The sequence below is a fragment of the Cygnus atratus genome, chromosome 1 (assembly GCF_013377495.2).
Source record: "Cygnus atratus isolate AKBS03 ecotype Queensland, Australia chromosome 1, CAtr_DNAZoo_HiC_assembly, whole genome shotgun sequence".
Lineage (NCBI taxonomy): Eukaryota > Metazoa > Chordata > Aves > Anseriformes > Anatidae > Cygnus > Cygnus atratus.
In genome coordinates, this window is record NC_066362.1 from 19,624,918 (window position 1) to 19,767,246 (window position 142,329).

The 142,329-nt window shown below is 37.4% G+C and overlaps 3 protein-coding genes across 10 annotated transcripts; 1 reads left to right on the top strand and 2 right to left on the bottom strand.

Annotated features, from left to right (window-relative positions):
* Nucleotides 1-41,002: 41,002 nt before the first annotated feature.
* On the bottom strand, nucleotides 41,003-103,533 carry BRD1 (bromodomain containing 1). 5 transcript variants are annotated; one of them, XM_035559353.2, is made up of 13 exons: nucleotides 103,094-103,526; nucleotides 97,271-98,651; nucleotides 84,551-84,707; nucleotides 78,049-78,180; nucleotides 76,701-76,829; nucleotides 75,595-75,907; nucleotides 74,566-74,826; nucleotides 70,915-71,403; nucleotides 54,805-54,940; nucleotides 53,135-53,262; nucleotides 47,581-47,690; nucleotides 46,002-46,156; nucleotides 41,003-45,225 (listed from the first exon to the last, which is right to left on the bottom strand). In XM_035559353.2, the coding sequence occupies exons 2-13, from the start codon at nucleotides 98,635-98,637 to the stop codon at nucleotides 45,042-45,044; spliced, it is 3,561 nt and encodes a 1,186-aa protein (XP_035415246.1). In that variant the 5' UTR covers nucleotides 98,638-98,651; nucleotides 103,094-103,526; the 3' UTR covers nucleotides 41,003-45,041. The 5 variants fall into 5 exon arrangements, with proteins under 5 accessions (XP_035415246.1, XP_035415247.1, XP_035415249.1 ...); XM_035559354.2 differs by having other exon boundaries at nucleotides 70,915-71,160; nucleotides 103,094-103,424; XM_035559355.2 differs by having other exon boundaries at nucleotides 43,348-45,225; nucleotides 70,915-71,019.
* Nucleotides 102,581-103,303, bottom strand: LOC126913134 (keratin, type I cytoskeletal 9-like). The gene has a single exon (XM_050708118.1). It carries the CDS (start codon nucleotides 103,301-103,303, stop codon nucleotides 102,581-102,583), a length of 723 nt encoding a protein of 240 aa, XP_050564075.1.
* Nucleotides 103,534-113,922: 10,389 nt separating the features above from the next.
* ZBED4 (zinc finger BED-type containing 4) lies at nucleotides 113,923-139,960 on the top strand. 4 transcript variants are annotated; one of them, XM_035559416.2, is made up of 4 exons: nucleotides 113,939-114,143; nucleotides 119,817-119,894; nucleotides 129,065-129,314; nucleotides 134,619-139,960. In XM_035559416.2, exon 4 carries the CDS (start codon nucleotides 135,025-135,027, stop codon nucleotides 138,541-138,543), a length of 3,519 nt encoding a protein of 1,172 aa, XP_035415309.1. In that variant the 5' UTR covers nucleotides 113,939-114,143; nucleotides 119,817-119,894; nucleotides 129,065-129,314; nucleotides 134,619-135,024; the 3' UTR covers nucleotides 138,544-139,960. The 4 variants fall into 4 exon arrangements, with proteins under 4 accessions (XP_035415312.1, XP_035415309.1, XP_035415311.1 ...); XM_035559418.2 differs by lacking the exon at nucleotides 129,065-129,314; XM_035559417.2 differs by lacking the exon at nucleotides 119,817-119,894.
* Nucleotides 139,961-142,329: the final 2,369 nt, after the last annotated feature.

A 142,329-nucleotide genomic window follows, 5' to 3' on the forward strand; every position in this document is an offset into this window, starting at 1 on the left:
GTAAGTATTAAAACTGAATATTGCATACTTTTTTTTTTCTTTTTTTTTTCTCCAATTAGAAGAATAAGTTATCTGCTTATTTCTACCAGCAAATGAAAGAAAAATCTGGAGTTTGTGATTCCATTTCAAAACAATTGTTCACAGAGTTTTGACTCTATTGGAATGTAAATATTTTCTTTGGGGAATGGGAAGTTCATCTTCTTTCCCGGAGAATTTAATACATATTTCTTAAATAATCTATTTGAAGGCATTTTACTCAAAGACCAAAAAAGCTCCTTCCACCTAGAAAAAGAAGAGGGCATGTCTCTCAATCTTACAGGAATTGAAGAGATGGACTGTCAAGGTTTTAAATGTGCAGGGGGTAGGTGAGTTTGCACTGCTTATAGCTAAAAAGCAACCCAATAACAACCACAAAGCCTTCCTTGTGAGCTAAGTTATGTAAATTGAAGAATGCCCTTACTGTCAGCAGGTATATTATTTCAAAGAAGACAGACAACTGTGTTAATCTCCCTTCTGCTTAATCCCTGTCTCTCCACAAATCATCGTGTCGACAGTTTAAACTGATTTAGATGTGACTGAAATCAAGAAAAGGAGATAGTCTCAGGATGCTGGGGTTGATGCAGGCCTCCAAGAGGTAATTTTGTTTGTGGTAGAGAGAGAGCGCGGGAGAGAGAGTAAATCTAACAAATCTAACAAAGCAGCCCTCTGGCCCAGCCTTGAGGATCAAATCCAATTCTACCAAGATACACATTAAGCCCTGTCTATCACAGCTTTGCCCTTGAAAAGACAAATAATGATGAGATTCACCTCGTTGTGCTTGTCTCTGGAGGGAAGACACAGAAGACGTTTAAGGAACCTGAACTATTGCTCATTTTGAGTACCTTATATTATTTAATTGTTATTATCCTAGAGTAGGGGTAAAAAAGCAGTTAACTCTCTTATTTTAACCACTTGCTATCCCTTAAATAAAAAGCAATAATCACTAGAGTAATAGATGCAGTCAATAATCAAGAAAGCTGTGGCTGGTAGAACAGTGGCTCATACATTATGCATCTTGACCAAATTATTTATTGCAAACTGCAGCTTTTGTACTTCTTTTAGGTGAAAAGGACCAATTTCTACTTAATGCTGTGCTGAAAATCATTGTGGAAAATGTTCTCAAAAGACTGCTGTGAACCAAAAAAAGCCCCAGTGCAACTTTGAATATTTAATTTAATCATTTTCTGATAGTATAAAAGTTAGATTCAGTCATTTTCTTTCTATGCCTAGACTCTGTCAAAACCAGTCCTTTAGCACTATTTTTCAGTACTTAATAGTCAAGTTTTAGATGAAAGAGGTCCTTTTTCAATAAGGATTACTAGCATGCCGCTCTTGAAGTTTTTAAAACAGAAATTCCATCATTTAATCATTTCAGCTTTAACTCTTATCTGATCAAATTAGCATTTGCAAGACTGCACCTAAAATAACAAAAATTGTCTTCGGAATAATCTTCAATGCAAAGAAAATTATAATTACCTAGGTGGTCTGCATGATCACAGCTTGCAATTCTGTCTTAGTCGAAAACTGGAAAATTAATTAGTTAATGTTAGTGATACTCTTTGAAGATGAAAAGTTCTATGAAAGTGCTAAGAATTATTAGAGTTATTAGATAACACAATTAACTGCTACTTACAATTAAAAAATTGAAGTAATTCCACTAAACTAAAGGGGATGTCATTTGCAATTCTTTGGGCCAGCTCCTCAGGGTCCAGCTGATGGGTAGAGGGGAAAGCAAAATAAAATCTGTGCAGATCACCAGTGTACAAGACCATGGGGCTCTTTAGGAATGACCAAAAGGGTACAGGATTCAGCACGCAGCAGTTGCCAGAAGCTATGCTTCAACTGAGGGATGCAAAAGCACAATCCTCTCTGTTACACTGACAAGTACCTTCCCCCTTTCTGTGAGGTCTCTCCCACTAGAAAAGAACATACAGGGAAGGGATGAGGATATCTCACAATATGGGAAATGGAGCTTTTGCTAGTAATCCCTTTGGAACCTTTTTTAGTCTCCTCTGAAATCCTCCTAGTCAACTTCAGCTGAAATTATTTCTAAGAAAAACTTGGGTTTTGACAAAATAGCTTTTTAGTGTCAAAAAAAGACTTTGTCAAAATTGCTCTGACCTATTCTAGATGTAGTAGTTCACTCCCTGGGCCTTGAAGGTGCCTCTTTTGGCAGGCACTGCCTCTTTGCAGACAATGACTATGCTGTATTTCAGCACTTTTATCTGTTTGTAGCTATCCATTCATTGTGTCCTGTGGAGTATGTTTTCGTGTTATTCAAACATGGCACTATGTGGTAATTGCCACCTAGAGATGTATTTTATGTGGTTGAAATTGAGTTTACAACATCTGCTGTAGATTTCATTCTCAAACAAGTTTCTTTACTTCATGAAATACATTTTTTTGTACATTTTTTCTTAAATGTTTTTAGATCACAGGAATGAAAGAGCTAAGAAAGTATGAGATGTAAAATACAAACTGCATGTAATAATATTAGCATATAATGGTGTGAGAATGAATTGACGAATTTAGGTTCCTTTTCAGTGAGCCACCTTTCCTGGAACTATTCATAATTCAGACATATTAGAAGAGTCCTTAACTGTGCTATTTTATGGACTGTTGAATATTCATAATTCAAACTATACATTTTCTTAAGATTGCTCAAAGGAGCTGCATAGTGAAATTTCTGTTCACTGATTGCTTCATCATACACAAAGAACTGATTGTGTTTGCAGAATCAGAAATGAGTTTTTGCCACTACTTTCTCAACAGTTTTAAAATTCACTTCATGAAAACATATTGTTCAGTGAACTACATTGCATGTATACCTGCAACAATATTCTAACATTATTGTGCAAGTGAAAAACAATTCCTGGCAGCAAGTTTAAATTAATTCTTTGTCATGGCTATCTTGAAATTTTACTGTTTTTTTATGTGTGGTTTTGTTTTTGATTTTGAGAATAATTAATAGAAGTTCATAGTTTTTCAACTGAGTTTCTTTCAGAAAGTGTAGATGTTATGAACGATTGTGGGTATGTCTTCACTGGGCTAATGTTTCAGTCAGTGCACACACAAAAGACACTGAAAGCCACTAAAGATACAGACTCCTGAAAAGAAAAACAAACAAACAAACAAACAAAAACATCATGGCAAGAGAGTTTGTGTTTGCAGAGATCTAGGAAATGTAGTGATAATTAAACATAGTAAGAGGAAGCCTCAAAGTTAACTGCATAACTGGAACACAGAAGAAAGCTATGACAACCTCGTTCCTGGGGTATTTCTGTGAAGGAATTATCACTGCAGAGATATCCAGGGCTCTGTACTGCACTGGGATCTATGAGTATGGGCAATGGACACCTTAAGTTGCCTGTGGTAAATGCAACCTCTTTAGTGACTACAGAAAGTAGATGGGATGTCTGCAGTGGCTGAGCAATCCCAAGCCTTGTAGCACCGAACGTCCGTGCTATAATGACGGCACTAGACAAGAATGCCCTTCTGAGGTCACTTGTCTTATTTTCCCTGATGCTACATTTATAACTGGATGCTGGGTATGGAAACATTAATAATTCACCTTTCCATATGCAAGGAATAAAGGAGTTTTCTCTAGCTCATGGCTGAGGTGCAAAAGCACAGCATTATCATTAATCAGTCAATGTTTATGCTTCCTGTTCAGCCCTGAAAACTTGTCTTCATAAGACTGAGCACAATGGCTGTGATAAGAGGAAGGTTCCCAAAGCCGTGTTACCTCACGGCACAGTCAGGTACATTCTGTAGAACAACAAGAGATTTGGGCTCTTCTGCTAGCCTTTATGCTAGGCTAATAAAATGCTGCATCTATCGAAGAAGAAAGGCTAGAAGGAAATGGCCCAAAAGGTTAAAATATTTTAAAGAACAACTTGAATAAATACAGTTAACATTCACAAAGTGTGATGATAACCAAATCACCATATGTCACCATGTTCATTTCATTCCTTTGCATCATTAAAATTCCAGTGCAATTCTAGCCTAACACTAAAATAATAATAATAATAATAATAATAATAATAATAATAATAAATAGATAAATCTATGGGCTGGATATTGCAGTATTAAGCCTTGCAATTAATCTGCTTATTAAACTGCTTACTACTACCTTTGTCTGGCACTAGCTTCCTTGGAACTGCTCTGCTTTATGCACTAAGTGGAACTGAGGAAATAATCAACTTATACTTGTGATGGGAAAATTATGCCAACACATTTCTATGCAATAGCACTCACCAGAAGAAACAGGGCCTGAGTGGAAGACAAAGAGTATGGCCTGCACTGAATGCAATGCTCCAGACAGGAACTGTCAAATCCCCTTCACCTGATCCTCCCAGCAGCTCTCAGACACTATACTTGCATGCTATGGAGGTGGGAAGGGACGCTGACATCTCAAGATTATCTCATTACCCAAGCAGGTTTTCTGCTCTAACCACGATATGTAGCAACATCCTAGTTCTGTATCATAGAATTAACAATTCACAATAGGATTCTTTCCAATTGTGTATGATGGGAAAGAGCTAACAATATCTTCTTGATCACATTGTAAGTCTTAATAAAGTGATAGAAGTAATTACAGATGATTAGTGTTGTTGATGTAATACTCTTAGACTTCTGTAAGGCCTTTGACTTAACACATTTTGATTACGAAATTAGAGCAACACAAAGCCAATGTGAAACCCATTAAAGGATTAAAACTGTTTGATAGTTTGTTAAAGGGGTATGAAGAGCTCCCAACTTCAAGCATCTATCTAATCTGTTGGTTCTTTGGTTCCCTCAGTTCTTTCATAAGCAACAGAGAGAAAAAAGAGGAACTTCTTCAGAGCAAATGTAACTTGTAAGCTCCAAAACAGCTTTGGGAAGAAAAAATTGGTACTGCAATTCCATGAGGAACTCTGGAGACTAAAAACTGAGATAACTAAAGTTGAAGTGCACCAGAAAGAAAAGGTAAAATAAACATCATCATTTGCTTCAAGAGTGGACAGCAGTTATTTTTAAATGTATGTTGTATGATATATCTATGATTAAACATAAGTACATTACTAACAGACTTGTAGAGGACATGAAAGTGTGCATGAAAGGCAAACAATATGGACAGATCACTAATACTAAGGTTGGCTCACCTACTAAAATAAGCACCTGGGCAAGCCACTTGGTGTGGCTTTTTGCACTTCTTACTGCATTTAATATGGTCAAATGTAGCCATACTTACAGAATGGGAGAATCTGTCTCCTATTACTTATCTGAGGATATGGGCATTAAGAGACCTAACCATCTGTACACAACCCCCAAGTGAAACAGTGAGCTCAAAATCAGACACAAAAACTTTGTATGAATAAAGAGGATATTTATTAGGAATAGGTATGATATCCATATTTCTGTACTTGGCAGTAGTGCAAATACCTACGGGGATATTGTGTTGTCCAATTGCAAGACCTGCAATATTATAAGGGTGTTAATAACAGAAATGTTTATTGAAGATTTACTGATTGGAAAATACTTCCCACAGCACATGTCCTTCAGTAAGTACTTAATTCTACCTGTCTTAGTAAAGGGCAGGTTAGGGGGTGGCAAGCTCAAAGTCTCTGTACCTACATGACAAACAGGTATTTCATAAGAGAAGATTCATGGGTCTAGTCGGTAATTCTGTAATGAGATCCAATGATCTAGATGAAGCAAGCCAAATTCAGATCGAATATAAAGCACTAAAGTTAAAGACTAATAAAACATTAAAATAATTTGCTACTGATTATGGCAGACATCTCTGGAAACACTTTCAACAAGATTGGTCATTGTTCTAAATGGAACACTCTAGTTCAAATGGGAATTAATTCAAAAATCTCTGATGGACTATGTTATGGAGGAGGTCACAGTAAATGATCACAATGGTTCCTCCTGGCCTATGAATCTCTGAACTTGGTTCAATAAAACGAGTACAGCTGCCTAGGTGCAGGCACAACAGAAAATGGAGGAGGCTTTCTCCTGTTCCTACCACATAAGCTCCCAGCAAACACACCACCGAAATAAATTAATATTCATCTTGACACAGGTAGTTGGTGCGTGAATCTGAGAAATCTATCTTGGCTGTTTTATGTTTAGATATCTTGGGCCAGAATTAAAATGAAATGTAATTACCTAAAAGAGGCAGTCCTCAGGGACAGGACATAGCTCACCAATGACTGTTAGTTCAGTCCCAAACCTATACAATGCACATAAGCCTTCTCTATAATCAGTCAAAAGATGTAAGCATTGACTGCAGATCCCATGCTCAGTGTCCAGGACAGCTGGGTTGACTCACTGCCTGATGAGGCCTTCCTCCCTCACTGACTATGGTGTACCATAAATGCCTTGCACAAACTGAACACCCAACTTTCAGACAGCTAAACCTGAGAGTATGTTAAGTGAGAGTATGTTAAGAGTAAGTTAACCTGAGAGTAGGTTAAGTGTAAAATTCTCATCCAGACCCTCAACTGTTGCCCATCACTGGTGTTGCAACTAAAAACAGGGGTATATATACCATCCAGATGGAAACAGATAAATGACTGATACCACCAGGCCAGGTTTAAACTACAAAATAACACTTAATGAGATTGCCACTCATTAACAACACACATTTCCAGTGGTTACTTCTTACTGACTGTTAATCATTATCAGTACATACTCAAAACATTTAGACCTTAACAGTCATATCCTCAATTAGCTGTGGTTACACAGTGCCACAGAGCTGATGTGGTACGATTAGCTATATGACTGCTGTGGTCCTCAATAGCGTTAGCCACCCAGACTGAAATGACGAGGCTCTTCAACAGTCCCCAAATACCTATTAGGATTTTGATGTGCATGGGGCTAAGATCTTGAAAAAAAATAGTCTTAAATTAAAAGCACTTGGCCCTGAAATTTTATTTAAATAAATAAATAAATAAATAAATAAAAAGGTGTTATCTGTTGTACTTGTTAAGTTTTGATTTTCAGTGCCTCCATGGGAAGGGTCTGGCAAAGCCAGGGAGTCGCTGCCCAGCAAACAAGAGCCCCTGAGGGGCTGAGCCTGGGGGAGGCTGTGGAGCCACGCACACCCTGCTGGGAGCAGTAGCCTGTGGTGAGGAAACACATAAAAGTAAAGCCAAATAGACCCCACTCAGCTGCAGTAAGGCCACATGCAATGTCCTTATGACCTGTTGGGATACTGGAGGTGTGAGCACAGCACCAGTGGAAAGGGATAAATATTAGAAAGTCTTTTAAAATTTTAAAGATATAATTATCATTGGTAGGTTTCCATATTAATTTGAATTGGTAGTGCTAATATTATGGTAACTGGACTAATGACAACTGGCTGCTGTATTTTGATTAGATTGCCAAAATTTGATTAAGACAGTTTATTTTTGGCTTTGCATATGGAGTGCATTCCATTTTTCCTCATAAAAAGATTTGGAATTTAAGACTTCTGTCAAAGCTCAAATTTCTTCAACTAGAAATTCATGGGGAAAAATATGATTGCTCAATGACACGTTGCAATAGTGAAGATGAAAAAAGAAATTGAAAACCACCCAGTTACCATAAGAGAGCTGTCCTGCAAAACAGACATCAAGTAAACAAAAGATTTCAGTTTTGTTAAATGCCTGAATAAATGCCAGATTAAAGCATCTAGGCAGCTCCAGTAAGTTCATTCTTCTTTCATGCATATGTTACTTGATTTGTAGATAACTTCATTTACAATGTAAATCTAAACTCATCTAAAGTACTAGCCTAAGACCTATTCAAATCATTTGGAGATTTTTTACTGACTTCAGTTATCTTGTCCTTAACACTATGGGCAAAGGACACCAAAACCAACCGATGTTCCAGCTTTCTGCAGCTACTACGTGTTATTGCTTTATTCTGAACCAGATAAGCAAAAGCTTTCCAAATAGATGGCTTGTGTGTACCAACACAGGTGCTATCACTGATCCATTATTGCTAATCTAAAACTTCAGATCTGTTTGTGGGGATGAAATTCCTTCTAGATACAGAGTTGGTTGTCAGCAACCACAACAGCCCTTCTGCTGAACAGAAACATCTCTTATTTCTGCACTGCATATGAGAGTCAGGGAAGATAAATCTTTGAGAGCACTGAAAGTTGTTAAAGTTGTACTGAACACTTTGAATTCAAAACCACAGAACTCAAGTCTATCTAGAAGACTCTGATATGCAAATCCTTGCATCAACCAAATGAGAAATCAAGTATTACTAAAGGGTATTTGAAGGCTGTAGAAAGGACAACAGTGTAGGAGATGAGATGTGCGCTCTACCTTTTCACCTGAGTTAGAAGATACTTTTTTCACTGGCATGATGAAGGAAAGGAGCAGCCAGGTGAATGAGAGGAAAGGGAGGAATCCACTCAGCAATTACTATTTCATCATCACAATGTCAGCTGATGTTCACGAAGCTGGAGTCAAGAGACAAGAGGAAGCATCTGGGCATCACAAGAAAGGAATCACAGAATCACAGAATCATCTAGGTTGGAAGAGACCTCCAAGATCATCTAGTCCAACCTCTGTCCTAACACTAACAAGACCTCCACTAAACCATATCACTAAGGACTACATCTAAACGTCTTTTAAAGACCTCCAGGGATGGCGACTCAACCACTTCCCTGGGCAGTCCATTCCAATGCCTAACAACCCTTTCAGTAAAGACGTTCTTCCTAATATCCAACCTAAACCTCCCCTGGCGCAACTTTAGCCCATTCCCCCTCGTCCTGTCACCAAGCACGTGGGAGAATAGACCAACCCCCACCTCTCTACAGCCTCCTTTAAGGTACCTATATAGAGCGATGAGGTCTCCCCTGAGCCTCCTCTTCTCCAGGCTAAACAATCCCAGCTCCCTCAGGCCGCTCCTCGTAAGACTTGTTCTCCAGACCCCTCACCAGCTTCGTTGCCCTTCTCTGGACTCTCTCGAGCACGTCCATGTCCTTCTTGTAGCGAGGGGCCCAAAACTCGAGGTGCGGCCTCACCAGAGCTGAGTACAGGAGGACAATCACCTCCCTAGACCTGCTGGCCATACTGCTTCTTATACAAGCCAGGATGCTGTTGGCCTTCTTGGCCACCTGAGCACACTGCTGGCTCATATTCAGCTGACTATCAACCAATACTCCCAGGTCCTTCTCTGCCAGGCAGCTTTCCAACCACTCATCTCCCAGTCTGTAGCGCTGCTCGGGGTTGTTGCGCCCCAGATGCAGGACCCGGCACTTGGCCTTGTTGAACTTCATACAGTTAAGGAAGCACAAAACAGGATAAGGAATGTGGTAAAAACTCTAGAAAAATCCCCACAAAATTGGTATACCCTAACAAATAATCTTGAGATTCAGTTTTGAGTAAAAGTAACCTGAGAAATCACGTTAGCAACCAGTTAACATGTTAGCAACCAGTTGAAGAAACATCTCTGTTTACTAATTTGAAAAGTAAATGACATACTGGTTGACTTAATCCTTTCAGTTTCTGTAACTTTTCACAGAATTTGTTGAAAAAGGAGCATTCACATCCACTTTTCTAATGATCTTGCAGCCCAGACAAGAAAAAGCTAAAAACTCTGCAAAGGCTGTTGCTTTTCCCAGTGTATATGAAACTGCTCTTAGATTGAGTGGGTTGATGGATGGAAGGAAAAAGAAAAATAATCTATGTGCGCATTAAGTACATGCAAGCACATAGCTTTCATGTGTACAGAAGTGTGTGTGTTTATGTAGATAAATATCAAAAAGTGTATTTGCTACAGACAAAGCTTAGTTCAGACAGACAGACCCCCAAGGGAACACATTCAAGAAGGTAAAAAGAAAAAAAAAAAAAAAGAAGTGCTCCAATGAGAATGCTTTTGAACACCCTGAAGTTAGCTGACAAACATCCATTTCAAACAGATTCAAACAATGCGGCATGCAGGAATGGTAGACACTTGTAGAAAACAGAACAGTCTGCAGTAGTAAGATCTGCTGCAGTGCCGTAGCTAAGGTAACATTTTTGAATTTTAGAATCAAAACAAGGAGCTCAAAAAAAAAATAGATGCAGTACAGCATACATGGCTTATTAAGTCAGTCACAACATTTCTGTTTCATGCCGCTATTTTAACCAGAGACTTCTGATTTTTAAACAAAGCTTCTTATCTCATGCAGGGTTAGCCTGGATTTTAAATTCTCATAGAAGCAGTTTCATGTTAGAGAAAACTCAATAGATGGAAAATAGATTGTTTTTCTTCGGTGATTATTTTATTCCATAGATCACGGAGTTGCTAAAGGCAGTGGGACGCTCCCCTGTGGTGCTTTTTCCTTGGTATTTGTCAAGTGAGTTGCAGAATTGTTCATCCGGTACTAATAAACAATCTCATTAATGCTGTCTGAGCCCAGCTGCCTGCTCCAGCAAATCTGTCCAAACCTTCATAGACTAGTCACCTTTACCGCAACACACTCTCTCTCTTGTGTGCAGGGAGAACCCCTCCTCCCTGCTGCATTCCTTCTCTCCCTGACTCGACTCCCTCTTCATAGTCCCAGCCATTAAATTAACACAAAAAGAATGATGTAGAGAAACCAACATATCAATTTCACAGGTGTATATTGCTCTCACAAATTATTTTACACTATGCAATACAAACCATATGATCCAGGGGACTGATAATTTTTCATCCCCCCGTTATTCACAGACTTTGTTACCCAATGCAAACAGTTCATTAAAACTCCAGAGAAAGCTGATTTAAAAGCAGGGATTCAAATCCCCTTCAAGTGTACCTCAGATCTCAGTCCCCTATTTAGGAAAAGCAAATTAATTTGCTCCGCTAGCCCCTCCAAAAGCAAATAAAGTCTCGGGACTCATTTCTATTGTCTGATTAGTCACTCCTCAGCCTGGCAAAACCATGCCCATGTAGACAGTATTTGTGTGATGGGTCACCAGGAACTTCCATTCCAGGTAGAAGAAAGGTGAAGTAATTAATATGTTTCTGGAGAAGATTGCAGAAGCATTTAATTATTTTTGTATCTCTAAATAGGTAGGTACGTAGATAGTCAGTTCTATTTTTCTAAGATGAAACCTTTTGCTTTGAGAGTTAAAAAACTTTAGCTTGGCTTTTTCGTATCAGTTATTGTTTACATCTTATGTAGAGTCTTTAGAGTCTTTGTGCAATAGGTTTATAGTTCAAAAAGATATTTATCTGAGTTATTCAAGCATGACAAGAGGAACCGCTAATGACAAAATGACAAGCCAGAATACCCTTATAAGAAAAGGTCTGCAGATGTAAAGGTATTGACAAAAGTGTTCAGAGCATCTATACAATGCAAATGTAGGATCTGAAGGCTTTGAAGCCTCCAGAGTGAACAAACTCAATGCAAGAAACATCAAAATAACAAGAAGCAGAAACAGAGAATGTTTCTATGCAGCCAGAAATCTCAGCTCCTCTGTTTTGAGACCTGACCTACACATAAAACATCCAGGTGACAGATTTCTTTGGGATCAGGGGCAGGCATTCATGTGTGTACATGTCACATCATCCCTTTGCTCAGCCCATTTGGGTACTGAAATTTCAGAATCCTTCTTTTACAGAATTGTGATAGAGAGTCACTCCTTTCTTACTGAGATAGAGTGAATTCACAAAAGGTGATAGTTGCTTCTAAAGGAATAGGAAGATAACTGCTTAATGAGGAGCTTTGTAGCACAGTTTTCCCTTCAAACCTTGCTCACAGCATCCAGGGCATCTGGATTTTTGCAGTCCTGCCCAGGATTATTCAAGCACATCAAGAAATCTAATTTTATTCTTTGTAAAATATGCATGGCAATTTTCTAATGCCAAGAGGGGGGAAAGACTCAAAGGCTGCTTCAGAAATGAGAAGCAGAGATTTGAAAGTGGGCTGAGTTCCATTTCATAAACTTTCCTTCTACATTTTCACCTGAAACTCTGCGTCCTGCCCTGCACAGCAAACAGCTATCATATGACAGTGACGCTTAGTCGGTGCCATACCTGGATGTAAAACCAGTATGTAAAACTCAATACCAAATGTAAAACTCAAGGCATGCAAAATAGGAAAAGCTTCATGTTCTCCTATCCCTGCTTTCTTAATTCCAATTTCCTTTTCAATACAAATTTATAAAACAGATTTTAAATATAGTTATGTTTTAAAGGAGTAACCAGAAGTGTAAAGGCGCAATGTTTTTCAGTAATTAGCTTTTAATAAAGATATGTTTCCTAGACATGGGAGACAAAAATGTGGAGTTCTTTAATTACTAATTATTATACTAATTTAATTACTAAAATTCATCATGACATGAACTTGCATGCATAAAGGGTCCATGAAGCACATAAAAAAGTAATGGAAAGCAATCCAATATATACCACATTCTTAACTGAACTAGGTACTTCTGGTATCATTGGGCGATTAGCTGACCGCATTTTCTACCACCCATACACATCACCAAATCATGAAACCTCATGAAAATGGTACACTCTGCTGCTACTACAAAACAAAGAACAAGTATACCATAAAAAATGCACTTGTTTTACTTGTCTCTATATGCTCTATATGCTGAAAGGAACTTTACAAAAGGGATTAATAAAACACAGGTTCACTTTTAATTTTATGGGATTATTGACTAACAAGGTGAAATAATCCCCATGCATAATTATGCTGAACAAACAGATAATCAGCTAGGCCATTTCAATAAAACCTAATCCAAAACAGTCCACCAAAAGTAGACATAAATTAAGAAAAAGATTTATCATCAAATAAAACAATTTATTCCTCACATAATTTTCTTGTTATTACCATTGTCCATTTTCTTTCTCATCATTCATGCTCATTTTGCCAAATCCAATTTCGCTTTATTTGTTCTCTTCTCTTATTTCTGTGTTGTGTACTATCTAGTCATTGTCACACTTTTTATATCGTCTCTATTCTCCATTTTTTCCTTTATAATTCCAGTCTAAAGAATTTCCCACACTCCTCATCTCTTTCCTATACCGTGATTCACTAGGTTTCTGCAATCTCCTCTATACGTAGTCTATATTTTCTACTCAATCTTCTATCCTGAACATGTATTTCAAGTACTTTTTTTTCGTTTTTCTGCTGAATTGCATTCAACTATGCTCATGCTACATTGTTCTGCTTCCTAGTTTTTAATCCCGATACACATTAGCAGTGTATCACAAATTTCTTGTTGTCAACCATTTCACAATTAAAAAAAAAAAAAAAGTTCACAGATAAGGAAGTCAAATGCTTGGTATGACTAATATTAATGCTTTCAGCAACACTGAGCAACAGAGGGGAGGATCTCAAACACAACCTATTAAATATCAGCAACTTAGAAAAAGATTGCATTCTTCACTTGACATTTGTTCAACTGCTTACATTTCACACTGGTATGGATTCACACATGCATGACCCTGATGACTTTGAACAAGGCACATCTACGCTGCACATCAGAGCCCTGGTTTTGCAGTGACTGCCACATGTCTTTCAGGCAACATTCGGGCAAAAAGCTCAGGTCTGCAAGCAGTAAAACTACATCTGGGCATGCTGCATCTGACCAAATAAGCTCCATCTGCCTTGCATGATTGAACTACAGTGTAATACAGCTACGCTTCACTCCTCCTGGGCCCCTGGGTCCCCTCTGATCTGATGTTGCCCATAGGCTTACCTAAGCCAGTTCAAGTATCTCTCTCTGTACATGACGTAGTTGAGCTCTTAAAATTACGAAGGACAACCATTCTTTATTCTTCTCTTCTTTGGCAGTGTGGCTGATGGGCTTTCATTACCTGGAAAAAATCAAATGTGAATCCACATCAATACAAATGATGTATTTATGTAATATTTAAACAATATTTAGTTAGGTGTTAAGTATATATATTCTTTTTACTATTGCTATATAGCAAGTATTTCCGTGGACCCTGAGAAATACGTGAACCCTACAAGAAGAATGTCTTTGTGACTAGGAACATATAAGAACTGCATTGAATTCCATCTGGAAAAGTATCACTGAGATGCTATGGCTTAAGAGATGTCTCAAAGAATCTGTATCTGAAGAAAAATTGCTAAGTTATCTTGATGAGCACCTTAAAAGCTTTAGTTGCCTAAGAAAGGTTATCCACAGACAAGCAGCGCATCACGGTCGTGTGAACAGGAATTTTTGGCAGCAAAAACAATTCACAGTTCTGACAGCATAGGTGGAGTCACCTCTAAATTGAACATGAAAGACTGTAACAAACATCACAGAAAGGCAGAAGTACCCCTCTTCTTCAGAATCCAAGTATGTAGAATTAGTGATATCCTGTACTGTACTACTGTTTATGTTATGTATTGTCTTGTTATCATAAAAGTGTAATTCTAATATTTTATCTGCATTTTATGTTTATTTTTAGCTATTTTGGTTATCTGCCTTTGAGGTTTAGTTGTAAAATTTTGGTGCAGAAGACTGATCCCATTCTGGGTAACACACAGATTTCTGTACCTCAACATCAAGACTCATCAGTCCTGCTGAGGATTTGTAATGTGATTCATTTTATCTCAGTAAGCTAATCTAGCACATACAAACACCAGACTACCCCCTATGCTTGTGCTCCACAGCAGTGCTGTCACGCAGTGTCTATACAGGCACAGCACATATGATCTGCCAGCCCTGCACTGCCCCAGAGGATAGGACAATACCCCTAATTTACTACTGACTCCCAGGCCAGCTGTCTCCTTATGTGCATACAAGAATCACAGAATCACAGAATGATTTGAGTTGAAAAGGACCTTAAAGATCATCTAATTCCACCCCTCCTGCCATGGACAGGGACACCTACCACCATACCTGGGTGCTCAAAGCCCCATCCAGCCTGGCCTGGAATGACAGTCACAGAACTTTGTTCTTTGTGTGGCGAACAGCACACGGCCCTGATACTACTACCTATGTGGATCCACCACTCCTGTAATTACAGTACATAGTAACCTCTCTTCCATTTCTTAGTGGGTTGGCCTTGGCTGGCTGCCAGACACCCACCCAGCTGCTCTCTCATATCCTCTCCTCAACGGGACCAAGGGGTGAATATAAAATGAAAAAACTCATGGGCCGAGAAAAAGACAGGGAGATCACTTGCCCAGTTACCATCATGGGCAAAACAAACTTGACCTAGGAGAAACGATTTTGATTTACTACTAATTAAAATAAATTTTAGTAGTGAAAAACAGACAAATCACAACAAGCCCTTCCCCTCACCCCATCCCTTTCACTCCCTCATTCCCATCTCCCTCACCTCCTCCTCCCCAAGCCACACAGGATGCTGCGGTCAGTCCATAACATGTCCTCTCTGCTGCTCCATCCTCCTCACCTTTACCCCTCCTCCAGTATGCTTCCCATGGGCTGCAGTCCTTCAGGATAAACCTGCCACAGCATGGGCTGTCCATGGGCCATGGTTCCCTCAGGAAATACCTACCTGCTCCACCGCAGGGTCCTCCACAAGCCACAGCATGGGTATTCTCCATGGCCTGCAGGGGGGTCTCTGCTCTGGTGCCTGCAGCACTGCCTCCCTCCCCCTTCTTCTCTGACCTTGGTGGCCACAGGGCCCTTTCCCTCACTTTTCATGTGTCAACACCTATGTGCCATGTTTTACTCTTTCTCAAACACTTTTTTTTTTGGCTGCTGGGCCCAGCTGTGCCCTGCCCTGGGGCCGTTGGAGGCAGCTGGAACCAGCTGTGTCCAGTACTGGGCAGCCCCGGCCTCTCCTCACACGGGAGTCCGCAGCCCTGCAGCAAGCACATGGGCACAGACACACAACACATTATTTATTTATTTATTTATTTACATTAGCCCTGTGGTGGAGACGCGCTGTTTGTTAGTTCCCAGATTTGAACACAAAGAGATGTTAAATGTGTCACCCCAGATCCTAACACCCCAAAGTGTGACAGAACAACCTCAATAGGTGATTAGAGCTTGTTGTCAGCCAGAAATTTCCTCAGGGTCTGTCAGATTTATGTGATTTACATTGGCTAAGGCTGTGAACCATGAATAGAAGCAGCATTAGTTGAGGGTTATGCACAAACACAGCTGAGCAGAATTTGCTTGCCATTTATTTAAGCATCTTTCTATGTTTTTGTCTTTTTGTCCATGACCACAGAGATACATGCTTATTACTTGAAATGCTGCATTTTTTTACATTTCCATTCCTTTGATTTGTTTAGCTCACAACAAGGTCAGTAGGATGTTTTAGCTCAGTCCTATTTATTAGATCAAAAATATACTGTGGCATATTCTGACAAATGCACAACTACAATTCTTACAGCTTTCCCTACTGTAATATCAAAATCCTTACAGAGTGGTGACATTTACATCATTTTACATTTTAATGTAGTCCATATAGCTTTATATGGTTATAACAGCGTTTTAGGGACTATATTATATGGATACCTAAGGGATCTGATCCGTAAGGTGAAGAAGTATCTGCAATGGGTCCATGCATATCAATGCACCCTTCAACAGCTCTCACTTGAGCAAATAATTTGCTTCAGGTGCTTCTGTGAAGAATAGTCAAAGATGAAAAAGATTTAAAAAAAAAAAAAAAAAAGGAAAAAAAAGAAAAGAAAAGAAATATATTAAAGTAAATTGAAGAACAGAGAACAGAGGAGATGAACAGAAGAAAAGTAAGACAAAATGCAAAAGACCCACTAAAGGTTTTGGGAATTAATGTAGGGCAGGAGGGGCAACTGAAATGCCCACTTACCCAAAAAAAAGATAATACTCAATTATAACAAAATTCAGCTTTTTATACAAAAATAAGTCTCCTGATATATCTTTACATCTATTGTTCCTTGGTATATATTGTGATTTAACCTAAAAGGCAGCTAAGGATCACATAGCCATTCACTCACCCCCAGCACCCCACAGTGGGATGGAGGGGAGAATTGGGAGGAAAAAAAGGTGAAACCTTTGAGATATAAACAGTTTAATGGGACAGAAAAGGAAGGGAAATAATAATTATGAATATGATTATGGTGGTGATGATGATGATAAATAATAATGATAATAATCATAGAATGTACAAATGTAAAAAGCAAATGATGCACAATGCAATTGCTCACCACCTGCTGACTAGTGCCCACCCCATCCCTGAACAGCAGTTCCCCCCACCCCAGCCAGCCACCCCATATTAACTGTTCAGCATTACGCCATATGGTACGGAATATCCCTTTGGCCAGTTTGGGTCAACTGTCCTGGTTCTCTCCCCTCCCAGATCCTTGTGCACCCCCAGCCTGCCCACTTGCAGAACAACGTGAAAAGCTGAAAAGTCCTTGGCTTAGTGGAAGCACTGCTCTACAACAACTAAAACACTGGTGTCTTATCAGTATTATTCTTATCCTAAATCCAAAACACAGTACCATACCTGCTACTAGGGAGAAAATTAACTCTATCCCAGCCAAAACCAGGACAGTATATCAGGTGGAAAGGTGAATTAGGTGTACAACACACGAGCCACTAATCAGTCAACCTTTCATCAAAGTTATTCCTGGTCTTCAGGGTACACTGAAGAGGATGGGACCAGGATGGCTTTAAACCTCTGCAAGACTCCTTGGCCAATGGCTGCCTTTGGGACATGGAGAAGTTTATACAACTTAAAGCAATAGTACCCCTATTTTATCCCGGGTTGTACCAGACCATCCTTTGTATTGTAGGGATGTATTATTGTATATCCAAGGACTGAAAAGCAATGTACTTCTTGATATAACTTCTTTGTATTCCACCAGATCATTTCTGTGATAGCAAACTCTTAGATACCTACATAATAGAGCATTTTGTCCCTTTGAACTGCTCTGAGAAAAGATCAAAAGCTAATCTGGACTATTCAAAAATGTATATTTGCTTGCCCTCTCAAACTAGTGTCAGGCACATGAAGTCACTTAACACAGACAGGCATTTTCACAGTACTAAAATGGTTCAGAAATTTCTTTTCTTGGTTGAAATAAGTCAGAAACTCCCTGAGACTGAATATATTCAAGCATGATGTTCTTCAGTGGACTACACTGACGATAACGATGGTCTTGAATGTAAGAACTATAACTTTCTGCAGCTATATAACTTCCATTTCATATATTTTGGTTTATGTTTACTTCATCTAGGAGTTACAAAAAGTGTCAAAACCAAACAAACAAAACAGCAATAACAATAACAACAAGAATCCTTGAGTAGATTTTCCACTGCTGAAGTTCTTTGACAAAACTGAGTATTGGATAAAACGCCATTCAGTGCCAGAGGATTGCAAAAGGTCTTCTTTGAATATAGCAACCTTCAAGTGTCTGTATAATACTTAAATTGCCCTTAATTTAGTAGCTGGACTGAACTAATTATCATGAACATCAAAAGCTTTCCAGAAATACAGTCATTAAATATTTTTCCATTTCCTAGCATTAAAAAGCAACTCCTGGCTTTATTAGCATAAGTTTTCTCTTTAACTGGGTGCTAATGATGGTGCTTTTTCAAGATTTTTCACAGCTAGTACCTTAGGGTAAGTAAACATATAAATAGGTTTGGTAAGCTTTGGGGCTGAAGTCTCAGGTTAACAGCATCGTTATAAAAAGGATATACAATTACTACACTAAGTATTTCCTTAAGTCACCTTTGGTGCTTTACATTTCAAAATGACTCATAATATGACCAGTCATTAATATATGCCTAAATATATATAAAAAAAAAAAAAAAAAAAAAGGTTGTTTTCTTACAGCTTCAGTCAAATGCTAAATAATGGCCATTTACTGAATTTCAGTGATGCATTATTTAACAGTATCCCTGTTCATAATTTTTGCTTTAAAGTGAACTCAGAATGGAGTAAACTCCTCTAAAAGGAAAACACAAGCAAGTGGAATCCATAGAAATAGTCTCTCAGACCAACATTCACGTACATATTTTATTTACATATTTAGTTAAAGACCTTTTACTCTCTGTAGCCACAACTGGTGTTTGTTGGCAACTTAAGTCCTTCTTGATTTCCTATCATCTGCTACCTTGTGCTGGAAGATTTCATGGAGGTAATAAAACTTCTGTCTTTCTTTATAACTTAAATAGGTTCAGGCTAAGTTTTTTTCTTTTATCTTTTTGTTCCAGTAATGCAGGAGGTATGGAGGAGTGAAGGTTGTCACTGATGACATCTGAGGTATAGGTTTGTCAGTGATAGAGTGCCACAAGCCCTGGTCCTAACCTGTATCAATCTAATGGTACCACAAGTCATTACTCTTTCAGAAGCCCATAACAGCCTCCTATCACCAACCTTCAGTCTGCAAAAGCACTAACTTCTACCAGAGAGTATCTGTATTCCTGTTCTCAAAATATAATGATTTCTGCTTTGAAATTCAAGGAAAAGAACAAATCAAACTATTATTAATGTTTTATGCACTGACCTTAGCAGCAGTGGCTTTAACTGTAAAAATATTACTCATTTGTAAATATTCTTTCCTACAAAAATGCTTCATTCTGTGTAGCAGACTTAAACCTTCCCTAATCAGACAAGGAAGAGGAGAAGCTGGCAGAAAGAGAGCTACAATTCAGATATTCTCCAGACTTCCTAGGTCAATTTTCTCTTTGCTTGACATTTTTAAATGCAAAATGACTGTCACTGACATGAACTAGGAACTCTCCATTCTGCAGGAGTTCTAACATATTGATCAAGATGAAAGAAAATTAGCCTATGAAGCAGGAATAGGGGAAAAAAATAAAACTGTAAAGTTAATATTGACTAAGTTCATCTTCAGATTTTGTAACTGTTTTTAGTATTTTAAAATCTATTTAAAATATTTAATATTTTCTTCATGAAATGAAAAAATTAGGATGATTCTTTTTTTAACTTTTTTTTTTTCATTGAAAAAAAATAAGCTCCTCTGAAGCGTCTAAGGGATATGACTTCTGCCTCTCAACACATCATTAGTTTTTCAGTCTGTGGAGTACTCAGTGTGTACATGGGCTGAAATAAAGGCAGCCTTCATCAGGAAAAAACAGGTTGAGACTTTCTCAACAGAGTGGTGTCTTGGCATTTCCAAAGTCACTGCAGAATATTTCCTATGCTACTGAATCACAGAAATGCAGTGTAAAATTATTCATTGTCCCTTGCAGCCTTTCTCTTTCCTTTCCTCTCTTTTCATTTCCTTGCCTTTCCTTTCCTTGCCTTGCCTTGCCTTGTCTTCCCTTGCCTCGCCTCGCCCCTTCTCGCCTAGCCTCGCCTCTTTTCCTCTCCTTTTCTCTTCTTTCCTCTTTCTTTATTTTATTTTACTTTACTTTACTTTTTTTTCCTCCCTGTAAGCCACACAAATTTAGCTTCTGAACATAATTTTGCAGCATTCCTGTAGAAATACCAATGGCAGTACCCAAAATGCTGGAAATGTTTCCATTCTAAAGATTTTCTACAGACTAAAATAAAATAAAATGAAATAAAATAAAATCTAAATGCTAAATAAAAAATGTATTTTTCATTTTCTTTTAGCGTTGAAACAAGGCAAGATTTCCTTGTGATCAAAAAGACTACTTCAAACCAATTTCTATCTGTCTTTGAATAAGGTGAAGCTATAACAATTTGATATGCCAGACTGAGATCTGGACCTTATCCTTACAACTAAAAAGTTTGCTCATGCATGTCTTTGTGCTTTTAGCTGTACAAATGCATCACCTTCTTTAACAATGCTGTCTGGTCAGCTGGCTTACTGCACCAGGCATTCAGCTCCAGACAGATATGGAGAATATTAACCATGTCAATGTTTTACCTCCTACTGCCTTGACCTTCGCTGGGGAAAGCAAAGATCCCAGAAATAGAATATCTGAAGGAGTAGATTAATTTGGGACAAATCCTTTTCATTTTGGGCCAGATCCCAAGCCAGAATCAATTTAAAGAGTCTGTGTAAGCTAACAGAATTATGTTACTGAAACCAGTTGAATATCTTTTGCAACAACAGGCTCTTCACCCCTCAGGAGAATATTATTTTTCAGTTGATAATAGGCTGCCTGAAATGTTAAAAACACTAAAGTAAGCATATATATATTCTAAGTAAATGGTGTCCTTTAGAATATTTAGGAGCTAAACTAAAACGATCATGATTGGCACCTTGTTAATGTCCGTATAAATAATAATTAGTTTTATTTTTGCAGGCTACTTCTCAGGTACCTTTGCAGGCTTTCTTCTTATAATTGCTGGATTTTTTTCAGCACTTTACTAATACAGTATTGCGAATATATCTGGTCTCAATTTCTTATTTTTAAAGAAGGTTTTAGCCTTTACAGCTACAGCAGAAAACACAAAAAATTCTCTCTAATATTTTAATGGCATAAAAAGTGTGAACAGCAAAAAAAAAAAAAAAAAACATACATACATTAAAAAAAAAAACTCAGAATATTGAAAACAAACTGGTAATATCCTGTATCACTGTTCATCATTCCAGCTTTCGAGTCTGGCAGTGCAGCTGTTAGTCCCATTTCACAAATGAAGAAGCTGAAGTAGTGCTTTGGATGAAACAGTGTGAGCAGCTTTTGAAAGTGAGTCAAGTGTTAGGGTCCAGAGGCAGCAGGGAGCACTAAGAGTCCCAAAAGCCCCGGGTTAAAGCTCAGACTGTTTTCATCTAGCTATTAGACTGTAACATCATGTAATGAGCTGATGCCTCAGAGAAAACCAATCAATCCTTACTGTTTCAGGGTGATCTTAGTGACAGGCTCTGTTTTGGAAAGCCAGAGATCCTAGCTCCAAACCTGCATGCAATTCTCCAGGCTATGCAACTTGGTGCAACATCAGAGCAACAGTTGATAAGGCAAATTAGTGTGAAAGTAACATAATTTATTCCAGTGTAAATAATGTGACAAATTCTCCCAGATTATTTAACTAAGCATGATACTGACAATTGGCAAGAAGCGTTCCTGACTGGGGAGAAAAAAAGAAAAAAAAAAGAAAAAAAAGTTTTAATTGGAATAATTGCAAAGCATTTTAATGACTTCTATTTTTAACAAGGAATAAATGTTCATGAGACCTACCATGTTGATAACTCACAATTTCCTCCACAAGCATCACGTCTGGGGCAGGAGCTGAGCAAGCTGCCCCATTAATGAGCCCAAGCCTTGTTTTGAAGGAATAGCAGTGACAGGAGGTCGATAAAACTCAGACAGACAGGATGGGAGAGGGCTGCATGACTGACCAACCATGGTCACTTCTCAAGACAGAGGAGCACCCAGCCTCTGGGGCAAACTCATACATTGGCATGAGATAACACCTGCCATCAGAGGGTCTCTGGTGTGCCAGCAGCCCACGGCCCTGGAGCTGCTCCACTATTTACGTACTGTGAACAGATGATACCAGAATTTATACTCTCTAATGTCTGCAGATTATTAGAAGCAAAAAATACCAAACTCGATTAAAGTAACTCCTCCTGTGGGGGGAGTTCAGCTCTGTGAGATGAGGTGAATTGCAGGAAAGGTTTGTAAACCAGAAGCACCGCAGCCCCACAGGGACTGTGTGCTGCTGTGGCTACCACCCTGGTAGCTGAAGGCTCCCCAGGGAAAGTCCCTTGCAGGATGGCACAAGCACAGGTTCCCCCCAGGCTTGGCACCAGCCCCATCTGGAAGCTGCACTGGGGCATGTACACAGCATGCCCCTGCCTTTCCAGGCACACCATTTCAGCAACACCGCCCCAGCAAACGAGCCATGCAACAGGGAGGCTTTCAGGTACAGCCTACGAGAATCATCACTTATTACCATTTTTTTTGTTTGTTTTACTTTTTGAAGACAAGGTCAGTAAGCTTCGAAATAAAAAAATAAATAAATAAAAAATTATGGCTGTTTTTTTCCCCCTTCCTCCTTGCCCAGTGAAACCTCCCACTCTTTAACAGTGGGAAGTGATGCCTCATGGGGAAGAATTGCCCTGAAATGCTTTGGAGCAGCAATGGGGTATGAACATCCAGCTGACCCAGCTCTGCTTCCATCAGAGTAAAACAAAATGGTATTATAGTTTGGGTTCAGAAGAACAAATGCTTTCCATGTTGTTTTTATACAAATCTCAGTTTGCAATACAATTTGTTGTGTTGTTTTTTTTTACTCTAATTAATTTTAGAAAGGCTTTTTATTTCTTTTACATTTATAATGCTTTCAGTAGTAGCATTTTTTCTGCAACTTAAGACTTAAAAACTTAAGATTTTTAAGAGGAGTGCATCAAACCAATAAGGACTCCAATCACTCTTTGCTTTGTGATGAATTTTTTATACTGTAAATATTTTTGAAAGCCTTTTTTACATTTATATTACTTTCAATAATAACCTTTTTGTGATAACCTGCAAAGCTGAATAATCAATTAGAAAATTCATGCCCTCTGAAGAGATTTCTCTTTTAATTTGTTTTTATTTCAAGGATAGTTTATCTTATGCTTCTTAGTGTATAAAATAAATAAAAAGACAGTATTGATAATGCATGTGTTTACTGCAGAGAAACATTCTCCATTTAATTACTCTGCAAATAATGCGGCTTCACATATAAAAAATAGACTAGCAGATGAACACAAGGTTATCATAAGTAAATGGTTAAGGAAGAGAATAAGCTCCCCTCATGTACACACATTATAATGTTTCCTCAGGCAGTTTGGACTGAAGAAGAGCTCCTGCTGGGACATTTTAAGAATAAAAGCAATTAACACAAATAACAATTGACTATTTACATTCTCAAGACCTGATCTCTCTCTTATTAAAAACAACTGAAAGACTCCCCGTTATGTGACAAAACTGGATGAGACCTTTAATTTTTCTGTCACCTTTCTATAGTGTTATGTGGGTATGTTGTCATTTTGTTGGCATTAGAGATGATAAAATGAAAAATTACATGGGTAGGTTTTCTTCATGTTTAGATTATACAAGCTTTATACACAGTTTTGAGGATCAGGTCTAACCTTCCCACTACTGTTTCTGGCTCAGCCCTTTCTTTAATAAGCATGAGATACTAAGGAAAAATTATTGTAGAATGTTCTAAATTCATTTCACAATCAACTGTGTCTGTGAAACACTATAATTCAGCAATATTGCATTCTGGTAAGCGCCTTTTTTTTCCCAGAAATACTAGCTGAACTGTGCAACGTGATTTCTCTTATACATGCGTAATGAAAAAAAATATTGCAGGTTTTGAATAGAGGTGGGATAGATTTATTAAAACAATTTGTGTAATGTCTCATAAAACTTTACTATCTCCAAAATTAACTTCAATTGGAATTGCAATAAACATAATCATACAGGGTAGAAACTATCTGGATAGCCATAAATATGCATTAATTATAAATATCAATATTTTGATTTATGGTCAAAAGTGGTAAGGAGACTGGCAGTAGATCCCTGTTTTGTTTAAAATTTCCATGTCAAATCTGGAAAGCAGAGAAAAATATGATGGTAACAGAAGCAATCTTGAGAAGTAAAAGTACTTATGGAATTTAGAAATGCAATAACAAAAATTGTTACAATTTAGGAAATACAGTCTCATACCTTGGAATAAGACTAATGTAGATCAAAACTTGAAAGGAGGAGAAACCAGGAAACCTACAAAGCAATCACATCGGAGGGGGTCAGGCTGATGGCAATTTCCTGTAGCTACGTGATAACATCAGCTCCTGCCAGGCTGCCTACACCACTATTTTCTGGAATAATCCAAGACTTCAGCTGCCCAGACACATGGCAGATGAGCATAGGGTCAGAGGAAGACCTGAGCAAATGCAGTTCTGCATGGCTACCTTAGCTTTTGTCCTCTTTTTTGAGCAACATTGTAGAGCAAACTGGGTTTCTTCATTTTGGTTCCTATCAACCTTAATTCTAACTATCCCTGGTAAGAAAGAAGTCATAATGATCTCCATATGCTTCAGGGAAAGGTGGTAGCACCTAATTTTAATCCTCAGAAACCTTCAGCAACTGCAATATATAAATAAAATGCAATGCGAGAAAGAGAGACTTAATAGTCTTGGTTTTGTTAGGTTTCTCCAAGATAATTTCCTTTTTATCCTTCATAGTAGGATTTTGTCATTTCCACATACCAAGCTTAAGCCTCTGCAAGTTTAGATGCCCTGAACAGTAATGAGCAGGTACAGTGTGTTCCTTGAATGAATGTAAATAAATTTTATATTTATTTATTTATTTTCTATAAGTGAGGATGTAAATGAGGATGCATCATTGCATCATTTGAAGTGTTATGTATCCAACTGTGGGCAACCATAAACCTGCTAATGCTGCAGAGCTGCACCCAGTACAGAACCATGTGAGTGACAGAGCAGTCTGCAGTATAAAAATTCCCAAATTTCTCATCTGTGAAGCCTATTATATATCTAAAGTGGTTCTTCTGCCTACTCTTTGGCTATTTCCACAAGACAACAGGAGGGGCTGTCCACCTCCAGGCTGTGGCATCAGATATTGCTTCTCTTATGTCCCCTGAGAAGCACAGCTAGACAGCTGGACCAGTAGATGGTGAAAGTCTGCAAAAAAACTCTCTGTATGGACTCCTTCTGAGCCACCTGGAGAGAGGGAAAGGCCACTCATAAAAACAAACAAACAAGCAAAACCCGCAGTACTTTCAATTTCAGGATTTGCTGAGAGGATTACTTGTTTTTAAAACAATTGTTGGGGTTAAAATTGTGGTAGGAGCAGGGCTGGGTAGCATCTACATCTAGCAATGTATAGTGCATTTGGGTGCATAGGGGTACCTTTGATGATTTTGCTTGCATTAAATGTGCAGAAGGCATTAAGGGGTGTCCATGCTACTAAACAGCCTCTACACTCTTAAACAGCTTGTTTCAAAACACACTTGTGTTAGAATATCTACTGAATATCACTAGAAACTGGCTAGAGCAATCTGCATCACTTCAGCTACCAATTTTGAGGGTAACAGAGATGGTCTGAAAGCACTGCTGCTCGCTTCAGAGGTGCTTACAGTGCACCCACAGCCATGAGCACAGCACACTGCGCTTCAGAGCTGCTCACAAAGTTGCAAATTGCAGCAAGACCGCTAGCAGCAGGATAATTTGAGGAGGCACTCACAGTCCAAGAATGCCATCTTGTGGACTCTGGCTGCAGATGAAAATTTCAAAATCTAGGCTTGCCATCCAGAGATCAGCGATGAAGACAGATTTTTTATCACATTTATGGCACTCAAAAAAAATTTAATTATTTTTTAAAGACTCTTTAATGAATCTTTAAGAGCAAAGTGAGGATGTTAAGTACTCCTGAAACAATCAGAGAAACTGCAGTTTACCAAAAAATTAATATTATCTAATAATAAATATTTTACAGCTGCAATGTTTTACAGTTACAGGGAGCAGTTTTATGTGCACGAATTTTCAATTTAATTTAATGGTTTATAAATTCAGACATAAAAGTTAAATGAAATCTTTTAGAGAGTGGCTTGGTAAAGAAATTTTCTCTCCCAACAGACATTAGCCAGTAAAGCAGCTTTAATACAGGAAAACTGCTCTCCTGTTGAGTTACTCAGGTTTTTTTTAAAGAGGTTAGTGGGCATTAAGCATTTTATTTACTCTATATTTTCATCTAAAATGTTTTAATATATTTACATCCTAGCTAAAGACATTTTCAAAAACTGATTAAGAAAAAAAAAAAAATCAGTGTTCAAGCAAGGACAGGTATAAGTGAAAATTCAAAACACCATTATCTGGATTTGATAGCTTGTATCTGGTATGATACAATATGATACAGAATTGCGTGTGTGATGTACTTAATTTTACCACTGCCACACTTTTTCAAACCGCCTGCTTTGTAAGCAGCCTGTCCTCCTGTAGCCTGATTGCTGGGCTTGGAAATCTCAGGCAATCAGATGCTTCCAACAGCAGGGCACATCTGGAGAATGCAAGTTCATTATGGGGGACGATGAGCCCTGCTCCTTGCTCTGTCATCTGCTATCAAGGAGACTGTTTCATCCAAAGATAAAAGCTAAGAGCATTGTTTTATGTTTTCCAAGGCCCTGCCGTATGTGCAGCTCCTTCTTTGTACTGTTAATATGCAGCTTACTATGAGACCTCTAAATGCCAAATTCATTTCAGAACCCAATGAGCATGTGATGAAAAAGTCCCTTGATCAATATTAACAATATATGATATAGAGAATATCAAACTGGGACATTATTAAATATATTTTGTTGTTGTTGTTTAAGCATTTTGCTTTTTATTCCAGAGATGCTGTGTAAAACATTAAAAAGTTTGAAATCTAATCGCATAGTAACTAGCCAGTAATAATCAGCCATTACTATTACCCTGAACTGCATTTCTTTTACAGGTTCATTTTCTTAAATTGAAACTTTCCTTTAATATTTTATAATATATTGCAGTCATTTAAAATATGGGTTAAATTTATAATATCAGCTAGCTAATTGTATGAGAGTTCTGGTGTAATTTTCTATAACATTTTATACAATAAGTACTTATTTTGAGTTAACTTTGTCTCTATTTACTATGTTATCTATTTGCTGTAATAATACACAGAGGAGCTTCTAAGTTAATACACGCAGCTTTTATCCTAGAAGTTGAAAAAGAAATTGAAAAAATGCAAATATTCAACCATTTGTGTACAAAATAATCAGATGAATTTTTTAACAGTGAACATTCATTTTCACTTTCCAAGTTGAAATCATTCATATCTGATTTTCAGAAACACTTAACTTTGTCTAGTCTACATGAAATTAACACAAAGGTTGCTCGTCTTTTGAAAAAAAAAAAAAAAAAAAAGGAATCATGAATGTCTTGAACAGGGGGATGTAAGATCATTTTTTGGGGAAACGTACACCATCATGCCTCAGTGAATATTAGTGCATATCTAAACACCTCAGATCTATGAGGATGTGGACATAGCACTCTGTAGAGCACAGAGCAGGGTGGAATATTTCAGTCCTTTAGAGCAAGAAGGACAAACAGACCAGGTTCCTTCCACCAAATTCCAATGGATTTGGGTAGCAAAAGGCACTCCCATGCTAAAATAATCACATCTCAGAAGAACAAAAATCACAGACCTCCACTCAGCAGTTATTGAGCCTGCAACCACAGAGTAACAGATATGCCATAAGCAGAGATAACAGAAAACCAACATCCATTTCGGTGTCTGTTGTTGTAGTTAGCTTGTCAGTTTTATTATTTTACCTTTTGTTCTAATTCTATAACTTTACAACTTTTCATTATTATCAAATTTCTCATATGAAATATGTGAGCAGAAACAGATATTTTCAGTCACAACAATAACAACCGTACATCTTTTCATATGATATATTTTGACATGTTTATATTATCATCTTTCTGTTAGATCATAGTGTTGATGAAAACATAAATGTGACACCAAACATCATAAAAAGGCAAATTGTACTTATACAGAATAGCAGAATATGGGTAGCTGCAGCGTACATCTAATCTATAATATCCCTAGATAGATCAGGTGACAAAAGCTGAAGTTCTGGAAGTGACTTCTGATAATAAAGACACAAGCATTTAATCTGCTCCAGCACCAATTACTATTGTATCAAAATGCTTCTTCCCACTAAATATAACATAAACAAACAAATAAAATGAATTCCTGAAAGAGGGCTACTAACAGGTAGCTTGTATTTTATGTTGTAGTCCAGAGAGACACAGAAACACTGAGTGAAACTGGTGGCCCTTCCACCAGGTGCTCCAAAGACAAATATGTGATAAATTCTATGGTGGTTCTCACCTAAAAATTCCTCAATTAAATTAATAGGAAAATGAAGGCAGAATAACTATTTGTGCAAGTGAAAACTAAACTGTAAATGTCAAAAATTTACTCTATTACTAGAGAACAATTTAGTTGGATTTTGCTCCTTTGGAAAAGACTGAACATCAGTAGAAGTGTTTTAGATATGGTCCTAGTCATCAACATCATATACCTATGGTATTTTATCTTTCAAACAAGGGCTAAGCTTCTCAAGGTTGAAGTCAATAAGGTTAATGCTAAGGCCATGCACATCAGCAGTTACAGCACTCTAGGTCTAGCACACTTTATTCATGAAAACTGGTTTATTTGTTTATTTATTTATTTATTTATTTATTAACATCTGATTTTATGATATATTGTGCTCACTGGGAATCACTTTCATCTATTAAAGCAATGGGGATTTCTTGGGAATTTTTGTATGCACATATTAATCATCTGCTGCTCCATATGTTTGCTGCAGCCACATGCTGAAATTCACTTGAAATTTGGCTTTAATTTAAAAAAATCGCAACCATTGCTCAGAAATCTATTTTTCTGGAAAGACAAGCTTGGTCTGTTTCAAGTAGTTTAACAGAGACTTACCATTTACAGGGACAATGAATTATCATCATGCAGAAGCCAACAAAGCAAAATCTCATTTAAACCAGCTTTGAATTTTAGTGGTTTTAGAATAGGCTTGAAAAGACATTTCTGTACGGGAATATAAGATTTAAAGAGCCAAAGGCTGTGATGTATCCACACCTGCCTATGAGGGAACATGTGTTCAGTCTCTGTCGTGTCATGCTTAAAACTGAGTTTAGACATATTTGCATCTGCATTTACCAGCACAAGGAGATAATCCTGGTGGAAATATGGAGGTAATTTTAAGCAATGCCACAAAATCAGCCTTGCCATTATTACTCACAGGTCTGCCATATCGATATAGAAATTCTTTGTGACTCAAAGATAAAGAGATATTAATCCTGCATGACAATAATATTCTTTGTTGCTATACATTTTTATGACCCAGCTGCTGTATTCTTCTGCATGAACAATATTCTGGACAGCTCTCAGTTACCATACATTTTTTCATGGAGCAAAGAAGCTAAAGCAGTGGGTGCTGTTTTCCATCATCCTTTTGGGGCCAATAACATGAGCTAGCATATCAGAGCTCTAAGACAAGTGATTTCTTTCATAGCAATAGTATCAGCTGTGTTTCCACAGAATTAAACATCGTGAGAGACCTTGGTCTGCTCTCTCAGCCCCTATTTCTGATGAATGGAGCAGCTGAAGTTTGAGGAAGTACTATAGTATCTGTGAATGACTGCATGAAACAACGGGGTGTGATTGCAGCATGGGACAGCAGCAAGAGACATATTGCATACTGAGCTGGAGGGATTTGCTGTCCTCTGGTTGATAGCACTGCAGAAGAGAGGTTTTGCCCACATTTTGTTCACAATGAATGGATACCCACATCACTCAGCACTCAAATGGCAGCAACTTTGCAGAAACTTTCAAGCAGTGAATCAGTTGCGCAAGAACCACTTCAGCAGTGCCCCAGATGTCTCCAGAAAAAGGTAGAAATGCGTTGCAATGAAATGCGATTGAACGGTGCTGCTTTTGCCTTAAATAACCCAAGCTCTGTCCTCAGGACTTCATATTCATTTCTTCATGGAAAGGAAATTAATTTCAAAGTCCCAAGTAAACCATCTTTGAAAGGTGGATTGTGACTTTGTTTACACCTGAAGAACCCAGTTCCATCTTAAAATCCTGTAAATATTTCCATCAAACATATTCAGAAAGCTCTGAGAACTGACTACCTGTCAAGAATAAGTAGAAATCCCTGCAGATCTTGTTTTGGACAGGAGGCTGAGTTAACCACCTGTCCCTACATATGTCTATAGGGACATTTGGGACTAGATCAGTATGACCTCAGTGTTCTTTTAGATTTATTTTAACAGGCAATATGTTACGCTAAACAAAAGTCTCCCTGTGGCATCATCCATCAAAGAGAATACCTGCAGCATATAGAGTAGGTCTTCATGGGGGAAAACACATGATTCTTTTCAAAGTTGTCGATTTTCTTGAGTTTTTGTTCAAATAATATTTGGAATTTTCTCTGGGTAGATGTTGGGTGCAATTAGAATGAGCACATTCCTTAAAAGAATTAAAACGGGATTTGCATGTGAAGTTTAATCAAGAATGACATGGGAAGAAAATCATAAATTATGATATTGTTCTCATTTCTGGTACCAAACATAGGAACCTCCTGGTTTTAGGAGATTATTATTATTATTATTATTTTAATTGTTTAATATCCATATCTTAGGAAGAAAGAGGTGACATCTAGACTAGGTTTGGAGGACATTTTGGGTCTGCTTTATCTGTAAGCCTCCACAATGTTTCAGGCACATTTTGTATCGGATTGGTTATGAGAATTACAGTATCAGGTCAGGATAAAACAAATTTACACCTCAGCCACATGCAACTTTCTTTAATGAGAATTCAGATGCTAGCAAACCCATGCTAATGAAACAATTTTCTATTACAATTATAATCAAATGCATCACATAATGTCATTATAGAACAAAGATGTTCTTGAAGTTTCAACTACTCTATTATTTTCAATGTTGTTAACTCTAATACTGATAATGTTATTTTAAATGTTAGTACTGATAAATATCTCATTATCCAAAGGCTAAGAAATGTGATGAGACTCATTATAAATATGTACAGCAATATTATATATGTGGATAACATCAAGCACATAGAAAAATTGTTCAAATTAAAATGTGTTCATTTTTAACAGGTCAGGTGAAGCATATTGGGAATGAGTAAGTGCAGTTTTAACATACTAATTTACTTTTGCTGTTTTCATTTGGCCAACACACACACACGCACAAACCCTGCAAAAACAAGAAAATTACTTATTTGTGTAACTCTCCATTTATTACATTACATAATTACATCTCCGTTGATTACATTACATAAATGTTGGTGATGATTTCATCTCATAAAATGGTTTGCCTTTTTTCTGCCAACAAAAAACATTTGTGAATTCATATAGATTGAAATTTCAGCCAGAAAATGACAAAAAAAAAAAAACTTTGAACCATTTTTAAAATGTATCATTTCAGTTTTCCACTTTGAAACGTTACTTCAGAAACTACTTATGTTTAGTTTTAACTCTGTGCAAGTGGGAAAAACTAAATATTTTTCATATCAGATGTGAAAATTTTGATCACAATGAAATTTACAGTGAAAGGGGATTGAAGTATTATTATACAAAAAGAAAAAAGAAAAAATCCATCTGAAATAGTTTAATAGATTTCTCAGATAAGATAGCAACTTGCAAAAAATCTTCCCATCTTGGAACTAAACACCACCAGTAGGTACCACTAGACAGAGATGAAAATATTTTTCTCTGTCAGTTGAAAATAAAATATGTCCTGTGGTCAGGAAAAAAAAAAAAAAAAAAAAAAAAAAGTAAGCTTCACACTGCATGAAACCTCCAGGAAGATGAGGATGCACTTATCCTGCTTTGTTTTTCCTGATCTGGCTTTCCTGAGCAGGAAAAGGACAGGAAAGAAGTGACTGGATCAGTAATACCATTAGAAGAAAATAGTCCTTGTACTCTTCTGGTTCCAAATGTTTCTCACCCACTTGTTACTAAAAATGTATGTGCTTAGCATATGCGATTTTCTTCTGTAAATATTATTTATCTGAGCCTGAATCCTGCACTCAGACTTGTATAATCAGACTGCAAGAGTAGGACCATGACCACCATCCAGACTACCATCATCAGAAACCTGAAAAAATTCTCAGGACTATGCCAAGCTTTTAGTAGAGCATAAAGTTATTAAGCTATTCCTTGCTAGCTTTTCTGTGTAGCTTTATGTTTTAGTACACATTTTCTTACTGCACTGTACGGGGAGGAAGGGAGCAGCAATAGTCTATTCTCAATTAAGGGTCTTGGGGAATGGCTAGAGATTGCCTGAACCATTTCTTAGCTTTATACACTTTTGATTCTTGTGCAACACAAAACACTCAGAAGGAATGAGCAGTCACTGTATAAACTGGATTACATCATACAAGTTTACCAATATATGTATACACACACGTAAAGCTGAATATACAGGTGGATTTATCAGACCATTTCCTGTAATTAATTAGATATTGCTTCTTATTCCTAAACCACCATGAACTGGTTTAATTCTTTGCTCCAAACTCACACCACCTGCAAGGATGCAAACAATTTCAAAAAGTTATATGGCATAGATTTGCTTGTATATGCTCTCAAGATATCTGAAATTGCTTGTTTTGTGTCCCTTGAAGTAGGAATCATTTTTATGCTACATATTTCTGTAGCCTTGAGACTCCAATTGCTTATGCAGATACAAAAGAGAATCTGTACTTTTTAAATCTTCAAGATAAAATAATCACTGCTCATCCTTTGAGGTTTGTTGTCACTTTAAAACCTTCATTGACAGTAGAACAACTGTCTTAAAATATGTGCTTCAGCATCAGCTTCCTCCAAATTGTGCTATGTTGGTCACATATACTCCAAACTGGTGGATTTGCAGCCCATTAGCCCAGCAAAGCAAAGTCACACAGATAAGCTTAAATCATCACTGTTAATTAGTTTGCCTATAGTGAGAAAGTCTTTTCCAACTGTTGATGAAGTTATCCCGCTTAAACTAAGCAGCTAAATATCTATCAATGAAGGGAATTTCAATCCAGATGTCTTACATCTCATGATTGTTCCATGACCTATGGCAAAAATAGCTTAAAATTTGCTAAAGTCAAGCTATTCCACCAATAAATAAATAAATAAATAAATAAAATTTTAAAAAGGGTAGCACTCTATCCATGAAGAAAGTGGTGAAGACATTTGCATTAGATGCAGCACAGCTAGGTTCCTTGGCAAACTCAAGAAGGGCACAGGGCTGATCTCACATGTCCATCCCACACAGTTACTGCTAGCCCACTTAGGCAATGAGAGTTGCTTCTTTGATGGGTTGACTAAAAAGTCCATTCTGTGCCTCAGAATACTCAGTTGCAAAAACCAGTGTTAAAATTTCTCTCTGTCATGGAAGTTTGGGGCTCAGCAAACAGACCTTTTTTGACAAACTAAACTTTTTAATGGAAAAGTTGCTTAACGGTTATGCCATAAAGATTTATCCTTTGCCAGTATATCTTCCCTGACAAGTCAGGATTTAATTCTGTCATATCTTAGGGCTTGTCATGGTCTACTAAATAGTTAATTTTCATAATTCATTCTTAGAAAATTATCAACTTTCTCTGCCAAAGGCCTGTTGACATTGCTGTTATCTATATGATCCTTTGACATCATTAGCAGCAAGTCCACCCTGTGATTCGGTTAAGGTTGAAGGACACTGCAATCTGCCTCTCATTTCTGGAGAGCCTGAATTAAACCATTCCAAATAGTTATAAACTGAGTGAAAAGCAAATTATTTTTATTATATTTTTTACAGGTGTTGCATAATACAAAAAGAAGTGTTAATCTAAAATGCATTAATTTACTAATACATGAATGTTTTATATATGAAGAGAATATGAATCTCTTCTACTTAGCAGAATGTAGGCATATTTACTGAATAAAAAATATTCTATTTACCCTTACATCATTTCTATATGTTTGTTCTGTTTGAGCTTTTAGTCATAGCATGTTGTCTGGAAATCAGAAAACAGTTCTGAAATTGCAGACATATTTGTCTGTAATATTTTTAAAAGTGAGTATGAGAAGTCTACTCAAAATATTACTTTGAAATTTCTTATTTGATCTATATTTTCATGCAGTTGTAAATGTCTTAGTGTCAGTCTTAAAAATTAGGACCATTTACTTCAGCAGATATGTTGGGGTCAATAGAGCTGGATCTGGCTAAACTGGGTCTTGTGCAACTTCTTGACCTCTCATTGCACAAAGGTAGAATCCCCTTTCTGAAGATTTTCTCAGTTTGTTCACCTTCCTTGGAGTCAACATTTTCATTTCTTCTCTTAAAGTGCAGAAGGAGAAAGCAAATCAACCAAAAGGAAAAATGAAAATGCTGGACAGTTAAGGACAGACTCATAACAAATCTGGAAGATCAAGGAAGACAGGCAAAATAGAAGGCAAGGCCAAGTGTGCTTACATCTGTCTTTAACAGTCAGACCAGTTATCCTTGGGGTACTCAGCCTCCTGACCTGGAAAAGAATTTTCCCTGGGACAGGGAAAAGAATAAACCCCCCACAGCTCAGGTGGAAACAGAGACCTGCTGCTCCACCTGGACTGTCACAAGCCCATGGGGCCAGATGGGATCCACCCGAGGGTGCTGATGGAGCTGGTGGATCTGATTGCTGGACTGCTTTCCATCATCTGTTAGTGGTCATGGTCATCCAGAGAGGTTCTGGATGACTGGAGACTTGCTAATGCGATGCCCATCTATAAGAAGGGTCATAAGGAGGACCCTCAGGGGGAGCTACAGGCCTGTCAGCCTGACCTCGGTACCAGGTAAAGTGATGGAACCGGTCATCTTGAACACAATCATGCAATGTGTGTGGGACAACGGGGGAATCAGGCCTAGCCAGCATGGGTTTATGAAGGGCAGGTCCTGCCTCACCAACCTCATCTCCTTCTATGACCAGGTCACCCACCTGGTGGGTGAGGGAAAGGTTGGAAATTAGGAGAAATTTCTTCTCAGAAAGGATGGTTAGGCATTGGAATGGGTAATCACTCCCCACCCAGGGAGGTAGTGAGTGATTGCCTTTGCATCATGTCTCTTTTTTTTTTTTTCCTTTTTTTTTTTTTCCTTCCTTGTCTTATTAAACTGTCTTTATCTCAACGTGCAAGTTTTCTCACTTTTGCTCTTTTAATTTCCTCCCCCATACTACTGTGGGGGAATAATAACCGAGCAGCTGTGGCGATGTCTGGCTGCTGGCCAGGGTCAACCCACCACACTTTTTCATCTAACAAAATTCACTGAGCAGATGAGTTAGTGATTAAATTCCAAATTTGCCAGCTGATTAAAAATGGAGCCATAGTTTGGCAACTGATGCAGAGGTGTATTCAGTTCAATTCCTAGCTCTATCCTAAGCTTCCTCTGCATCCTTGGACAAGTCACTGAATTTCTGCTTCACTCCTAATGGCTAATGGATAAATTAGCCAGAGACAATGACACTTGCTATAACTTTCTTCTGTTACATCTAACTTACAGACAAGCCCCTGGAAGGGTGTGGTGCAATGCCAGACCAAACACCAGCAAGAAATTAAGAGCCCAAGCAGAAGGGTAAGCAATACCATATAAAACCAAACACAAGGAGCAGAAGTGCATTTCTCTTTAATTATCATTTGAAGTACGTTTATGTGTGTGTGATACATATCTATATGCCACATACACACATGCCTGTCTATGCATCAAGTATACCTGACTCAAGTATGGGGCCATCCCAGCTAGCCATTTTTGTTGCAGACTTGCATACATGAACCCCTTTTTTAAATTTTTTTTTTGGTTTTGTTCTAAAACTGTTTTCCATCCTGTTGTATTTAAATTAAACAATAATTTTAATAAATTAAACATTCTGTGCTTATAGCCATACAGCCTCTGGCTTTAGCCTGCGATTGTTCTTTCTGCATACATACATACACATACTGTGTATATATAGTACTTTCTCAATTTTCTCAATTACAGGCTACTAATATCTACCTAAAATGACAATTTTAATATAAAAATTTTAAAAATTGAATTAATCCAATTCTCTTTAGGCTGTATTTTCTGTTCAGATTTCTTTCTGTGAAATTATTTTTATACTGTATGTAAGGGTTGGCAATGATGTGTTTTTGCGGTATAAAAATTTAAGAACAATAACGTGGGATTTAAAACTGAATTGTAAATGCCAAGTGACATTATCCATGCCTGGCTGCAACCATGACGTGGAGGGAGATGACTGCATAGTAGCATCATCATCTGCCCATACTCCAGCAGCAGATGTCCAGTAGTCCTGCCCCTTCTCATCTCTGCAGTCTTCGATGTAAGGACAAAGCTAGATTTTGGAGAAAATTAAGCCAACAGTAAGCCAACAATAAAATAAAATAAAATAAAATAAAATGAAAAAAATAACAGTACAAAAAAATAAGTCATGAGTGAAAAAAATCAAGGAATGTTTGTAGCTTTCAAAGTAACTTAGCTGGATCCAAAAGAATCAGGTGAAAGTCTTTCAATTATTTAGATTTAGATTAAGGTTTCATAAAGGTGACTTATTTCATAACACATTCCATGAAGATTAGAAAAGATAGTGGTGACTCGATTACATGAACTTGAGAAGACTGATGCCTACTACAAAGATTTCAAATGTTCTCTTACTGAACAGAGTAGAGCTAAGCAGGCTCACCTTTAGCTCGGTAACTTTTGACTTTCCAGCTGTTTTTTCTTTAGCCAGTAGTTGTACACATATGGCTAACATTAAAAAGACGTTTTAATACAGGAGCTAATATGAACTTCAGGTTGTCCCCCAAACTAATTTTAGAAAGACAGGTAATAAAACAGACTTGTGTAGTTCATTAACTACAGCTAACTCTCGGACTGATTGAATACATCACTGTCAGCTTTAGTAACCTTGGACGCAGAAGATACTGTCACACTAACTAAGATTAATGAAAATACTGTACGTCAAATGTGAAACAAGAGCAGAGTTTTCAAAGCCAAAACTTTTTATTGCTGAGGTGTTAAAATGCTAATAGTTTGGTTTTATGCAAGTAGCTTATACGAAGCATGGAAGATTTGATAGACACTTTGAGCAATTGCAATAATAAGTCAGCAGCATGAGCTGGATCTCTGGCATCAAGGCATACAAGGCTCTGGAGGAAATGTCATGCGATTACCCACTGCTGCGACTGTCTCTAACTTCATTTATTTTTATTCCAACTTTAAATTGAGAAAACTGACCTAATTTTATATACAGCCTCCTATTTTTTTGCCTAGAAATTAGAACTTTAATAAATAACAGCGCCACATATTTTAATGTCAAATGAAATTTTATTTGGCCTTTTTAAGTGTTAAAACACCCATGTAAACTCTGCACAATATAAAATGAGATGATCTTCATCAAGAAGATATCCTGAGCTGCATTAGGCAAAGTATGGCCAGCAGGTCAAGGGAGGTGATCCTTCCCCTTTGCTCTGCTCTGGTGAGGCCACACCTGGGATGTTGTGTCCAGCTCTGGGCTCCCCAGCACAAGAGAGACATGGACATACTGGAGACAATCCAGTGAAGGACCGCAATGGTGATGAAGAGTCTGGAGCACCTCTCCTATGAGGAAAGGCTGAGAGAGCTGGGACTGTTCAGTCTGAACAGTCTTCTGGAGCCTTCCGAACAGCCTTCTGGAGAAGGCTCGGGGGGGATCTTGTCAGTGTCTATAAATACCTGAAGGGATGTTGCAAAGAAGATGGATCCAGGCTCTTTTCAGTGGTGCCCAGTGCCAGGACAGGAGGCAATGGGCACAAACTGGAACACAGGAGGTTCCAGCTGAACATCAGGCAGCACTTCTGTGCTGTGTGAGGGTGACTGAGCACTGGCACAGGTTGCCCAGAGAGATTGTGAGGTCTCCCTTCTTGGAGATCTTCAAAACCACCCTAGATATGATCCCGTGCAACCTGCTCTGTGCTTGAATGGGGGTTGGACCAGGTAGCCTCCCTTACAGCCTCAACCATCCTGTGACTCCATGACATCACAAGCACATACTGTGTTCTCAGCAGTTCAACACAATCCTCCATTCACCATACCTAAAACCCTCAGAGTCAACAACAACCCCAGCTCCAGGTCCAAGAAACAGGACTGATCTTGTGCAGAATAACATGTAAAGTCCAGAATGCATGTATTCATACAACACTTAAACTATCTAAGTACATCTCTTCCAGTCAGACACTCTAAAAAGCTTGCTTTTTCTTTCTTCCTTTCTTCCTTTATTCCTTTCTTCCTTCCTCTCTCTCTCTACTGCTGAAATTCCCATTCAGAGAGCAACATTTTCATTAAAAGTTAGGATCATTTTCTGATATAACCAACAACGCAACCAAGACGTATTGTTTCAGCTGGGAACACCTGCTGGCAAATACTGTATTAGACATTTTCAGAAGAAATAAAAATCTGTGGGAAGAAACAGACAATTGTGCAGCAAATTAGATTAGCTCACTTCAAATTATTTGATGAAATTGATCTGAAAAATTGATCTTCAAGCTTCATCAGCATCCTAACTGCATCTCATATGCATTCTCCACATAATCATCATCCAAAAGAAGTGCAGAGGAGTAACTTCAATTTCACTTTCTTCTGTGTACATTACAGACTACTCAGTTCCACCATTGTAAATACAGCTGTCATAGAAAAAGCAGAAAATCCAGATAACTAGTTAAGCTCATGTACAATCGGTCTGTAGTGTTTTTTCTTTTTTTCTTTTTTTTTTTTTTTCCTCCTGTTTAAATTCACTTTATTACTGTCATTTTCTTTGGACAAAGATGTCTATTAAGACAGCTATTTTCATTGGGGAGAGGAGGAGTGAAGTAGTAGCAGCAGCAGCAAAGACATCTCTCTCTCTTAACATAGGTCTTAATTTTACCTTATAAAGGAAGTGCTGCCAAAATGTAGCATCTTGTCCTGGTTTGGACAAATAACGTCTATTTAATCAAAAGTTCCTCCTGTGATGGTATTTAAGCATCACATTTTGAGGCTAATTCAGGGAAGTCTACATGTCAGAAAAGAAAGAAACTAATTCTAGGATGTCCCTATCATAGATAGAAAAGTCACACCAAGTATGAAGCAAAGTATAAGCCAAAGAATTACGATAGCAAAATAAAAGTTCAGTCAAAACAGAGATGCAGGTACAAATGCACACATACAAATCTGGTCTAGTATTTTAAAGTTTTTGCAGGAAACTAGGAAAATGCTATTGCACTATCTCAGCCCATCTCAGCTATTAGCTTTCTACCTAAGCTTCAGCCACCATCGCTTCTTTCACCAAGTCTTTGCAGCAGCTTCATTGCTGGTGTCAGCCGCTGGTGGTCAGTTCTCAAAATTCCCCTTTTTTAATGGAAACACTGCTTTAGCACTTCAGCTTCTCTTTAGAAAGTCCAGAAGTCTTCCATGAGTTCATAATGAAAAATTGCTATTTTTCATATAGTCCCCCATTGTCTTATTGACAAAAGTTTTTAATGTTTTTCTTTTTCTCCATCTACTTGAACATGAACATCAAGCTCATACAGCCTTAGAGACTATTTAGATATGGGAGATATTCTCAACTATTTTATAAAAGACTAGGAATATTGGGGAAAAAAAATGTGTTAATTTCAGAACAACTTTCTTTGTGAAACCATGCAAAAATCTGCAGATTAATAGTGAAACTGGGAATGCTTATGCCCACTGTTTAAAGAAAAGAAAAGACAGAACATGGAAACTACATTATTCCAGACCTTTGCGTACATCCACAAAGCTGTGGCTTGCCTGATTTGCTGACAGTGCTACTTGTTGCTGAGGAGAGATCACAACAGACAACCAGAAAGTGAGCTGAATTTATACCCACTGTGAAATCAAGAAGCAGAGGAAGTAGAAAAAGTCTGGCCAGAGGATCACACCAGGATTAATTTTAATTTTTTTTTTTAATAGATGTATTTGTATTGCTTATGCTGTCCCCTCTGTCCATGTATTATGAGCAGAAGATACAACAGGATGACCAAAGTCACTGCAAGTGTTGAATTTTTAAACCTACAGAAACAAACTACTCTTGAATAACTGTAAAGTACAGATGCTGAGATCTTGCATTTTCCTCCCCTATTAGCCAAGACTTCATAGCAGTTTCTGTTGCACAAGCAATGAAAAATGAATAAAGTAGGTAGATAAAAATAAATTTAGACCTCTCCCACCAAATACTAATTTCCAAAATGTTTAAATATATATAAATTGCTTTTATATATATATTTTAAAAATATATTTATGTATTGCTATTCTAAAGAATTTGCAACTTAAAAAGCTTTCATTAGCTTGAATTTGCTTTTTCTACCATATCAGAGAAGCCTTAGAGGAAATAGGTTTTTGAAGGAAGAACTGATAAAATAGGTGTCAGAACTGAACGATGTTATATAAAAATGTACACAAGAAAAATGAAGTGTTAAGTAGAATTTGGACAGTAAATGCTTCCTGCATTTATGTTCACTTCTGTGTGTTAATAGAATTACAGGATTTTTTTTATTTTTATTTTTTAAATATAGATAATGACCTTTACCAACACAATCACCCGTGAGAGCTTTTATTTAATTCCCTGTGAATATCCTCGAGACAACGTTTCTCTAGCGGCCTGCTGGGTAAAGCAATTGTCTCATCTCTCACCTTCACCTCCAAATTTGAATATTTTTGTCAGCAACTCCTCTCTGTTCAACTTGCACTACGTTACTAGCAGCAAGAAGCTCTGGGTAATTTTCCTGAATGAACCCATAGCAGTACACCTCTGAACAGAAATAAACAGCTAAATAAAACAGTGTGAAAAGGTAACTTGCCTGTCACTAGCACTTAGATACAAACCAAGAGAGCCAGAAAATCCAGAGTTGCTGCCCTACCTACCAGCTCTTCGGGGAAAAACAAACATTCCGAGAGAGGTTCACTTGCAGCAGGACCATCAGAGAAATCCACTTTTAATGGACTACAAAAACTAGAAGCAGGAAAGACTTTTACAGCAAGAAGTTTTAATAGCAGCATTTTAAAAAGAAAATATTAAATATTTATTTTGGTGAATGTTGATGGTCTGTGTGTATTGCTCCCTCTAGTGTAAAAATACAAAATCACAATCAACAAACATTGCAAAAATCACTGTTTGGTAACAAATACATATATATCTTTTAAAGTCATTACCCCCATTTTTTCCCCAAATATTTAAAACATGATTTCCCACATTTTAATACAAAAGAGACAGATTAACTTTGTTTCAGCGTCTGATCTGGGATTCTCACACTTTTTTAGCTGGGGATGATCACACCAGAATTGACAAGTGAAGATGCAAATCTGCACGCTGTATTTACTGCAGTAACACTCCTTGAGAAAATAGTAGGATATCTTTAGATAGTGTTGTTCCCTTCCTTTTCCTCCACCAGAATACTAATTTGCATTCCACAATTATTGTACAGTTATTAATAGTATCATGTAAGAGCATGCATGGTCTTAGTTGTACAGAAGCACATTCTCAGATGCGTTAGTACTCATTCAGCTACTGTATCAGGTTAAGCCTTAGCATTGGGAAATTCTAGACAGGTATTCATTTCCATAACACACGCCAGTGAAGAGCAACAAGTCTGAGAAAATATTTTATATTTGAAACCAACGTGAAGAGCCACTGGAAATTGACTTTGGCATAGGAGCATAGGAAAAGCTGTAGCCATTGCTGCAACCTCCTCACAGACAATGTCCTGGGACAGTTTTCATCACATGCACAAAAGTAACACAGCCTTCCATGCCAAGTTCATCAAAAGAATACCCAGTATCGTTTGTATAGGATGCTTAAAGGGCCTCTTTGAATCGTTAATGTTTTCCAGCCCAAAATTCTCTCAAGATCAAGAAAAACAGTTACCTTCTCCAAGAACTGATGGAGCTGCCTCTGAAGATAAAACCCAGAAAATGAATCTTGAAGGCCTGAGCCAAATTCACACTAAAGCTTCCACTTAAGATTTGCTTAAACAATTTGTTACAGAACAACAGAATTAAAGCTCCACTTTTATTTGCAAAAAGGAGCTCTTTTCCCCCCCTCCAATGTTCCTACCATTGGAAGCAGTTGAGAACTTGGGAAGCCTTCTGAAGAATCATTTTCAACTGTGTATTTTTGTTTTTAAACTGGTACTTCATATTTCACAGATATCAGATTTACAAGTACAAAATTATCATCATCCTACTCCAAACTGCACTTACAGTTTTTCAGGGTCTGACAGATCCAAAAAACCACATTTTTCTCTGCCTGCCAATCATTATCCCGTTTCCCACACACTGATTTTAAGTATATTTGGTGGCTCAAGTCTGAAATACTATCTGATGCAGGCTACTTGATGAAGACTCTCTTAATAAGCAAACCTAATAGATCAAAAGTGGTTATGGTGTATCAAAAAAGTGTGAGTTCCATTCCCTTCAAAGGTAAGCATGGTAAAATGGCAGATCCTCCAAGTCATTACACAAAAGTACTAATTAAAACAAACAACCAAATTTTCACTTTAGTTTTCTACCTGATGCGGCTATTGCTTCTATCAGAGCAGCACACCTGGGATGCTCCTCACAAGATACCTGCCACCACTACTTCCTACAAAGCATGGTTTACAGTCAAGACTGAGAAAACAGTTTGCTTGCTCAATTGCGAAATTTATCTAAGTACTCCTTGTAATTAAGAAAGTCCATTATAGGCGGTTGCTCTCAGCTAGTATAGCATAACTAGAATACCTACCAGGCAGAGGGCTCAGTAAGGATGATACTGCGTGCTGTAGCACAAAAGCAATCGGATTCTTTTAACTAGCTCCTCTTTAACACCTCAGTCATGGAGTAAAGAGAATGGGCACTACAGCAAAATTTCAGGGGCTAAATTCAGGACAAAATTAACAGTTGAGAAAGAAATTTTATTTCAAGCTTCTAAGGGGGTATTACAAACAATAGAGAATAAAAACATTAAAAACTATTTAAAAAGTAATTGTCCCTTTAAAATAAAGATTCAAGCAGGTTTAACAATGAAGTATGCTATTCATGAAGTTTTAAAAAAAGATTTAAAAAGTACTGGTTTTGCTGTATTTACTAATCCTTTATAAAAAAGCTGGGCATAAATACTTCGTGCATTCATATGCATTATTTGGTGTTTCATACTATATAACTTGGTACAGTATTTAAGATATCACTGCAAAAGAGTTCAAACACAGTGCATTTATAAATAATGGAGTCATTATAAATCACATTGCAAACATACCTTGCCATTTTCATTGTTACAAATTCAGTATTCTCAGTGAAGGTAGGAATAAAGTAGCTACAACAATCAATATCTTGACTTTATTTTTTTTTTTTTAATATAAAAATGCAATTCTGGAAACCCACCCTCCTTCTTCCCCCTGCCCAAACATAATGCTTTACTTCTTAAAAATAAAAATAAAGTACTAATTCTATATACATCACATGTACCATACAAAAATGTATCCAAAGTTTCTATTGCTACCAAAGTGTTCTAAATTAAAAGTTACATAAATCCCCTCATTGGAAACAAAAGATTACAAGTTACAAAAAAAATCAAATTACACACAAACCATCAAGTTATTTTTATACAATTTCCAATACATTTTTCTCCCAAAGCAAGTTGTCTTCTCATGTGCCTGTATAAAAATGCATATCAATATATTTGTCAATTTTATTTTTCATTATAAATCAAATTAATACATTTTCTACAATAAATAAAACACAGGGAGGCACATATATCAACAAAATAAAATCAATGGGAGATAAATGGGATATGGTTTTGAAAGAAATAATGTGCTTGCAGGCTTTAAGCCAGATTTGTTTAAAACAAAAACAATCAAGTTATTTTGGGCAACAATGGAGTGTTTTTGGTGATTTGCAAGTGATGTACATAGTATAATTTTTTTTCCTGATGTCTTTCTCACAAAGTACCCTCCAAAATAATGCAACTTCCTTTCTTAAAATACATATTTGTAATTGTAAATTTACATCAATCTTAAATATGTGGTACTTTGTGCAAAGAGCAATGATTTACACAAACATTCAGAAGTCTTTTTCAGAAGCTACAGACCAAGGAAGAAATGATACAAGCAGCACCATATTGTATATGATTCAGGCAAACATATATTTGATGCCATTTTGATATTAGGCTTTACAATTCACTAAACACCTTAAGCTGGAAGATGGTGCTTAGGTAACAGCCTTAGAAAGAAAGAAAAATGAACAGCATGGAAACAAAAACCAACTCCCTCCCCAGCAAAATTATAAAAGGAATTAAAGAACTACTTCTAAAATCAGAATAAGTTAAGTGTTGAATATACATTTATGTACAATTATGAACACTATGAACAAGACATTTTAACAGGTTTAGTGGAAAATCCTCCAAACTACAACACGATAAAACCATTAATCAATATGGCAATGGTGATTTAGAAGAATTGCTCAACAATTTCAAGTTTGCAGAACTCAGCCACTGAATCAACAATTAAGGGGTTGTATCTTCAATACATTCTTTTAGACAAAGAGGTTCATTAGTAGAGTTCAAGTCTGTGGTATTTTGCATGCCTTGGTAGAATCTCTGCTAGTCAATATCACTGAAGTCACTGACTGGTTCTCCATGTACTCTACTCAGGTGATTCATAGCACGATCAAAAGCAATCCTTACTGCTTTTCGAATGCTGGAGTTGCGGCCTTCCATCATTTTTAACTTATCTATGGTCTCATCTATCCCAAGGGGAACCATTTTGGATTTGGGAAGCCACTGCCTATAAGAAAAGGTAAAATAACTATGTTAAATATAGGATAACATCACAAACTTTGTCCAGAACTGTAAGGGCCACTACACGGTGTTTTCCATTTAGTGGGTCAGATTTGCCATTTTAAAAAAGAACAGTGGAAAGAAAGATGTAACTTGATAAAAGGAAGAAAGAGAAGTAGCTGAAAAACTTCCACATCTGGCAAAAATAAAAAGATCTAGTGGAAGAGGAAGACAATGCTTGTGTGAATATTATGTGAATTCTCCCCTCAGGCTCCACACAGCATATTGCTGATAATGAAAGAAACAGAAAAAGGGAAGGTTTCATGGAAAAATTAGAAAGAGTTAAGAACTTCAAGTGCATATTAATAATACAACATTTAATTAGGAAGATTAAAAATTTAAAGAAAAGACATTTGAACAGATTGGAAGATGTGTCGTCATTTGGAAAACAATGGTGAAAGCTGATACAGACAAATACTGAAGACTATCTTTAAAAAAGAAAAGAAAAATCTGTGTAGTTAATTTATCAGGTCCATATCAAAACCAGCTTGTAGATCAAAACAATTAAGTTTATATTATTGCCTTCCAAACTGACCATAAATATGTATCTTCCAGTATGATACACCTTGGTCCAAGAACAGACTCAAATATTTTAACATTATAGGTGATACATCTGTATGAAAAAGTATCTATAGGTAGGAATGTCTTAGTTTTCTCTTAGACTTAAGCTACAGACGTAAAGTTTTAAGTCTCTGTATTGAGCAAAGTATTTTAATAACGTACCAACTTCTTTTGTTGTCAAAAAACAGTACTAAGAATAGCTTCTCATCTGATTTGGTCTGCATTTGTTCTCCAATTTTGAGTACATCCAGGGGTGGCACTGGTATAGTAACACCATTGTGATGGCCAGCAACACGAGGCATCTTGGGGTCAATAATCTATAAAAGAGAAGAAAGGAGAGTTCCTAATTTAAATTTTACATCTTACACATAAAAGAAAAAAAATAATAAATCCAACCTACATTACCTATATTATGGTATGGATATTTGTTTCTGCAAAAATAGTCATACCTTTAAAATCTGAAGGAAGAAAGAGCTCTTAACAGAATTAAAAGGAAAAAAAAAAACAGGAAAAAAAGAAAAAAATAACAAAGTTGCTTTCAAATATCTTGCATATGCTATTTAATTATCAGAAAAGGCTACTCATTTTTCAATGAATTGTGCAGTGACAGTCACAAACAAAACTCCTTTGGAGATACTTCACAGTATTAATAATTGCCCAGTTGTCACTAAGGGTTATATTACTCCATGGCTGTTCCATCCATCTTTTGCCCTACAAACTTCTGTTATTTTGCCAGTTTCCCCACTGATATCCATCTTAATTCAAAATAAACTGGTTATGGGAACTAAGCCAACAGAAAGCTAGGAACTGTGGAGAGTTTGTGGAAATCACAATAACTTTCTTCTCTTGACTGAGGTTTAATTCCTCAATCACCTCATCACACAGAGAAACACTAGTGTTTACATAAAGCAGTGGACAGAAAAGGAGCCTTTTGGCACCTCCTAGTCATGATCGGCTTAAATCTAACACCAAACTGCACAATTCAATAGACAATCAAATTTTAAGCATCTGACTAAAGTGTGCTTGAATCACCTACTCAAGAGCTTGCGCACAAACTCAAGTGCTCTGAATCTCACCTCCACTAGTTTTAACCTGATTCTATTACGACTAAACTTCTTGATCTCCCCAGTAGGCATACATCAAACCAGTCACATGATTATCCAGTTTATTATATAAATCAAGTCATAGTATATGAACTGTTTGTATAACCCCAAATGGCTGAAGACATTCAAACACTTCATAAACAACGTTTTCCCTACAAACTCTTGATTTAAGCAGAAATGTGTTTATTTCCCCTAAAATAACATGGACACAACAGCTTTAAGTTTCCAGCATATCATTCATAACTAGAAAAAAAATAAATGGTTTTATCCATCGAGTTTTTTTGTTTCTTTAATGAGCTGCCGAATTTGAATATTTTAAATTTTGTTTTGCAGCAGAAAGTATCTCCTAAGTTCTAACACTAGCAAGATGTCTGTCAAATGCTTATTCAGTTGATCCTCTAAACAAAATTGCAGTGAAAAGACTAGTGAGACAGTTAGGGTAACAGACATCATTTGTTCGACATCGGATATTGCAATAATTTTACAAAAAGGATTCATGTTAAAGCTGTAAAGAGGGAAAAGCAATCCACTTTTACTCAAGATAATACGTAACTTCCCCTTCAGGCTGAGTTCATGCATCAAGATTTTCAAACCAGAAACAGTATTACTAGTGTACTGATGGAAAGCTGTGTACTCACCAGAGCTGGGTAAGAAGGATATCCACTGCATTTGGCCCATACTACTTTTAGAGGCTCAAGAACAGATGTTGCAGCATCAGTTGAAATCCACATACTGCTATGCCCAACTTCTAAGAACAAATAATAATTAAATATAAGATTAGTATTTTACAGAATAAAACCTCAGACAAATCTACAGTCGTTTTGTCACCAGTATTTCATGATCAGTAGAAATCAAATGTGTACCAGTATCACCTTTATGCAAATATCAATAAAAAACAGGTAACGTTCGCAATAGCTCTTGAAATGTTACTAGTAGCTTAATCCAAGTTTGCAGATAAAGAATGAGTTTTTAAAAGCTTCCAGAAACTGCCTATCACAGAACAATTCTTAGAAAGCAAGCGCCATCAGATTCTTATAATCCCTTTTCCTTTGAAAAAACGTGAAGAAAAAGTTATGGTACTCCAAAAAATGTGTTTGTTTTGAAATTATGACAAGCCTGTCAAACAGATGATGGTATGAAAGATGTAAGTTGTGATGGCATTAAAGATGCAAGTTGCATGATCTTTCCAAAGTGTTGGATATAACGTATAACAAGATTAACCCCTGGTCACTTACAGCACTTGTCTGATAAACATAAGAATAGAAATGTGTTTAAGTTCTAACTTGCTTTTTTGTTGTTGTTGCTCCTTTTCTTTCGATTTAAATCAGAGCTCTTTGTCTCTCTGCCTAGCCCTTTCCTGAAGCAAAGTAAAAAAGACCAACAGGATTCAAGGAAGCAGCTGCAATAGTGGTTTTTCCTTTTCAGGAGGCAGCGCAACAGAAAGCTAAGTTTATGTTACTGCTTGCTTCTACCAGAGTCCTCAGTTTTCATCTCTGTTGCTTCAATCACCACTGGACTGAAGCACGAGACAGGTTTAAGCCATTCAGTTAACTAGAACCACAACTGACTCCTGTCAAGAGACTAGGCAGAAGACCATGAGTTGCCCACTCAAGATGGAACTTGGGGCAGAGAAAGTAGGAAGATGGGAATGAAAGGTCACGAACTGTAAAAGTGAGGAAAAACTTGTATAGGGAAACCTAATACCAAAGTATAGTTCAGAGGCTGCAGTTGCACAACTTTTTAGGAGCAAGACAATACTTGGTAGAAGTAGCTCTCTACTTGCCAAAAGAAAGTACATTCAATTCTTCCTAATTTGCTTCTATTTAAAATAGGCAGCGCTTATAATGAAATCTGAGATGCAGATATACATTCCATTTGAACATCAAGAAAATGGCTTCAAACCGTGCAGGAGTAGAAAGAGTGGGGAAAAAAAACACTTGACCTGATCACTAAACAAAGAGGTCAGTCATTCTCCACAACATATTCTAGGTCAATTTCCAACCAAAGGCTTTTCATTCAATTATAGCTTATTTTGAATCAATAATGGTATCAACATTCCAAGAGAACACTGTATTGACAAGTTCAAGGCTAGAAATTCACAACCCTATAACATGAGTTCTCAAAATGCAGTAATTCACAGTAATCTGCCACAACAGCTTAACCAAGATGCTAGATGCTTTTGAAGTTAAAAAAACGTTGCAGGTTCTGTTGCAGCTATACATATTAGAGGAGAAAGAGCACCAAATGCAATATTTTTTTTCCAGTGTTTAAGACCTTAAACAAGTGTCCCAAAGAAAACAGGGATGTTTGCCACCAATTCCAACAGACTTTACAGATGAGAACTTTACTCAGTGGATTCCATTATATAAAACCGTGGAAATAATGCAGTCTTATTTCTATTTTCTTTGTTGTTGTTGTTGAAACTGAACTACATAACCTTGGAAGAACTGTTACTAAACAATTTATGGGTTTATTTATTTGTTCCTTTCTGAATATTTTTAGAGGTCTTATTAGGATTTTCCTCACTTTCTCATTGAAAGACATAATAATATTCCTCAGATGAACAAAAATATAACACTCAGAAATAATACATACAGGTATTCTTATACTTCTAAGACTATAGCTGAATTCACTAATAGAAAGACATGTCAAATCCAGATGAACCATTTTGGTATCATCTCAAAACAATTGATCAAAACAATTTCTAACACCCTGAAAAAAATAATTTAGGCAACTTCTTTATTTCTCTGCTTCTCTGTATGTTAAGTATTCACAAGGTGGCTAGACACAGTCATGAATTTTTAGATTAACGTGTCTTTCATACAAAAACTATTTTGAAAACGTGTGCAGAACTGTACCTGGTACATAAAAACAGTACAAGTCCTGTTTTTTGAGCGGGCAGCTAACAGAAGAAAGAAAAGAAACCTACTTTATTCTCAGCTGTAGAGCTGATACAAAAATGAAAAAATTAGTATTTTAATGAAGAGTAGAAGGTCATATATAATCTCACTAGAGGAACACAGCAAGACTCCCTCAGAGACTTCTTGGATGTATAAACAGTAGGGAAGAGTCCCAGAATATTTTCCTAGTAAGAATTTATTCCATATGGTGTTAAGCGTTTAGTTTACTATTGCTAGCACATATGGTTAGTAGTTTTGTTTTATGCCATAACAACCCTTTATTTCCTCAAGCTACGAGAGACAATGCATTTAAGTTAGCAGTCATGACAATGTACTGCTGAGGATTTTAAAATAACAGTACTCACACTATCTGAAAACCAACGCTAACAAAATACCAGACACCAGACTGAAGATCCTACATAGTTCAGGGAAAGACAAGGATGTCTCTCTAAACATTTCCTCCTCCCCTTACAGACTTCCAACTTCTCACAATGTTTTAAAAACAACTACTGTGTTGTGGGCTTATTTTCCATGAGCATTCTCATAATGAAGTTGATGAGTTTAACTTTTTGTGGGTAGATTGAGCAAAACACCCATTAGGTGCCAGCACTGCAGGCTTCAAAACTTTAAAGACACTTTTATCTTCAAAAACAGAGTTAAGAACTTCAAAACCCCAAACTTCAAGAAATCTGCACAGCTTTCAGCAAGGACCAGGAGTTTTTTTGTAGTTCAGTAATGAACTTTGTTTTAAATCAGAAACTTCAGCCTCAAAGAAGAAAGACTTTAAAAAAAAACAACTGAAACATGACCAGAGTAGTAAGAGTGCACAGTCTTTTTTTTTTTTCTTTTTTGTTTTGCTCTCAAATTACTTAGAGGCAACTTTGACTTTAACATCTAAATCTGCAGATGAAGCCACAGATACTGAATCTATTTAAGCTTCAAAAATACCAAGACCTAAAAATGAGCTACGATCTCTCCAGCACAGATGGATCATTCTTGAGCACAAGAATTTATACTGAGGCTTTCCTTCTGTTGTTTAACTTTTGGCTGGACAAAGTGTACTTTCCGCCATCAATGACTTACCTGTTGAAATGAAGACTGTGCACAGAAGAAAGCTATTTGAGTCAAACGGTGTGAGACCTTCCCTACAACCTGCCCCCCTCTCCATTCCCCATTCCTGCTTACCAGTCCAAAATTACTGAAGTCAAAAACAGCATTTAGACACTGCTGGAAAAGATACTGCCACTAAGCTTTACTGAGGAAAGAAAGAAGTCTGACAATTAGGTGGAAAAAGTAACTGGCAAAGATGGGGGACAAAGAATTTAAAAGTTGAGACAAAAAGAATGAGAGGGACAGACTAGGAACAGGAGAGGTAGACAAGAATCTTGGATAAGGAACAGCTGAGCAAAAGGACTGGGCAAGGTTCAGGAGGAGACAGGCAGAAGAATACACTGCCACTTTCGCCCAGCAAGTTCCGAACCCTGTAAAGGAAGTCAAGACCCACAAATCTTAGCGCATCTCTGTATACAGCAACTATTTATGAAAACCACTCATAACATGTCTCTATTCATCTTCCAGTGCTCCTGCATACCAAGGACAACAACCTATTACAAACAGATGATTCTCTTTGAAAAACAGGAAAACCTAATTAAGCCTGCAAGTCCAAGCCCCAAAAGTTAGATAGAATTGTAAGCCGTTTTTGAAACCTTAATTTATCCTCTTGCATGTATTTATACTTCAACGTAGTCTTCAGGTTTCAATGTAGAGCATATTTTTCCATGATATCCTTAACTTATTCAGTACACTAAGTGGACAGCATGCTTTCCACTTAGCTTTGAAAGCTCAACAGCAGTCCTGTAAAATTGTTTGTTTAAACTACCATATTTCAGTGTGCATGTATGACAATGATTATATCACTCAGTGCAGAACTGCATCCCATCATAACCGCGGTATTACAACATAATATACCAGAGGTTTTGAGTTAGCATCTTGTAAATAAAAATAAAGTATTACTTGGACAGCATGACTGTAAGCACTGTGTCCATTTCTAAAGTACATATACTCTGTCAAGCAGAGTTGCTTGTGACATTTTGCTAAGAATGGGCAAAATTTTGTTTTAGTTTCTTTTTAAAATCCAGGAGTTTACTAATGAAAGTAAATCATGACAAAGTTCCAGTTACGCACAGAACGTAAGCAACACATTTCACTTCAGTCCTGCCTGTTTCTTCTTTATCTGCCAGTATAGAATGCAGCCAAAAGAATTAAAAGTATATACAATGTATAACAGTATATAAAATAATACCACTTCTCCTTTGAGGCAGCTTTAGAATGTATCTGAGAACAGAGACAGAATTAAGATGGATCAAGGAGAGTTTGAAAAAGCAAGTACAGGAATTCTAAGTGGATAGTGTTAAATGTAAGACTAGCCAGGACAGAATAAGGAAAGTAAATGGAAAAGGCTTTCTTGTATAGTAGGTTACCATACAAATAAAGATCCTAAACCTTAGAGTAATGAAGCAATAGCTGAAAATAGATTAGCTGCAAGAAAGAAAACAAAACATCTTACAAGGAGGAAAGAACAGAGTAAGGCAAACAGAGTCCGATAAAAAGCACTGGAAAGACATGAAAGAATCCTGGATAAGGGGAGAGGAGCTGTAAGGTAAGGGACTAACGACAGGCCTGCTAGACATGGCAAGTTTGACCCCTAACTGCAGCATGGGAACACTGTATTCTACAAACAGATCTACTTACAGACGAGACAACATACTTAAATTTTGCAATACAATTAAAAAATATTAAAACAAAAGAAAGACATATCACCAAAACATAATTAATTCCCTGAAATATGGTAACCTGTTATACTGAATTCTTAGAAATTCTTGCTTTATTCCTTTTTTTTTTTCCTGAATCAAAATGGACCATGTCTTACCCATTTGTCAACACATTTTTGCAGATGAGTATATAAGGAGTAAACCCTAAAACAAAAAGCCCAAAGAAAAATGCTAACAGAACCACAAATAGTATTGAAGCACAAGTTCTACTTGTACTACTAGAGTAGGCTAACTCACTTTAAATACCACTTATTGATCAAAACAACATTAGATGCTATTCTTTTTCTTTAAAGTTTTAAAAAAGTTGAAAGCAGAATCTAGCATTTTCTACCATGCTATCAACACCACTTTCAGAACTCTTTCAGCAGAGAAAATAAGAATGTTAGCATTTGTTAAACTAATGGACAAAATATAGTTGCATAGTATTATTAAGAAAACAATTATTTATAAATAGCAGTTACCAGCTGCAATTCTTGCTGCTTTGGCATAGTTTCCATTTTCAATGCATGATATCAATTCACTTCGATCTTCCAATGTGTGTCTTCGTATAAGCGCTGGTTTACCTTTACCACACTTTGGTAGGCTGAAACTGCGAAAGTACAAATATTAAAGACCATCCCTTGATAAATTAACATTGTTCCCTACAAATGAAGACTCTGAACAAGAATTTAAAATCATACATGGTAAAAATCAGAGCCACAAACTCCAATGAATTCCATGTAACAAAAAAAAAGTTAACCACCACAAAAACTACAAAATTTCATGCACTTAATTGGTTTGTTATCAGCAAAAGACAAGCAGTATGCAATTGCACTTCAACTTTAGTGCAGGTTATACACATTCAGCATATGAGCAGCTGCATCGTCTCCAGTGTTAAAAAATGAATACTGGACACATAGAAACATGTTCCCTCTGCTCCAATAGTCCCACTAAATAGAAAATGCAATTATTTTCTCTTTCACTTTTCATTACAAGTTCGAATCTTTCACTTATGATAGTAATGTCTATACAGAAAGTGAGAAAGTTGTTCTCAAGAGTCTTATTGTACACCTGAGTTCTCTTCAAGAGATCAAAGAATGTGAACAGTAGTTATTCTAAGTCATATCCTCAATATATCACTTTCACAAGAGACCCAGTATTCTCTTTGCTCCTGAAAGCCTTTTTGACATGAATGCATTAACATCACTCCTTTAAGCAATTTAATACCAATCATGAACAAATGAACTAGTCTCTTCTTTAAAAAACAACACAAAAACTCCCTCCTCATACAAACCCACAGATTTATCTTATACTCCTGTATGCCCTATCCTACTCTAACAAGCTCTGTTCTTCTATTACTTATTTTCAAACTTCACATCTCTCATCACATCAACAACTGAAAGTCGTGTACCATTGCCAACCATATTTCTAGGCCAAGAGAACACATACCAGCAACTGTCATTCCATGGATCCAAACAAACCCATTCAATTCCACTGCCATGTTGCTTCCTCAACTCTCATAGCCCAGGACTGGAGATAGTTACATGAGTATGCTTTTGGAAGATGGTGCACCATTGGTGATGGAGTATGTATCAGTGGTGACAGAGGTGACCATTCTGACAGTCCTGTCTTTAACAACGGACTTCACAGAGAGACAGTCACCAGTTGGTATACAGGTACTGTCATTGCAGAAACTACCCAGTGATCTGAATCACACGCTGACAACCCACAGTTTCACAGCTGCTGAATTCACCTTCCCTACGGAGAAGACTCAGCTTTGGAGATTGCTCCCTGTCCCCATCCCCACTGATTAAACACAGGCACTTTTAGTGTTCAGGACTGTGAAGACAATTAAAACTAAATTCTACACACATAAACATGTATATGTATCTACCCATCTATATTTATACAGAGCAGGAGAGTAAGACAAGTGCAGTCAAGTATAAAGCATGCCTGGATCTGCAATAACCTGAATACAACAAAGGAATACTAGCAATCCTAATAGGTGTTTCATGTTTAACACACCACTGAGAAAATTGAAATGTACTCTTTTTTTTTCTAAAATGTATTCAATCCTGCAATGTGGGTCACAAGCAGCACAGAAAACTGACATATTTTACCTCAAATTTGTATTTGAGATTCACAGTTTTACCTGGTGTTACACAAAAGACTGTTACTAGATGAAATACTAGATTCTGATGCACAGCGACGACGAGGTTCAACTTTTCTCCCCGGAGTATCGTCTAATGCTCTCTCTTTACTTCCATCTCCAAAACCATTTGAGAGACCTACAGCATAACACAGAAATAAACTGCATCAAACTGGAAACAAACATACCATTTCATTAACAATTTTATATACACACGCATTGTATAATTATTGTTCTGTACCTCTTAAGTATTTTGATAGGACGAAAAAGAAAGAACACGGACATTAACAAAATATTTCATTTTCAAAACATAGTATTATAAATAGTAGGATCCTGTAGTCCAGTTTTTAAAGTTAGGATGGAAATTAAGGTAACACAAAAAAAGGTGAAGATTTCAATATGGGAAATGCCAAACAGAATATCAAATTACTCTCTGTATGTAATGTTTCCAACACGTAATACATTAAGACAGTCAGGCTGCAGAAGCTGGGTAGAAAAACCAAGGAAAAAAAAAATGTTACAAACCAGAGACAGATTTACCAAGTCAACAGAAAACTCATTTTAAAACAGGGTTACACAAACATCAATGCAGAACTACTGAAAATCCTTTTCAATTACTAAAAGTAAAAACTGGTAGGGATTTTCTTATGAAGTTAGCTAGCTCTTCCTAAAAGAAATTTAGTAATTTCAAATTAACATCACGTCAATTTTCTGGGATCAAAAAATTAGTAATATGCATATGATTTTTTTTTTTCCTAAAACAATCTTTCTCCTGATACTAGTTCAGATATATCTGAGGATACTGTATTTTTACTTCACAACTGTAATGAAAACCTAACAGAAAGCTTTTATATTACAAGCTACTAATTTGGCGGGCTGTCATCAATCCTGCCCTGGTCTGCTAATTCTCAAAAAACATAGTTCTTATACGCAGAACATGCTGGAAAATTCATGGAGTGAGTTTTTGAAACCCATCGTAAAGCCAATGTAAATTTACCCATCTTAAATTTGATTAAAACAGACCAATGAAGTGGTTTAAGCTAGCATTCTGAAGAAATTTCCCAAAGGCAAAAAAAAATAGAACTTCTTTCTGTTTTCTGAAAATTTATTTTTTTGTTTTGTTTTGTTTTAAAAGAAAGTATCCAACACAGACTCCAGGTTATCATCAAAAATGAGCTGACTTAAAACAATGGAACTAGCTTCCAATAAGCTACCATAAGCTGTAGACCACAAAGAGAACAAAATTTTAACCTGAACTCCATTCTGAGCACACTTATTTCCTTACAACAAATTAAAGTTTTTAATTCTGTGTGTATGACCTACATGCTTCTCATAATGCAAGAAAGAACTATCCATCATAGCCATCCTATTACCAGTCTTAAAAGTCATCATAATCTTTGTTCATTCAGACATGGTTATTTAAGCTTACATATCTTCACATCTCTACATAGGACACTGAAATAAAAGCAAATTATGTCAGAACTCCCCTTTTTAAGTTCTAACTGTTTCAGCTTGTCTGTTGCAAAGCCCTATACAAAGAAGGATGACAACTATGAACTTTAGCTTAGCAAGTTACTTTGTATGATCCAGGCATATTTCAAAGTGTTTCCATTCAGTGACCCCCCCCCCAGAAGACGTTCCCTTTCAATTAAGTTTTACTTTTTTTTTTTTTTTTTAAGAGAAAGAGAAGAATTTATTTAGTAATCTGAAGGATTCACATATGACCATTCCCTTTCATTAGCATTTACTTTACACCGAAGATTTAAGAGTGCTTCTTAAGTCCCATATTTGCCCTTAATTTCCTATACAGGAAAAAAAAAAAAGATGTTTGTATTGTCTTGAGTGTTCAGGCAGCAAACTAGGTGCTTTTTTAATATTAAAAAATATTAATTTTGTTCTCATTTGAAGCAAATCAGTACAGATAGCTGGGGATTAAGTAGGAGCTCTGTCCTAGACTACACTGAATGACCTGTTGAAACAGAGCAGGCTTTATGAGAAAGCTTAAATTCTCCTGTAAAACTATCATGGTACACTTTATATAGCACATGAAATGAAAAACTAAACAACTTTTCTATAAAGATAAAAAGGTGATCTTGGGTCTCTACAAGTAACTTTTCTAATACGTGAGGCCTATTTTTCAAGTGGATTGTAAAAACTGTTTTGTTTTCACCCTGCCACAAGCAGGCACCTAGTTAATATACATCAACCACAGAAACAAGTTACATCACAGATTTCATTTTAAGTCTACAGACAGATCGAGTAAATATTGCTACCAGAACCAGAGCAGGGTTCAGGTTCCCAATGGACTGAGAAAGTGAAAGGAAATGCATGTTTAATCTCATAAGAAGATGTATGAAGTGTTCAACCATGTGTACCCCAAATACAACTTGGCTATGTGTCTGTGTACACCTGTGCTGTATGTGTACATATACACAGGACAAAAAAGATCAGGGGCTGGCTTCCCATTATGATTGCTTCAGTAAGTTTATGATTATGCTGCCACTGAAAGGGATGGTTTAGTGTTCTCAGTCCCCTGCAATAGTTTCTTCTCATCTTCACCCCGTCAGTACGGAGAAATGTGAGACCACGTGTTGAACTAGTTTTCAGCCACGCACTGGGAAAAGCAACCAAGTAACTGCACAACTGCTGATGTTGAGAAACAAGGAAAGGAACAGGAACATACAACTATAACAATGGGGACGGCTCTCTGCACTGGCAGTCCAGTTTAAACAGACTATAAGTTTAATGACTCATTTATTTCATTAACATAGGTTTTGAAGACTACAGTAATTCCACCTGTCCTCCCCCCAGCATATTTCTTTCTCGTTTGTGGAAGTATGAAAAATGAAGAAAATGAGACTATCATCAGGAACATTTTTGCTGAATATCAAGCCCTTAATGATATCAGCTTACATAGTCCAGGAGACTCAGATTACACAGTCTATTCTTCAGAAATTGTAAGGAATATGCAGAAATTGTAAGAAATATATAGTATTTTAAGAAAGGAAGACCTCAACGCTTAGTTTAAGTGAAACACACATATCTGGTCACACAGTGGCAGTGGTCCCCAAGTGACCTCAACTTGACAAGAGAATCAGGCAATTAAATTTATGTGCTTTATGGTATCACTGATGTGCAAAATATGAACAAATATACTACATTTAAATGCTGTAACTGTAAATGTGTTTTTGAGACCATTATAAAACTCCTTCTCTCAAGAACCAAGAAATACCCAATCTCCTCTAGCTACTGGAAGAAGTGAGATTAGAGAAGATTCCTAATTCTTTTGAGAAATTTAAATTTTTTCGGCTCAAAAGATAGTACTAAGAAGGTCAAATAAAGAAAATCCACGACAGAAGTAACTCATCCCGCTTTTGCATATTAGTAGCCTGGGTAAGTTTGCAACAAACCGGTATGAGCCACTCACTCAAATTTTCCAAGAACTCATGACTATGTTAGATTAAATGAGCTAACACGGACTAGAACTTCATTAGGTCAGGTACTAAACTTCTTACACACACCCCCTTCACTAAAACTTGAGATTAAAAACAAACAAACAAAACCCCCCAAAATCAAACTACGACCTATCATTACTGGATGATTTCGTTTTAGTTTCTCCTCTACTTTTACGTTTCTTCAAAAAAAGCACTCAAATGCAGACCTCATTTTTTTCTAAAAAAGAAAAAAAAAATCACAAACAATGAAGTTTGCTATCAATTTTAAATGCAGTTTAAAAAGAAAAGAAAAAGTCAAAGATCAGCTTAATAGTTGTTCAAAGGTTTTTCTCTGCCCTGAAAATTATGTTTATCATGAAAAGTTTCAGCTTCATAACAGAAGCAGTTTGTCCTTAAGAGTGTAGTCAAAACTTGGGCTGTCTACATCAAGCAAGTTAGAATCTTCTTGTCCATACCACATTAACAGAAGCAGGAAAAGATAACTCCAGAAAGGCAGCATAAGTTTGGAAAAATGAAAGACGAACAAAACCCAGGATAGTCCAAGGAGCAGCATACTCCATGAATGTACAAAACACTACCACATAATACAGATCTGTGCATTTTAGACTGCAATCTGATTTTGTAGTTCTGCTGAAACAAAAATAAAGAAGCAGAACTTGTATAAAATTATTCTAAAGCAATTAAAAATGTATTATGCATAGCCTGCTGCAAAGACAAGCATATCTAAATATAAGATGATGTGCTATATTAAAACCACAGCTGAAGAGCTGAGAAATGAAAAAAAAACAGTTAAATAATTTCAACTACCCCAACAAAGTCACAACATTCAAAAAATGCCTTGCACAGTCACCAGCACTTATATAACACTATTTTGGTTGATTTTTACCAAGCAAGGACTAATCAAGTCCTGACTTGTGCACTTACCCAGCATGAGTAACATTAGTCTTCAGTAAATATATATATCTCTTTATGTGTATATATATATATATATATATAAAGAAAAAAATGTATTTTATTAAAATTACATAAATGCACAAAATAGAGCATTCCGTTGTATGCTTTAGTTCTCCAAGGAAGATCAGACTGTGTGTTTGGGCAGGGAAGAAGATGAAGATGGAGTGTTCTGAACTAATCCGCTCTCACAGAGCACGAACGGGGAATAAGAACGCTGGGACTGGTAAAAATCTGCGACCAATTTGAGTCACATATACTACAACATGTACAACTTTATAACTTACGGAAATGGGGCAATATATTGAATGAAGAGCATAGTTTCATATATGTCAAAGACTTCCTCCAACAGTGTTCTTTTTTTTTTGTTTTTGTTTTAAGGATGGCTGATGTCTCCAACATGATCCAAAATAATTACTTCAAATGTAATTGTCTTTCTGCGTTCCAAAATGATCACTTAATTGGATTCCATTCCATGTTGAGGATAACAGAAAATAATTAGGATCCAAAGAGATAAATACCCAGCATGATATTAGTTAATATGAGAACCTGGAAGACAGTGAAAAAGCCATTAAGTCTCTCTGAAAGGAAACAGAGCTTTTAAATAAATAAGCCATCCCTACATCAGTGTCAGAGACAGTGAGAATGACACAAGTGCTCCACATATTCTAATACTGATTCTCAGCTTAAGTTTCAAAAGGGGAAAACTATATTAAAGGTTTCACTTTGATTCAGTCCTCTTTGTTGAAAAAGAAAATATACGTAAGTCACTGAAAGCACAGAATACAATCTCCAAGTGCATGATATGCATCAAGAACATGGTTTTGAAATGCATCTAAAAATCCTTCCAATAAGAACTAAAAAGGGAATGGCCCTATCTTAAGGGGATTTATGTATATAGGTATGCACAGAGAGGATAAAGGAATACTTTAAGTTAATAAACAATCAGAAGCTATTGTATTCTTAAACACATAAATCTTGAAAATGTGCGTATTATAGCAAGAGGAGGGCATCCACAAAGTTTTTAAAAACTGAACTTTACAGTATATCTATAAATGCCTTTTTCCAACAGGAAACTCTGGAGCATAGTGAGAGTATTAGAAACAATTCTTCTTTTCAGAATATACAGACAAATATTTGAGCATGTCAGAGTTTACATTCCTTAACTCAGTCCTAACAGTACGCAGACAAAATAGGAGCCAGTTATTCTTAACATGAAGATGACAAATTTTGGGGTGAAGAGTCCCCTTGGAAATTAAGTTTTAAAAACTGAAGTTGTTTAAAATTTGGTTTGACAATTGTTCTAAGATAGCAAAGAAAGCTCAGTGTGAGCCCTTGAAATGGCACCTACATACTGAATAACAGCAGCTTTCAAGACCCTAAACAGAAAATTCCACTTTTGTTGGTTTAGGTAACATGTAATGAATGCTGCTTAGGGGCTCACAGAAGAGCCAGTTTGATATGTTTCAAAAGAATGCTTAAGAATTCATCCTGTATCTACTAATTTGCTTTGAAAACCGGGAGTAAGAAGTCTCTCTGTCTGCTAAAACAGCTGAATGCGAACTGCACAATAGAAGGAAAAAACGATCAATATTTAATAACTGCAACTTTAAGAAGACAAGGATTATCTGTTGCTCTTTTCACTGCAACAATGGAATCACTGTATTGTAGGACGATTGTTCAAGACATTTTAAAATATACAATTGAGAGGCAACACTAACAGAAGAGTTTGAAAACATTCCAGAAAAGAAGAAGAAAAAAAAAGAAAAACAGAGCATATAAGCAGAAACATACAAAAATTGTTTTAAAACTTCTAGAGAGCATCAGCTGTTCTGGTGGTATAGAAAAGACTGATGACAGCAGTAGTAGTATCACTAAAAGCCACAAAAAGCCTAAGTACAAGCCAAAGGAATTTAAAATTCACCAAAAATTTTGATTATTTAATCAACTCTAGTTGATACAATTTATGATGTGTAAAACACACACAGATGGTTGTAAAATACAAGGCTCGAGAGCCTGAATGACACGTAGATCTATGATATGTCATTCAGGATACAAGAAATACAATGACCATAGAAAATCATTAATATTTGGGAACATTTACTTCTAATTATCTTGGCCAAGACTACTTATGAGGACTTAAGATCAGTTTTCCACGTTCACATCTAGCCTATGTTCACATCTAGCAAATTCTGAGATAAATCACAAAAAAGGAGAACTGAATGGGCATTGTTAAAAACTTGAAAAAAAAAAATACCTTTTTGTTCTCAACTTGTATCACGAAAGAGCACGAACATTGGCTGTCAATTGATCTTACATCAGAAACCTAGTGCTCAGCAGTCCTTCGGAACTGCCCAGAAGCACCTACCAAGGCAGACTATTACATTATTATCTTAAGGATTTTATACACAGCTTTTACCAACACAATTTTTTTCTTCCTTCTTTGAAAGTAAATGTTTTCCTTTAACTGGGGGAACACAATCGCTAGGCATGTTATCAAAAGGAAAAGAAACAGAGCTCTCTTACATAAGCATGTCCAACAATCCTAGTCTATTAAGAAAAAAAAAAAAGCATACCATTTACCATGCATTTGCCTTTTATAACTGTTTAGAAAAATTGGTTCTTAATTTCTGCTTCATTCCAGAACAGTGAGCAGAAACTACAGTTTCCTGTATGGACACTGAAGGAACTACGTCTGGCTACTTCAATGGGAAACTCAGAAGAGAGTTATCCATTAAAAAATGCCCTAAAAAAAAGAATTGGAAAAAAAAAAAGGAAACAACATAATGCCTATCTCCAGGACTATCTAAGGAATTCTCAACCATATGTGCCACTTGATACCATTTTTATTTGCAAAGCCTTACCAATACTACCCAGAAAAATCAATGGAAAAGCAAAGAACAAGATTCAAGAACAAGATTCTCTTTCTTCCCAGTATCTTCTTGTTTCTCTGGTAATCATGTACACTCAAATTTTTGCAGGAAGTACATTGGTCACCACCAACACTTTTGTTGCTCTCTTGTTCCATGTTCTTGCAATTACAAGACTGCATATACATTATACGTGACTGGAATTGAAATCATATTTTATGTATAGTAAAAATGGCCAGGGTATATTTACACTTCCCAGCAGCAGCCTGCATAGTGTTGTGCTTTGTGCTTGTGGCTACAAGGGTGTTGAAAATGCACCAGTGTTTGGCTATTGCTGAGCAGTGCTGGCACAGCATCAAGGCTGGCTCTCAAGGGCAGCAGGCTCAGGGTGGGCAAGAGGTGGGGAGGGAACACTGCTGGGACACTCTGACCCCAACTATCCCCCTAAAGGGATATTCCATACCATATGATGCCACACAGCAATAAAAGCTAGGAGAAAGAAAGAGGAGGGGGGAACATTTATTATGAATGAGTTTGTCTTCTGAAACAACTGCTATGCATACTGAGGCCCTGCTTCCCAAGAAGCATCTGGGCATCGCCTGCTGATGGGAAGTAGAAAATAATTTATTATTATTATTATTTTTCTGCTTCTGCATATGGCCTTTGCTTTCCTTTTATTAAACTGCATTTATCTCAACCACCAAGTTGTGTTTTTTTTTTTTTTCCCCTCATCTTATTTTCTCCTCCTATTCTTTTAAGGAGTGGGAGTAAGGGAGTGGGTGTGCAGCAAGCCAAACCCCCACAACTGACTGCATTCTCCTTGCAGAATGTTATTGTTCAAGTAGTCTACTTTAATCTCACAGAAGTTTATCATATTTTTCTGTCAACGTCTGGCGTTCAACGAGTCTTCCATCAGCGTTCACATTTAAAGCACATAATGCTGCCTGCCTTCTTCAACAAACGTGTGAGTTTTACCATCCTAGGGGGTGTCCTTGTCAAACAAACAGCTGAAAAGCAGTTACATAAAAATGTGTAATGTTACACAACTACTTAATACTGCCACATTGATCAAGTTCTGCAAGACAAGATGGGAATTATAACCTAACCATCTCCTTATGGTGACTGACACATAGGTCAACCTAACACTGATAAAGACTGTAGATGTTTTATAATCTTGAGCAATTACTGGAAAAAACAATAAACACAAAACAAGCAAGTTTTTGTGATACAGTGTCCTCTCTGACATATCACTGTTTTTACTATTTTTTCCCTGAACCTTTAGTGGAATCTATTACAACAGCTCCTATTGTGATCTTGTGATCTAGCTACAAGAACTTCAAAGAACAAACTGAAGAGTAGTTTCATGTAGGAAGACAGTGAACTAATAAACCAAGAAGAGTAAATAGTTAAGTGTCTTCTGCATATATCCCCAGATTTACAGGATTAACTTAATTGTCTTTTCCTAAATCTACTGGAGATAATTGCTGCTACTTTGAAGATACCAGTGTCATTTCATCAACACTATGATTATGTGGAGGATTATGAGCATTAGAGGAAAAATAAGAAATTTTAGTTTTAAGAGACCAATGCTGTATTTTCCTGTAGCACGGAGCATCAAAGTGCCAGTTCCCAATCACTGTATCTGTCGAAAAGATTGTGTAGGCATTTCTATCTGAAAAGCATGCATAAGCATACACATACAATAACACACAACATCACAATTCAAGTATCTTCTCTGCTGTATCATTTCTTGCAATAACTATTTCAATCCTACTTGGCTGAAAGGATCCCTACTTCTTATCTGGCATTTCCAGTCGAAAAGGAAATCTTGCCTGAGGTCTGACTTGAAAGGGCAAAGTGAAACTCTTCCCAGGCATTTTCGATAAATCGGCTCAGAGAGGAGGTTCTTCTTTGACAGTGTATTGTGTAACTGCCACAGATGATTTTCTAAACAAAATTTCCTTCACAGAAAGGAGCCTTCAGGATATAATTTCCTTTTACTTCCAATTTTCAATCTTGTTTACAGTATTGCCTCAGCAAAAACTTTTATCATTCATCTTCCTTCTGACTTTGTAAAAACATTTTGCAGAGGATGTAAGTCCAGCACTCTACAGTGGTAGGATCCCCTCCCTCCTCCAAGTCATTATGGGGGATCTTTAGAATCAGACAGAATACAGGCAGAGAAAGACTTTGCAGTAAAGGGAATGATTGAAGGCTGACAAAACACTAAGACATGCCTGAATTTTGCTCTATCAGAGCAGAAAAAGATAGAAAAATACAACAAATGGAGGATTATCAATTTATCATTTATGGGTTTACAATTTAGTATGCTGCGCTTTCTACTTCAGGTGAGTAAGAACCATTGTACAGGAGAAGAATGAAAAGTAACGTGTAACCAACTGATGTAAGGAGTGATCCAGACATAAGAATTACATCTCAGTATGGACAGATTGAGAGAGCGTGTATGACACAGAGAGAGGGTACACAACACCATGTTCCATAACTCTTCTTTATGCAGAACATCTCTTTATGTTTGTAACCATATAATCTTTTCTCACCCAGGGAAAAAACAAACAAACCACTCTTTAAGAGAGTGTGTTTCATCTTGTGGGGACTGTCTCCCCCTCTCTCCACTCATATTAGAACAAGATAACCTGTATTTTTTACTTCCATGTTCATTGCCTGAGTTACCACTGGAGTCATATTCATTTTTATGATCATCCATCTCTTAAATCAGACCTCCAGGCAAATTATGTTCTAAAGAGGTCAAAAATAATGGTGATCCATATAATGGTGATTTGACGAACTCTGGTACCGTACATTTCCTGTACAAGGGACTCCATAATATCAAAGCCTGAATTTTAAGGTAGGTTATCTACACAGAGCCCCACTGCCACGGGAAGTGTGTTCTTAATTCACAAGCATAATATAGATCTCCAAACTTTTTTTAATACCTTCAATAAACCCCACAGTTCTTATCCCACCATCTGCATCACACAGAAAAATGAGTTAGTGTTAAATGCCGCAGATGAAGCACAGAGGGGACTATGACATTTTATTTTTTAGAAAGCCAAACCTGGGCCAAGAATGAGCTAAGCAGTCCAAAAAAATGAAACACCAAAATATAGTGAAAGTCTCCACAATTCCTACAGCATCAAGAAAAACAGAAGGGCATCTAGAAATATTTTTATTATTATTATAACAGAAGATTCAGCTATACTGATCTTAGAAAACACAGAAACTCTAAGTTGGATGCTAATAATTGTCTTCTATGTAACCCAAAAGATAGTGCTTTGAAGAGATTAACAGGTTAAATACCCAAGAAAAGTTTCTAGAATTGCATACTTTAGCTTATGCATGCACAGACTCCAGAGAAACAGACCATTTATCCAGCTGTTCATCAAGCCCCACTGCTCTTGACTATGCTGCTCTAAAGAAGCAGTAAGCAAAAGGATTTTTAATGGTGAGGAAGTTAATATCGTTGATTGCATCTGAAGTACCAAAAGGAGTATTTATGCTTAAATGTTGATGCAACTGTTGACTGGTTTAAAATAGTTTACATTCCTGTCCTCCTTACTTATGCACTTATTTTATTCCACATGTATCACAAAATCCTACCCTATTTCTCAAAAATTTTCAAGAAATCCAACTAAAAAAAAATTTAGTAGGGCTGCCAGAATTATTGTCTGAAGCTTTAGTGGGCCAAATACAAAGAAAGACAACACAAGCACTCTTCCCACATCCCCTCGTTCTCTCCTTAGTCTGCCTGCTGTCCTAGGCAATTTGTCACAGTTTTACGGTGGCCTACCACCCCATTTTAAAAAATAAAAAGGCAATTTGTCAAAAGCAAACAAAAATACAGTAACATTTCCCCCTTCACCACAAAACTGTTGGCAATATTCTAGTCAAACTCAGCTTTCTCAGCCTCCTTGGTACTTATGTGCTGCTGTGCAGTCTGGTTCTATCCTGACAACTTAGCAGTCGAGCTCCTGTGGTCCCCATATCTGTACACTGAGAAATTTAACAAGCCAGAGGACAATTCCTTTCAAGCCTTCACAATCTCCAATGCTTTGTTTGCATTTACACCTTAAAATATTTCATGCTTTGAAACTTCCTGGAGAAAAGCAGCTGCAGTTTTTGGACACCACTAAGTGCTTAAATATCTAAATTTCATGTCATATTTTACAGGAAGCAATCAGTATGCATCTAAAGAAAAAGAAAAAGAGTAGATGTAATTCAACATATCCAGACTCTGCATATGTCCATAGTTTTAGTCAAATTACTGCATTTTATTTATGAATATATAACAGACACTGCCATTCTTATCTATGATAACCAGACTTTAATAGTTGTTTTCTGAATTCAGTTTTTTCACTCAGCTAACTCTAGCTTAGAATGTTCTTTAGAGAGAGGACATAAGTTATGTTCTTAGATATGTATTTCTTACTTCCATCTCTTTCATTTAGGGAATGGTGATTGAATTTTGCACACGTCAGCTTGGTTAAAATTCAGGGTTCACTTGTGCTTCAGATTAGAAGATTTAACAGAAATCACTTTGAGGAATCCAAGAAACAACATGTGTTCCATTTTACCCCAAATACAATCTCTGTCCTTATAACACCAAATAAAATCGACTAATAGTGTTCATTACTACAATCTGAAACGTATCACATAGAGGTGGAATCCACGTACTGGTTACTTGAAAACAATTCTTAAGTGCCAAAAAATATTTTGTAGTGGCCAGGCAGAAACAAAAGTCAGGCCAACGCTTATTAATAGATTTATAAAGGTATAATTATGTTTGTTGTATACTGACAACTACAAGCAAAAGTAGTTATTAGAAAACGATAATCTTCCCTCACCCCCCAAATCTGTGCTTTTTGCTGTGTTACTCAAATTCAGTGATCCATGTTTTAAATGCATGCTTACATCTGTTTCAGTGCCCTAAGGAAATCTGTGTAGCTGGAAGTGTGAAGAATACTGAGTAACTAGAGTTACACCAAACTATTACTGCTGCCTAGCCGAGAAATAACAGAAAACTGTACTGTAATAGTCATTGTTTGCAATTCTAAATCTGTGGTAAGTTAAAGTGTTTGCTTTAGGATGGCAAATTTTAAATACATAGCTTCTGCTTAAAATATAGAGCACAAACACTAAGTGTAAATTTCTACATTTATGAAAAATGACTGATAAAACCAAGAACATCTTTAAAAGTTTAAATCGAGCCTAATTTATAGTTTTATAATAATCAAAAGGCATCTTAAAACAGTCACTTTTCCCAGGATTTCATTTGGTTGATATTGATAAAAGCAAACTTTTAAATGCTTCATAAAATCTCTCATGTATTGATCAGCTTTGTTTTCCTCAGATGTAATAACTGCACCAATTAATTTTCTGACATTAACCTGACCTGATGAAAAGGTCTAAGGTTTATAACATAAAGCGCTCTAAGTATGTGATAGATACTTTAGGAGGGTCACTGAACTTGTAGCAGTTAACTTTTGACACACCAGAACTTCAAGAATCATACAGCGATCTCCAATGTAACCAAAATTGCCAGAGTAAAACCTCTCTTCTTTCTGAAATTGCTAGATACTATACAAACCAATGAGATGATGTATCCAGTACATATAAAAATTTTCTAAACACATCTCCCCCAGTATATAGTTTTCAGTTTACACATAACAACCATGGAGAAAGAGGTGCTATATATGTATGTATGTGATAATGCCCCAGTAGAAAAGTATTGCTTCACATTTTTTAAACAAGGATTCAAATATAAAGGGAGGCCAGAATATTAAAGACTGCTTTTGGTCCTCTTTAAAGGATAAATCATACTGTGCAGTAATCAGTTATTTCTGAAAAAAAAAAAAAAAAAAAAAAAAGCTAGTATTTCAATAACTACTTTGTGTACAAAACCAACAACATATGGGACACTAAACTTAGAAAGCAGTGGACCAGCGGATCCTGTATTTGTCTTTCTTGCAACTAACTAGCGAGCACACCAGCCTCCACTGTACTCCAACAGAGAACAACAGCAGGCAGTCTGTGAGAATACTGAAACGTCAGACAAAGTAGGTATGGTTTCACCTAACTATGGAAGGTTTGGAGTCTTCTTTTGAACCTCATGTAGAAATACATGAGTGACATCACGGGGGATACCTTGAGGACAGAATAAGGCAAGGGACAAAACAACACGGCATCTCTAAATAATAAGGGAGAGGGGAAATAAAAAAAAATGGTAAGGAGGGAAAGAGATGTGACAGCAGACAAACTCCACAGCAGTGCCTGACCAGTAACGACATGCACCCAGCAGGCTGGGTGCAGCTCTTGACCAATTTTTCTTTCTAGAGACCAAAGTTTCAAAGTATATTTGTATATTAAGTGAAGTCCCTGTTAATGACATTTTTCTTATATCCACTAGAAATGAGGATATTTAACATTCATACCAGTAAATCATGCAATAATCATTCTCTCTAAGTGACAGTGATCGATCACAGAGTTGCTAACTCACAAGAATACATGTAAGGAGCCTGAAGCATGCCTTATCTACCGTGGCATGTCTCAGATGGGAAAGAGTCATGTCTGACGAATTCTCCTTAAGAAAGGCATTTTTACCAGCAGTATTCAATTACACTTCAGTGAAAAAAATATCCAAACAGAAATTATGTATACAGTAACTTTTTTTTTTTTTAATATTATCAGAACACAGACATCTGCATGAATCTACAACAGCTTGCATAGGCAAAACTAAAATAATTCAACTAATTTTATATCTTGGAAAGCGTTTAAGGTTTGTGCTGGTTTCCTGCTAAATTGTAGCTCAAAATAGCTGCCAATTGCAAAATGGCTCAAATTACTGTGGAGACACAAGTTTGAAAATAACGTAAGGAAGAAAATCTACAATGTAAAAGCAAAATTTTTGTTGCAAATTGACAAAGAATCACAAGAGTAAGATTTATTAAGTTGGCACATCTGTATGAACAATATAAGCTTTGAAGAAAACGTGTACTATTCAAGAAAAACCAGAACACTTCCAGTTGAAAGTAATTTGGCCAGAAGAGTTCAGTTCACAGACAAAGTCTCTTCTTGAACAAGCAAACAAAAACATAAACACCTCCCTAAGTAATAGTTCTGCATAGATTTTATTCCATGCATATTCCATTGCTTTCAGGAAGAAGTTATAGAATTCTATTTAAAAAATAATAACAGTAATAAAAATATTTTAACCCTTTGGATTTTATTCCCATCACTGACCTACATATTATACAATAACAAAATACTTAGAAATTCTGAAATGGAAAGTCTATTAAAATCAGAAGAAATTATTCATAATTCTTTTAATATAATCAAAAGTATATCTGCCCCACATACATGCACTGCACAGAGAAAATGAACGACATGACACTTTTTAAGTGTATTCAACCAGTCTGATTTATTTATTTATTTAAAGAATTACGTCAGTCTTCCTATATTAAAAAACTAATTTTAGAATGTTTAAGATAAAAGTTTCATAGTTCGGACTAATTGCCTGCATGATCTAGCATAAAGTGACTCATTATGCATGTGATAAAATGCAATCTGTATAAAGACACATGATTTTACTGTCCAGATTAAAGACCAGTAAGTTAAAATATTTAGAAACCAAAGCTTTTTTTGTCATTAAATAAGATTAATACAATTCTACCATCACACCACCTTAACCTGATTTCTGCTTCAGAACTAAGGTATCAGATTAGATGTATGGGCTCCTTCCAAGCTTTCATAGAAAGCAAAACAAACAGGGATTTTCCAATGGGGGAAAACAAACAAGCCAAAAAAAAAAAAAAGACACCAAAAATATCTCTGCACCAAAACTTATTATTTTCTTATTTTATTTTTCTAGCAATAATTTCCCTTCTCTTTCGATCATTAAAAACAACCAAACAAACAAAAAGCACATCTCTTTGATTAGGTTGATCTTTTAGGTCTGCTTTTAGAGCACATCTTCACAATAAATGTTTGAAATACATTTCTACGTCTTTCATTCAGAGACAGAAAAATCACATGCTCTTTTCATACCTGCATACAGGCTATCAGTGTAACAATGAAATAGAGTGCTTATTTCAGAAGGTGATTTAGAAGTCATAGCAAGAGCCATTAAGGAAATTCACAAGTAATTTCCTTATGCTGCTGTTCCTCCTCATATAGGGTTTTATTCAAACTTCTCCAAACAGAACTACAGTTTGCTAATACAAATTGCATTCATTTATCTATTTAAAGTGCACAGACTTAAGAAGAGAAGCACAGGAAATGTCGTCATTATTTGGGATTTTAACGCTTCCACAAAATACATGGGTAGGCAAAGCACCTCACACATAGTCATCAGTTTCACAATGTGAAAATATGCTTAGAGTAACATGGTATCAAATAAAGCTGCACATGGAACGTACATCTTCCATGCTCCTTGTAAAAATTCTAGTTTTGGCACCATATATGAAGTTTCCTTTTAATTAAACAGGGAATTTCCAAAAAACAGCTGATTCGTATTTCCCATTGGATGCAACAATAGGAAATAGGAAAACAAGTTAATAAAAATGAAAATATCACCCACCCAGACATGTAAACTTGAAAATTCCATTGCTAAAGTGAAACTGTGAAAAAGGAAAACTTGGTTCACTAAGTCCAATTGTAAAGGGCCAACACAAAAAAAGATTCAGTAATTCTTTGAACTGTAACTACATCTGAGTACTGAACTCTGAGGAAAAACTGTTCGAGTGCTAAAATCTGAAGATTAACAATTACAGGTATGTTAACTTTTGAGATGCATCCATTCAAATAAGTTTTGTAACATTTACCTGTATCCAAGCGCTTTACAGGGGACTCATCATCAACCTCAGAATCTCCACATGCACTCCTTGATCTTTTCCTTGGGTGCAGAAGTGTCTCCAACCTTGGAAGGACTACAGACAAAAAGGTTTTGGTCCCTAGCTGTGGAGAAGTTGGCTGGGTTTCAGTGTTCTTTGCAGACTTTTGGGGGCTTATACTTTTCGATTTGCAGAAGAGAATGGATGTACGTCTGTTTACATCAGTTGATGACTCAGCTACAGCAGAAACAGTCGACTCATTGAGATTACTGTCAAGTAAGTGTTCTGGAGTGTGTCCATTTATTTCTTTCTGAATGGAAGTGCTATATAATTCATTATCAAATTTTACTCTTTTGTAAAGCTTACTCTGCTCTGGATTGAGTTCTACTGGTTTGAGGGTTGGTGGTTCTGAATTAGTCTCCAAGTTTGAAGGAAGAGGTAATGCATCTGATGGTTCAAGTTTAGGGGGAGATTTATCTCCTGAAAAAATTATAAATAGAGTGTGATTTTTGAAAACTTGTAGTTATAAAGTCTATTATAAAACTCACTATAAATGTGCAGCCCACCAAATAAACTGTTGTTTGGAAACAAAGCATAACATTTTAAAAACAATTCTTGTCTAGCAACAGTCTGTCCTAGTTAGTAGTTCCTACTTTTATACTGGGAATGTAACATGGATAGAAAAGTAGGTGTTTATAGTTGGTGTTAACAATTTACACCTGCATCAGTACTTTTTACTTCTCATGCAATTATGTTAGTTTCATTAACTAAAAACTAAGAAAACTTCCTTTTTTTTTTTTTTTTTAATACCAAGTTGGGGTGGTGGATGATTATCTGTTAAATGCACTTACACTGCCATTCAAGTAAAATACTTGATATAATACATTTTATAAATTTTGTATATTCACCTTAACTGCCTAAGACAAATTTTATCAAATAGACATTTAAAAAGTGGTATTTGTAACCTGATCTACTAGAGTAAGTTAAAATGTGATATAAAATTGCCTTTCTGTAATTTCTGCAAAGCTGTTTACATTTGTGACTAGCAGTTTCATTTGCAAAACAAACAAACAAAAAAGCATCCCCTAAACCTTGCAGCTTTATTAGCCACTCATTGACAAATACAGACTTGACAATGCAGACTTGATAGAAGAAGTCAGAAAAACCACCCTCTACCAATTTTCTTTCATTCTGTTTTTTTTCCCCCCTCATTATCCTTTCCCAGATTATTTAAATAATTCCACACTGGGAGAAGACAATGGAGATGTAAGGGTGAGCATAAACAACTAGTTTCAATTTTTCATCCCAAGTGATGGGAAAGAAAATATATATTCTACTGTTGCAGCATTCCTAAATACAAGTAACAGGACTACCTTACCCGTCAACACAAAAAATTATACACCTTCGTAGCTTATTTATAGATGTTAACCTTTATAGCTTCCAAAAGAATCTTTTAAGATGTGAGTTAATAATAAGATGCTTATTCTGTATGAATAACTGCATGAGACCAATGGAACATTTATGCTGTCAAATCAATTTTAAAAGTTTAGTTAATTTTCTATGTCACCTGATAAAAGATGTGAAACAGCAAGGGTTTAAACCCTGTATCTGTAGTGAATTAAGTATTACCTATGTATTGTTTTGGTTTCGGCTTAGCAATCTTTACTTTGAAATCAATAACTTCCCAGTGTAGAAGAACTCTGCCCTATCATTTACGGTTTAATTGAACGGTAGCATAGTTCCTATTAAAAATACAGTGCTGAAATACAGTGTGACTATGCTCACATCCTTTGAAGGCATGCAAGTATTAGAGTCGGTAAATAATATTTCGGGAAGACATTTAGAATGAAATTTAGGGTCAGATAAGGGTATTTACAGTAGCACGAATTTAAAAAAGCTTATAGTTTAGAATATCCAAGGTCACTGTTCTTTTTGAACAAATTTTATTTTTCTCACAATGAATTAGAGAAGATTCTCAAAAAGACTGAAGCATAGAAAAACACTTAATTTAGACACTGAAAACTAAATTTCACTGCATTATTCTGCCACCACATTTTTAACACGATCAGAAATTGAAAATAGTATTGCCAGGGGTTAATTCACAGCTCTTCTGGAGTCAGCTCCAGTGAAGATCCTGGGCACAGGATTCTCATGACTACTTTCCCCATCTCTCTTTTCTAGAGATTTGTTCTCTTTCCTCTAAATATCTTCCATTTCAGAACTGAAACTTGAACTAATGACTACTACTCTTCACTGTAACAGCAGTGCCAATCAACTCCAGATCATGCTCTTTACAATTATGATATTTTTTAAACATACTGTAAATTTAAGAAAAACAGTCACTGCTCAGTCTTTTAGAGACTAATAGTCTAATAGACTTTTAGTCTATTATTTGCACAACAGCTGCAAAAGTTAAATGCTGAGTAATAAAAATGTTAAGCTACAAGTAATAAAAAGTTAGTGTATTTTTTATCTGACAAAGCACATTGTTAAATGACTACATTCAGAGGCATCATCACTTGAAGGAGATTTAAATAAATAAATAAAACAGCATTAAACAACTTAAGAATGTTTTAACAGCTTCAGAATGAGGTAAGTCACATGCTGATCCAATCACAATTTTTCTACTGTTGTCATTCAAATCTCAAGCACATTATATGTTTGGAAACCACTCTTAGTCGCAGTAAGAAACAAACACTAAGTTGCTGTTTGAATGGCAGTTAAGGACACTCTTTTTATTCACTTCACCTTTCAAAAATTTTGATAGCATCAAGCTGCACAGGACTGTTTTATTTATTATCATGCTTCCACTTTCCCTTCCGCTCTTTCCTCCCACAATTCAATAGTGTTATGCCAAATCAAACATGCCTCTAACTCTCCTAGAGAAAAATAGATTAGCTTTTTAGGGAAGAGCTGATTATAAAACAAAACCTCTCAATAACTTTTTTTTTTTTGAGACTGGATTTGTTTGCTTCATTTAAAATTGAGCAATAAAGACCTCAGTAACTGAGTTAAAAACAAAAGAATCAAATACAATATATTGAACTGTAACAAACAGTTGGGTCTTTCTACTATGTTGCTCTCACTGAAATCAATGGGAACTAGCCAACAGTTGATGTAGTTCTGAGACCAGTATTTCGAGGAGGAAGAGAGGCACAAGGGGAAGGGCTGGTTAGATTTGGCTGCCTTGGTTCTACAACATGAAGTTTGATGACTCCCGTCAATAGTAAGCTTTATTAAAACAGAAGGGAAACAAACAAACAAAGCCTACCCTCCACCCTCCCCAAAGAGCCTGCATATCATAGAAAAGCTACAAATGACTGTACAAGAGCCAGCATTTTCAACACGGTTGACTTAGGCCCACATGATTCCTAATGCATATTTTGGCATTTAAGCGGATTTCTGAAAGTATAAACACGTTTTCCACTCAGACATCTGATTCCTTTTTGTATTACTACTGTGAAAGGAGGTTTTAGTTAAAAGGATCATTCTCATATTCTTAAAATGTTTATTGTACTTAAGTGGCTATTTGTCCATTTAAAAATGAAACATTCATTTATTACACTGTTTAATTCACATGATTAGAGCAGCTGATTGAAGAAGTCCACAGTAGTACTAATTTAAACAAGGTATAAATCTTACCTTCTTCTTCTCCGTCCTGTTCTAGTGCTGCACTTTCTTCTTCAAAACTTCCAATACCTGATTCTATTTGAGGAACTTGGTTGTGTTGCTGACTTAATTTGTTGCGAATACTGCTGATTTCTTTCTTTAACAGCTTTGCTCTTTTGCTCCTTGACCCACTGGATTTCATTGCACAGGTAAGATCAAGTTTTTCTAGCAACTCTCTCAGCTGTTCTTCCAAGGACATATGCACTCTGTTCGCAGGATTCAGTAACCTATCCACTGAAGTCAAAATATGTGTAATTGAAAATGTGTTAGTGTTTCCCACATATAATACTAACAGGAAAAAAAAATCATGTGCTGGAATTGAAAACTTATCAAGAAGCTACTTAGATTAGTCTTAGTAGCTTTCCATTACCAGTAAAGAAATGCTGGCATGAATTCCAACTGTATAATGTTACTACGACTCTTCTTAATCTGAATTTTGCTCAAGAAATCTAAGCAGCTTAGCAAGGTCAGAAGGAATACAATTAACCTTTCCCACCCTATCAGGTAATTTCCTTCTTGTCAAAGAGCAGGGAGAGATTAGTTATAAAAGTAGAGTGTTAATTATTTTCCTTAACTATCAACAACTCAGAGAACTGATATGCATGTCTAAAGGAAGTTGTTTATTTCCCAGTATTACAAGTGTGCTTGATTTTTTTAATTCAATGGGTTATTTAAAAATGTACTGAAGTTTACACATGATGGTAGTCATTTTCCATGACTTATGACCAGATACAACATGTGAAAGAAGGTGCTCAACTTAAAACCCTTTTTCATGTATCTTCTTAAATTAGGCTTTAACATTGTCTTCCAGATTCTGATTTTGACAATGCTTTCTAATGGCAGATCCAGTAAAAGAGAAACAACTGAAACTTTCAAATACTGTCTTTAGTGGAGAAAACAAATTCTAGTCAGTAGACTGAACAGCTACAATTTTAAACATTTGTATGGAATTTACACACACCAAAAATGCAACTTCCAAAAACAATCCAAAAAATATCTTACCATCTTCCCAAGAGAAAGGCTGTGGTGACTCAAGTTTAGGCCGTTCAGGTAAGTGCATTCCAGTTTCATTATTATAACCGATTCCTTCAGCATCTCGTCTAGCTTGCCTGAGAACTACACCTCCTTGATCTCTTAACCGCACTGCAGCTCTATAGAATATCGTATCTTTTGCATTGTATTTCATACAGTTATCTATGATAAGATTGAAGTCTTCTTCAAACTCACTGAGGTTTTTATAGCCTTGAGCATCTAACCGTTTTCGCATGGTAGAGAAATCCATAGGATGTTTTATGTGATCCAAATAGTCTGGAACCTTTGAATAAATATTTAAAACAACAACAACAAAAAAAAGAGGGTAGAACTATGGTAAAATTTTCTGATTACAGATAAGGTAATACCTGCTACTAACTGATCCGCGTGTTTTAACATATTAACACCCCAGATCAAGAACTTCAAAATGTAGCTGAGAGTTACACATCTTGATATTGTAAACATTTACACACCAGCAGAAGAGTACATATTACAAGACCTTGTATCCTAGGTCTACTAACAGATGCTGAAACTACTTATGACATGTATGTAACACACAGTTCTAAAAATATGTGTATGTATAAATACGTTTGGATATGCACATGTACAATATATGCATACTGCATACACATGTATATGTAAAAAACAGACTTTACATATACATCTATGCACATGCATACGTGTATATGTACGTATGCATACATACACACACGTATATATAGCCTATTCTCCTGATAAATGAAAAGGAATTTTACCTCCAAATAAGAACACAGTATCCATATTTCAATTTTTAAGACACCCTTCAAATTTTCTTTATCATTTAATCTTATAACAGAAGATTAGTATTTTGCCATCTTATTTGGCACATTTATTTGCCAAAAAATATTTTGGTATATGAACAAGCAGATTTTCATAGCAGTAAGACATAACTGAAGTTATCAGAATACAGGTTAGAAAGTAACACTACTCTGTTGCAACACTGCATTCTGTGATGCCATGAATTGCTTCTACTTATGTTTAGGTATGACTTGGTGACACATAAGGAAAACCCTGGAAAAAATAAGCTTAAAACATACCTCTTTAAGGTTCACTGGCTGAGCAAATATACGTGCAGAATCCTTTTCCTGCAGCTGATCCAGAACTGATCGCAGAAGTACAGTAAATGGAGTAAGCTGAAGTTCCATAGCAACTTGCTCAATCTTGACCTAAAGAAGTGGTAATTATGTAATGAATTATTTTTCATTAAGATACTGTTTTAATGTAAGTTGTCTTGCAGCAATAGTACTTTAGATATGAAAAATGTTATAAAAACACTGCTTCAACTTCAGCTGAAATACCAGAGTGAGTTTTCAGAAATAATGCTTCTAGATCTTAATGCTACTTTCAGTATCATCAGTTGGCATGGGTCTGACATATGTTTTCAGTTGATAACTTTATTTAAAAAAAAAAAAAAAAAAAAAAATCACTCATCCCTTTGCTGTAGACTCAATTTCAACTCTAGCTTCTCATCCTCTCAGAACCCAAATTTTTTAATCTGTAATAACTGAATTTTGCTCCATTTTTAATAGTAATTCTTTTCTTTGAGAAGTTGTTACATACGAGATTCATATTTTGCCAATAAAAATAACAAGAATTTAAATAAAATTTATTTAAAATTAATCTTCATTTGTAATGCCATTTTCAAGATGCAAAAAGACAATCTGATGAACATTTACAGACTACATAAACACCAAAAAAAGGTAATTTTAAAGACGACGTCCTATATAGATTCCAAACATCATTTAAACAACCAGAATCTACATCTTCAAATACTTGGTCACTCTTCAGAATTGTCATTATTTTTTAAACAATATTAAAACTCCTCTACAGTTTATTTTCAGGACATTTCAAGAGTTATCAACACTGAAACAGTTTCGTTAAGGCAAAAATAAATTCTTTATGACACATCAATGGTGTGGGTGCATACACATAAACAGACAAAGCACATTTTCAACTAAGAACAACTAAAGACTCCTAAGGGCAAACTTGTTGCTTCCACAGTTTCATATAAAATGTTCTCTTTCTGCAGTACGGCTTCCTCCCATCTCTTATCCTAGCTATCTTAACCCTATAATATTGTATGATTTAGATGCAGCTTTTTGTTTTTTATGTTTTATGACAAACAAATAAAAGTGTTGCTCAATAAAGGTACTTATTGGGAAAATGTGATAATCAAATTTTATACGTTTCTTCAGAAGCCAATTACCTTTGCAAGTGTAACAGAATGGCTTGTTAAGTAACTTTACATATTTTAAACAGCTTACGTGAGAGTGCATGCACAAACAGCATATACTTTGTACTGCAAAAATTGTGAGAATACTTGAATTATCTTTCCTTCAGAAGAGTTTAATCAAATTAAAAGGTGAAATTAAAAGAAACGTTTACCTGCTCTCTTTTTAACTTTTCACGCTTACGTATAAGTTCAATCAACAAACGTGCCCTTTCAAGATCATGGCGCAGCCTTTGCCAGTACTTCAATTTTTCTTTTAAGGCTTGCATTTCTTCATCATCTTCTCTCTAAGAAAAGAATCAATAGATTTTCAGGAAGTGAACACTAATCTCTTTCTATAAGCTAGTTTTATGCAATTATATAAATGTATTCACTGGAAAGAAGAAACTTTTTTTTTTTAAAAAACATACTCATAATCTTCATACTATAATTCTTCATTTTTTCAACTATCTAGCTGAAAGCAAAAATTGTAAAACTGAAAAGCAGACCTATAATTAAGGTTATTTACATCAGAAAAAGCAATACAGCAAATAGCAACCCAGCAAAAAAATGGTATTTTCACAGCAAAATCCAAACCAGGAAAACTAGCCCTGAAGTGGTCAGTAACTTGATAACCCTTGTAGATCCCTTCCAACTACTATTGTATTCTATTCTACTCTAATGATCACCAGCTTCTTCAGAAACATCACACAAACCTGGTAGAAATGAATTCTTACTGTGCTCAACACAGTCCACCTCCCCCACCCCCAGTAGAATCAGGAAACGCTTGTAAGAGCATCAAGATCATTCTGACTTCTGAGGACAGGAAATGAAAAGCAGATTGTCAAATAAAATACTAACTTCAAATGGCACTGCAAATAGGCAATAGAGTAATACAACCTGGACGACAATGCACTTTGAGGAAGAAGTGTTTAAATACCTGTAGTACTTAGTTGGATCTGTACACACAGAATACAGCCTTTCCTCTTTGTTTTTACTATTTTCCATAAGAAAAAGAAAGATATTGGAATACTACCTACAGATTCAAAAGAGATTCGTAATTCACCCGAAACTATGGTAAAGAGTAGAAGTCCTGCTACTAGTACCAAGTGCACAAAAGAAACATGCTTTGGAGGATTATTACATTTTAAGAGAATACTTTAATAAAGAATCTCAGGCAAAGATCCACAGCTTTGTATGCTGACCTGGAACTAGCATAACGCAATATACATCTGGTAAGTTTTTTTTTTTTTTTACTGAAACAAATAAGCAAATCATAAATAAATTCCATAAATTATAAAAAACTAAAAAAGGATTACGGAAAACAGGCTAAGCAGGTGAACAGTAACCACACATTACAAACTGTGACACTCATAGCAAAAACATCCCTAATAGAAGGTAATTGTAAGTCCTTTAAATAAAGCTTGTGCAATTTTTCAGCCAAAAGGTACTAAAGTTGCAAAAAATTGGCTGTTTAAAAATATCTAATAGATCTGTGAGTACTGAGTAATCTACAGAATATTTTAGTGCTTTTTATGCCTTGGAAAAGTAAAGATTAATACCTATGGCAACTATGAAGTTAGTTTTATTCAAATAAAACTTCACTAAAGTTGAAAATCCTTTACTGTCAATTAGCTCTGTATCCTGGTAAAGCAATCTGGTAACAGCAATTTGTTCCCCTTTTCAAAATAACACAAAAAAGACTGAAAAACTGTAACTAGAACTTTCTACTTCCCCTTCCTAAGGTCTATTACCACTGACGGTTATTTTGGTTTTCATTTCTTTAAAGGAGCTATGTCTTGAGTTAGACACCTAATTAACTGTTGAAGGTCAGAATATTTCTGAGTAAACTTTGATAGGAGTACAAATATTAGTACACACATTTTTAATTCCTTAAAATTTCCAGAGACTCACTGAAATAGAAAATCTGCACTGACACTAATTGCTGTTCCTGTACACCCCTTCATCTCCAAGTCCAGATCCTACGTGTGGAAAAACAACCTTTTAACTGACATATTTATACTTTTTTTCATGGTTTTACTGTTTTTAAGAGTCAAAATTTAGCTCTGGCTCTTGCCAAAAGTGTAAGTCTTATCCTTTTGCTTGCACTCATTCAATAGTTTGTTCTTTTGCCCAATGTAACTGCATAGTTCATCAGACTGGGGAACTGATTCTGCTGAAAGCTAAGACACCAAAACCATACTAGTTCTAAGGTGGGTCAGGAAACCTAAATACAGCAACAGGAAAAGTTACTTTGTTGGAACAGGTCCAGTGTAGTTCATTAGGCTAAATCTGAAGGTGCAGTTGCACTTAAAAATATGTATTTTTAAGACTTTTTTTTTTTTAACTGAATCACTTGTTTCACCTGCTACGGATATATCTAACAGATAAACATAATATTTCATTATCTAAGATAACCAGGTAGGTTTAAATGTGCAGATGTGACCCAAAGCATCAACAGCACCTCGTCTGCTTTTTTGTTGGGCATACACTACGGTCCCTCCTTGAAAGTCACCTGGGCCTGCGGATTAATGGCAAACTTCCAGTTTTGCATCACTTCTGTGCAAAGTGATGTTGGCAGTTATACTAGCTGATACCAACTCCTTTTATACTTTATTACATAACATATAACATATACCTTAATTAAATTAAAAGATCCAGGCAAGTTGAAAAGCACTGTTGATGCACTGGCTTCCTGTATCTATCTAGTGAAAACTTGGATAAAACGAGTCCCTTTTAAAATTTTAATTTCTCAAAACCTTGCTGACAAGCACATTTTCTATTAACTTCCTGATAAAGAGTTCTTCCTCCAAACCTTTCTTTCCATAACAAAGCCAGAAAAATCTTCTTGCTGACAACACAAGACAAATTTAGAACAAAACTGACGTTTTACAATGAACTTAGTTCTTACCAAACACCAAGAGATGCATTATCCAGGAAAGCTAAAACTGGTTTTTATTAATATTGAGGGATAACACTTCTAAGTCTACACACAGAACATACACCAATTGAGAACTCATCTTCAGCTCCACCTCTGACCATAAAGCACACTGTACCAGTGGCCGTATACCAGTAGGCACACTGTCACTGTACCAGCGAATCACTCCTTATGCTGGATGTGAATATATGGGGACAGCCTCACTCCTTACAGGAATAGAATTATTGTGATAACATTGGATCTTGATCAATACAATTAGCTTTATAAAGATTACCTGCTGTTATTCATATGTCAGCCAAAACCATTTTGTGACTGCAATTAGTGTTTTTACTGAAATTTTCACTGTAGGTATAACCTTAACTAGCAGCACTTTCTCCTTTTTTATTTTTTCTCCGAATAGCAGTTTTCAAACAACCTCACTATAGCAGCAACAGCTACTACACTTTAATTTCATGCCTTATTCTCATTCAAAAATTCTCTAAGTGCTGAAAAACCTGGAATAATGGGGCTGTAAGTTTATTATTTCCAATATCTTTCCTGATTATATAGATGGAGAAAGAAGTGACAGTACAAACCATTCTTTCAGAGGGTTCCTTGTTCCTTCAGCTGGTGAAGTGCTACATAAGATCTTTTTTGTTTAGAACCATTTGTTGATATATCATCACCTTCAAAAACATAACCTAACTGAGCTCTAACACAGTCATTAAGAAGTAATTTTTAAACCATGGAACACTTCTTCTGCCAAACCTGTTCTAGTAAACAAACATTGCGTAGGGATCACAAACACCTTCCACTTGACATCTTGAAATCGGTTTCAGGGTTTTAATTCAGGATCCTGATCTTCACATTTCTTTTCAATTTAAACAATTAAAAACAACCAAACCAAAACAAAACAAAAAAAACCAACCACCTCTTTTGAATCTGTACTACACTGGCGCTTACGTTCTTGTGACTGACTGAAAACCAGGGTTCTTGACATTTTGACCTCAAACCTAAATTAAGGTAAAAACAACTTTCTCATCCAGATCGAAATTAACAAAGTCACACTCACTTGCCCCACCTGACTGGCACAAGTAATCTGCATCTCAAATTTCTGAGGAGTTTAATAAACAGCCATAGTTGGTTTTAATATGTTTTTTAATACAGCTATGGCTGTTAATTAAAGGCTTCATTATGGTTTGGCCTACACTTGAGTAATGAAGATGACTAACGCATCTAATTCTTTGTAGTTACGACTACTGTAAAAGGTATTATAAGTACCTTTAGATGATGTTACAGAGAAGACAGTGTCACACACAGGACACTTGCTACTCACTGAACAGTATTACCTACGTATTTTTCATCAAACAGGACAATTTAATACTCAGCTTTGCTTGAAAGTTGCATTTTCTTTTCAAAAGATGAAGTCTAATTCAATTGTTATCTTTAAGAATTAAGTTGAGCAAGTGCTCCAGTTTTTACTAAAGCAATAGTTTCCAACTACTTAGAAAATATTTTCATTATTTACTTAATTTAAAATTGCATATTTCTGTAATTAGAAAAGAAATGAAAGGAATAGTGTTTATACAGGAGTGCAAACATGCAAAGGCATTTTAAACAGCTCCAATCCAAGGTCTATGTTTGTATTATTTAATGTTTGATTATAATCCTTTTGTTATGGTAGTTATTATTTAAATCTTTACAAATGTTGCAGTTCTGATGCAACAGAACATGCCATCTCAATAGCAGAAGTACTTCCCAACTACCAACTAGTAAATGCAATTTTTCCAGACTACAGTCTAAGTCTGTACTTCCACACGAGTCCTGGACTTCTGTGCTTGTTTTTATTTATTTCTTTTAAGGACTCAAGTTCACTTAGTATTTTGTTGCTGTTGCTCTGATGTCCACTATCTGAATAATTAATTTGAGCTATTATTAGCTAACTGTCAGACGCTACTTTGTAGAATAAAAGCTTCTATTACAGAATTAAAGGATTAATCAGAAGAATAAATAGTATTAAAAAAGGGAACAATATAGAAACATACAAAAGATAACTTTCAATGTAAATTGGCCACTTGTTTAATTCCACCTAAAAGGAATTAGGGCATCTTTCCTATGAGGAAAGGCTGAGCGAGCTGGGACTTTTCAGCCTGGAGAAAAGAATGCTGGGGGGACCTTATCAATATATACATGTATCTGAAGGGATGGTGTGAAAAGGGTGGAGCCAAGCTCTTTTCAGTGGTGCCAGGACAAGTGGCAATGAGCACACACTGGCACACAGGAGGCTCCATCCAAACATCAGGATGGAGTGCTGTGTGGGTGACAGAGCACTGGCACAAGCTGCCCAGGGAGGCTGTGGTGTCTCCCTCCTTGGAAATCTTTAGAAGCCACACGAATGTGGTCCTAGGCAGCCTGCTCTGTGTGGCCCTGCTTGAGCAGGGGGTGGTCTCCAGTGGTCCCTTCCAAACTCGGATATTCTCTTAATTGGTGATTAGTATTTTTATTTTTTCTACATAAAACTAAGAAAATAAATGCACACAAAAAGGACAGATCAGAAAGTTAGGAAGGAATGTTGAGTGTTATTTTTGTGATTATACCAATTCATGATTGATCATCAAATAGCAGTGCAATACAAATGAAATTAATAGTTAAGCTACAAAAGGGGAAAAATCTCACTAATTCAAATAAATGATAGTCATATACAAAGTTTTTTAAAGTTATAAATCACATTCTGAAGATCTAGAGGTTACTTTACAGTAACAATTCCACTGGAAATCAAACATCTGGAGAATGGAGAGAACTCAGCCAACTATATTATCAGTTCATTTTAAAAGGTAACTGGAATGCAGGAAGAATTTTCACATCATGTTTCACAGCGCTTCAAGGACTATTACATGGATCCAGGTATGGAATTCAGAAAAAAAGGTTTTAGTTATTTTCAAAGTTACTCAGTGCCTTGAAACCAGACAAAACCTCTAATGTTGCTAAAGTCGTTCATATTACAAAAATGAGAAGCAGAATAGCACTGCTTTATGATTGTGATACAAATCTGGGTTGACTGTTTTACTCTACTTTTTACAAATTTTAACTGGTAAATGCATACAACTTAAAAAAATAAATCAAAGTTGTTTAGAAATAGGTTGAATTTAACTAGAACAAAATATAAGCACGAATTTATGTTTGCCTATAACTCCACTGAATTTTGTCAAAAGTGAAACTAAAAGTTGCATCATCAGGCCTTTGAACTTCATCCGTATCTTGTTCTTTGTTTTGTTATTACCAAACAATGTGGACAAGACCGTTCTGACTTGAACACAGAACTCATACTCTAACGTTTTACTCTGTAAAAGTTCCTGTTTTTTTTTTTTTATTTTTTAAGTTGTGTGTGTCAAAGAAGAAATCTGTTTTGCATCTGTTAATGGATAGACTAACTCATAGCACATTGATGAATGATTTCTAAAAAACCACAAACCTAATCAATAAACAATGATATTAGGATGGTTTTGGTGAATATTTTGTGAAACACTTAAGCAAATAACTGATTATTCTGCACATTTTTTTTTTTAATCTCACAAGTAAAAGGAGTTAAATAAGTAATGTGACTTGAATTTGAAACTGGACATTAAAAGTAAGGTAAAGCTTTTACTCAGCGCTGAATAAGAGAAAGTTTTTACTTGGTGCTATGTTTCCTGATTAATTTTTTACTCTTTAAAATAAGACTTTCCGATTTCTTTTTCTAAGTAAAAAATCATGTCACCTACCTGTTGTGTGTTTCTTTGTGACTGTAAACTGGACTGCAGCCTTCTCAACAGAGGAACACCATTCCTAGACAGCCTTTTAAGCAACCAGTAACTGTGCACTCGTTCAACAAACTGCTTCTTCCGCTGAATGGCCACCTGATTCATAATCTTATTTAATCTAAAATATGGAAAAACTGATATTGTATTTTTTCCAGCAAAAGATAAAACATATTTGTCTATGGAAGTAAAACATCAGGCATATATATATATGAATGTATACTGTACCAACAGCTATGATCACATTATTAGTTTCTTTCAATTACATCACTTTCAGCACAGTTATCTCTCAACAGTATATTACAATCAAATACATCTGCTTTACACTGTATTTCTAACAGATACATTAAGGTACTTTAACTAATGCTAACTGACCCTAAAGGACATCAGTTTTTTCCATGACCATTAATTTTCTCAAGAACAATTCCAGATTAAGGCTGAGAATAAAACTTAATGTACATTTTAGAGTAAATTTCCTACTGAAAACAAGACAGAAAGCTTTAAAACCCTACTGAAGTTTTCATATCACTTGTTGCATGCTTAATATCATCTTCACACAGAATTAGTAATTTGTTTCAAAGACAATACATCTTCAAACTTTTAACATAAAAACATGTGAATACTCTCTATACTTGTCAATAAAACTTGTATTATTGATCTACTAATATGAATCTTTTGGTAAATAAAGGGAAGAAAAAGAAACGTTAAACAACTCAACACTTATGATTTTCACACTATGCATATGATGAAAACATCCACACAGAAAAGCTGCAACAGGGGATGATAAAAAGTTAAGCAAAATATCGTGATTAAATAAACAGCATTTTCTCCAAACTCTGTTTAACACATAAATATTGTTCATATAGCACTTTCCTAGAATCTAACAAACACAACAACCTCAAATGCTATTTTTTTTAAATAATGACAAACTTCCCTGCTAAAACAACCCAAGTCTCGCAAAACATGACATTAACAGCTCAAAATTTACATTCAAATAAAAGTTCCTTTGAAAGAGATCTTCAGTGCTGCACCTACAGTATCTTGAAATCACAGTGCAAAAGTACAAAATCTTTATGGTTGTAGAAGTTTTTGTCTTTGCTTGATATTGCAGGAATTTGTGGCTGATGGCAGCCCTTGCAAAATTAACACCAGGTGTTTTAATATACCAACCACCTGCACTGTTAGGAGGGTTGTTCATTGAGTTGGGCAAGTCAGAGAGAGAAACGATTTCCCAGAGCTGGATGTAAGACAGAGTTACAGAAAGGATAATATGAATGAACAAAAATCTGTTTGTTCTCCAGGCAGTATACCACTACCTGTAGGAAAACTCTACAATGCATAGTAGTAGATCTATCAAAGATTGTCCAATTAAATTTAATAACAAAATAGGCAAAAATAAAGTCAAGAGAGGCATCTGATTTATAGAACACTACCATTAAGCATTTAAATAAAAATTCTGAACATTTACATATTGGTATTTTGTAGCTTTTTCCCTTTTAGTATTAGGAATAAAGCAGTTTCTCAGCTAAATGACAGAAGAGAAATAGTCAAATACATAAACAAAATGTAAAGTTATGAGTAATCCTTTAGTAAAATGATTTTTAAGAATGCTTTGGAAGCTTGAACAGTATTCTTCAAACAAACATGCATGTGAGTCTACCCTGAGCTCGCCAAAGGCCATCTATCACCGGGTGATTTTTCTTGGCTACGTAGAAGGTAAGGTGCGATAGGTCTACTCAAGGTTACACTACAAGGAGCTACAAAGCTTTCAATCATCACAAAGTACAGGCAGAGCAAACACAGGTCTTCAAAACAGAGTCCCACTTTGTCCTTCAGCACTCTTGATGAATTCTAGCTTAACTTGAAGGAAAGTTAGAAAATCTTTCACTGACTTACTCTTAAAAGTCTTTCACAGGCAAAACAGGCATTGGTATGACTATATAAAACTTCATATACAAGTTAATTATATACCATCACAGTTAATTATATAATTTAATCAAAAAAATAAGATTACTGTCATCTCTGTCTTGAAAATAGCAAACCCTACCGAAGTGAGTCAAAAAAGCAATCAAATGTATACCTATTTGGAGAGATCTGAGAATCATAACTCCACATGAAGAAAGGTGCACTGGCTTCATGCCCATCAGATGTGGCAAGACTAAGCAAACATCTTTAATTACAGCTTTAAGTACATCTGCCCATTCACATAACGAAGCATTCTATTCTTAGATAATTATGATAGCAATGTGCTAGAAAAAGCTTTAGGAGAGATGTTTGCAGAAGATATTTTCCAGCTTTTAAAATAAAAACAAGCAGAAGGTAGTTCACAGTGCAGAAACGACCTAACAAGTTGTAGGAACCTACTGTTCTCTCCCTACCCTCCAAATAAAACCGAACCCTGGCTCTACATATTTCATTTAGACACCAGGCATCGGTAGTAGCAATACAACGTGAATCACCTTTTCGTTTCTCAGGATGCAGAGGTCAGAGGCTCTTCACGTTGCACACATCTACAGAGCAGATGATCTCTACGACTCAAGACATTACATCTGCCACCAGCCCCTGAAAACCCTATAGTATAGTTTGTTGATCAACCTTTTGTTTAGTCAGATACTCCCAAGAAGACTTTTACGGTCTGAAACACTTCACATTTTGACAGATTATACAATCATGTGGGAGAAATAAGACACGATACATCTACTGCCATAAAACCCTAGAAGCAGCTCAGACCAGGTACTGATTTTGAAGCTCTTGTCCTTGACAGAGCTACCATCGTGGGAAAGTCTCACTCAGACTCAAATTCAGCTGTGGTGAACTTGAACACACAGACATGAAATTAAGCACACGTACGTATCAGTCTTAAACACATTGCTTTCTGCTACCTGAGCTAGAACTAACTTCTGAAACTTTGAAACTAGTTTTTCAAACAAACTTTGAAATCCTTTGATGTCCTTAGGGAGCTTGCTGCATGCTTCACCTCTCCCTCTTCCTCCCTCCAATAAAGAGGTGTAATTTTAAAGAAATTATTGAAGAGTTAAAAAAAGTATTTAAGTCAGACAAGAGAGCTGTTTGAAGAGTTCATAGTTTTGCAATCCAGGATCTGACTTGCATAAGACAGGAATAACTGCTGTACTACACTGTCAGCTCCCCCAAGAAGAGGCAGAACTTACAGAAGAATTTAAATCATCTCCCAAAATGACACAAAATACATCAGTGACAAAAACTACTGTCAAGGTACCCATCTACCCTAGAATTTTTGCCAACTATAAGAACATCATGAAAGAATAATGTTCTGTAGTGTTTTTATTTTGTAACAGCAAGTGTCTACTGTAAATCTAGCATTGTGCTAAGAGAAAATAAACCAGATTTAAAATGCACAGTAAACACAGGTGTATCAATTTAACCTGTAGTGCTTTATCTTCAGAAATAATAGGCAAGCCTCATTACAATGAACTACTTTATCTCCCTCTTTTTTAATATATATATATATATATACACACACACACACACACACATCTGCTGAGACTGCCAAAGAAGCTAAGACTACTGTTCCAGACAGCCCACAAAGAAGGGAACGTAGGATCACACACCTGAAAGGCACTACCAGCATTATTGCTTCCTGTATAACTGACTTCAGACACGTCAGAAAATGAAAAGTCACAACTATAGTGGCTACAGAAAGCAAGCAAAAGAGATGAGAACTGTCCACGCTGCCCACATTCCTTAGGGAACAAAGAATTTGTTAAGACAAAATTCCCAAGAAGTCTTCTGAAATGGATGACATTGCATTAAACAATTTCCTTTCTAAATACTTAAACAATCAACACAACTAAGTTAAACAAGTTTTCAAGCTGTAATTCAGCATAGCAAGAATTGATGTTCTCAGGCCTGAAGAACAGCTCAGCATGGCTCACAGCACACTGTTTTTACCCCTTAACTTCTCAGTTGATTAAAATGAAGAATACTGAAAAATCACAGATAATCTATAAATAAGATTTATGTATTTCTCTAAATGGTTTCTCTTTAACATTATAAATTAAGATTAACAGCCAGAAAAAACATATTTTAGATTTTTCAAAATTTCTTAAAACATTGTTGTGCTCCCACATTTGGTACTTCTAAATATGTAACTGGTCCCGTAACAGAAGCCTTAGGTTTCAAGTTCACAAACCCAACGATACCGATGCCTGCGCCAGCATCCCAGCCCAGCCGTTTTCTCAAGCAACACCATCTGACCACTGCAGCCTTTTGATGTTTTGGCACCACTAGGCATACTCCCTGTTGATTTTTTTTTCCTTGGGGGAATACATTCCAAGACTACATGGATATAAGAACATTTTTCACAACTATGATATTTGTGTCACAGGCAACTGAGAAAGCCAACGTTACTTCCCTCCCCCAGCCCCACTTGTCTCCTACTGTAAAACACTGACATGCACTACAAACATGATAGGGAGATATCTTACAATCCCATGCCTATCTTAAAAAAGAGACAGTTTGCTTTTCAACTGAAGCTTTCAAACACCATCTGCAGTTCCAAGCATGAAACCATACTCTAGTTGAGAATGAATTATGGTATTAAAAATACAAGGCATTTATAAAAGCACCAGAAGTACGAGGAGAGGAAACTGTTTTGTTTTGAAAGGGTAAGACAGACTCAAATCATTTAATTTAAAATTAAAGTTAATATACAACAGCTTTGGTAAGGAAATTTTGTTTATCAGCTGCTCTACTCTACCCCTGTCCTCACACAGAGAGGCTTGATATCTACCCTGCCAACAGCAGTACTTTTAATGGTCAGCCATCCGAACTAGGTTGTGAGCAGTAACACTCAGTCCTGTATTTCTTCATTTTTTATCTAAGTGCGTAAAATATTTTCCCTCAACATAAGAGATCTGCTGTTGTGATATTAGCAATCTCAGAGCTTCCTCCTTTCTACCGGTGGCTGCCTCCCTCTCCCAGTTTCAGTGTAGCTGTCTCTGTGGCAACTACAGCAACTGGTTACAAGGAGTGAAAACATTACCTTTGGTGACTGTGTGCCAGTTCAACATTGGAAAGCCAGCAATAGATAACCTGATGTTTTCTATTCATCATCACTGATTGCTCTGCGGACAATGCTTGCTTTCTAACCCCACTGATATTGTTTTAAGAATTCTAATACCTGAAAATTCATACAGTATCTCTCCATCCTCGAGTTTTCGAAAATACAAACCAGAAAGACAAATTCCGTCCTAAGGCTAATTATGGTTTGTTTTTTCACGCCCCTCCCCCCCCCCCCTAATCACTCTAAGTAATTCTGGCAGAAGGAACTTCAGATGAGAATCAGCAAGATTCAGTAAGAGCAAATACCTACTAAACCCAAACAACTTTTAAACATGAACTAAAGCTAGTATTTTAACTTCTAAGCCTGTAGTATTGATTTGTGATTTTGTATCTTCCTTTATCCATCACAGCTGGATTAAAGCTCCATGTGAAAGACCAGCAAAGACTAAGTTACGCTCCATAAAATTATATTTAGTATCACTAAAATACCCAAAGTCTCTTGAATTGTAGTAATACCCATAAACAATTGAATGAGGTTCCGCTTCACTGTGCAAATAAAATACCCCTATTTTCAAATACCAAGGCTGCAGATATGTTTTTAAAAAGCTGTCAGAAGAAAACACGAAATATCTAAATTGAATTAATCGTTACTAAGGAAACTGAGCATCCAGGGCTTTCAAGCCTTGCTCAGCAAAGTTCCAGAGAACATATCGAGACTCCCAGGAAGCAGGAAAAAAAAAAAAGGACAGAAATATTAACTACAAATGATTACAGTAATTCCACTGACACTGATTGGAAAAGAATTAACGGAAAAACAGAACAAAAAAACAAACTGGGGAAGTTCCTGCTTTGGGAATTGGAATGAGTTCTGGCACCTGGCCAGGCACTCCTCCTAGCTCTGTATATAAAGCTTCAGCTTTCAGAGAAGTATATGTTTCGTGTATGTATATTCCAGCTACTAAATTTGCCTCTTTCTGCTAGATTGAGTCTGATAATATAATATTTTTTTTCACCAATATATTTCCCAAAGCCTCAAAATGTCTTCAGGTTCCTATTTGTTACTTAAAATTTTATTGGTATTTAATTTGATTTTTACCAAACACATAGGAAACACTTGTTCGTGCTTCATAGATCATGAAACTAAGCAAGCACCCTAGAATTTTCTTAGATAGGAGAGTAGAATGTTGCACTGAAGGGCTAAGAAAATGCTACATTAATTCCAGTCACTTCTCTATTAGTTATAACAGGTTACTTTGTTCCTATCCTCCCAATGAACTCTGTGACCTTCCACACCTTCGGATAAGGTAGAGGGAAAAAAACAAACAAACAAAAAACATAGCAACAACAAAACCCAGTCACACTGGAAAACTTCCTTAGCCTTCTCAGAAAAAATCACAAGCATAGATTTCCTTCTGCCTCTTTCTATACATCTTAGGGTCATGACTTTTCTTTGAAAGCATTTGAAATATTTGTTTTTGTTGTAGTAATCATAACCATACCACCTATGATTTTGAAATATAATCTCAAAAGCTAAACTCACATCAGCAAAGTATTAACCAACTAATAAAATATTAACCCAAAAGCCTTTTGTCTATAATGGAAATTTCAACTTATTTTACAAATTTTTGTGCATTTTGTAACTTTGACTACTGAATAAAAAACCTGAATAAATAGTTCTTCAGACAATTCATACTGAAAATCTTATTTTTGTATAGAATTAAAAGATGCATCACTCTCTAATCGCCACAAAAACAAAACAGAAAACAACACATAATGGAAGTTCACACAATTGGTGAAACTCAGAAGTACCAAGGGAAAAAAAAATATTTCAAGTAGCTGTGGTGTTTATTACTGTTAAATTCAGGTCATGAATTTTGACCTCCCTAACTTTAAATCAAACCCTCTGAGGATGCACAGAGCACTAATGATGCACCATACCAAAATATCTAACGTATTTTAATCCCAATTCTAAGCTTCTTTGCCCTGTACACATGAAATAAACAAAATACACAGACACAAAAAAAGAAAACTATATCTACAGTATTTTCCTGTATCCCTTTTGTAAAAAGGGAGTGTTTAAATATGAGGCATCATTTCCACCCTAAGGATGAGGGGGGAATCACTTCCCAGAAATCAGTCAATATTTGGCCTTTACTGCCAGATACAAGTTTGCCCCCCCCCCTTTTTTTTTAAATGAAATTCCACTTTTTTTTTTTTTTTTTTTTTTTTTTTACTTAAATACATTTACTAATTCTTATCTAAAAAGGCAACCGGAGTCAAGATGAACTGTCTTGAAAATAAAGCTCAACAGTTACTGTTTTAATATTATTTTGTTTGTTTGCTTTAAATAACGCTGAGGCAAAGCTGGTGACCACTCTAGAACCTCGTTTCCTGATTTAGGCATTTCTTTTTTTTTTTTAATTTAAGCAAGAAGGGTAGGATGAATTCAACAGATGACTTCTACGCATATCAGAGAAGGTTTTGAAGTTGACCCAACTGACAAGAAACATCGGTGACTGACTGCTGGTGGTATCCCCTTCCACTTCACACCTAGGTGGTTCCACCACCTCATTGTTAGGTGTAACCCATAAGGCCTATCTCCATCATGCTCTCCTATAATTAAAATAAGGATTCCCACATCATTGTGTGAAAGTATATATACACGTGTATTCAAGCTAATAAGTATATGGCTAATAAGCAATGGTCTGGATTTATATGGCTTCATTGCAACACTGGTCCTAGTAGCATTATCCAATGTTTTTTTCTGATGTTGAACTTTAGTAAGTATTTATTATTATTTTCCCACACTGACAACCTTTCAGAAGGTATTAGAGAAAACCAACGCACTAAAACATCAAAATAAATCCCACAAAGAAACCCTCAAGCCACATGTACAATGAAGATGCATCATCCACGAAAGCAGACTGACAGTGTTTCAAAGGCCTTCTTATGTGTTTCTTTCTGCTTATATCGTGTTTCATCCATCACTTGCTGTTCATTTGTTTTTCTGGTCCATGTTCCACTTTAGAGGCAATGAAGATTCCTGTGTCTAGATATCGTAACTACAGTTAACTATTCGTTAAGAAAGTAGGGTAATTTCTACTGGATAAGTTACAAAACAAATAGACACACACCAGTTCTGCCTTGAGACACACAGCCGGTTTTACCACCGGGAACAATATGCTTTCTAATCACAGCAAAGGTTAACATAGAAATTTCTGGTAATACAAAACACGTAAGCGTTAATTTCTACAGACAGCTGAAAATATCTTTGTCTCAACAATTTTTCTTCTCAGTTATCTGCTTGCTGCTTACCTACTTTCATAAATATCTTTTATTCTTTTTCAATAGTATGATGTAACGCAGCTGACAGATGAAAAGCAAGCACAATGCCTTGTTCCTATCTATTATTAAAGTGGTGGTTCTTTCGCTTATTTTTTGTTCCCTGTACAAGTATTGCATTTCAAATGCTTTCTTAATTACAGACATTACATATATACCACGTAGAAACAGAAACTAAAAATGAAAGCAAATAGTTATATACTTTAAAATGTCTGCTTCCACTTAATAGAGCAATAGCTGCATGAATGGTGTTTTTAATGAAACAGATTACACGGTGTCTCAGTGTATATTTCCAAAATACTGAGGATTAAGTATTTTATTTACCTTTTTCCCCAAGTATATGTCCACAAAATCCTAGTTATACAAGATTTTTAGACAACACAAATACTACTATTAGCTTTGCTTTTCATATAGCAATCACACCCTAGATGCCTCTTTCAGCACACAAAATCAAGAGACTACACCAAAACAATGTTATTTGTACTACAGAATCAAGCACTCAAGAGAAACCAGATTAGTTGTAATGTTCTCTCTGAAAACTTTCTTTGTGCATCCATCCCATCCACTGAATAAAGTAGCTGTTATGAAGGTATATGATAGGTAGCAACAGGGTAAAAAATTCACAAGAAATGTACAGAGCTAGTACAAGTTAACTCATGCAGACAAGAAATAAGGTTTAGATTGTCAAGTCAACAATAAAAGCCAGAATTTCCTAACTCAGAAATTTTGGACCTGCAATCTAAAGAAAATATTTTTTGTATTTAATTAAGAAAAAAAAAAAAGACATTTACTCATTTACTTAACTAGGCAAAATTCAACTATCACACATCATCAGTGAACTATGCACCTGCACCTTGGCACTGCAAAAACAATTTGCCACTGTTTCCAGACAAATTAGCTGGTGACAGCAGGAGGTCGGCATTCTGACTTTTATTGCCAAAGCACCCAGGTACTGCCTGTCCCTGCCATACAGAGCTTTGGCTGGAGGCAACGTCCTTCTCCCCTCCCTCCTCCACACAGCGTAGCTGGCTCTGACACTTCCCAGAAGTGTAAGACTAGATTAAGCTCATTTCTGTGTCCTGGAAAAAAAAATGCTGATGAATTCAAGAGAAGCAACAATCTTCAACACTTCATATTTCAAGAAAACATGAGTGCAATTTCCTACCGAAGAGAGAACACACTTCTGTAGACAGAAAGGTCTGATGCAAGTCATATATATACATATGAGATTCCCCAGTAGTCTCATATACTATTCCAAGTGCTAAGCAACTTACTAAGGAGCCTGCACTGACAGCACCGAAAACTGAAGACACCTCAAGGCTCTAATGTGACATCCTGCACCTTTGAAAGTGGGTACTTAGCTATGGACTTCCTAAAAAAGTGAGGTAAGTAAGAGAGGATAGATAGCTGCCCAGAAATAAAAATGAGGGAGGGGAAAACAAGCATTCGTCTCCTATTACTACCATTTAAAATTTTCTGACCCTACACTCAGTAGTTCACAGATGACAGTCTGTGGGGCCATATAATAGACAGATTACAAATGACTAAGGAATGACGCTACCTGTGTAATGTTAAGTAGATACAGAAATTCATGAGGTACAAAAAAGTTGTGAAAAATTATGAAGTACATTGTTTTACACCAGTACTTTTAACATATCTTGAGTATTAAGACAGGCTTCTTAGAGTACAGAATTATTATAATAGGTGTCAGTGTAATGTCCAGTCTTCCACATACACTCACCAACATACATCTCTTCTACCTGTAACTAAACATATATGGCAAGAATGTTTTCCCTGAGCAGGTGTGCTCAATGGCTACATCCACCAAATATTTTCCTGCTCACTATATTCTTCATATTTGTGTACTACTGCTGCTATTATATTAAAAAAAAAAAAAAACAGCCAAAGAAACATTATAGTGTAGATATTAATGATGAAGAAATTACACCAAACCAAACACCACCGCAAGTATGCATTTCTGATACAGAATACAGTATCAGGAAATTGTATTTTGTCAACTAATACAAATATCCATGCTTGCATCCAGTAACATGAAGCTGAGCATACATGGAATAAAGCTGACTCTCTGCAGTCTTGGAAAGAAGTTTAGAGATCAATACCCTTTACAAGTCCGTTCCTCACATGTAACAACACTGTTAAAAAGAATGAATACAATTCTGATGATAGTATCCCTTTAGTGTTGGGGTCTGACTTTCACACAAGTTACCTATGGCAAGCATTACCAGTGCTACAACTAAGAACATGCATTCTAGTTCTCAACTCTCACATAGTCCATTGTCTTTTGTAGTATGTCCAGAGAAGGGAAGAAAAAAATAAAATAATCAATCAGGCACGTCTTAATTCAGTCAAAGGCAAATTCTTTTATATGAGCTCCCCCTCCCATGGACAAAAGCACCATTTCAAATAACAAGATTTGTTACTAACTGTTAACTTAAGCCTTTCTTCAGCGCATCACCAAACAAAATCAAGCAAATCACGGAAGTGAACAGTGTAACCATCTGATGTTTGCAAACACCACACATAAGCTAAAGGCTGTTTGTCAAAGTCAATACATAGGTAGCTACATACATTAGCAAATCTTATTGCAGGAAAGGACTGCAATCTCAAAACATTACTTATTTAGATTAACTTAACTGGTTTTAAATGTTCACTACCCGAGACTTTGGGTCCAGCTTTAAAAGAGCATGGTTTAGTTATATTATTTATATTATCCTAAGAATCTTGTACACGATTAAGCTGCACATGGGAATTGGTGCCTCTTTTGAGAAACTTTCTAAAGTGCTATTATTAACTTCAATAAGAATTTAATTCAAGGGTTAAACAAACATACTGATGTTGTAAAAGCTGGTATCAAAACAAATACTCAATAAAGACAAACTTGGTTTTAGTCCCAATAGTCCAATTTTGCATTTCTTAGCACAGTGAGTTATTTATCAAATGTTCAGCAAAACCACAGTTGTATCTTTCTAATCCAGAGCTTTACTTCATTGCTCAAATCCCCAAAACATATATTTCCACTGCTGAAATGCATTATAAGTGAAAGAAATCTGAAATGAGATGATACAGCTCTTTTAAACTATACTGTAGCTAATCTAATTGGTTCCAAAACCTTTAACCCATGAAACAAAGACATACAACATTTCCATTTTGCTCCATTCTGTTATTACATATAAAAACACCACTTGAAACACCCCCACTTTCTCATGCAGGCAACACTTGTCTAGCCTCACCAGATCTAGAGCCATCTGCAAGCCCCCTGCTCATCACTGTTAAAATACAAAAATATGGCATGTTAAATGTAAAGGGCAACTTCAGCTCTGGTGTTTATATTTGCAGTAGTAACAAAAGCTTCTGCAAGAACTGCAACAGGTACACTAGTAGAAGAATCGGCTTAAACAGAACTTCTTACAAAGAATAAATTTGTAAGTGAAGACATGGTTAGGATTAAAACTTTTGCATGTTCATTAATTTTTGTTCAAACAGAAAGATTATGCTACAGTTACAGAACAGATTTGATAACAGAATTGTATGAGAGGGCACATTCGTTTTTGTTTACATGACTAAGAATGACTTACATTACATGACTTACATTACATGACTAAGTTACAATCAACTTTTCTAAAAAAAAAAAAAGTATACAGGTTACCAAATTCCTCCAATTCTTCATAAATGCTACTGTATTTGCAAAAGGAAAATGCAGATATAGGAGAAAACTCCTGAAAAATTACTCTGCTCTGCAAGGAAAGTATTTCTTGGAGGGCTTGTTGTACCCGCATAGATCTTAAGGTCCAAGTTTATGCCTAAGTTATGTGAGATAAAACAAGATTCAAATCCTATATATGCCAATTTAATTTTTATTTTGGAAGTCTTAAAGCTAGGAAAAGAAGTTCAGATTCCCAAATTATAAATACAGTCAGCCTTGAGCTTGGCTTTTTGAAATGAATGTCAACTACATAGGCTGTTGCGAATTCAGTGGATAATTTTCAAAAGTACAGCAGACAACTGCACACACAACATCGTTTAGTCTGACAAAAAAAAAAAAAAGGTTTCTGAATTCAAGGTCAGACCACTTACTAATTTATCTAAAGAAGTTACAGCATTTTTAATGCTATTTCACTGAAGTGCAATGTACATCATTTACATTAATCCCCTGAATATGGCCTTTAAGGAAGACATAGAAGAAACACACAAAGGCTTTAAGTCAGTACCTAAAAGCATTGGCTTAAGATTAAACAGATAAATACATAAAGGTTTCTCTCACTTGGATGGTTTGCTTACCTCTGGGGGGGGATATAAGGAGCAGATACTGTTGGCATAACTGTACAGGGCTCAACCACTGTTTTCTTGGCCTTTTTTGTCTTTTTTCTGACTTTTGATGTAGACCTAGCAGTTCTGACTGATCCCTCCTTTCTACAAACACCGTTTTTGATTTCAGCTTCTCCATAAATATTTAGAGGTCTCCGTATGCAACCTGGTGGAGTATGTACATCACAATAGGCAGTCTTTTTTACAGAGAACGTCGTCCCACTGCCAGTTAGTTCTTTCACAGGTTCCATTTTCATATATAGACCGGCTTTTTGAGCACACGTCACATGGAATGCAGTATAGCAGTTTGCTTTGTGGCACTGGATGCAGGCACCAACACCTTTCTGTTTACAGAGGTAGCATGTTAACTTCCATCTGGCTGGGGGAATGTTCCTGACACCATCAATTGGCTCGATAAAAACTGTATTGGCAAATCCAACTTCTGGAATCCACAAAGCACACACGACATGTCCCCAGCGATCATCATCAGTCTTTTTAAAGGCACCTCCCTTGTTTGGGCACAGCACACAGTCTACAGGCCGAGAACGGGACTGCAGACAGTGTCTGCAGAGCCACTGACCCTCAGGTATATATGGCACCCCATAGCATTCCTGATGTACTGCTAAATTACACATATCACAAAACAGGATTACATTGCTGTTCTGACATTCACCATCCATGCATATACAACACACTGCATCTTCATCAATTAAAGACTGATGATCACCCTGTTTTTGGTTCTCACAATAAGACTCCTTTTCAAACCTATCCATAAGGAATTCAAACATGTTTTGTGAAACAACTGACACTCCATCACTTTTCCGCTTTTCATTTATTATTTCTAACCATGCATAATCTTCCTCATCCATGTCATACTCAACTTCATTATCAAGTTCTTCTGCTGACTTCTCAATGAATTTATAATAAACTGGAGGTCTCCGAGGAGCTGAAGGGGGACTGTATTCAACAATCCGTACTTTTGGTTCTGGAAGAGGAGTTGTTGTAGCAGGTATACCGTGTGAGCTTGGAAGAACTTCATTTTTCTTTTTCACTTTGTTATTTTTATGCCGTTTGCTTCTTAGACAAACTGGTGGTCTTTCACTATTTTCCTTATTGCTGTTGCATTCGCTCATTTCCTGGGCTGTAAGATCATCTTCTAATATAATCTCTAAAGGATCAAAAATACTGATCCTGTGCAGGCGACCTTCAATTTCTATTTCAACCATTCTTTGAGCTTGAGCGTACGTCAAGGTTTCTCGTGTAGGGGAGTGCTTAATATTGCATGGGGAAGAAGAATGCCTTGCTGCCGATACTCGATGGCATCTTCCTTTTCTCCTCATTTGGTAATGTTTACCTAAAACGAGAGCAACAGTTAAAATTATGAACTCTGAAAAATGACTTGAAAATGTTAGTTTTATTACAGTAAGAGAAATAACTTAAGCCTTATGGCTCCCAAACCACCTATCCAATTAAAAAAAAAAGAACAGCAACAACAGAAAAACACTTCTCGCCCTTAGTTTATAAGACCACTCAGTCTTGAGCAAAATAACTTAATGATAAAATGATCTCCTAAATGCTAGCTTCTCTAAGTAAACACAGCTATATAAAATCCATAACAAAAATGCTACAGATGAGCTAACGGGAACAACTCTGCATGAGGAAAAAAAGAATCAGAAATGCCACAGAAAAATAATATAGCTGTTACATTCTAAGAAAATCTTTAATACAGTAATTACAATTGCTGAGTAATTGGAATTGCAATTAAAAATGCAGTTTCAATATTTTTTTCCCTGAGCTTCAGATTTTTTTCTCTAGATCTCCCCTCTAAAAGTACTTACATAATCCTGAGAGTAAGTTTTTCCCACAACTGTATCCAATACAGTTTGAAATACGTTAAGAGCTCAGTTAGTACACCTATACTTACAGCTAGAAAAACATGCATACCTCCAAATTTGACAAGCATGCGGTTTGACAGTTTTTTTTTTTTTAATTCTTCATGAATCTATTATTCTTTACCTTACTACACTTACCCACAGAAACGGTTCTACAAGCATTGTATCTGAGAATCACATCATTGCCATGGCCACAAAGTTATCAGCATCAATGCACATTTTACTGTTTTACATAACCCCCATACTAGCAGGTTGAATCCGAGTCAGTGCCAAAACTTTTGAATACCGAGAGACGCACAAAATGACAAGAACACAATTAAACTCGCAGTGACCAATATGGTGAAGTATGGGCTGCAGTTATGAAATATTCCACTTGTAATTTGACTTATGCTGAAGGCATGCTCTGTGCATCTGTGCGTGCACGCATCCCTTACACCCTTGTCCCTCAACCCATTCTTCAAGAGTTCTCTTCAGCAACTGGAGTAGGTAAGTATCTCCCTGCCTTTAAATTCACACCCAAGCTCTTTATAAAATGAAAATGACATCATTTCCAAGTTTATCAGCTACTGGAACAAGATCAGCACCCATTACACACAACATACCAAAAAAAAGACTTTTTTTTTCCCCTAGCATGAAGCACCATGACTAGGACAGGAATGCATTTTGACTACAGAAATTCTAGTTGAGAGCTTCCATGCTTACACTCTATATGACATTTATTTCCCCCCCCTACAAAGGCTGAACACTATTACGGAACCAACTGATAACCTCAAGCTTAAAAGTTCTTCTACTCCCCTCTCTAATAAATCATTAATAAAGAAAACTTCAACCTCAGGTACAGAAAAAACAACTCTTGATCTTTAATCACCTGCTTAAAGTGTTCTTAGGGCCTCCTATTTTAATTCTGATCAGACAGAAATACTGCGACACTAACAAATTCATGTCAGTGTCACCTGTTAGTTAAAATAACTCAGCTAGCATCAGCATGTATTGCCAAAAGTGCAGACAATTAGAGATCAGAGCACAGTTATTGTCACAGTTAGTGTCACACTACAACAGCACTGTAGCTGTTTTATCAAGAAAATAGCAAAGACTGGAACAATTAATATGCAAAACATCCCATGGAGCCTGCCTTTTGCTTTTGTTCAGTTTGTGACACCAATTTCAAGAAATCCACCTTTGCAGTCCTGAAGGAACTCATTTTAAGGGAAGACTAGACAATTTAGGCAACAAGTGTTAAAAGCAGCTCTTGAGAGGGTCTCATCTATCTGCTATCACAAACTGACCTTGGTTTCCCAAAGAGAAATTAAAAAGATGAATCTAAGCTACCCTTATTATTCATGTGAAGATTAAGCATATTACTCACAGATCTGACTTTTACACAGATATTCCTTAATTCTTATTACTTGTTTTTATAGCACAAGCTCAAAACCAGACAACAGTCAGTGTTTAATCATCACACACCTCTGATCTGCTCTTTAAAAACAACGGAAGAATAAAAAAGGATCCACCTCTTCAAACAAGTTTGGAGAAATATTTAATAATCTAGTTCTGTTAAATAACATAGGATTAAATTAGACCTATTTCTTAACTCCAGAAGAAGTTTATACCGCTAATGCTGTTACAGAAGGTCCAGTAACTAGAAACAGACATACGGATAATTTAACTGCAATTAGAAGTTAGTTCCCACAGTTTCACAACAGATTTTGTAACTCAGAGGCCAAAGATAACACAACGACCCTGATTTGTTTATTAACATGAACAAATATGAGAGATTTTTTTAGCTAGTACACATTTTTTTAGTTAGTGTACAGCAACCTACTATGGATCAGTATGGTTTCATTTTATGGTATTTTTTGATACTTGTCTTGAATTTAGTCACCAATAAAAACAAACAAACAATAACAAAACCCAGATCATTTCGTTACGTTTACCTCATACAATTGCACTTTAATTTTGTCTAGATGTAAACGTCTGTGTTTTCTTTTTAAATCTCTCTTCTTACAACTATGAACAGATACACAACCGATGCCCATGAGGATAGTGATTGTTTTAAACAAATTACTGGGGGAGACATGAGAGGTAGCCTTCAGAAATCAAAAATTTTGCTACTTGCACACATTTAATTATCTAACCTAGCCCAGTATTACAATAATATTTTCCAATCTCTCTACACCTATCTACCTGAAATTCTTAAGCATGGCTGCAAGCTGGCAACAAGAGGAAGAAACTATTTTAAAGCACATGTATTCTCACTTAGGACTACTGTCATAAATGTCAAACTGTATGAATCAATGCCAAACAGTGCCTGAGCTAATATCTAAGCATCTTCCTTGTAACACTCAACTCTACGTAAAGCTCAATCATGAAGCAAATTACAATTTTCTGGGAGAATGGATACCCTACAAATATAACGCAGTGAACACAGAACTGGAATGGGTACTAATCTGGCTTAATTTTGTAAAACTTAAGTGTGAATAACCTAAACACTCCAGGAGCCAAAGCAGTGGTGGCTTTGTTTTGTTGCCCTCACGTGTCTTCTATTTGCAAGTGTCCCATAAATATTCCAGGGGAAGACTAGGTTTCTACATAGCAAATTCATGATCGGCTTTTGGTTTGCTTTTCCTAGTTAATTATCAGACACCTCTCTTCTCTCACCCTCTAGAGTATCCTGCAGGCCCATAGGAATGAAGACTACATACATAACTTTGAAAAGCAATAAACTATGCCACCAGTTTCCAGTTGATATCAACAGCGACATCACGCTTTCAGCAGAGTAATTTTAATATACTTCTGTCAGAAGTTTTCTGCCTCTTTCAACAAGTTGAAGAGTGTAGGAGATCAAACAGGAAAGTTTGCAGCTCTTCCCTCTCGGAACTACCTCAGCTGCTTGGGAAGAAAGTCGCCAGCAGCCACTTTGCCCTGCCACAACACAAGCGCACGAAGACAGCTGTCTGTGAGGGCGGAGGGCGGCACGGTACGAGGCCCAGGATCACCAACAGGAGAAGCACCACAACGCCCTCTTTACTCGCAAACTCCTTTCACAGCGTCCGTCCCAGTTACCTTCACCCAAACTGCCCAGCTCTCTGGACGCCCCGCTCAGGGGACTGGGGACTGTCGTTCCCAATGGGCCATCGGAAGCAAAACGACACCGGGGCGCCGCTCAGCCCCAGACAGTGAGGCAGGGCAAGCGAACGGTGCTGACGCGCACGCGGGGGGGGGGGGCACCACCCACGGCCTCGGCTGCGGAGCGGGAGCGTTTCCCCTCGGGGGCGGCACGGGGAGGCTGAGAAGGACAGTGGCAGGCTGGGAAAGACGGGGGGAGGCAGCTCGGCCTCGCCAAGGCCGCTGCGGTGACCGCCGGGGCTGCCGCAACGCGCACCCCCCCCCCTCAGCTCCCCCCCCAAGGCCTCCCGGCCCCCGCCGCCATCTCGCCCCCCAAGCCCTGAGGCCCCGCCCCCTTCCCCAGGCCCCGCCCTCGGCGGCTCCTGCGCGGACACTTCCTGCCCACGCCCAGGGAGCCTCCAGCGCGCACGCCCCCCTCCGCGCCCGATGGTTCCTGCCCGGCCCCGGCATTCCCCCCCCCACCCCGCTCCCCGCCTTCCCCCCTCCGCCCCCGGGAGGATGGTTCCTGCCCGGGCCCATCACCTCCCGGCCCTTCCCAACAGCCACCTCCCTCCCTCCCCTCCGCGAAAATACTCGGCCCACCAAGATGGCGGCTGACAAAACAGCCCGAGCGGCGCCCTCCCCCAGACCGCCGCGCTCCGCTTCCCCCCCGCGCAGCCTCCACGGCCGCCGCCGGGCCTGGCCCTTCCCTTCCCTTCCTCCCTTCCCTCCCTGCCCACCCACCCCGACGGCCGGTGGTCGGCGGGCCCCGCCGCCGCCCTGCCCCGGCTTCACTCACGCTGTGGGAGCCGCCGAGGCGCGGCTGACAGACCTCCCGCTCCGCCTCTGCCGCCCTAATGGCGGAGCTCCCGCCGCTGCTGCTGCTGCCGCCCGCTCCCGCGGCGGCGGCAGGCGCTGAGAGGGCGGCGCTGCCCGCGGCGGCGACGGCCCGGCGCTGGCTGCGGGGCTGCTGCTGCTGCTCCTGCTGCTGCGGCCGGTCCGGGCGCATTCGTGAGGCGCGGCGCGGGTCGCGCTCCGGCTGCGGGCTTCGGCGCTCGGCTCCCGGGGCTGAGCAGCTCCCCTCCCCCCTCGGCACAAACAATGCGGCTTCACCACAGCGCTGCGCCGACGGGGGGGAGGGAAGGAGGGAGAGAGGGAGGGAAGGAGGGAGAGGGAAGGGACGGGAGGGCGCCAGGCACCGCCCAGACCCGCTGCTGCCGCCGCTGCCGGGCGGAGCCTGCGCGCCGCCGCCCGCCCGCCCGCCCCTCGATGGCGGAGGCAGCGCCGGGCCGCGCCTCAGGGGACAGGGCGGGAAGGCTCCGGCCCGGCGAGGGGGCACGGAAATGCCTCAGCGCGGGGGGATTTAAACCCGGCGAACAGTGTGTGTGGGGCGGGACAGGGGAGGGCTGCTTCATTACAAAACCAAAGCTCGGAACTGCGCGTAACTGCGATTTATTATTTCTCCGGGCAAAGTCCAAACTCAAGCTTAGCAAATTTGTTTGAAAGTTCGCTCTTACGTCGTCTCCGGGTCGTGGTTCTGCTTTTGAGTAACTGGTATCGGCCTTCACGTTTTGAGCGAGCAAAAACGGGTTATTTCTAGCTCCCCGCGCAAAGGACAGCCTTTGTGGAGTATTATTTTTAGACAGCCATGTTCGAGATCTGGAGGATTTTACTGTATGTTTCCGTGGGACAGCTGCACCCACATGCTTCAAAACTTCTTTTGAGCTAGCCCTGTCTGAGGGAAACACTTGTCTTTGCCTATCACACAGAAAGAGTCCTGCGTGCAGTGAAAAACAGCAAAGAGTAGGTGTGGTGCTCTTTGCCCATCTGCAACAACCCCTCACGGAATAAAGCTTTCTTCAAAACAACTTCACAACTTTTTTTTTTTTTTTATAGCAGTACCCTTTGCTTGCCTCAAACAGCAGTTTCTCCAACAATAAACTGATGGCTAGGAAATCAGATATAGATACACCTGTCAATACTTACTTGCAAAAAGTGAATTAAGGTCCAGAGAGCTCAAGTAACTTAGCTAAGGAAATCTTGTACAACAGGCAATGTAAGTACTTTCAACTCATTTCCACCAGCCCCCCCCCATATCAGGGACCATCCAGCAGGCTGTTCTCCAGCAAAGCAGAGGCTATTAAAACAGCTAACACTTGTGCACTGCACTCAATGTAGAAGCAGATCTGTAGGATCACATTGGCACAGTAACTTCAATTTCTGAATTAAAAAAAAAAATGTTTTAACTATACAGGTCATCTGGTCATTTGTGTACTACTTATAAAGAATTACTCTGTTTATATCACTTAGATGGTCATACCATCAGTCTCAGAAGCCTTACAATACGTTGATTTAAATTAATATAGAATTCAGCTTGTGACAGATACTAAAGAGGAAGCAGCGTACTAAATCATATATGCTAGCGTACACTCGAGTTGTAAAAATGACTAGAAATGACAAATATTGTCAAGAAGCTAATAATGAGTACAATAAAATCCTATTTGTGATAAAACCTATGTTGTTTCATCTTTTAACTGATAATCCACATATGTATCTGTCCTGCAGCTGTACAAGTGCTTTATAACTGGAGACAAGTTTTCCACAGAGAGCTTGATGGTGTCCATACTCTCCTGTGTCTGATGCACAAGTAAGTCTGGCACTTTTCCATTTTTTTTTCCTGCCAGGTGGATTGCAGCACTCCATAGCTGCACATCCCTTCAATAATGTAGCATTCCTTACACATATTTGTACCATTTAACCACCTTTTTGCAGTTTGATCTCATGCTTTAATCTCTGGTAAACTCTACTTACATGATCTTGTTGAGATTCATCTTCCAGCTCTGCCTGCCCTGTGCACAAGGCACATTTGGTAAAAACACCCCATCCATAAAGTGTAATGTCTTAAACTTCACGCTGGTAAAAAGAGGAAGTGGTAGTTCCAAAATCATTTCATTATAAAGACAGTGGCAGCATCACTGATTCCCACGACCTGTTGACCAAGGACTCATAGCACAGCCTGAATCAATCATGACAACGTGTTACAGTGCCAGGATCTGATCTCCCAACTGATTTGAAATGAGAGGCTTCTGATCTATTTTAGTGTAACACAGAAAGGTCTCCGTGCTCCTCAGATTCTCTGCAGAGTTTCAAAGAACTGCTGAGCCTCATTTCCTGGTGCCCATACTAAAGACGGTAACTCCATTTCAAATTACTATCATACAGGCAGGGTTCATCAGGGCTCTAGATCCTTGCAATTAACCCCAGGAAGAAGGTATGATTTTTTACTATAGACTGCCCAGGCTCTGGCACAGAATGTATGTAATTCCTTGATACAGTGTTTCACAGCAATGGCACAAAGATCAGAGCAGGCCTGACAAACAGTCCAGTAACAGGAGCCTTACACTTTTGAACCTCCTCTCATTGACCTTATGACAGGCTACTAGATCAGGATCTTCAATCCTCAATGTTAAATATCTGTAATGTTAGCTCACATTCTTTCAAAATGCAACAATGTACGGTATTGCCTGGTGTATTTGACCAGTCCTGAGCGCACACTGCTATAATCTCAAAGATTTGTTTCCTTGCCTGCTCCATCTCACAAGTGAGATCTAGTGCCTCAAAATAGTATTCTTTCCATTTTTGGAAGAGGAGGAAACAATTTTTATGGGATGCCGTACAATTTCAAGCAAAAAGATAACTGGCCCTCTGCATGATAGTTTGATGGCAACAGGACCCTCATCACCTTTTTTGGCACTAACTCAATGTGTGTGGGGTTTTGGTCCCGTTCCATCACAATCTTCACACTCCTGCTTAGCAGCATCAGGTTTTGATTCACGTTGCCACTGCTGACTCACTCTCCAAGAAAGATCTTCACAGATGGAATATCTTCTGCTTACCAGCTTTCACCTGCAGTAGTTATCAAATTCTTAAGACAAACATTTCAAGAGGAAAGAATCATGTAAACAAACTCAAATGCTATCCATCTGCTCATTTTCCCTTTCAGAATCAACCTTTGAGACATTACTACACTGCTCAAGTATATCACCTGCACAGCAACACCTTTTTTTCCAAATAGAGATCAACTCAGACTTGCTGCTGCACTTAATTTTTGGCAGTGGTACTGATTTTCCTCGGATGGAACTCTGTATCCCTTTCCTTCTTTGAACAGCCAGCTGCTAAAGGGACAAGCAAGAGCCAGATCCCATTCCACATATTCTTTAGAAGTCACAAGAACCTTTCAGTTTTCAGATAGATTTGGGACATGGGTCTTCACCCCAGCATGATGACAACTCTGCCTAACTTTGCTAAGACGTGGAACACCACTATGTGATTCCTCAGACCAAACTGTCCCTATAAAATTTCCTAAGTCTCACTTCCCCACTATATGGTTTGCTTCTTCACACTCAATACATAATTATATTCCCCCAAAATACTGTCTGATAAAATATGTTACTATGGTTCCTCACATCTTGCAAGGGTGATGCTTTTCCATTTCACTTACCTCATCGTTGTGGCACTGGCAAATTACTCAGGGGGCCTGACTGTGCAAGGCCAGCTGTTCTCAAAAAAAGGTTGTTCCCGAACATTGTGGAAGCCTGGACAGCATACACTGTGATTAAGATGCTGCAACCCTATCACAAGACATGTTACAGCAACATGCTGACAAAAACACAACTGTTTATTCTCAGTCTGTGTGGTGGTGTAGTGTCCCTGCACCTCTTTTGGCAGATCTCTGGGAACTGCTATATTTAAAGACAAATCCACATATCACTGATCCATCTCCTATATAACACCAATACTTTGGCAGAAAAACGACACCTTCATATGAGACTGAGGGAGATATATGGTCCAAACTCCTAGATGACAATTCCAGAACCTTTTAGCTCCAAATACAGAAGAAAAGCATTGAGTCTTTTCACCACTACAAGATTACTGCATATCTTCTTTGTTCTCTGGTTAGTAAGAATTATGCATTTCCTTTTTCATTTCATTCAGTCCTGAAGATTTTGACCACACTGTGACAAAGGCTGAGTTAAAATGAAATAATATAGGTGTTCACCCCTGTTCACTAACTGCTACAGAATCAAAGTATTTTGGTTCTTTTGGCCTCACTAACTCTTACTTTCTGTATGCACCATCTTTCTCATCCTCGGAAAGAAAGAGGTTCTCTATTTATAAAATTGATAAGGAGACCCTTTAGATCTCCAGAAGAATTCATGGTGATCCAAAGGAACAGTCTTCTCTGAAACACAGTTTAAAACAGACTGCAGTCTCTGTCAATGCCTCCTACGGTACTGATAAAGACAGAGCCCTTTTATCATTAGAGCTCCACCAGAACTCAAGCTACATCACTGTGCTTGCTAAGAAATACCTCTGTGACTTGCATCTGCTGAGCAGTCCTGTGGAATGTTATCTATAGATAATGCTTATAGACCATTTGACAGAGTGGTCTTTAGGCTGTACAGCTGCTATGCAAAGGTCCTTACCCCATTTCCATTTAAGCATTTGTATGAACTACTGCTTGGACTCACCTATTGCAAGAAGAGTTATGTAGCCTTTGTAGTTAAACATCTCTTTGAGAAGCAGAATTGACAAGGAAATCTACTTCCTGCCTTCCTTACCCTTCCACTGTTTTGAATCCTTTAACATCACGTACCTTTGGGATTTTGCATTTATAAGGCTCTCTTTACGAAATGTGCACACAAACTTTGCACAATGGAAGGTGGGGCTTGAACTCACCCCCGCAGACACTGCAAATATGAAAAAAAAAAAGTATTAGAATATACGTTAAAGCATATCTGTGTTACACTCCACAAAAAAAAAATCCAAATTAACTTCTATTTTTTTAAAACGCTGCACCAGAAGCATAGAGCTTACCCATCTACTCACCTGTAGGTCTTTTAAATAGCAAAACGGCACTATGCTCAATGAAGAGGATACAATGAATGCATCCTTGGTGATTCAAGATATATAGCCATAGAACTTATGTGAACCACATTGCTGAAATTTCAGAATTGTTATGAGGTAAGAAGATTCAAGAGCTCAGAAGCAGGTCAGAAAGAAAGCTATATGACTTAGTATTTCTTCTTAAGCTGATTAAAAAAAACCCCTTTGAGCAGTTATTTAGACTCCTATCTAATGATATTGTTGTTTACAAAAGAGCAGACAGAGCCTTAAACAAGGAAGTATTAATCCCCTTCTCTCCTGTCATTGCCTCTTTGACATTAATTATTCAATTCCTACTACTTACAGATTGGCACCTTTAATATGTTCTGTATGGTAGCTCCACCTGCAAAGGCCTTTATGGGAAGCTATCCCTGCCAAATGGTAATTGCCATCATAATAACCCTTCACTTTTTAGCCTGTTGATTTTCTGTTTAGTTCCCTGAACTGTCTCACTGCACAATCAGACAAACATGATTGCCAGGGCAAGGAAGGCAGCAGGAAAGTAAACCCAGGGTCTGAGTGCCCCTTTAGCGTTCCTAATTATTAGGCATCATTAGCTTAAGCTGACAAAAGAAGCTGCATGTTTAGAATGGGAATGTCTGACTCGATTCACATAGAATAACTAAGTGAGCCAAGTTATGGGCAAAGACAAAATGTCAGCGGTAATGGGTGGGAATCAAAGAGCAAAACAATAATTGCTATGTGAAAAGTTCTAAATATATCGTACTTACATAGCAAAGAACTACAGCCACTGTGGCTAAACAATTTACATTGTATTTTGACTTTTTTTTTGCAGGATGTATTGAGGAACTAAGCAGATGAAAACTATTTATAGAAGGTTAATGAAACCAATTAAATTATTTGAACTGAAAATTTGTGTCAAAAAGCAGCCATAAAGGGGGGGGGGTGGGAGGGGAAGGATTGCTCTCCACAAAAATACTCATCACACAATGGATTTTTCAAATCAAACATCATTTTCAGTAGTTTCTATCTTCTTCCTGTAGTTATTCTCCTCATCAGGTTTGGGTTTCAGAAGATTTTTCTTTCAACTTGAATTCAGGCAACTGCTTAAGCCAGCATGTAAACAATACTACTAGAAACACATTTTTATTTTCTCTGATAACCTTTTTTGATCCCTGATCCCTTCCTGTACACTGGCAACAGCCTTCATCCAAGCAAAGAAATGTTACTCACTGCTTCCATAAAGTTTAATAACTTACGAACTTTATGTATTAAATCACTTAGGTGTCTTCCAAGGAATTTCCAATTCCTTGCTGTCAGTATCAGAACTTGTAACTCTAATATCTAATAAAATGCAAATTTGGAGTGAAGTGTTTTTCCTAGTTAGGCCACTCACAAAGGTGCATCTCCGAGAAAGAATCCAGTGTTTACACCGAGCTAATACTTCAGCTCTGGTATAATTAAATTAAAATTCAATCAGCGATGAAACAAATCCAGCCTTAATTACTTTACTACCTCTTCTTCATTCATTCTCAAGGACAGACCTGGTCTGCAGATGATTAAGATGGTATGTAGCAGAGGAAGCCTCACTGCTGGAATCCCCAGTCATTTACTGCAGAAGTAATCCCAGAATAGATGGACTCATTTAGAATTAAAACCTTGTCTCCCCATTTACATGAGGAAAGACAACAAAGCAAGGTGACATCACCTTGTGGAGAAAAAGTGAAAAAATAAATCAGGAGCAAGATTATGAATACATGACATCCACCAAAAAATTAACAAACAGGAAAACTAGATATAGCTCATAGCTTCAGAAAGAGTCCAGAGAAAGGCATCCCCTGAATACAGAAACCCTATTTGTATGTATCAGATAACAAGCAAGCAAAATGAGCCCTGTGTAGGTTTTCTTTGCCTTATCTCAGACCCGGCTATCTTGGCCAGTGCCTGGTGCTGGATGATAGAGATCTTCCAAAATCACATTTATATAAATCAGTTCTAATATATAATATGGCCTTGTAGACCAAAACGAATCTTAAAAAAGTAGAATCTTCAACTTGATCACTCCTCATAGACATATTCCAGCATCGTCCTCATTCCACACAAAGGTTAAATATGAATAAATCCTCTGAACTTCCTGTCATATGCACAACTCCACACCAAAATTACCAACATACACTCCTGATGTGGTATAAATCCAGGACAACAAAAAGATTAGCCAGTTGTTTGTGACAAATGAGGTAATTAACATAAAAGCACAAAGGCATCATGGCTTTGGCAGAGAATACTGTTTAAACATGCTCACAACCACTGCATAATTGTTCATTCTTTCTTTTCTGAGCATCCAGCTTGACACCTTGGATATGATGAGCAGAGCCAAGTGCCTGCTGAAGTTAATGGGGTATGTATGCTAAATATATAAATACTCTCCTATGTTAAGTGTTCTTAGAAACCATACCCTTGTGATACTAAATTGGACATCCAAATTTAGTACTTCTGACCTTTATTTTAAGGTTTTGATTTTAAGTTGGCACTGTCTACACGGGGTCCCAGAAGAGGCTGGAGCCTATACAAGAAAAACAAATCATTTTATTAAATATGTTATCTCAGTGCATACAAGAGGCACCGATTCTTTATGCTTGATTTAAGAAGTATTATTTAAGACAGTTTGTGTCTTAATTTTTTCATATGGAAAATGCACCACCGATACACAAGGCGTTCGCAGTGAAGCTAAAGGTTTGAGTGGTAAGGTTATTTCTGTTACTGAGTAAGAAGAGGTTTGGTAATAAATTCTGCTAAAACCAAGTAATAGCAGCAAAATGGTTATTGCTCCCACCACTGGTATTACTAATATGCCATTATAACATTAACTATCTCCAGTGGCATACACATACAGGAAGACAGAACTACATGAAGTTATCATTGCACCATCACTGTTACCATTACTACCAAGAAAAAAAATAAAAGAAATAGATAAGAAGAACAATAAATTCAAATGAAGATGAAAAGCTTAGTGGCCGGAGAGACTCTGAGACCACAGAACACAGAGCTCTATCTGCAGCAACTGAACCTCTGCAATCTTCTCGTAACTTATAACAGCATATTGACAGAGAAACAGATACATTTAAGGAATATATATGTTCTGTCTGTCACAGTAGGAATGGACACCATGTTTTCATCTAGTTGCCTGCTGATTTTAGGCTTTTATTATAGCCTGCCCTTGTATTGAGAATGACAGAGAGCTATTTACTTATGGTTAGTGCAGTGGTATTTCCTTCTTCTCTGAGCTCATAACACCTGTTCTCCAGAGAATCTGAACAGTTTCTTTGGGACCATGCTCTCTTAGCCTTCTGATACTCCACAAAACACAACAGTGAGCTAGGTAATTTGCAGTTTGCTCCAAGGACTGAGAAATGAATTTTTGACATTCATTTAGTATCAGATCACTTTTAATTCATGTCAGGTTAAGTTAAAAGTACAAATAAAGGTGTTTATTCACTACACCTGAATCAGACAACAAGTTCATAAAAATATATAAATGGGGGGGGGAAAAAGATACTCTTTGAGTATCTTTTAATCAAAAAAAAATAAGAAAATTTTTGGTTACTTACTGTCAAGATGCCTTGCATAAGCTTTCCTAATATCCACCTTTCCAAAGCTTTATGTTCTTTCACATACTTACACCTTGGATTGCATGCTTTATGCACAATCTATATCTTTAGACTATCACTACACCCAAAACTGTGACATCCACCACAAGCTGGCAGCCTGGAGCCTTCCCTAGGTATTACAGTTACTTTCTTTCCTCTTTGCAGTCACGTTATCAGATCACCCCCACCTCTTTGTTTTATTCTTCATTTTAACTGATTGTTTGAGAGAAGTCTTTCTGACTCATTTTGCTCAGATTTTTGAGACTAACTTTCTTAAGTTTCTGGTGAATTTCATAGAACAGAAAGAAGTTACAGCTATATCACACTCAATGGGTGATATACATCTATATATTGATTGGGTTTTGGGTAACTGAGAAGATGATTTAATGAAAGTTGACAATTTCTTTAACTGTTACTGAAGTTTTCATAATAGGATATATGAAAAAAATGAAAGATATTCAGAAAAATGTGTACAGAATCAGGAATGTGCAGTGGGAGAGTACAAAATGAATTGTCATTCTTTTTAATTTTACTGTACAATTTTCAACTATAAATTGAAAACTCTTGAAAGTCATAACTATTACAAAAAAAAAGTTGTCACATATTCTTATGTTGTCATGCCTTCCATTGTGTGGTGAGAGTAACTATAATTCCAAGTAACGTTCAACATGTTGTTACGATTTTATAGTTCTCTAAGAGATGCTTTTTGAGATGATATATTTCCATTTGTTATTATTGCATGTTAAATAATCACCATGATTGCTAGTCAAGAGACTGGTGATAGAGCCTTCTTAGCTAAGCCCCCACATGTCTGTTACAGAGTCTGACAGACCTGGCCAAGACCAAACTCTGTTTTTAGGCAGCTGTATCCATATAAATGCATTCTTGTAACAGTGGAAACTGGGCAAGCTAGAGTAACTTTGTCTCAAATTACTTTGGCCTCAAAGTTACTTGGCCTCAATTTTCTATAGTAGCAGCTCAACTGCAAAAACATAAGTTAAAAAGTTATACTATGGAATGAAGAAAGACTGTCAGCACACACTCTAATACCTACTTTATTTCAAGTCTGAGTAGCGTATGAACTTTGCAAGAGATTTCCCAAGGAAGCACTAACTATAACAGATCATTTACTTTATGCTGACCAGCAACATCCACTTAGAAGGCTGTGCAAATACTACAGAAGCCATACAAAGAGTGAAGAAAAATGATCAAGAGCTCCACTGTTTCAAACTGAAAAAAGATCAGCTGTTTCCCCCCCCCCATATGCAGACATACATCCACTAAGACATTATTGCCTCAATTTGTTCATTTAAAAAAAATATAAAAAAAAAGTCAGTTAACTGATGAAGACACTTCAGATCAAGAAAGAGATTCTTGCTTAAATATAACGGTTGAAGAAAATAAATTTCTCTCTCTAAACACGGTCTCAATTTAAAACAAAGCATTGCTTTAAAAAACAGAACAACAACAACAAAAAAGGATTTTACCATCAGTGGTGCTACTGTTTTTCTCCTGCCAAAGGTAAGATGCGAGTTATCGTGACTGATGACACTGAAGTCAAAGTAATAGATGCCTATGACTGCTACCAGGAATCTGACAACAAATGCGAAAGCCTCACCAGACCATGTCTTCACTCTGCTCTCCATACATTAAAAACCAGCACCCACCCCACTTTACCCCCTGCCCCGAACAAAAAGCGTGGGCCACTCGGTCCACCTGGGGACCTTCACCAATCCTTCCCAACCACGGAAGGCAGCAAGCCAGCAACAACCAGACACCAGAACCGCAGAAGCTTCATCCAGGAGAGCGCTAGGATCCCAAGCCAGCAGGAACTGACACCACGGACACCATCGATCCTGAACGCCTCTCCTTGCGGTGGCCACACAGGAGCTCAGATCCAAACCCCCCGCCAGGCGCAGGCAGCAGACACAGCAGCGGCCCCGTCCCCGCCGCCCTCGCAGCCGCCCCGCCGCCGCCACCCGTGCGGGGGCGGCCATTTTGCGGCGCGGTGACATGTTGTGCGTCGTGCGTGCCGCCGCTCGGCGGGCGGGCGGGCAGCGGCGGCGGCCGCGGTGCCGCCCCTCGGAGCCCGGCGCCTGCGCAGCGCGCCCTGTGGCGGCCGAGCCGGGGCAGGCTGCTGAGCGCCGCGGAGACGGCGGCGGCGGCTGGAGACAAAGCGCCCGGCTAATGAATGGGACGGGCCCGCCCGGCCCTTCCTTTTAACCCCTTCGGGCCCGGCCGGGCGGCGGCGGCAGCGGCGACCTCCGGCTTCCCCTGCGGCGGCCGCCCGGGGAGGTGAGTGGCCCCGTTCCGGCACCGGGAGGGGGCCGGGCTGGGCCGGTCGGGGCGGGTCGGCTCTCCCCGCCCCGCTCCCCTCCGCCGCCCGGTGCCGGTGCCTGCGCGCCGTAGCTCCGCGCCCCGGGCCCGGCGGTGGCGGTGCCGCCGGTGCGCCCCCCCCGTCCCGGCCGGGAGCGCCCGCGGGACAGCGCCGCCAGGCCGGGCAGGGGGCGTGTGGCGGCGGCGGGGCGGCGCAGGAAGCCGGGGACTAGGCCCGCGGTGCGGGCTCCATTGTCTGCGAGGCCCTGGGAGGGGGCTCCGCCGGGCGGGGGCTGCGCCGGGGGTCGCCGCTCCCCGGGGGCTTGGCGGCTGGGGGGGGCCGGAGGCGGCCGGCTTTGTGTGAGGGCTGGGCCGGGCCGGGCCGGCGGCACCCGGTGGGGCTCGGTCCCCGCTCGCACCGGACCGGGGCCCCGCCATGTGGCTGCCGCCGCCGTCCCCATCCCGGAGGGCCCGGGGCGTGTGGGCTGCGGGAGGGCTCCTCCGCCAGGGCTTCGCCCGCGGGGCCCCGGGGCCGAAAAGGCCGGGCAGTCCCAGGAGATGTCCCCCCCCGGGACCGGGGAGGCGTCCGCCGCTGGCTTCGGTGGCAGTGTAAACAGCGCATCTCTTCCTGTGAAGTTCGCAGCCCTGTCCTTCCTCGGCAGAGCCGGTGTTGGCTCAGGGGAGGTGTGTGTGGAGAGTCTGCAGGGCTGAACTGCTCTGCTCCCCACTTTTTTTTTTTTTTTTTTTTTACTTTTGGGGCCCTGGTTTTGTTTAAAAATGTCTTCTGTAACTCCTAGGGCTGCACCGAGACAGCTGCTGACAGCAGGCGCCGGTTGTGTTACGGTGCTCACTGGGTGCTGGAGGGTGCCGTGCGCGCTAGAGCTGTCTGCCGCACATGCGGTCTGCTAAAAGTGTAAAAACACTCATTAATCCCAGAGAATTTAAAACAGTCAAAGGCCTGTTTTGCTTTAATAACGATTCCGTATATTATCGTGAAGTTTAAGCGTTTGGCTTTGCAGCGTAGAAGGTCTGCTCTCCCCCATCCTTCTCCCTGGCGCTTCTGTGTTAGAAGCGGCTGTGTGCTGTTTCTGGGGTGTATCTTTGAGAGGTTTCAGGAATTCAGCATGAGCTGTCATGCTGCAACTGTAAGCCAAGCAGAGAAAGTCTTTCAAGCCCCTGTAACATAAACATACTCCTCAGGCTTTCCTTGTGTGCTGTCTTCCGCATAGCCCATGGTGTATGTGCATGTTTTGCTTTTAAAGAGAGGGAACACAGTTGTTTCCTTCTGAAGGTTACCTTCAGGAATGCAACATTTCCCTTCAAACACAGGCACCCTTTGGGGGGACATTTGTGGAGTATGTGCTGGGGGTAGTGAAGCCTGGAAGACTTTATCAAGCATCCCCAAGATACCAACTTGCTTTTAAAAGTCCTATGCAAATACTGGGCAGGGGCTTTCTAGTTATTATTTACTATGGAGTTTGGTTTGGGGGAGGAAAAAAATCTTCTGTCACTTTATTGTCTGTTAAAAGCAGGAGGAATCCTTTTGTGGACTCTTACAAATGTGAGTGCTGTCTGCTACAGACGAGACCAACAGTCAAGGAGCTGCAAGTTCCTCTGTCTTCGGATATCTCTGTCCCTTGGGATTTACAGTGTTGCTGGTGTCTTCCTACTTTAACAGATGTTGAGGAATTTATGCTGTAGAAGTTCTCTGGATTAAGAATTGGTTGAGAATATGTGAAATGAAATAACTCAGCTGAGCATCTCAGAGGAAAGTGTTTCCTAAACATTTGTACTTTCTAACACCTGTCATCATTTACTGGTACTCTGTATCAAGCAAAATTCTTGCGGATGCAGCATCCCCAATGGTAAGGTGAAAGTCCAAGCCTGCAGTGGTGGAAGGCTAGAAGGTGATCAGCTTAAGAGTAGTGCTGTGCTACTGGTACCTGGCATGCTATGGCCTCTGTTTCTGTTTGGCTGTTCTGACACACCTTAAACATAGTCCGCAAATATCCTGAGCGAGAATTGTGTTTGCAGAACAGCCGGTATCGTGGGGTCATGGCTGGTTAGGGAAGGGGGGGAGCTACTTTAGTATGCACAGTACATCACTAAAACTTATAATTTGGGAATGTAAGAGGGCAGCTGAATTCCACAGATGTTTATTTAATATTATGTATGTCTTAACGTCTTATACGTAATGTAGAATGAATTACATCATTCTATCCATCAATTCTTAAGAACTAGGTATTGCCGGAGGAAGTCCTGGCAAACTCTTGGGCCGTAAGGAATAGTTGCTATTTTATGTGGCCTTTGAGCCTGCTGTATCTTTTTACCCCTTCCCTTTTTCTTGGAAGTTGTTTGATTCAAATTTTCTACAACCCTAACCGTAGTAACTTCGTTGAGATTTGTTTGTGGCTCTGAGAAATTTTAAATTAAGGAATGCAAATGTTTTGGGCCATATCTCTGAACACTTAGCTACATTTTACCACTATTCACCATAGAGTCTCTATAAGGGAGCATTTTGTAAATCCTGTCTTTTGAGGCTTGCCTTTCATTTGCAGGAGTTCTCATCTTCGAAAGGAGCATATTGTGTTATGGGCTTGCCACTGTAATGCACAATTAAGATCTGCTTTATGCAAATAAATATGATTATACATGTATATTAGCTTACTTTTAGGTAGGAAGCACTATTATAGGCAGTTTAGTTGTGGATTTTGCACAGTGTAGGCCATAGTGTTTAATTCATCATTATCTGACTTTCTCTTAAATAAGGAGAGTTTAAGTATTTTTATTAGTATCATCAGAAACAAATGTGATTTGCATAATGTTTGCTGTTCTGGTGCACGCTTTCCAAATAGGCTTCACAGAAAGGTGTCCTCTTGCATGTGGCAAAAGGACATTGTTTTCTGTACAGCTTCGGCTGCTTATTTTGCATTTGCTACTGGCATCATCAATTTCTTTCAGCATTTCTCAACTGTGAGATTGTTTAATTTCATCCAATTGCTGAAAAAATGCTGTAGTTTCTGTGGCCTAAAGGTAACTTTTAAGTGAAAGATGGAATCTTAAGCACACAGAAGGACTAAGAACAATTAAAACTTTTATAATTTTTTCCCAAAGTGTAGAAACTGCTATCCTAAATTATGTAGTGATAAATAGTTTAAACACGGTAACAGAATTTTGTTTCTTTTGTGATGAGGCAGAGCATAATGTGATGGTCTGTTAAAATAAAAGCAGGAAAGGACCCTGTTTTTTAAGGTCCTCATTTCTGTTCAAATGTAATCATTCAGAACAAATTGTGAATTTTTGATATTGAACAACATGTTAGAGAGTGCAGCATCAGTCTTTCCTGTAACCTGTGTAATACTAATTTTCAGTGGATGTTGACATAAGAAGTATTACTTACCATTATCTTTATTTAAACTTGGAAGCTGTGTGCTCTTTAGCCACTACTGCACACTTGCCTACTGTCTCTCTCCTCTTTCCCCTCCCACTTTGCTTTGTAATGACAAAGCAACAAACAATCATTCGTTGAAGGTTTAGAGGTTTGCTACTTCATTTTTATGGCTTTCTGAAAGCTTGTCGAATATCTCATTTTTTCAAGTCATGCCTGGTAGTTTGCAGTCACTACATATATAACATACCTGCCATACAGGTATATTTTTCCCTCGGTGTGGTGGAGTCATTGTAGCTCCAAGTGCTCTGATTTTCTGTACATCTAATACAAAAGCCAGTTCTGGATTTCAGTAGTCAATAGCCTGAAGTTTCTGGCTGAAAATAGGCATGTTTTGGCCCATGTGATATATTCTAGAAATACTTCTTTGCAATTCTATACAAAATGTATGGAAAAAGGTATTTTAAGTTAATAATATACTAGTAATTGTCTTGTATGACAGTGATCAAAGAATTTGTACTGGTTTTGCCTCAACTGTCTTCATTTCATTAGCATTTCAATAATTATGCTGTTTATCTGTTGCTGTGGTTCTGTATGCAGTTTTCTAAATTTGTGTTCTGTGCACAGAAAAGAAGAGCAGATCCAGCTACAATGACTTTTTCTTTGTTATTCTTTTTGCTAGAAGAAACAATGAAGAGAACCCAAATATTAATTTGAATTTAATGAAATGTTTGACCCAGCTTGAAACTGTTTTACAGGCGTCTTTAACAAATGAAAGAATGAGAGGGGAAGGGGGTGTTTTTTTTTTTTTTTTTTTAAAGACACAAGGAAGGATAAAGACACGTTATTTGTACCCTTTCTTGCCTGTAGCACGATGGCAGTGGCACTTGCGAGGAATGTGGGAGAGCCAGGTTAGCTTCCCTTCTTTGCCCTGAGGAGCTGAATCCACATCTCTGGAGAGTTCCCTAACCCTGCCTGATGAGCCTTGGGAATGGGGTGGGTCCTGGCCACCTTGGCTGACACTTTCTACCTCATGTACATTATTTAAATGTTTGCTGTAGAAGGGACAGCCAAAGTGTCTCTTCTTAACAGTCAAATTAGCTGGCCACAGAGCTCTGGAGATGTTTTCACTTGCTTAATAGGGAGTATGGAGGTATTTTTAAATGGAAAATGTCAGTAAAAGAGGTTACATGTAATTCATCTGCTAATGCACTGTAAGCAAGCAATCAGGACTTTCCTTCCTCTGAGAGGTGTTCTGCTTACCAAGAAATATAAATCTGTAGACATGTGTTTCTGCCTAACGATCTGAACATGTGCAGGAAGCGTTGACTGTTGGGAAAAGTGCTTTGCTGGCTTGAACCCTGTTGATGCTTGGTCCATATCGTCTTTAGAAGAAAAGGACAAAGTATCTTCGTGGCCATTAAACTGCAGAATCCAGCTTTTTTTTTTTTTTTTTTGGTGTTCAGATTTTGAGTAGAAGTTGCTGTACTGGATTTTCAAAGATAGCAAAAAGATGTCCTGGTGTTTTTTAATGCACTGGGGCAGTGAAACAGCCAGGGGGGTACTCTGGCACAAAGATGCTCAGGTCTGTGTAGTCAGTGGGGCTAGAGAAGCAAAACTCCAAAAATAGGTCCTGTGTTGGACTGTTTTGGCGGGTTTTGGTTCTAAGCCAAAATACCTGACTTAATGTGCTCCACTTCTAGTCATTCCTTTCTTATACACGGGGAATGATAATCTTGTGCTCACCCCGTGTTATTGCATGTTGGTTAATACACATGCTGGGTGCAGTGTGTAAGCAGTGTGTTTAGCTCACGAAAGGAAGGCATAACGAGCTGCCAGATGAATCCCGTAGTGCGTTAACAGGTGCCTACAAGCTACCTTGAAATGTAGTGTAGCTCTGACCACTTCAGTGTGAAGTGAGTATATTGCCTTGGTTTCTTTCATTCCGGAGAGTGAAATGCCACACAGTCACCTCTAAGCCTAAAAATAAAAATAAAATATCTATGGATCAACACCAAGACGTGTACAATAAATGACTTTTAATGTCGTTATTATTTTTTGCTTTGGTGCTCTAGAGTTGAAAATGTCTAACTTTTCTTGACAACTATGAAGACTAGGGATCTTGAAAAAAGGGGAGAGCTATTCGTATAAGTGCAGCTCCTGGAGCTATGACCTAAACTTGAAACATCCTGTGACTTGCCACTGTGACAGTTAACGTGACTAAAAAATTCTATTAAAAAGAATTACCTTCTTCTTTTCCTTAGATACAATCATCATCTTTAAGTTTGAGTAACAAGTATTTAACTTGAAATGAATCCTCCTGCATGCAGTGGAACAGATGTGTAAGTTGTTTTTTTTTTCCCCTCAGTGAACTAATTGACAGTTTGTTTGTTTAGGGTCTTGCGTGATCGTTGTTATTAGTATTAATTTAGAGTAAGCCGATGGATAAAGTGTATGAATAATCATATATATAAATTAGCTTGTATGGAATTTAGTAATTTAGCAGGCAGCTTGTGTGAGTATCTGAGATTTAAAAAATAAGTTTGGAAGCCTGGCTATCTTTACAGTGTTACAATAATAGTAACCAGCTTATGATTTATGGTGCACCTTCTACTCTGTGGTAACAGCTGGTTATATATACATCCTTATCCTCCAGACTACCCCTTAAAAAAGGGGGAAGTAACTTGTATGCCCTACATCCGTCCCGTACTCCAGTTATACTTGCTTTGTTCACGTTTTTGCATCTTCGTAGATAGAATAAACGTCAGTATTTTCTTTACGGTTTTTGTCACAAACGTTTTTTTCTTTATATATTCAGTTTGAGCTGTGAGTAAAGATTTTTGGAAGTGTAAGATTATTTTCATGCATGAAAAAATCGTTTATATTAATGTTTATATGTAGCCTAACAATAGGTGTTATTCTTTTATAGTGTTTCAGATAATGCTCTTCCCTTGATTTGAACTGTTTTTTTTTTGTTTTGTTTTGTTTAAACTTTTAAGCTGTCTGTATCATTGGCTAACATGCCTGTTAGCAACAGGTCGACAAAAGGTTTAAGACAGGTAGAACACTGAGCTACAAAGTCTCGGTGGGGTCATCCAAGACTCTGGCTTCCATAGGAAAAGAAAAATAAAAGTATGATTCACATTCATTTCTTGAAGGAAGGTTTTTCTAGGTGACACATACAGAAGATGTGGGGAATTTTGTTACATACTAAGTCTGCTTGTGGATCTTTCATTGTCAAGTATAAGCAAAAATTAATTATTAGTGCTTTCCAAGCCAATAGCATAGCCAAATAACAGGAGAGTGTAGTCACCATTTGCAGCACCATCTCGAGTCAGTTTTTGACCACTGTAAAGCAATCTGATAAAAGAGGCTATGTCGCTTTTGCCAGAATATCCAAAAGTTCACTCACGTATTTGACGATGAATCCTGATACGCTCATCGAAGGGTCGTTTTATGCTTTGCACTGTTCCATTATATGATGTCAAGCACTGTAGCTTTTTATAGTTCTACCTAAAGTGTCTTTCTAATGTGGCCCTCAAGGTTAAAAGCCTCCAATGAGAATATCCCCTTTAGTACTACTTGTCAACTGAAAATTAGTATCTTGTCTTAGCATCTTCAAGCACTATTTTTGAACTATAATCCAGTTGAAGTAAGCTGCATTGTTCTGGTAGGTAATAAAATCTGTAAGTAGTTACTCTTAAAGAAGTTAAATGCCAATATGAGCTCCAATAGAAAGGCATATACATTCTATTACCTACATATTGTCATATTTATGTGGTTCTTTGAAGTTCATATTGTGAACACTGTGGAATAGAGTGTAGGTAATTTTAGTCGGCCTAAAAGAGCATTCATACAGCATAGTCTGAGTTCCTTGCAACAAAGTGTTTGTTTGTTTTTCTTTATTTTGTTAAGGGTTAATAGAAGGCAGTCACTTTTGCATGATTATTTTGGGGATCATAAAATATATCAAATATATAATATGTTAAGCGGTCTCATACTACTTTTTGCTGGGGATTGCTTTTCTGCTCTATCAAATTAGCTTGCACATAAAAAGATTTCTGCTTCCTGGCATGGTAGTCATAGGCTGACTTTGCTTTTCCTTTGCGTTTCAGCATATCAATATGTGATATCTGATGTGATTTACCGCTGCAGATTGCCCCATACAGCATATCGTGAACAAATTAGTTATTGCATACTAGTTCCTGGAGCTGAGTAGCATGGCCTGGAGAGCTAGCACTTTGCAAGTGTTTTTTTTGTTGATGATGTTTTCTTCATTAGTGATTCATTAGGCACTCTTAGAAGGATGGGTACTTAACACAGAGCTGAAAAGTTTCCTGAGAACAAAGATGGAAGTATTAATCTGTCCAGATGTTAAAATTTTGTTTCAGTAGGTTGGAAATATTACAGGTCTTCTGCATCCTTTAACATGCAGTATAAGAATTATAGCCTTTGAGCACATATTCAATGCAGTAGCTTTTATGTGCAGTTTAGATCATTGAAGAAGATCTAGTTCCTGATTAAAGGGATCTCATAGATCCCTTGATGTGTCATGAGAAGGTGGAGAGGAAAAGGGCAGTTCTGAATACGCTGCCTATTTAGAGCTCCCGCCAAATTTTTGGCTCCTAGCTTCTGGCAGCCTTTCTCATTTAAGAAATTTAATTATTGACTGCAAAGACATGCTGAAATAGGTGATGGCAATCATATTGTATTTTCTTTTTTTCTTCTGCATTAGAGGTGGGAACATGATATGCTGATAACACTGTTGGAGGATATCCACAGGCAGAAAGAGAAAACAGAAGGCAATGGGGTAATCCTCATTACATGGAAGGTTTTTGTTTATTGTGACTCGCATCAGTAGCCACTTGAATGAAGTGTGGGCCAACTTTCAGAGAGCCGAGCAGTGGGCAAACCATGCTGTTGGCAGTATGTTTGCATTTGGTTCTGGGAAATCGGAGAAATTGAGGATGCTTTCTTCTTTTCCCTTCCTAGTAACGTGGAGTTATCCTCTGTGATTTCGTGTGCTGTGGGGAGACTGTAATCTGTTTATGGCAGGAAACACAGTGATGCTCATAAAGAACAAAGAGCTTCCCCATCCTTCCCCTTGCTCTAAATGTTTTTATTAATTTCCCTTTTGCATATCTTACAAAACATTGGGTTTATTGAAATGATTATTTTGGCTTTTGTGTAATGGTAGAAATTAAGCAAATGGAAACAGCAGGGGCTGTTTTTCTTTACCTGCTCCTGTACTAAAAATGTCTTAGATTGTGCTCTGAAAAAAACACTCACGTATCTGTATTCTGTAAAACTTATTTAAATTACAGGTTGCATTACAGAAATTAAAGCTTTGCATTTGTTAGGGTAAGTTCTACAAAAAGCTTTATTTTTAATTAAAATTGTATTTCTCATTAGCTCCCTGAGCAAAATCCTGTTTGCTCAAATTAAAATCTGAGTCTACAGCAACAGTATAGCTCTTCTATAAACCATTTCTTTTGGGGGAAGAAGACTAAGCTATTTGTTTGCCAGGGACAGGAGTGTCTTTTTGGACTTCCTGCTAGTGCTCAATGTGGTGCTAGTGGAAACAATGCCGGCTTTCCTGGCTGGTTTGCCTGTCAGCTGCGTCTTTGCAGCAAAATATCACCTTGTCTGGAAGAAGGCAAAGAGAACTGCAAAGAGGCTGAGGAGGAAAAGACCCTTTGTCGTGGAGGCTAGGCACAGGCTCGTTGGCAAGCGAACGGAAGGCCTCTGCACACTTCTCTCTCTTTCTCCCCCATGTTATGAATTGGAATGCCTGCTCTAAGAGGGTCAGAGTTGAAGTTACTGGGTTTTTAAACCAGGATATCAGATGGATATGTCAGTTCCTAATGGTGTTCATACAGTTTCCTTAGAAACACTGAATGACAAAAAATACTTAAAAGTAGCTTTAAAATGTTCACCCCAATCATGGGTATGGTCAACTATGCCCGCACGTGTTATGGGACTTATTCCTGTTCTTGTGCTCATTGGCAAAACAGTACTTCTAAACTCATCTTGTAAAATTATCTTGGATGGTATTGTGATTGTTATTTTCTGTTATACTTAGTAAAGTAGATGGGTTTTTCTTTGCATCAAGTAAAAACTAGATGTATTTCTTCAAATCGTCATTTGAGGAAGAAAAAAGAATTTTTACAGAGAAGAGATGTTTCTTCAGAGAAGCATTTGCAATTTAGGGTAACTTGATTTGAAATAAAATTTTGTGACAAAAGAATGATTAAACGTGGCTGTAAAAATCCTTATGAAGTATGTAAACTACTGTTTGAAAATATTTTCTGTCTTTTCAGGGACTGTGAATTGTGTCCTCTTACTAACCTGCCTTGATACGCAGAAGCTAACAGTTCTAGGATACACCTGTATGTTAAAAACATAGTACTGTGTCTTATTACATGTATACAAATAGGATGTAAGTAAATAATGGAAAACCTCTCCATAGCACAAGTGAAACTATCTGAGGACGTGTAGCTAACTGGCATTAATATGAACAGAAAGTTGCATTAATGGGTAGTTATATGTTCTGTTAAAGATCGTATTTATATTTTTTGAGGCTTTATTTCTCTTAATACTTAGATGTTTTCAGCAAGAGTTCCATGAAGTCTTACCCTACTCTAGGCATGGCATACATCTCCAAACTTCTCTCTCATTCTCTGCTATTCTACTTGTTCAGCTTTGTAACCATCAGTTTTCTCCCTTTCAGATGTCTCATTTTTAACTCTTTGGAATAGTCCTTAAAGTTCTTAAGGTTTCACTCTTGCTGGGCTTCAAGATAGACATCCTAAAATATATATATATATATATATATATATATATATATAACAAAAGCATATGTACCTTGCAAAATAGGAAGATAAACTTATCAGGAGGAAGAAAAAAAAAAGAATACTGTCCTAATCCTATCTCACTTGTTTTCTCAGCTGTATACTGCACAGAAGGAGGAAGAGTAGAGACCTATGGGCTAGACGGAGGAATTGATCACTTGGGGGGAAAGAAGTGTTGGAGGAGCTTTGCTTTGAATTTTCTGACGCTTTTCTGAAAGCAGATTGCTCTTCTCTAGCAACACGGAATAAATGTTTTGTCTTTTGTCTTTAATTCTTTCAGAACTTATCTCTTTTTCCTATGTTTTTGGTTGTGCTTTGTTTCCTGTTCCACGATAATACTGATGCATGTTCCCTACTTCTGTTCTTATTTTATCTTCTGAGTTTTAACCCCATATTTTGTTGTTGGAACCTTCATTCGTCTTCCCTCCCTTCAGCCCCAAATTGTACAACATGAGATACTGAAAGCATCTCTGATGTCCTACACTAAAAAATACTACAGGCTAAACAGCACATACTTCAGCTGTTTAAAAAAAAAAAATAAAAAACCACCAAAACTTTTTTTCTTAATGAAACTTTCTCCTAGCATTGTTTAAGAATTACCCCCATTTTATTAGCATGTAATACTTATTTGTCTTAAAATACAAATGATAATATCAAAAGAGAAGCAAAATCTGTTGTTTTCACTTGAAGCAACATTGAACTGATGCGTAAGACTTATGAAAATTCCGTTAAAATTATTGAAATCAGTACTTAAAGCATCAGCATTTTAACAAGTGACAGGCAGATCTGCCATTTGGTAGGTGTGAACAGTAGCATAGAAATGGATCCTGAAAGCTTTGCTTCAGTAGCATCACACCAGATAATGAGAAAGAAGGTTCTTCAACTCGAGAGACAGTTTCGATCATAGACAAATATTGACATAATTTACTTACCATGACAAATCTGTGTCTTTTTTTTTAATGAGCAATCTCATAGTAAAAGCTGTGACAGAAATTATTAGCATATGTACAACCTACTTTTTTTCTTATGGTGTGCAGCTATGGAAAGTTAGCAAAGGACATGTGAAGGAAGATAGCCCCATTTGAGATCCACTGGTATTTTTAGTGCACTAAGGAAAAAAAATAGCAACAGTTATAGGCATATCAGGTGGTTGTAGGTATAAGTAGTGTTACTGTGTGTGGTGATGTGCAATATTATGTATGGTGGTACATACAACAAGGTGATGATATTTATTTTTTATATATAAATTTGGAATGGGATTGTTTAGACAGAGATGAAATTCGATGTTTTTGTTATTGTTAGTCTTAGCTGTGTGTTTTTATTTTGTTTTTGAAGTAAATGCTTTTTGAAATCATGGAATATGGATTTCTGTGCTATGGGCTTTATAGTGTTTAAAACATGGTGTTGCTTAAAGCTAGGTAATGGAGGCTGAGTATTCAAATAGATGAATATTTAATAAATTGACAAATATGTGACGAAGACTGATGTTTTCCATAAGTCAGTTTAATTTTTGGCCTATATCTGATGCTTGTTTTATCCTGAAATATGCTGAGCAGTCAGCCTGTGCCATTGAGGTCAGATGAAATATTTGGGTACTGAGCATGTTTAACAAATCTGTCTGGGCGCTTAACAGGGATGCAAGAACTAACGTCAGCTGGAAGTGAGTAATGTGCACACTAGCACAAACACCCACGTTTATATCAGACTTCAAAAATAATGAATAGCAAATGTATAATATTAGAAAAACAATATCCCTATCTTTTGTAAAGGTAGTGTGATTGAGGATATGCTGGTACGAGAAGAGTAAGAAGAACTTTTTTTTTTATTTTATTTTTGAGAATGAAACCTTACTTCATTTCTGCTTTACGTATATTTTGAAGTATTTTTAAAAATGGTTGTAACATTGATCTGTTACCATACTCACACTGTTTGTTCTTTAGCTTTGCTGTTTTAATGAATTATTTTCACATCTTTTATGCATCAGTGTAGAGCAGGTATAGTTCTTTGAAGGGGGAGCTGGTGCTCACATCTTTCTCCTTACACTGAGATACAGATAATTTAGGGTTCGCGATGGAGATACATGTACAAAACTGGGGCAGGGGGAGCTATGGCAGAAACAGAGTTCCACTTCTTGAATCTTTCCCGAGGCTTCAGGGAATATCTGAAAATGATGGGTAAACAGAGTTCCATGGACATTCCATGAAATGTTACCTGCCTTCCATGTGCTGGTTAGATTTTAACTTGACACTGTCCCTTTAGCAAGAGCCTGAGACAAAAAGTGTCAATTCTGAGCTGTGCTGCTGATTATTATCTTCGTGCATTACTTTGCATTTAGTAGTGGCAGGAAAAATAGAGGGGAGAGAGAGGAGTCCAGAAACTTCTAAACCAAGAAGTGTGACTTGACGCTAGCTGGTCTATCATTAGGCTAAATATAAAATAATCCATATTCCCAGTAAAATTGCTTAATGTTTTGTGGGGTGGGAGGCAAGTAAAGGGGGAGTATTTACACGTAGCTGATAGTCTCTGTAACTTTTCAGTCTCTGTGCTTTAGGTAAATTCTTGCCTTTCTAATTAGAGTTGCGTACCCAGCTCTCATGATGATAGTTACAACTCTCCACAACATGTTTTTTCTCTGACAGGGTTGAATGACTGCTTTAGGCCGCAGCTTACACCAAGCACTGAGGATTTTATCCATGTGAAGAGGCATGAATGATCTTTATGCATTGAGAAATCAGAGGTCTCTGTTTTGTGTCAGGACAGGGAGCACTGGAGCTCACATACCTTCCTTGGAGGGCTCTCATTCTTTCTGCCTTGTATCCCGAGCCCCTAAGCATGTACCTTTGTCCCATGACTTTCCGGAGTATATTTTCGTCTCCCTCCTTGTGCACTACTCTGGATATGTTACTTTCTCTATGAATTGTCCTGGCTTCTCTTCTCTTCAGGGATGTGGGAGTTAAGGGCATCAGCTGCATTGCCAGGATGCTGTCCTGTTCTGTCCAGCAGGAGCTGCCTGGTTCCTGCCTTCAAGCCTGGTACAGCTCCTACGTGTTGCATCCTGCTTGGCCACCACCCAGAAAATCCTCAGTCTTGGGAAGTAATTGGGAGTTAACTGCATGTTTTTTTTTCCCCAACACCAGCCCCAGTCTGAGAGCTGAAACAGTCTTTTCTTATTTACACAAGCATATAAAACTGTTTGTGAATGTCCCGTAGGACATAATAGGATTTTTCTATACCAAAATGTTTGTCTCAATCCAAAATAGAATTTCAAAAATATTTACAAAAACTTTTTTTATTATTATTTTTTGTCTTTTTTTTTAAAAGAATTGTATCTGGAGTACTTGAGTACTTAGAGACCCTTAGTGAGAATGAGACCTTGATGGATGAGCCATGTGATAAGGTGACTTTGTAAAATTCAAAATTCATGGTGGAATAGACAGAAGAGAAAAGAAAGATGGAAGATAAAGTATTACAGGCATCCTAAGTAGATTAGGGTTATGTAGGGAAAAAATTTAGACTTTTGCAAGACCAAGTAGCTTGTGCCTGAACAAGAGCTAAACCTAGATACCATTATTTCTCAGCAGGGCTGGAAGGCTGCCCAGTGGAAAGGGACCTGGGGATACTGGTCAATAGCTGGCTGAACATGAGCCGGCAGTGTGCCCAGGTGGCCAAGAAGGCCAACAGCATCCTGGCTTGTATCAGGAATAGTGTAGCCAGCAGGACCAGGGAGGTGATCATCCCCTTGTATTCTGCTCTGGTGAGGCTGCACCTCAAGTACTGTGTTCAGCTTTGGGCCCCTCACTACAAGAAGGACATCAAGGCCCTGGAGCATGTCCAGAGAAGGGCTACGGAGCTGGTGAAGGGTCTGGAACACAAGTCCTGTGAGGAGCGGCTGAGGGAACTGGGGTTGCTTAGTCTGGAGGAGAAGAGGAGGCTCAGGGGAGACCTTATTGCTCTCTACAACTACCTGAAAGGAAGGTGTGGGGAGCTGGGGGTCAGCCTCTTCTCACAGGTAACTAGCGATAGGACTAGAGGGAATGGGCTCAAGTTGCACCAGGGGAGATTCAGGTTGGTAATCAGGAGAAATTTCTTCATTGAAAGGGTTGTGAGGCATTGGAACAGGCTGCCCAAGGAGGGTAGCTGAGTCACCATCCCTGGAGGTACTCAAAAAATGTGTAGACATAGAGCTTAGTGACACAGCTTAATGGTGGACTTGTCAGTGCTAGGTTAAAGGTCAGACTAGATAAGCTTAGAGGTCTTTTCCAAATGAAGTGATTCTATGAATATTCAAAAAGGTTATATTTTCACTACTTCCATATATCAATCTTAAAGATAAAAGTAGAGAAAAAAAAGTATATGTTGTTAAAACTTTCAATAAAAATACTTTCAGTTTTGACCACAGGGTGGTTGTCTTTTCCTCCAGAAAGAGTGCTTTTAAGAGTAATAGCTTCCATCATTTTTTTTCTGTTTATACTTTTTTTTTTTTAATTGACTTGGATACGAATTTGGTGATTGTTTCCCATTACGTTAACATACACTGGATTTTTTTTACATAGTTTCTGTGAAGTACACAAATTTGAAGTAAACTTCAAATCTTTGATATGAAGTTAATAAGAAATTATAATATTATTTGTCCTAATTGTTATATTCTGTTTCAATAATAGGTTAGGGTGAAGAGTATTCCTGTCAACAAGGAACATTATGCAGCATCGATGGTGCTATTTCCACACTTTACTCTTTTGCGTCCAGATGGAGCATTTGGGGTTGCAGACATGAGAGGGTATTTTGCAAGCTGGAGAGAATACCTTCATAAAACCACAGAAGTTATGGGTTAATATAACTTGGAGTGCAGCTCATAGACATTCTGGATTAAAGGAAGTAGCTGCAGTCTCCGGCTTTCAGGTGTCTAGAAAGGTAATGGAATAGTAAAGCTAGCTTTACTTCCTCTTTTTTTTCTCTTCCAACAATCCTCTACAAGTCATTAGGTCCAGAACAACTTGTTTCTTTTATTAAGTCTAACTTTCTCTACTTTGATCCTAATTATTCAGCTGCATCCACTAGTTCATGCTTGTATTTCTGTGCAGGTGCCTGTGAACTTCAGTGAGACCTGAGTGTAGGACCCACCTCCTGGCAGAGTATAACTAACGTTAATTTTGCAGTCTCTTCTAATACCATGTCTTAATCACTCAGTATCTTGCAAACTGTATGTATGGGTGAGCTGTGACTGATTGTCAGAGTAAGTTGCTGTAGAAAAAAATCTCTTGCTGTTCTTGTTTCCCTACTTCAAGGGGTTTGTAATATGGAAGGCCAGTAAGGTTTCTCTAGGCTATACATTTATAAAAATTTGTTTGCTTATTTTTACGGGTTTTTGGTTAGTTGTTTTTTTATCAAATATTCTTTAATTAGCATAGTACCTGGCATTGAAGTGTAAGCTAATAATAATTTATTAAAGTGTCTCCTCCTCACTGCTTGTATGCTTTTAAGGATTTTCTTTTTATTTGACACTCTTAATGATGATGCCTGTACATTTCTAAAAATAAACAAGATCAGCACCATTTATTCCAAAACTGCCATCCATTTCTTCAAATTGTTTTTAATACATTTTTATCTGTTTCTGACTCCCAAAAATCTATCGCTGCTTTTGATCTTTGAAACTAGTAAATAGTTTTGCTTTCACTTTGTCTCCACTTTTTGCATCTTTCTTGAAACCTCTACCCTTGCATTTTACAGGTGCATGCGTGTCTATATTTACATTACGCACTTAGGTAATAATTTGAAGTTCGTAGTTTTAAACTATTTTCTCTAGACAACTACTTTCAGTTAGTTGCATTCTGTAATGTAATCAAGTCCATGATTTAGCACCTGACTACTCAGTCTGAAATTGTTTTAAACTTGCAGGGCATGGTCTGCTTTACAAATAATCTGCTCATAATTCAGTGTTCTTGTACGCTTTTCATACTTCTCTGTACAGTAACATGTAGACATATTAACACAATCCCAAGACACCAATGTTTTTCTTTTTTTGCCCCCCTTCCTTCAGTAGTGATTTCTTCAGGTCACGGCAGTCTGATGTGGCACTCTTTAGATCAGTGACATTCTCCTGACGTTTCTTGTCAACCACTGTACACTCTAAGTAATCCAATTTTGAATGGAAAATCCTATAAAATGTTTCTGCAGGCTTCTGACCACAGCAAGCCACTGACTGTCTACTGCCGTTTCAGAACTAATAGTCTGAGAGCAGATTTGAGTAGATAATTGTTCTGTAGTTTATTTTCTTTCCATTTATTTTCTTTGAAGATTTTTGTTGCAAGGGGACTCTTAATTCTTTTTTTTATTGCTTGCCTGTATCTAATTGAGGAGATTTCAAAGACATAAATCCATTCTAATTTTGAGCTGACTGCCTGTAGCCTTCTGTACCTTTGAAGAAATTTTCCTTCTCCTCGAATGTCCTGTTTGTTTAACAGCAGTTCTTAACTTTGAGTAGTTTGTGTCCAATGATAATTAAGCTACTGAAGGTGGTAATAAGCAAATTCATACTTTATTCTAGGGTACTATAAAATTTTAAAATAGGATGGAGTGTTGTGTTTGTTTTTAAAACAGATCGATCCTTGCAAGGAATAGGCATGGGAGGCAGAGATTCTTTCTACACCTGCAAGTCTTGAGGACTATATTCTAAAGAAAATTTGGTTTGAAATACCCTCAGGGGTGTTTGAGGGGAGGGAGTTTGGCTTAATTTTACAGTCTGATGTAGTAACACTCAAAGTAACAGAGATCAGACTTAGGTGTTTGAAAGAAGATAGAAGACTTTGCATGTATTTTTTCCAAGGGGCATCCAACTTTGAGGATTTCCTGGGAAGGGATATAGCAGCCCTAACTGATCTCATCTAATAATAGCTGTTCTGCAGACCTAGAAGGCAGCAGTCGTGTCCAGTAAACTATGCAGAGACCTGTAACACATACATGAATTAGACTGGATATAACTAATTACTTCTTGCCTTAAACATAGACATAACTACACTACAGTAGTGTAACCAGCCACAGTACGCAAGTACTTTGTGACAGTGCTGATAGCCTAGCCCTCCTAACATCATGAAAGCATTTTACATCACAGATAAGCATAAGTATAGAAATAATATATAGCTGCAAATGGAGAGCCATGTTTAATTGCACAAACGGGACAGAAGAACATGTAAATCAACAAGAAGTAAAATCTTCAGATAAAACCAACGGGTTCTGAATAAGCAGTAAGGATTTCTGGTGGAACCAGAACAGTTTCTGGTAGTAAAGAAAATGAGATAAGTCATGCCAGGAGCAGATGGGATTGCTTCCCACACCCTTTTTTTGGTAAAGGAGATGACAAGCATTAGAAACCACAAGCAACAGGAAGGAACATTTGAGAAGAAAGATGTCTACCACGGTGATTATGATTCCTGCTTTGAGTCTAAATAGCTGCCTTGCCTGTCTATCTCTGCTTCAGCAAATGATCAGACCATCAGGTACCATAGCCATCAGTGTTTAACTGCCTGGCATCATCACAGTGGTATTGTGTACTCAATGCTAATATAGGATAAGATGATTAGGACCTAACTGTTTGAATATGTAGTGATAATGATTGCTAGTGATTAAGAACCAACCATTGCCAATGTTTATTGTTAATGAATGTCAATCTAGTAAGGTATTGTTATGAACCTTGCAGTTGGTCTCCTTTATCAGTCTTCCAAATCTTCCCATTACAGCTACCTTATGTTTAACTGTGTTAAGCAGTAAGTGGTTATCAGGACAAGTGAAGTATCTACATGGATTTATCTGTTAAAAGTCTAGAACTGTGTTTTTTGTTGTATTTTTTTTTCCTCGTACAAAAGAAATTACAAGCTAGAGATACCAGTACCTGTTCTTAGGCAAAGAAATTGTGCTCTACTTCTTCAGCATCAGCTTCTGGTGGATACTTGTTTTCTGTGGATCTAGCTAAAGAATTGTAATGTGCTTGCTGTAGCTTGGTGCTTGATGCATAATTTACGTTCTGTAAGCTCTGCATGGAGTGAATGGTTTGTGAGCCTTTCTGTTCTGTGATCCCATGTCACAACAATTTCCTATATATTCATGATTTTGCATGTTTGCAGTACAAGTTCCAGATTCAAAAAATAGATCCAAATTCAGATGAAAAATATAAAAATCCTGTTTGATTTCTATTCAAAATGTTGACTGTCGTACACTGTCTCCCTCATCCCAGATGCACCTGCTTCCATATCATCAACATGTGTGATTACTAGCTTCAGTTTCAGTCATTATTATACTGAGTGATGTCAATTTAATCTCTGCTGCTGGGACTGTTCTTAAATGTAATTTTACAAACCTGTGGAGAGTACCAGGTAGTGTGATAGTGAGATAGATCTTCTTAGAAATGTAAGAAGGTTCTTCTTTAGGTCTCTTCCTTTACTTTTCCCAGAATTAGAGTTCTCTTTTGGTGTCTGAATATATGTGTTTTTTCTTTCCTTCCCCCGAGAAAGGCAGAGCAGAAACTCTAAAACTTTCACAGAAAGAAAAGGCAGAGTGGCTGCTTTCCTCTTTGCGAAAGTTTTGATGGCTCCATCTCCCTTTTCTTAAGATAGCTGTAATAAGCTGATTCTTCCTCCTTTTCCCAGCCCCTTCTACTGCACAGGAAAAGAGAGAATGTTATTACTACAATAGGTTTTACAGAAGTCTGAAATCCATGGAAAACCAGAGTTCCTAGCTGTTCTTTTTGACCTCTCATGCAAACAGACCGTAGAGAATTACAAAGCTGATATGACATAGGTCTTGACACAAAGGAAAAAACTCTGTGCGAGTACAACCTCGATCTACGTATCGTGTCTTGTAGCTGTGACTAATCTCACCTTTTGTCTGTTGAAATCCTCCTTGTGTTTGAGTAACACATGAAAATTGTGCAAGAATTTTAAAATATCCAATTTAAATTTGTGTGTTTGATCTTCAGTTTAGGTGAAAGTCCCATAAAATCCATTTTGTACAAATTGGACTGGATAGTGTAGCATCGGCTGTGTGGTGAAAAAAATATTTGCCATCATTAATAAAGATATCAATAACTATGTTAATGATGCAAAAGAATAAGTGAGGGTTTGGCAAAATTTAGAATCCTGGTAAAACTGTAGTAAAAAAAAATCAAGAAAAGAAGGGTCTGACAACAGCAGACATCTTCGGGCTTGTGTGGGGCTGGTGGGGGTTGTTTGTTTTTTGAGTCTCAGTGATTGATTTTATATATATATATATATATATATATATATATATATATAAAAAATATGCATCTTCAAGACCAGCTCTTTGTACTGGAATTGTTGGTGGGGGAAATCCTTGCCCATGAGGGAAATTAGCTGTCTTGGTGTCTTGGTGTAAATGGGATTTCTCCTATTAGATACATAGGGAACTTGAGCTGGCAGTGCTGCACTGGACAGCAGCATATGCACCTGTATGTATCTTTGCTTCTGAGTGATGTTGTTGCTATTGGGTGACCTCAGTGTGTATATATAGCATTTGCATAGCCCAGTTATCGTAAATTAAGCATTTCAGTTTTTAATCCTGAAAGTCAAAAAGTAGCTCGTTTCTATGCTATGGTGTTGTTTGGGAGCATTATGGCGTGAATATAACCATGTGGACCATGTCAGAGGAACAGAGATGAGTATAACTAAATGCTGGACACCCTTACAAAGGTTTATTGCAAAAGATTGTATTTTCTTAGACACAGCTGTTAACAGTGAAGGGTTCACATGTACCAGAGAACATTTACATTTGTTCTTAAGTGCATATTTTGTTGCTAACATGACTAAATGCCTGCTTGTCTTTCTATATGTATCTATGGATATAGTTGGCTGTATGGATATATGCGTGTGTACGTATGTATTACACAGCGGTTGAATTAGGATGTAGGGTGAGGTGTATGTATGTACAAGCAAATGCAAAAGTGATGCTTGGACTCTAGATTTTGACAAAGTTGGTCCAGTGCTGTGTGTGTAGACATGCATTTGCCCACCATAGATTCATTGAATAAATTGTTTTGTTTTAGGGGGGAGGGGAAGGTGAATAGCATTTGGCTGAATTCTTTTTACCTTAAAGAAAGTGCGGGGAAAAAAAACACACAGAACATCTAGTGCATGTTTTCAGCTGATGTTTACAATAGTTATTTAGAATGTGTTAGTCAACTTTGTCTTCTGATTATTTTATTTCTAGATGGTGCAAAGGAATCAGAGTTGTCCAACCAAGATGAACAGAATGGCTTCCTTGACCAAGAAAATAGAACATTCATTCTTTAGGATTATGTCTACAACATGAAGCATTTAACAGTAGCTGTCTTTGAGAACAGTCATCTATGACCTGAAATGTCCTGATCCTGGGGAAAAAAATGAGATTCCATTAATTAAGTCTATAATTTTTTAATGCAATCTTATGACTAATCATATTTGCTTGTGTACAACACGGATACAGAATTCATAAACCAGAGATTATTTTAACACGCACATTTGTGTCTGTGCACTCAGTATACAAGATATATTACTTTAATCAAAGTTTAAATAATCTTTTTAAATTATCTATATTTATTAATAAATGAAGACTTGGCAAGAAGAATTTGTCAGGCATGGAAAACAGTAAATCAGGTTGCCCCCAAATGGATGGTAATTTTGTCTTGGGTAAAATCAATAACTTAAAAGTAGAGCAAGAGGAAGACACCATTAACTGTACTCTAGAACGAATGGATATAAAGACAGAACAAGATGATTTCAAACATGCAGACAGCAGTGATGAACAAGAAGACAAAGAAAAGAACTTTATTAGCAACAACCCTAGCAAATATTTATCCACAGAAAACGAAGATGATTATGGATCTCTTTTTTCTCAGTATAGTAGTACGCTGTATGATGTAGCAATGGAAGCTGTGACACAAAGCCTTCTTTCCAGCAGAAACATAAGCTCCAGAAAAAAGTCACCTGCTTGGAACCATTTTTTTATATCTCCTAGAGATAGCACTAAAGCAATATGTATGTACTGTATGAAAGAATTTAGTCGGGGTAAAAATGAAAAGGACCTAAGTACAAGTTGTCTCATGAGGCACGTGAGGAGAGCCCATCCTACTGTACTAATTCAAGAAAATGGAAGTATGCCAGGTATATCCTCCTTTCCTTCACCTACGTTGTTACTGCCTCCTCAGTCCACAGATGTTGGAGATCTGAGCTCTATGTTATCCCCTATAAAGCTGGTCAAGAAAATGGCTTCTAAAATACCATCTCCAGATCGAATAATTGAGGAATCTGTTTCTATTGTTTCTTCTGAAGAAATAGCAGATCTCTCAGTTTCTGAAAAATGCAACAAAGAAGAAGTCATGGTTGGGTCATCTCCGCAGCTACCCAACAACCAGTATGATGAAACTGTGGAGAACGTAGCAGAAAAAACTGTTGTAATTCCAAAGAGCACATCGGGTTCTAGGAGGAGATCTGCTGTCTGGAAACACTTTTATTTATCACCTCTAGATAATTCTAAAGCTGTTTGCATCCACTGCATGAATGAATTCAGTAGAGGAAAAAATGGAAAAGACCTGGGAACAAGTTGTTTGATAAGACACATGTGGAGAGCCCATCGTTCCATTGTCCTGCAAGAGAATGGAGGTGGTACCAGCATACCACCTCTCTACACTGCACCACCAACGCTGTTGCCTTCTTTACTACCCTCAGATAGTGATCTGAATTCTATGTCATCCTCTCCTGGAAAACTAATGAAAGAACCAACTTCTGTTTGTTCTTCTCCAGACAGAATCTCTGAGGAGATCCATACTAATCTCTCTTCTGGAGATGCTCTAGTGGAAGACTCAATGCTGTCATCTTCTGATGATATAGGTGAAGTCTCCTTTGTTTCCTCACCTGAGAAACAGTGTGAGGGATTAGGTCCACTAATATTTGAACCTACTGCTGTATTTCAGCAAAATAAAAGGATAATGAAAAGACTTAAATCAGAAGTCTGGCATCACTTTTCACTGTCACCTGCAGACAGTCTAAAAGCAGTATGTAGATACTGCAGTTGTATGATAAGTCGTGGTAAAAAAGGAGATGTGGGCACAAGCTGCTTGATGAGACATCTATATAGACGCCATCCCGATATAATTGGAAACCAAAAGAGCTGTCTTGATGTTAGTTTGGCAAATTCTCCTTATGCCACTCTGGCTTCTGCAGAATGTTCATCCTCAAAGTTGACTGACTTGCCCACGATGGTTACACATGATAATCAAATTATATTTCCTGTTACTAGCAAGAAGACCTCAAAACTGTGGAATCATTTTTCAATTTGTTCTGCAGATTCAACAAAAGTAATATGTATGCACTGTGGACGTACAATAAGTAGGGGGAAAAAGCCAACAAATCTAGGCACAAGTTGCCTTCTTAGACATTTGCAGCGGTTTCATAACAATGTATTAAAAACTGATGTCTCGGAGACTGTATTATCCTCATCTACGGATAATCACATGCCACTGAGCACAGAATTATTAGCATCTTCAACTTTTGATGAAACCAATGACAAATTTTGTGACTCTCACCCAGTTGCCAAAAAAATCACAAGTCTTGTAGCTGAAATGATTGCACTTGACCTTCAGCCATATTCTTTTGTAGACAACATTGGCTTTAACAGGCTGCTTGAATACTTGCAACCTCAGTATTCTTTACCTTCTCCATCTTACTTTTCTAGGACAGCAATTCCCAATATGTATGATAATGTAAAACAAATAATTATTTCACATCTTAAAGAAGCTGAAAGTGGAGTGATCCATTTTACATCCGGAATATGGATGAGCAACCAAACACGAGAATATCTAACCCTTACAGCTCATTGGGTAACGTTTGAGTCTTCATTTCGACCACAGTGTGAGGATTACCATTGTTCAGCACTATTAAATGTATCACAGATTGATTGTGACTACAATGGAATCAGTATTCAAAAGCAGTTAGAGTATTGGTGGGAAACATGGATTACTTCCATTGGTCTTCAGATTGGGATTACTGTTACTGATAATCAGAGTATAGAAAAAACTTTAAATGAAGGTGATCATTCAAGTGTACAATGTTTCAGTCACACTGTTAACGTCATAGTAAATGAGGCTATTAAAAGCCAGAGAATGGTTCAGAATTTGCTTAGTATTGCAAGAAAGATCTGTGAACGTGTTCATCGGTCAGCAAAAGCAAAAGAGAAGTTAGCTGAGCTGCAAAAAGAGTACGAGTTGCCTCAGCATCAGCTTATACAAGATGTTCCATCCAAGTGGAATACATCATTTCATATGCTTGAACGTCTTATTGAACAGAAAAGAGCAATTGATGAAATGTCAATAGAGTGCAGCTTTCGGGAGCTAATAAGCTGTGATCAGTGGGAAGTTATGCAGTCAGTGTGTCATGCTCTCAAGCCTTTCGAAGCTGCAAGTAGGGAGATGAGTACACACATGTCTACTTTAAGCCAGGTGATTCCAATGATTCACATACTTAACAGGAAAATAGAAATGCTATTTGAGGAAACAATGGGCATAGATACCATGCTGAAATCTTTGAAAGAGGCTATGGTGAGTAGATTGTCCTCCACACTTCATGATCCAAGGTACATTTTTGCGACGCTTCTGGATCCCCGCTATAAAACATCCTTATTTACAGAAGAGGAGGCTGAACAATATAAACACGACTTAATCAGGGAGCTGGAAATAATGAGTTCTACCTCAGAAGATGATAAACCTGTTTCCAATGGATGTGATATAGGTTCACCATCTACAAATTCATATGGGGAAGATAATCTTTGGTCACTCATGGGTGACATGAAGAAAACGAAAGACCTAAAAGAGAGAGCAAAGTTACCAGAAGACATGGTGCTTTCTTACTTGGAGGAAGAAGTGCTTGAGCATAACTGTGATCCTCTAACTTACTGGAACTTTAAGAAATCATCTTGGCCAGTACTGTCAAAATTGGCTGTCAGGTTCTTGGGTTGCCCACCAAGCATTGTTCCTTCAGAGAGATTGTTCAATACATCCAATGAAAGCAACAACTTTAGTCAATCAAGGTTAATGATTGAACACTTCGAAAAACTTATCTTTTTGAAAGTGAATCTTCCTTTAATATACTTCCAGTATTGAAAATAATGAACAAACTGCTAGACTAAATCTATTGTTGCTCACTGGATATTAACTATCTGTAACTTGGATTGTTAAATTGCTCCAATAGGGGCCATGTATGACATCTAATCAGTGACTATAATTCCAAATTTTAGTTCCTTTTTTTTTCAGCTTTCAATATGTCTACATGTGCCTTATTCATAGTACTTCAGGCCAGATATTGTATATATGTTTTTTAAAAGTTCATACTAGAGATAGCCTGTCTTGTCAAATTATACAAAGTTATGTAGGTTTTAATCCATAATTGTAAATGAACTTTAAAAAAGCTCAGTCATTTGTTTTAATAGAATGGCAAAAAAAAAAAAAAGATGTAAACAGTTCTATTCTGTAGTTTTTTATTCAATTATTATGTAAAAACCATAAACCAGGTACTGTATTTTAGTTGAACATTGCTTTAATTGCAACAAAACAGCTTTTGTAGTTGTCGAAAGAAAGCTGTAGATGAAAGATGGGGTTCGAGCCATCTTTTTATTATGTAATGTTCTTAACTGCAAGCCCAAAAGTACTTATAAAATTAAGAAGCGTTATGGACGAAGGTGTTTTTACAGGAGACTATTGACTTAGTATCTGAAAACAAATCTTAGATTTGAGATGATATGGAACATCGGTTATCCAGCAGTCTGTAGTAAAGCTTCCCATCCTGGCTTCTCCTGTTCAGGTTTTACATTTTAAATGAACTAAAAAAAAAATCTCATTATTTATAAAAGCTCTTTGGAAGGTTTATCGAAGTTTATGAATCAATGCTTGTTATTTAATGCCATGTACAAAAAAAAAAAGCAAGGAATTTATGATGAAGACTGTAATGTCATTCTAAAACCTTTTCTAATCTGTAGTGCATCGAAACTTTAAGGCTCCCGATTGTAAAAATTGAGCTCTTATTCTTAAAGTAATTTCAGTTGTGTAGGACAGCCCATCTTAAAGCTCTTAGTACAGAAATAACCGATCTTCTGATTTTCAGTAATAGCCTTATGGATACGGTGCACTGCTTAGAATTTTATGTAGTAGGGTTGGTTCTTAACTGTCACAGTCCATCAGGCAAATGGGATATAGAGCCCTCAAAACTTCAAATAAGGTGGGAAAAAGAATAGCCAGCATTTTAATTTGAAAGGAATGTTCTCCAATGTTTTTTTTAACTCTAGAAAGATTAATCTCCTCCTTTCAGTTTTCATTACTTTTTGGGAAACAAGTCATCATTTGTCTATGACCTTTTAGAAAAGTTGTAGCTTTGTTAAAATACTGTACCTATGCCTAATCTAATTTTGCATTTACTATGTTTTAGTGTATTTATAAATGGTGAACTCAGTTTCTGAAATTAAACATTTTATTTGCAATTTTCTAGTGGTAGTCAACACTGCCTTTTTTTTTTTTTTTAAAGGATTAAAGACAACCATTGAATAATTTAATTGTAATCATAAATATATAATCAGACCGTGCTATGTGAAAAGATTGGTTTTCCATGTATCTCTTTGGACATAAATACATAGATTCAAGTTCTCTTAATTTCACTCAAGGTAATCAACAAATTTATTGAATTCTTTCCCAGGTGACTTTTGGGTTTCCAAGATGTTCCTCTAAGCATTCTGTAGTTTCAAGTATTTTAATTGTTACTCAGTCAGTTACATTTAGACCTGAACTATTTCAGTAAATTATATAGTGCGCTTAGGAAGAACTAATACTGCATTTTGTCTTCAGTATTTTAAAAGGTAATTGTAATACTGTCAATAGCCAGCATTTTTCTATTCTTGTAGGGTTACATGAGAACAGGTACATGTTTTTTGTGCAGTAATAAAACAACTTGTTCTAGTTTATGTATAGCTTGAACTAGGTGAGTTTGAAGCAGTTTATTGAGAAACACGTTTAAATGGCTACTGGTTAATTATTATCTCAATTTTTTCCCCCTACATTTTAACTGTGAATACAGCCTTGACCTTTGTAAGATGTTTAATCTCTCCAAACCAGGAGAGAGGTAGGTAGAGGGTGAAGGAACTTTTTTTTTTTTTTTTTTTAAACAAGGGATAATTTTCACTCAAGGCTTGAATATGACTATGAATACAGCCTTAGGCTTAAAGCATTGTAGAGCCACGTCATACCAGCAGGAGCTTACCTGAAAGTCCCAGTTCTCTGGTAAGGAGTATCTTGGCTCCCGTGCTTTAAAGCAGACTTTACTGCACCTCCTGTGTTACTCTTGTGTGGAAAGCTGTAATGATGGCATTCTGAGATAGCCCTCAATTTGCATCTTCTCCTTCTTAGGGATACTTAATTGTATAGCCATGGGTTTTGTCAAAACTTCTCCTGAGAGCATGAAAACTAGTGACTATTTTAAGAAGCAAAACTTAGTCTACTTCATTTGCAAGTGCAATTTACTTTTTTGAAGGGCATTAGCTCTTAAAAATGTACTGTTTCAGTATCAGCTTGGTTATGAATGAATATTAAGCTTATGTTAGAACTTTTTAAAATACACAGGTGTAAAAAAAAAAATCCAGAGATGGAATCTCTCAAATAAAAACAGGACAGACTGAAAGCACAAAGCTGCTATTTTTTGGATGTAAGTCTTGATTCTTCTGTACAAGCTATTTCCATCTCCAGTTTAAGCAATGACTTTGAGAAATGAATGACTTCAAAAGCAGTGCTGAAAGCTTTCATTAAAGTATTGAGGTAAGTTGTTGTATGCATGGGTTTTGTATTGATTTTTACTTTATAAAGATTATTTTTAATCTTAGTGATTGCTAAGCTTTCATATATTCCAACTTTTTAAATGTTTGTGATGAAACTACTTTATTAGAAAAACTCCCTTATTTTTACATCATACTCTCCCTGACAGTAAGAAAGGGCAAGCTCTGTTAAGTGGGAGCTTTCATCAAGCTGAGTTTTTTGCTGGATCAATCCCTGCAGCAGCATAGTTCCCTAATGCATAATGACTTGGTGGATCTGCAACGGTGATACAAACTTTATTTAAACAGTTAATTTCAGTGCATTAGCAACTTCCAAAATAAATTTGGAGCAGATGGTACTGGAGTTGTCATTATAAGGATCTTCTGTGTCTTCTAAGAGTAGGCAGGTGTAACCACTAACGACATACTGCAGCAAGAAATATTTTGTAGTACTAAATGTAGGAAGGGGAAGAAGTAGATGTGTAATGGTCTTTTAAAAACACTCAAGTCTTGCAAAGGTGTATAATGTATTTATTGATATATAATGCACAAGTAACCTGTGAATAATGCTCCTCCCATACTGCCATTTCCATTTGGCCTCTTTTCCTACCGAAGTAAAAATGAAGTAACCTGCTTGACTGCAGAATTTGGCCAGTGACCATTTACTAGGAATGTTCGTGGCTTCTCCCCACCATCCAAGAATACCTTCTCAATTTACAAAGAATAGAAATCTCAATCTAGAACAGTTTAATTGTAGCATAAGGATGTGATTAATAAAACGTAGACAGAAATGACAAGCTCAAAGCAGATGTGTACAGTTGTTGAAATACCTGTCCCTTAAAATAGTATTTATTTTCATAACTATACAGAGCTGACAGTAACAAACTGCATTTAGGTATTTTCAAACCCAGGAAAAATAAACCTGTAATTAGTTATATCACTTTCTAATTACAGATTTAGTTTTGTTTTTTTTTTTAAACCAAATATTTTAGTCCTCCCACAAGTACATTCATCCTTTGCTTTATTCTTAGCAACAAGGAAGAGCGATTCTTTACCTTCCTGGCAAAACTGACCCAAAACTGCCTTGTTTCATAAA

Bases quoted from the DNA above. Each gene is read 5' to 3' on its own strand.
- BRD1 (XM_035559353.2), bottom strand. From the start codon at position 98,637: ATGAGGAGAAAAGGAAGATGCCATCGAGTATCGGCAGCAAGGCATTCT. The intron at 53,263-54,804 runs GTAAAACTGTGA...GTACTTTCGCAG, and splicing joins AGTCTTTTGTGTAACACCAG to TTTCAGCCTACCAAAGTGTG. The intron at 45,226-46,001 runs GTACGTTATTAA...CTTTTCTTATAG, and splicing joins TTTGACAACAAAAGAAGTTG to GCAGTGGCTTCCCAAATCCA.
- LOC126913134 (XM_050708118.1), bottom strand. From the start codon at position 103,303: ATGCGCCCGGACCGGCCGCAGCAGCAGGAGCAGCAGCAGCAGCCCCGC.
- ZBED4 (XM_035559419.2), top strand. From the start codon at position 135,025: ATGGAAAACAGTAAATCAGGTTGCCCCCAAATGGATGGTAATTTTGTC.